Genomic DNA, 115,916 nt, shown 5'->3' with positions numbered 1-115,916 from the left:
TATTTCTCCCTGAACTCCTCTGCAAGTCGCTTTGGAAAAAAGCGTCTCCTATTTGACTAAATGTAAATTTAAGACTGTATTGAAAATCGAGGTTATTACAAAAATGTTGTATCTTTTCCTAAATACATGTACAAATATGCCTGTTGTATTGCTTAAAAGTGAATCTGAACTTGTTTTCTTTAAAGAATTTGAGGTCTCCAAAAATACAGAGCATCTTTTCGGTTATTTTGACCTGTTTCTCCAGTTTTCCTTTTCTGCTAAATAGAAACAATATTTTTACTAGAAATTTTGGAAAAATATTGTTAGTAGTTCACAGAATGAAACAAATATGTTCATTTTACCTCAACACATACCTATAAATAGTACATTCAGAAAACTCAAAAACAAATTCAACCCCTGCCAAAGACAAGTTGACAATCGGTGTTTGTACTGTTGTACAGCAGGTGGCGCTGTTACACACCTTTGGAAAAAGTACAGCATCTCTGATCCTAGAACTTATATATTTCATCTGTTTTTGGGTGAATATTTAATCTTTTTTAAATCATTGTTCTGAGTCTAATCTGGGTGGAGTCTTTAACAAAACATGCAAATTATCTCAGCCGTTGAATCAAAGTGATTCATTTTTTAAGAAACCCACCCACTTCTAAGAGGTGATAAAAAAGAACAAATGAAGATAGAATACGATTTATTTTGTTTTAAAGCAAAGACTCTGTTCTCTCATTTGATATATTGTTTGTCCGTATAGTCATTACAGAAAACGTACTGTGAGCCATCAAAGTTGAGTGAAAATGTTAAAAAAGCGCTGGCGGGCAACATTTAAAAAGAAAGGCTTGCAGGGAAAGAGTTAATGGTTTCTTAATTTCTTCCACAGCTGTATATTGACATATAACAGGATAAAGGATGAAGGGTTGAGGATGTGGATCGTACTTTTTGGAGTGCATTGCCTTGTTGAGGTTCCACAGTTTGAGCGTTCCATCCTCTGAGGCGGTCAGCAGGACGGCCTGGCTGGGGTGAAATGTGAGCGCTCGGATGGCATCGAAGTGGCTTCGCAGTGTAAAGCGGGGATTCCATGTTTTCTTGAACTCTTCTCGACTGTCCTGCAACTAAAGAAAATACAAAGTATTCCAACACTGCACAGAATTGTTTAGTTTATCACATATTGACCACTTGGCTACAGTTTCAATTTTTTATTTCACATAATAATTAAGTCTTTAAGATGTTACTTTAGTATTTTAATTTGATTCTTAAACGTTCTGTTGGTTGTATTTCTTCTATCGTGTCTGTATTGGTAAAAAACTAAAACACGAAGTCAGTATCAACTAGCGTTGTTCACATTTTATGAAATGGTCTATAGGCTGTATATATTATGATGCATATAGCTGAAAGAAATACTCACTCAAAAATGAAAATTCTTTCATCATTTACTCACCTTTGAGTTATTCTAAATATGTATAAATATCATTGTTCTTATGAGCACAGAGGAAGACATTTGGAAGACTGCTTATAACCAAACAGATTTTGCCCCCCATTGAAGGAAGAAATACAATGGTAGTCAAAAGTGCTGAACAGCAAAACTGTTTGCTGTCCTACATTAACAGAACAAAAGACTATATGGGAGTCAATAGGGGGCAAGATCTGTTTGGTAATAAGCATTCTTCCAAATATCTTTCTCTGTGTTCATCATAACAAAACAATTTATATAGATTTGGAACAAGAAGGTGAGTAAATGATGACAATTTTCATTTTTTGGTTAAGTATCCCTTGAAGTACAAGAAGTATGGTCAATTAATGTGTTTAATGCTAAAGCAAAATCCAACTCCCAACAGTTAGGAGGGAACGATCACTTAAAACACTCACGTCAATAGTGAGGTCATTGTCATTGGCAACAGTGAGGTCAGCCAGCTCTCCAAGGTTCATATCCCCTCCTCCTACCGCATCCAGAATAAATACGTCAGAGGAGAACCCCAGAGCGCCCCCTAGTGTACAGATAAACATACAGAAATCATTCCAACATACCACACCGAAAAAGAGTGAGCTTCAGCTATTATTATTAAGTATTGAACACAAAAGCAGAGTTTAAGACAAAGTGCCAAAAATCAGCTTCAAAAATCTGTTGCGCTCTAAGTGATATTTTATGATCCAAGAAGCCAGACCGGGAGATGGATGTGCATTCAGACAGAGGATGACTGATCTCACCCTCACTGGAGCGCGCCTGACCCGGGATAGAGGGAGGCGGAGTGGGTTTTGGGGGGAAATCTGACATAATGCCTTGCAACTTGTTTCGGCGGTTCTCTGAACCTACGGAGAGGAAGTGAGAGGAGTAAACAAAACAGCAGACAACAAAAAAAGCTAAATCTACAGCTGTCGCTGGTCATTAATCCTTGTGGTCTGATTATATGAAGGGGAAGCAGACAAACCTACAGTGTCGAATAAAGCAAACAGTGCCCCATCAACAGATATTATCAACAGGAAGTTCAAAACAAAAGCAAATTAAAGGAAAACAATGAGTGGTCACAGCATGATGATAAAAGGAAGCCCTCACATCAAAAAACAATGTGACAATGTGAAACAGATTTTTCTTTTCTTTTTGATACTTTATACTCTATACTATATGAACTCCAGACTATATTTATGAGACATACTAACTTTGTGACAATAATTGTATTGGGCGTAAAAAAAATATTTAATGTAAAATAAACTTTATTTTGCTATAAGATAAATTACAAAATAAAAGTTACTATGAAAACAGAATACCCTTGTACTCCTTATATTTATTTATATACATTTAATTCTTAATGAAATCTGTTTCTACAACCTATATGAATGTAAAGTTGCTTTGCAATGCAAAATTGTGAATAAATCATTAATACAGAATTTTAAACAAAAGTATTGAAACATTTTTTGGCCTAAACATCCTCTGTACCTAATTCACGGCCGTCTCCAGAGATGCGAGCCTCCCCCGCGCCCTCCCCTTCCTCTCCGGAGCCCAAGAAATCAAACTCGCCCAGGGCATCCTCAGAGTCATCTTCATCGTCCTCATCCTCTGGGTCGAGATCTGTGGTCATTGGCTCTCCGCCCATCTACAAGCACACAGAAAACACATGAACATCACAAGGATTTATTGCAGAGTTGTGTTATTTACTACCAAACAGGATCTGTGGGTCTTATCAGTAAACAAACACACTGACCTTGCCCCTGGACTTCTTGCTTTTCCGTGGTCCGTCGATGCAGTCTGTGGTCATGCCCTGGAAGTCTTCCTCTTCATCACTGTCATCCTCATCGTCGTCCTCACAGCCACGAAGAAAGGGAATTTTATCCAAAACAGAGCCGCCCATCCGATCTTTAGAACTCTCTTTCCCAGCACGCCTGAAAAAGATCCAGACAGAGGATGAGATAAGCCAGATATTTTCCCGAATCACTCTACCCCAGTTGGATTTTGAGTACAGATTCTGCCACTCCTCTTTACACTAGACAGGTTCCCAAATATTTGGCCTCGCCCCCAAATGAACACAAACCCATCATATTCCATTTACACCATGGTTTGTTACTCTAACCGTTTGATCTGTTCTTCTATCTGCCGCACCAGCAGCGATTCTCCCCCACTGCAAGGTTCTGCTTCTGCGGCTTGTTCGCCAGGAGGTGGTCCGTTAGCCTCTGGGCTGTTGCGGCCCAGAAGGGAACGAACACGTTTGGAGCGCATGTCCAATATGGTGTCAGAGTATCCCACCTCCTCCAGGTACCTGCTCAAGAGCAAAAATACAATATACAAGGTCAGCAAAACAATGTAATGAAGACATTTGCGTATTGAGAAAAGCAAAGCACACTGACTTGCGCAGTAGCTGGCGCCCTTCCTTCCAAGGCATCTGATTGGTTGGCTCGGAGTCTGAATCAGCAGGCCCATTGGGTACTGCAGAAGAGATAAGATGATGTCACTCAGCAGTTGTTTTAACAAATCTGGGCATGACATTGGTATGTTTTGGTAGTTACAGATGAGATTTGATGGGATGTATAAAATGTGTTATTTATTGTAGGTTGTTACTTGGTTCAGCCTCTGTCTCTGGTTTCTTCTCTCCAGGACTCTGGTCAGTGCCGCTTTTCAGCTTCTGATGTTTGGCCCTGTGATCAACATGAGAAACATAAAAATGCATACATTGTTTGACATCATAGCACGTCTTATGATCTTAGATTTCTTTGAAAATTACGAATTTATTTTGAAAAATTATTTATTTGAATCGAATTGTGTTTCTTTGTTCACTGCATTTCGGTGAGGACATGTTATACAAACGGTAGATATAATGCTTCATTCAGATTGATGGAGCGGTCCCAGCGCTAAAAGATGTGGGTCGTGAAACGTCATACGTCTGTGTTTTGTTGGCAATCTGTGCGTACGTACAGAAGGTACACCACGTGAACTTATTGAGCATCAAAAGTTATGCAGGGATAATGCCATGATGTATTGTGTGCTCGTGCTGTAGTCCCGCCCCAAGCAAGCGTTCAGGAGGCCGCCTGTTTTCGGAAATAAATGCACAGCTATACAAGTCTTCTATAAATGGGATGAAACTAAAGACTCGTCGGAAATACGAAGTATGCAATACTACTCTATAGGTACTCAAGATGAATATGAGAATATTGGCAGAAACTGCATGTGTTACATTCGCATTAAGAGAAATCAGAATGGTTATATTCTCCCTCCCTAATAATTTGGAAACCAAGGAAATGACAAAAATGTGTACCATCTGGGTAGCATCTTCTCTTAAAACACACATTTCAGATGTTGCTGCATGTTTAAGTGTGTCTGTGTCCTCACCTCTCCTGCTTTAGTGCATATTCCAACATCTTGATCCGCCGCACCAGATCCTGCTTCATGTTCTCTTGACCTTTCCTCTCACCTTGCAGAAAAGCCACCTGTGCCTGATACAGAGACAGCACAGGAAGACACAGACAAAGTACATATTAAATTCTAAGGGAAAATGAAAGATTGTCTTTTAAAGCTGTGTGATTCTGCCTCAGATGATGAGTTTCTTAGGGCAGGAGTTAAATAAAGGCCTATTATTCCACAAGCTTCAATTTAATCCGTGCCTGACCGACGTTTGACCAAATCATGAATTTCAAATATGCTGGAATGACTATAAAGAGTAAAAAATGCACAAACTGTTACCCAGTAATTTGTGGTTTGACAGAGAAAGAAAACGGGCCACTAGCGCCCTATAGAGGCCAATGAGGAACCCACATTAGTCTGATCTTATTTTTCGAACAGAACTTCCTGGCAATGACTCACTCTACTTGTTCTCTATTTCGAAAACCTTTACACAAAGTACTGCGGGAGTAAATGTACAGTGATGGTATCAGATGGTAATGCTTTGCTATTCAGATACCACATTACCAACCATATGGCCTTCAGCTAATACTCTAAGGTAACACTACTGTGAGTCATACTATGGTGCAAGTCTCAAAACAGAAAACACGAAGTACAATCAGCACAGTCTTTTAACCAACTTACTGTTGTGTATAACTATTGATGCATTTGCCCAACTTTTCAACATGGAAACACATTGTTCAGGTAAAGAAGAACCTCAAAATGATTTGTGTTGGTCACCACACACATTCATGTTCTTTATTTCACTTCTGTCAAGTACAGAAATCACACCATCTTCACACCAGCTTCTGAGTCAATGCAACTATAAAATTAACAACAGTGAATATGCTTCTATTTAGCATTTTTTTCAAGTTTCATTAAAAAAAATCAAATTTGAGCACTGTCGCCACAAGCGTGTGCAAAACCATGTAATACCAACAAATCGCTGCTAACCTTCTGAAACCTTCCATATTTTAAGATACAGTGTTTTTGTTCCATTTCCTGAAAACAGCAAATTTGGACATCCAAGGTTACAAAAGGACAGCGACAATATTTACGATTTGTTTACTGTACTTTTTGGTTGGACCTTTATATAGGCCGTGTCAAACCACAGACCGCATTTTTATAAAATCTCTCTGTGTCTCCAAAGGCTGACTTGCAGGAAAAGTAAAGCATGTCAAGTTGGCACAGGACTTCGTGGAGACCGGCTCAAGTGCGGTTGCCATGGTGAAGGCTTGAAACCTGTTATGGCAGGTCTTTGGAATACTTTGATGACATTTTCTCAAAGGAAAAAAATTGCCTATATTTTCGTCCTTTGAAGTCTGTCTATGCTTCACACAAAGGCTGTAAATCTGCCATTAGGAAGTGTTAGGACTGCTTAGGAAATGTTAAATTCAGAAAGAATATTACCAAATTGCTAATTATAAAAGAAAAGATGAAATGCTTTGTAACATTGTTGGACAAAATCAAGCATGGAGCATCTCTCTCATGACCTCCTATGGATGAAAACAGAGGGGAAGGAGATACATGCTCCCTCCCTCAACATCAGCACCCCTTTGAGACACTCCAATAAGTAGGGCAGAAGAGTTTTTGGGACAAGTCTTTTGAATAGAGGAGTTCATGGAGCATGTATACTCTTAAAAAGTCTTTATAGTTCACATCTAGTCTATTTTAGTGAATCTGATGAAAAAATATAGGTCATCTTGCATTGAGAAAGTATGAATGACAAAATACTTAATAAGCTCCAGTAAAATTCCAGTGTTTCAGTAATAATAATACTAAATTTGTATATATTATTACTCCAGACTTAAGATAATTGGGGTATGTAATATGTTAAAAATAGTCTATTTAACTAATATGACTATGCAAAAAAGAAAGTTTAATTTTGTTTTGTAAGAATACACAGATGCATTTAAAATCACCAACAGGATGAAATGATGTGTCAATTTGACATACAGTATATTGACATTGAGGGAGTTGACAGTTGCATTGTCTAGCTGATGCCTCTCTAGTAAAAAGCATCTAACTTAGTTTCTGTATGCAAACTCCAACAGACAATACAAATATGATGTAATAGTCTTGATAATAAACAACTGCTTTATAAGCATTTTTAACTAAAAAAAAGCCAATTATAGGATCCAGTCTGAGATGCAAATTGGTCATGCAAATTGCTAAAACACACAGGTGTGTGCCATATGAAAATATAATATCCCACAGAAGGGAAAAGAGAGACTGTCCCTGTGCCATACCGTCCTTTTTATAGGCCAAGACAAGACACGGTTTAATCTATGTGTCTGCCCCGGGAAAACATAGCAGTTGGTCCCTATAGCATGTGCGCGTTTCCACGAGCCTGTCCAGAAGAGACCTGGCAAAAGAACAGACACAAGGCTTCCATGAGAGCCACATGGCCGTTCCTTTTATAGAACACGATGGCAACTCCTTATGTAATTCACAGGCACTGCTTCAATGGGGTCACTTATTTGAAAAGCTTTTCCCAGGCCAAGATCTGCTTCTAAGTGGGGCAGTGGAGTCCAGACTCCCGTTTAAACAAGTTTATTGGGTTAAATCCCTAATCCTGGCTTGAAACCTAATCTCTGATATGTTCTTGACAAGCTTTCTTAATTCATTTTATGTTTCCAGGCTTTAAAAATGTCAGATTAAAAAAATGATGACCATAACTCGGCAGCAATTCTACATTCTGCATGAGCCCGAAACTATTTAAGGCACTGTTTGAGTTTTTTTATTGCATTGTATGCTGCAATGCATTAAATGTATGTAATTGTTATTTCGTGTCGTACATCTCCCTCCACACACCTCCAAATATGGCAAAGGCATACAAATTGCGTCCAAAGAGCATAAATAAAAGTAAAAATAAAACATTTGGCAGACGATTTAATACTTAAATACCAATGCTTTTCACTGGCATTGCATTACGTCATGACTTTGACAGAGGCGACCGGATGTACAAACGCAGTAGTGACGCCACGTGACGTCACATTGTCAAATTATAGAAGGTTCCTTTTAACTTTAAAATTCCTTTTAAATATGTGTTAGTAATATAATACATTTTACATAATCAAACTCTCTTTGTTCTTCGTCTTTGTTACGATTCAACTATTCTGCGTTATTTACATTACCAGTGACGAGTGACACAGAAGACCCACAAACCCGTATAAGCAAAGAAATGTACAGACAATCAAATGCATATATTTAATGTATATGTCCGTGCGAAATATATACAATTGCAATCGTTACTGGTCGATATGTACCTCTTTTTCCACCACTCCCATTACAGTCAACTGCAAACACTGTTTGCTCATGGTGTGGGCATGGACACTCAACAAAAGGACACACTATTTCAGACTGTTATGAGTGTTACTGTCCCCACGATGAAACATCTTATGAATACTTCACCCAATGTTACCCAAAACGCTACATCTCAAACAACAAAAGCATGCGATCGAGAGATCGTGACTTATCGTACGTCTTCATCTTTAAACATGCGCTTCCTCCAGAAATCCGCCTGGAAGAGACCAAAACAAGAGCCATTAAAGAAAGCAAGTTTACCCTCAGCTCGTCTCTTTCGGCCTCCCAGCGATATTTCTCGGCCTGGAAGCGGCTCCATTCAAACTGGATAAAATGTAAGATCCCGGGTAGCGAGAGGCCCGCGTCCCCGTCCTGCAGATCTCGAGGCTGGGAGAATCCGGCCATCGCCCCGGCTGCAGCTGCTGCGTTGGGAGCGGGACCGAGCACAGCCTTCGGCCCGTTCGGGTTGCGCCCCGCTCCGCTTCCTGCGGGGCTTTGATTCGTTCCACCCGCCACCCCGCCGGACCTTTCCGCCTCCATCAGAGCGTTCGAGCTGCCGGAGCCAGGAGGTGGAAAAACAGCGAGAATCTGAAAAAAGAACCACCCCGTTACTTGCAGTCACCACGGAAGCCCTTTCCCGTTTGCCTTCTCGGTACAGAGATAAGCGACTGGTCTCCCTCACACACACAGAGGGGTGCCAAATAATGATCCAGTCCTACTACGATGGCTCCTAACGCTAATACCTCATGACTGGTCCCTACGGTACACACGCGTTTATCCACAAGGGGGCGCAGCGCGGCTCACATCAATACATTTTCTGTTTAACTTTCATAACTCAAGGCGGGTTTTGTTATAAGAAAAAAAACATTTGCATTATAAACTATACGTGTGTTCATCTTTTAGTTCATGAGATTTTTATTTGACCGTTCTCTCTTTAAAAGTGTATATTTTTTAAACCTCGTCTGATGGGATTGGTCTCTCGTGACAAGCGATGAGAAATTAACAAATACACATTCCGATTTAAATGTAATACGCCTTTTGTTCGGAAAGTCTATTTTTTACTTCAATTATATTACATTTATTAAAATAATATAAATTTGTTGTTGCATTTTGAGATTATGAATGCTTTCCCTGTTCGTGCTTGAACTTCCGCAATAAAACAGCAACCGTTTGGATAAACATTGACTGAATAATGATACTGAAAAAATACATTAAATCGAAAACGCAACGTAAAGAAAATAATAAATATCTAAAACATCTAACCATCGTATTCGACCTTTTAGAAATTGTCCGCTAAGCCCCGCCCACTTTAGGACGCAGTCGCCTTTCCACGTGATCATTTCTACGGGATTGATGGGCGACCCAGAAGCTCGAGCTTCCTGCTACATTGTGATCTGTTCTCTAGCTTCCTGTGCTCGTTTCCGAATTTTGGCATGGGAAAGAAGAGCAAGAATGGCGTGCAGGCAGCTTACAGTCTGCTGATGAAAAATAGAGGATCACAAAAATAGAAAATTATCACATTCGCTATTTGCTTTGCACAATGGAGACGCGTGGTATGCCGCAGCACGCGGGTCATTGTAAGTTCGATATGTGTGCGGTCTCATATAAAGCAGGGCTTGTTATGATCACTGACTGAGGACGTCTCGATGGATCCTTGTGGGCTTTTGTTTTCATGCTCTATATTAGGAGGAAATGACTCAGGTGGTCAAATGAGAGTTTCCTCAAATATGTGAATGTAGGTTAAAGCATTTCTGTAATTGGGACAGAAGCACCAAATTCGTTCTGTCTATATCTTTAAGGTAAAGATGTCTTCGAAGGAATTTTTATTTCCAAACATCTGACCTTTCCGTTGAAATAGCTTAAAATGTTCTTATTTTGTCTCTGTATGTTTTAGCATTTTTAATGGACTGTGGTAAACTAGACAAGGAAACTGGATCAGACATGGTATCTGGCCACCTTGCTTTCTTCCTGGATGGCATCAGTTGACACAGAGGAAGACATCAGCGAAATCCGATCCGGCTTGATATCTTTGAAATGATGCTACTTTTCAGCATCCACCTCCCGTCTGCTGTCCACATTGATTTATTCATGGCTAGACTGAGATGTTAATGTAAAGTATTTTAGGCATTGGACAAATCTGTAACAGTCGATGTTTAATATTCTCTGCCCAATCAGTTTTATTGTCATAATAGTTTACCCATAAGAGCCATAATGCGTATCACTTTTTGCCAGGCTCTGTTAACTGGAGCAATAGTGTTGAACTTGCTCATCCTATATTATGTCTCGCGGACTCAGCAGCAGATGATTGAAAAGCGTCGAGAGCAAGGAAAAGGCTTGAAGAAAGCCTCATTGCCTGTTTCAGGCTTGGGAGCGATAGGTAGCCTGGTGGGTGGAGGCATTAAAGTGGGAGGCCTCGAGGGCAACGCTCGAGTTCCCAGGGTGACGATCCTCGTACGCGAGTTTGAAGACTTTGAGAACTACGTCGCCGATGTGGCACGTTCCTTTCTGCGCCAGAGACCCGAATTGCCCTTCTTAGCTGTGGCGGACATTCCTCCGTACCCCCCTCTGGCACTTCCAGAGGGAGCACGCCTCCTGGTGTTGTCCCCGAGTCCAAACCAGCCTCCACAAGCCCACCGTCCAGAATTCAACGTGCAGACGGAGTTCGCTTTGTTGGTTCCAGATGGCGTGGAGGTCGACCACGGCCGTCAAGTGGAGCGGCTCATCAGGGAGCTTGAGGGGGAGGGTGGCGGTCCAGTTCGTCTGGTGGCCACCCCCGTGCTGACCCGCTCTGCGGTTCAGTGCCTGCACCTGCGGGTAAATCTGAGGGAATGGACGGCAACCTACACTCCTGCAGCTTCGGGGAGCAGCGGTAGCGTCTGCACGGCCCTGCAGGGAGATGCTGTTGTTCTTATTCGCACGGAGGACCTATTTAATCTTTCTGTACCTTTGGGTCGCCCCCTGATGTCTTCCTTGTTTGTACAGACCTCCCTCCGAGGCTGGAAAGTCAAGCTGCTGGAGGGACCGTCCTTCTCCGCAAGCCATCGGCCACTGTTTAGCTCGGCTCACAACCAGTGGAAGGCTGACAGTCGCCTGAAAGATGCCACCAATCAGCTCATGCGCAGCTTCGGTGTGAAACGCGTGGTGTTGCCCGATGGACGAGATCAGTGGTTCGGTTGCAGGAAGGAGACGCCACGATGCTTCGGTACGGTGCGAGACGACACGCCTGAATACCTTTATTTGGAGCGCTGGACTCCACCTTGTTGTTTGCGAGCCCTCAGAGAGACCACTAAATATGTCGTCAACATTCTGGAGAGCTCTGGTGTGCGTTACTGGTTGGAAGGGGGATCTTTACTTGGAGCGGCTCGGCACCAAGACTTAATCCCGTGGGACTACGATGTGGACCTGGGCATCTACTTGGAGGACGTTCCGAATTGTGACTACTTAAAAAATTTAGACTCCGGATCGCTGGTGGATGCCAACGGCTATGTGTGGGAGCGAGCAGTAGAGGGAGACTTCTACCGCGTGCAGTACAGTGAAGCTAACCATCTCCATGTGGATTTGTGGCCCTTCTACCCTCGCAACGGAGTCATGACCAGGGACACCTGGACTGAGCACAAACAAGACGTCGAGTTCCCTGAGCATTTCCTGCAACCGCTGGTGCCAATGCAGTTCGCTGGCATCACTGCTTACGGTCCTAACAACCACCGTGCCTTTTTGGAGCTCAAGTTTGGGGAGGGGGTTATCGAGAACCCTCAGTATCCCAACCCTGCCAAGAAAAAGCTGGACAGGAGTCGCACAGTAGGATCATAGCAGCCGGATATGTTTGGGATGACACATGGAACACCGAATTTGGGACTCCAATTAAAGATTTTTATGTTATAGACTCTATAGAGCATCACTGCTAGAATGAATGTCTTAGACTCTGATCTGTGAATGTTTGTTTTTAAGACAGTTTTATTTATTGTGAGTGTGTGTGTATTGGTTTAGGAAGTCATTTCTAAATATATGTGCAAATGTTGATAAAATCAGAAGTTCTTCAAATAATACATATGTGATATTTAACACCGCAGTGTGCCACAATGACATTCAGCAAACATTGCAACATTTTCTAAATGTTTGCGTCATATCATTTTGCTGCCATATGGAAATAAGTGTTGCACTGTAGAACTAAGTCTGTTCACAGGGTGGGCCAAGTTACAGTTCGGTTTTGTGTAATATGCCATGTAAAAAGAAATGAGAAAACAAATTAAAACAAACTTTAAAGACTACAGATTTTCTATATCAATAGTTTGATGATTGATATTATACCAATTGAACATTGTTATGTAAGGCTTTTGCGTTCAAGTGTGGTGACGTATGTGTATTATGTTATTAAAAAAGCGGATATTCCCCAAAAATGACATTGTGAAAACATGGTATTATGGTTCTGACTCGTAAATAAACCTGCTACACATGCTTTTGAAAATAATCCACTTCTTTATGCACATATTCACTTTATTATTGATATTTCGACAAAATAGCCTTGTATTGTTTACTGTTTTAATACTGGAAATTCCACAAAAAATGTCTGGCATATGAATTTTGTTTTTATTACAAATACACCACAATATCCTAGAACATTAAGTTTATGGTTTTCAGTATACATGAGTTTGAAAGAGGTTTTAATAACGGCACGGCTGTGTTTATGCTGTATATAATATTGTCTGGTGTAAATAGAGATTGTAACAGAGTCATGTTTTGCCATCAAACATCCAAACGAGCAACATGACCACAGAACAAGTATTTTCTGTACCACTTGTTGTTTTGTCTTAACATGCCAGTGTATGTGATGTGTGTGTCAATAAACCACAACACAGTGTTACTGCGGAGTTGCATATTTGTCAATCATATAAGAACCGAGATGTAGCAGGGAAAGCATGAGGTCAATTCCATGAAAATGTAAAACTGATAAAAAACACTTTCTATCAAAGGTTTTCACCTTAATGATATCTCAGATGTCAATATTTGCTTAATAAATGTATATTCCTCAAATACGGGTACATTAAAATTAAAACTGTTTGTGGGGGAAAAGTGTAGTTATTATAAGGGCTTTAGTGAAATATAAGTAAATACATTCTCTGAGAATTATATTTCTTATTTTGAATTAAAATGTCATCCACAAAGCTAGAATTGCCCATAAACATTTTTCCTGTAGAGTATAAAACAGACCACAAGATGGCACAGTAAATGACCTACTAAGGCCTCAGACATGATGGGGTAACTAAATCATATGTGCTTGTTAAAAATTATACATTATAAAACATTAATGTTAAAATTGCCCTAAAACTATTGTTATCAAGATTGTCCTGGACATCTTGCCTTAGATTTAGACACATCAGATGTGTCTAAAAACTGGCTTTTCAAACATTTATTATTCAAAATATGTACATAAACTATATTTTTCTTCCAAATGATAACATGCCAAATATTATTCCAAAAAATAGTTTATTTTGCAGTCAGTGTGGAATACATTCACTGATTCTCCTTTGGCTCCACTGATGACATCATGAATTTATGACACAATCAGCCCAAAAACTCACAGACACATACTCATCACTGGGGCAGCTAAACAAAAGCCACCTGGAATGACACACCTTTACAGTATTTTACACACTGCATGCGTACACATTTAAAGACATGCATCTAAAGGAGTGATGTCAATTACACAGAAAACATCTCAAGCACTTACTTTGTAAAATGGAAACGTGAGGAGACTTGATAGTGTACATTATGAGCAAAGTATGTCAGGAAAATGAACAAAAAAATATTTTCAGCCTTAGTCTATTCTTCAATCCGGTAGTAGCATCTACAAAGAAACTGGCTCAAGCCAGCGGCACACCTCTCGAACCCTGACAGTCAATACTTCACTAAAACTGGTGTCTTTTCAGGTTATACAAGCATCTCTGCAAACATGTAGAATAAGTAATCCAGTTGAATATTCTGGTAGAGTTAAACAGTCACCCAGAACAGTGTTCCCAGAACATATTTAGCATAAAAGTAAAATAAACTGGCTTTAGGAAACTGCAGACATATTTGTGCTTCTCCGCAATAACATGCATAGAGTAAATGAACATCAGACTTCAGGAGTACGTTTTAATTTACAACTTACTAAAAATAAAAGAACTGAACAGAAAGAAACAGTATGATCTCATCACATACACAAATTCATTAAGCCAACGTTACACAAAGTAAGATTTTCAAAGCTTTTGGGAAATGCGAAAGAAATTAACTAAAAAGGAAACCATAAAATACTCAAATGAAGTAAATAAAACATTGGAAATTGGAAAGCTGTTCTGCCCTATGCTAGTTTATTTACAACACAACTTTCCAAAGATCGGACTTCTCTATCAGAATTAGATTTTTTAAACCAGTTTTAACATCTGAACAGTAAATAGTTTCTTCTCTAGCAAACCCTGTGCACCTTTCAATGAGCTAACCAAACAGCTTTGGAACTTTGCACATGTCATGACCCATATTAGTGTACTTACTTTGACCTTCGAGTGCAGGAAATGTACTGCTATCTGCATGTAGAGACTGAAATAGGAAGTGCCTGTAACAATCCCATTTAATGTCAAAGTTCGGGCTTAGTTTTATGTATTTAAGATAATAACAGAGCGAGTGATAACATTATGTGTTTAAAAAGACGTGAAGCGGGTATTTCAGAGGACTATAACAGAATATCAAGATCCTAAAACTCGTTTGGTGTAATTATAAACAGTAAAAGACTTTAAAAAAGTTATTTGGACATTAGCTGAAGGACTTACTGAATCTCAGTATTAAATAAAAAAATCAGGGCTTTTAAATAAGGGGGGGGCAGAGTGAGGCCTATTGATTTATTATACAAAGGAGGTAAAACAAACATTTAAAGAAGTTTTAAAAAACGCCTTAAAACCCTTGGAGTGACGAAGCTTCCTAGACTAGCAGACCAGCTTCTTATAAATAAACGTTCAAGCATTTTTCCACGGTCCTCTATCTAAATCTCCGCACATATGCTTTGACAGGGTATAGAGGAGGGTCAAAAGGATGTCATAGTCTTGTCCTTATCTAATCCTGCATCTCTCCCGTGCCTCTTTGGATGCAAAGACTGATTGTGGGAGATCGAGCAGAGAGGGAAAGAAGGCTCATGTTCAAATACTGTGCATGTTTACATGGCCGACTCTTTCTCTGCGTTTCCGCTCTTTCCCATTAGCGGGGAATGTTCTGGCTTTGACGGGAGGCCTTCCTCCTCCACGTGCACATCTTTAAGCTCCGGCACCTTGTTTTTACTGGATGTGCGATCCACGAAATGCTGCAGAAGACCTGCTCCGTAGGCATCGCCTTCAACATTGATAACAGTGCAGGTGCGGTCACTAGATGAATAAAAAAGAAAAAAATATATTGGTTTAATAATATAACAAAAAGAAGGACTACATATTTTTATTAATATTATATTTGTATTATTGTATTTTAAAAAACAGTTATTGTGCAAGTAGAAAATAAGTCTCCTAACTTCACCCTGATTCACAAATATAAGCTTATTAAAAAGAATGAATATGAACTGTTTAGACAGGACATTTAAAGGTCCAGTGTGTAATTTTTGGGATGATCTATTGATAGACATGCAATATAATATGCATAGCTATGTCTTCAGAGGTGTACAAAGAGCTTGAAGCACAATGAAGCGATATGTTTTTACTACTTTAGAATGAGCTATTACGATCTACATACACCGTGGGTCCCCTTGCATATTCGCCAAGTTCTGGCAGCAGTCATAGGGTTTCGAAAGGGAGTGATGGAGTGAGCGGTTGGTTGCAATTCTCAAACTTGCCACTAGATTTTACTGACTGGACCTTTAATTTTAGTGCCCATAAAGATAAGCAACCTGCATTTGTATGTTTCAGCGAGAGATGGCGATAAAGAGTCAAATGTTATAAACTGCATTGTGACTTTCCAGCTTTGCATTTCATCTTATAACAATTAACCAAATCTTCCTCCAAACGTGATCTTTTTTATGTTTTTTCAACAATCCACACTTCCAACCAAATACTCACACAAGCCAGTCCACAGCCAGGATGAGAGACAGGTCGTTAGTGGGAAGTCCGACCGCTTCCAAAATGATGGCCAGCGTCAGCACTCCTCCGGCAGGGATCCCTGCAGCTCCCACACTGGACGCTGTAGCCGTCACTCTGGAAAAGAAGAACAAATTCAGCATTCAGTTCACTTTGATTGTTATCACCTTTCACTGTGATTGGTCAGACAACGAATAAACTCACAGGATGGTGATGACCTGGACGAAGTTCAGTGAGAATCCGTTAAGTTGAGCGATGAAGACCGCAGCTACGCACTGAAAGCAGGCCGCTCCATCCATGTTAACAGTGGCTCCGATAGGCAGGATGAAGCGACTGATGTGTTTAGACACGCCGTTGTTCTCTTCCACACACTTCATCATCAAGGGCAGCGTAGCCGAGCTAAACAAAACAGCCTACGGTTAATTTCTGCTAAATTATAGTCATTTTGTTTCTGCTCAGTCTTGACATACGAAATCAAACTATTAAGGACATTTATTCAATGCAATTTAAAAAATACATATACAATCTGTGAAGTTCTAGTTACCTAGATGAAGTTCCAAAGGCGGTAGCTAGAGCCGTAAGCAAGCCTAGCAGGAACGTGTAAGGGTTCTTTCGTGTGATCACAAAATAAATCAGAGGGAGAACCAGCAACCCGTGGATGGCATGGCCTATTATGCAACAGGCGATGTACTTGCCCAAGCTGGCAAACAGCAACCCGACATCTTCCATTTCCACAATCTTACTCGCTACCAGGAACATGATACCCAGTGGCGCATACCTTCATTCAAGAGAGAATAACTTGTGAGAAAACAAAGGGCAGGTATTCAATAGAAACAAATGTCAGCAAATGAAAACGTGACTTCCGTACCACATGATCCAGGAGACCAACACCATGGTGGCCTCATTGAAAGAGTTGAAGAACTTAATAAGAATCTCTCCTTCCTCTCCGAGTTTCCTTAGGGCCACGCCGAACACCATGGCAAAGACGATAAGTCCCAAGATGTTCATGCCATCCACTTCTGTGCCAACTGGAACCTACAAACAAAGACACTAAATGACTTCCATACTACGAATAAAATAACCTGGACTCTCCAGTAAAGTAGTAAATCGAGTTTTTGGTACCTTTTCCAAAGTGAAGTTGGTTGAGTTGGTGTCGTTCTTCTTGAACTTGTAGCCAGTTGCATACTGTGATGGAGAAGAAACAGTATAAGAGACGCAATACACTAACATCCCACATTAAGCATGTTTGCTTCAGTTAATGTGTAGAAAATGCCAAACAAAACTTACAGACTGAAACGCAGCTGCGACCAGGTTAGACGGGAAGATGTTTCTGAAAGAGGCAAAAGGTGGTTTACTGCACCTGCCATACTCGTTTAAGACCCAAAACAAGTATTTCAGGACATTAGGGCTGGGCGATAAATCGATTTTATCGATTAACTCGAGTTTGACGTTTAAGGCGATTTTAAGGAGGTTTTCTCTTTAACTTCTATGACCGACGCTCCCGAGTGTTCACACCAAACGCGAGTTGCGCGAATAAAACGTGCTATTCGCGAGTAGTTGGACGCTTGAACATTTTGAGTTTACTCGCTTCTTTCGCGCGTGTAATTCGTGCATTTGCGTGTGTACTTCGCGCCATTCATGAGTGAAATACGAGTCATAGGAGGGGCTTCTGGCAAGCCGCTCTCGTCTAATTGCGACATGGATTTTGTTGAGAGGGTAGCGGCACACCCAGACACTGATCCACTTCAGTGGTGGAAGCGTCACGAACCAAACTTCCCAAGGCTCAGTAATCTGGCCAAAAAACACTTGTCTGTCCCTGCTACAAGTGCCCCATCAGATAGGCTTTTCAGTGTGGGAGAGGGCATTGTTACATGTAACCGGGCATGCCTCAAGCCAGGGGTAGTAGACAGGCTTGTCTTCCTGGCTAAAAATGTGTAAATGAAGAATGTTGAAACTAAAGTAATGGATGCAGATGTTTCATTTTGTTTACAATTTCAGGGATTCAGGAAAGCTGTTTAAAGTTTTGTTTGCACTTTATGAATACCACTGCTGTATGTATTTTTGTAATATATCTAATTTTGTCATTTTTGTTACATTTCTTTGACCAAAAAGGGACACACAATTAAATTATTTATTTATATTTATATATAAGTTATTTTGAAGGTGCATTGTGTCACTGTAAGTTTGAGGTTATTAGAAAACTGATAAGCTACATTTTCACTGTTTACAATGCCAGGGCCTGCCATCTCGTTTATAAGCATGTTTTAAGACTTGTTTCCTGTTACACTTATGCTCCAATGGGAAATTTAGATTAAACTGTATAAAGGAAAATCAGAACACAATTAAGAGTACATTTGTTTTGAGCAATTTCTTTGTTAGTTGTAGTTTGTTTTTAAATAGAAAAAATAAATCGATTAAAATCGAAAATCGGGTTTGGTGTGAAAAAAATCGGAGATATTTTTTTTAAGCCATATCGCCCAGCCCTACAGGACATTGAAGGACACCGTTGTTTGCTGAGAACTTGTGAATAAGTCTATGTTTGTCCTTTATGAGATTATCTGCATTGCATGATAACAGCATCCACTTGACCGAATAAAAGAAGTGTACCATTTCTGCATGTGCATGACTGAAATGCATGTGACATTACCCCATTCATAGGAAATATTATGGAAACTGCATGTTTTTCCACCACCAAGAACCTCTTTTCAGAAACATTCAATGGGTGACTCTTTGGAGACGCGTATGCCGAAGATCAGAAAAGCATCTGCCTTGTTAAAAATGTCTGATAAACGTCTTCGAGCAGTTTTACACATTTCTAAATCATAAGCATCTTCTTGACGATGTCTCCGAGGTGTATTGCAGATGAGCAAATAAAAAAATATATATGTCTTGCAAACATCAAATAGACATCTACAAGATGTTTGTGTGCTATCAGGGAAAGGTTCATTCTAGAATAATTTCGCCAAAAATGATCTTATGGCATCGTGATGGGTTAAATCAGTTACATTAAAATACTTTTAACAAAATGGAAGAACATCCAGTTCTTCCCCATGGACATGCAGTACAAAAAGGTGATAAGTCTGCCAAATCCCAACAAGACAATTTCTGAACAGCCTGGTCTCACACGATAATTAAATGAATTTAGTATCACGTTTATTATATTATAATCACGTTTGAAGCTCATTCAATCAAAGAGAGAGAAACAGGAAGCAGAAGGACACTAGGACCTGCCTGGTGATGGAGATTACTGAAAAGCACAGATGTTTATTCAGAAATATTCCAGCATCCCTGACCTTAATATCCTCGGAATGAATCACGGAATGAGGAAATCTCCAATCTAATGGAACTATAATCCTGATATAATTTACCCTACAACGTATTGGCCTTTTTGTCCCTTTTTTCCCCAAGTCGAAAAGAAGACAACTGAGCTCGACATAAAAAAAAACTAACAAATCTAAAAAACTTAAATAAAATGTTTTCATGTCCGAAAATAAGTTCTTACATAACTTATCACAAGATAAGACTGGAAACCTGGGATCGTCTGTGTTCAGATCTTGCTTTCACAGACAGCGTCCCAGCAAATCACTGGCAAGCACCTGCGTAGATGCCAAGGGGCATACATTTCCCTCCTCAAATTTTCCTTGAACACTGAGAAAAGAATTAGCACAGGGTTGCACCCAAGATCATTCCACAATGTTTTAGAGAACAACAGCGCACACCATATGGGTGTCCGGGCTACGTGTTTTGTGTCTTAGTCAGCAAACGTTTCAGTTCAGGAATCAGAATGCGACACACCAGACAAACCATGCCAGTGTTACATTGGCTAACAGACAGGTTGATCGGGCACAGCATTGAAATCAGGGCTGGGTTTCACAGTTCTTGTTTACAAACATGTATAATGCCTCGGTGACTCATTACATTCCATGTGCGAGTAAAAGGTGGAACTGAAGTTCCTGTTTGCCGTGGAGTGGCATGTACACTGTGTGAGACGTGGCACACCACACACCCTTTCAATGCATTCTTATCTTACATCCTCTGTTTATCGACACATAACTGCTACAGCGAAAGTAACAATAAAGACACAATCTCATCCCATTGAGCTTACATAAAACACATTGTAGCTGAAAAAGTAACATGGCTTTTAACTACACGTGCCTTGTTTGGAAGTGATGTTAATTTAATTTATTGAACGCATTTATGATGCTCTGCTTTTTTGATCGCTCTAAATACCATGACCAACCGAGTCCTCCTGGTTCCATGGAAGCATTCAGTCAAACTCAGATAAAGGATGACCCCTTGGTGGACGGGTGAATAAAGCAATCTTTTCCTCAGATCTATTGTGCACAGTGCATGCATGAATTTGCGTGAGCACTCGGCATCATTGACTTCCCCTGGAGACAAACCTGCAGCTTGAAAACCATTTTTCATGTCATAAAGGTCGCTAATGCAGACCTATGTTCCTGCCAGGTCTGCAAAGGAACAACGACTAGTGGTACCATCCCAAAAAGGGAAAAAGTCACTCTCCCGTACCTTCTCTGGATCGGTTCCACATTGGTGGAATGATCTACCTGCTGCTACAAGATCAGCAGACTCAGTTGACATCTTTAAAAAACGCCTGAAAACGCATCTCTTCCGTCAACATGTCACGGATTGATTTTAACATATTATTTTCCCCTTCTTTCTTCATATTAAAAAATAAAAACTAACCTCACTATTCTTAGCTTTGTATACTGTGCTAGGCTTTAATGGACTAGTTGACGCACTTATGTATTTTGTTGCTATGTTGTTATAATTACTTCCAATGTTTCCTCATCTGTAAGTCGCTTTGGATAAAAGCGTCTGCTAAATGACAATGTTTTACTTAGTCCAGTCGTAAATACGTGAGAACTGGTCATAAATACGACCAGGGATGTAACGATTGACCTTGAGCCAGCTGAAAATCTATTATAATATGTGACGACTCTGCTCGATTATTACACAAATCATAATCACGATTATTTAACACGATTACTCATTAACCTTTAAAACAACAAACTTGGCTTTTAAACTCTTAAATTTAACTGAAAAATAAGTGTAAAGAAATAGCACTGCTGAACAGGGTGCGCTGTGGATTAATACTACAAGAAAAGAGAGGATCCTTGCTAAATGTAATGCGGCTTAATAATCGTTACCTCTCGTAATGGATGAAGGCTAAAATTGACGATTACGATTAATTTTCGATTCATTGCGCAGCCCTAGTTGAGACGTTAAAGAAGCGCAGTTCATGTTTTGAACAGCAGGGGCCAATGTTTTTTTTCGGCAAACTTTAAATGTGGATATGCTGATATTTTTATAAGTTAAAAAGAAAGGAAATGCACAGACAAAAGTATGAGTTTGTTTATATTAAAGAGACGATGTGTGCAACATTAGAGAAATAATAATGGGCAGTTGTTCATTTTTAATTTGCCTCGACTCATTCTGTGAATAAAATCGTGAGCTGATCGTCCCATCGCATCGTTCCATCCCCAATTACGACACATGACAGTGAAGAGCGAGGAAACTAAAACAGCAATTTATCAAAAAAGCGAGTAAGGTGAGAAAAATGATGACAACATTTTTATTTTGTGTGTGAACTGTTGCTTTAACCACGCGAGTTCGCTTCCTGCATTAATCGCGTGCTGGTCTTGAGAATGTGGAGCAGTGAGGAGAAAAAGGGCAAACTATTGAGCTTTTTGTAACGGGACAAATTCCATCTCATACTTTTCTACTTCCTTGACTGCAATGGGCTCTGTCTCTACTGAACGAGCCATTTGCATCCTCTTCGAAACGGATTGTAATCTACGTCAACACGCGACGCACAGCTGATGCAACTGAAGGCTCCGTGTCACCATTTCCCGCGTGCGCTTACACTGAGCCGGTGTTCAAAACACACAGGCGATTAGTTACAAAACGATGTTGCTGAATAAATGTTTATTTATGACAACAGTTAAAATATGGCAGTGTTGGTTTATACATAAGTTACATTTTAAGTGGATGTTAGAAACCTTTCATTTGACCACTGTTAGACAAAGCGTAACCAACATAACTCTTTATATATAGTTTTAGTGAAAAACAGAGATTTTAAGCAAATGAATAAAGTAAGACTACATCAGAATTCGATAAACTCTGGATCATTTTTGAACACGTGTACATGGCTTGGAGCATCTGTGACGTCATGGCCGCGACTCACCTTATCAAGTCTAAAAACGAGTCGATCACTTCTTTGGCTTCGGGGACACTGCTGTCGTCCTGATTGTTGAGTCGAGATATGCTGTTCCCGTCACTAGACGCACCGGGCTGGATGATTAACGCCATAATTACCCCGATAGCCGAAGCGATCAAGGTGGTCACCAAAAAGAACAGCATCGCCCAGCCGCCCAACTTCCCCAGGGCTCGCGGGTCAATGCTGGCCGCCCCGGACACCAGACTGCAGACCACCAGCGGAATAATGATCATCTTGAGCAGGCGGATCAGGAGCTCACCGGGAAACCCAAAGTAGATGATCTGCGTCTGGCTCAACCCGGCTTGTCGCACGCCGAGCCCGATGAACACGCCGATGATGACAGCTGCTACTGTCAGGATGACCAGGAGGTTCGCCATCGCGATGCGTTTTAGCTTTTGTCCGGGTGTCTCCGGCTCTTTATCCTTGAGTTCTGTGAGGCCATTGGCGAGGTTAGAGTCTTCCAGGTGAGCCTCGCCGTTGGAAGCCTTGATATCATCTATGTGGATCGCTGATTCCTCTGCCATTGCGCGATCAGGTGCGGAACGCGTTTAATCCAAAAGTTGCCGTTATGTTGTAAAAAGTTGTATGAGTCTTTGGTTTGGGCTAAATGCCTCTGTTCTCGTCTGGACAGTTGGAAGCGTGGTGAAGACTGACCGTAAAAACGCGCAATGAAGTATGAGTCTCACGTCACTAGGCGGGGCGTGCATGCAAATGACGCTGACTTGCACGTAAGGGAACATTGGCGTGGCAAACATACTCTTCTAATTTCCTCTTGAGACGCAGCCAAGGGGTTTTCATATTTAGATGTCTTCAAGGAAGATTAAACGTGGTTTTGTTATAGTAACCATGTTTTTGGTGGATTGATTACAATTTGTATTAGCATAGTTTTGATATAAATATCATAGATAAATAATGGTTATTAAGTGTAGTAAGAAGAACAAAATCTCTCATGCCTTATGATATTTTTAGTTTAGGTTTAGTTGAGTTCTCAACTCGCATAAAGGTAACACAGCACTGCCTGTGGATTGACATGCAAAAGTACATCTGGATTCAACTATTCATGACTAAAAAACAATCCACGTTCCTTTTGGTTTTGCCGCGGTTTTGTTTGCAGCTTAAATATTTCACCAAAAGAAGTGTGTCAAAAAACTATACTGTACAGACAGTATTTGGCATTTGGTCAGCTTGCACTTTCTTAAGTTATAAAAAAGCTGCTGTATTCGTGGCACCACAGGTCCTTCTTAAAGGGATACTTCACCCAAAAATGAAAATTCTGTCATCATTTACAAACCTTCGAGTTCGCCTAGTTTCTTTGTTCTGATGAACACAGAGAAAGAAATTTGGAAGAATGCTTATAACCAGACAGATTTGCCCCCCATTGACTCCCATAGTAGGAAAATACAATGAGTCAAAAGTGCTCCAGAAGTGTTTGCTGTCCTACATTCTTCAAAATTTCTAATTTTGTGTTCAACAGAACCAAAAAAAGTTAATTTTTCCTACTATGGGAGTCAATGTGGGGGGGGCAAATCTGTCTGGTTACAAGCATTCTTCCAAATATCTTTATCTGTGTTAATCAGAGCAAAGACATTTATACAACTTTGGAACAACTCGAATATGAGTAGGCTAAAGGCTGATAGAATTTTCATTTTGGGGTAAAGTTTCTCTTAAAGCTGTGACGTGAAAGTCACATTTCATGATTTTATGACATCTCTGAAAACGCAGGGGTCCGGTAAAACATATATTACAATACAATCCAGGAAATAGTCTTCTAAATACAACCTTCAGTTATGTAAAACTACATTTCCTCACTTTACAATTGGTGAAAATTTCTTAACACATCTTGTATTTATTTGTAGTTTGTCTTTATATTATAATTAACAATCTTTATGACCTACGGCCTGATATACATTCTCTCATCAAGAATTAACATTTTAATTAAAAATGTCATTCACTTAAATTATTCACTACAATTTTCTGTGATTGCAAAAAAGAAGCAAATTGTAGAATTATAACATATACTCCATTCTATCAAAACCAGAAAAATTTAGATCACAATATATGTTTAAAATACCAGCACAAGACACGAGAAATGGCACATTTATTGTGACCTATATCAATACATCACATCCCTTCAGATTCTCACCCATATCTTGTTGCCCTCTACATACTACACAGAAATATAGAAGTCATGAAAACATTATACCTGACCCGCCCCTACAGAACAAGACCCGCTGCGCTGCTGAGAAAATGTTTGCAAAGCAAAAAAGTGACATATTTAGAAATACATTTCTTAAAACAGTGAGTAATGATATACTGATGGCTCTGCGTGGGCTCTACATCATGAGCAATTTTAGTCAACTTACTCTTTCTCTAAAAACAGGTTTCTTGGTGCAGTGCATCATGGGAATAGGGTTTTATGTTATTAAGAGCAGTCAGCTCTTTATAAACAGGGCTAGTGCCCCATCAGGGGGCCCCTTTTGAAACCTAAGGGTCTGCTTTCATAAGGTTCATCTTTTCTGTACTGAACTATGTGAACTGTGTTTTGCAGAAGCACGACATTCCAGAGATATTGTGTCCTGGTCCTGGAGAGATTTGAATACCAGAAATCCATACAGCGAAAGAGGATGATGTGAGGATCATTCGAAGCAGGGGGCCTCCGCTCTCAAAAAAAACATTTGCTCGCTCTCTCCCCTTTATGTCTCACAGATGGCACCACCTTGATGCTTCTAAATAAACAACACAGTAATGCCTGGCTCCATATTGTGACCTCCTAGTGTAAACAGCCTCTGTATGGGGCTTATTAGATTCAGACACCACATTTTTATAGGTTCAGGATAACGTTTTTTTGTAACTGCTACAGTTGGCTATGTAAGTTCTATTGTTCCATGGTAAATTCTGCATGTGGCATTTCCATTCCATTCCATTTAGAAAAAAATGTCGAGCACTGTTTTATTAACAGATCTTTCAGATACAATCAAAAACTGTCAAATTACAGAAAAAGACAGCAAATTTACAAGAAACCATGTAATTTTACTGTAAAAATGATACTTGTACGGTATAATTCTGGGTGCCCAAGCTTCCAGAAAATTCCAGTTTATCTAAAGTGTAAGTCACTTCATGGGAAATTGTGACCCTGAAATCCAGGGAGCATCAAAGTAATACAAAAATGTAAAACATTATTATTATTATATAATTTCTGTCCTGTCTGAATTGTTTTTTAGGTAATGGAAAAACACTATTTTTTCAAAGATTAAATATTGTGTTGTCAAGCTCTTTTAAAAACGTTTTATTGGTTACATATTTGTGAAACCCAGTGACAAACATAAAGAGTGAGTAATTATAATGATTTATAGAATAATGAAATAGAGATAGAGGTAGAGAAAAAGAGTTTTGAGAAGGACAGAAGCGATATGTGTGTTTATCACTAGCACTAAATGATAGAGTGTGTTGGATTTTGAGATACAATAAGATTTATAATACTGAAATTAATGTTTTTATAAAAATTTTTTAGATGGCTTCTTAAACACTGATCTCAATACTTACTCGATCAATATTAAAGATAAAAAAGATCAAAGTTACATTTTCACAGAATGTTCTTTATTGTGTAGATTGATTCTATTGACAAACAGTAAATCACCAAAAAATAACTAGCTGGGTTTGCACAGGCAGTGTCACAATTGTCATTAAATTGTGAGCATTTCAGTCATTGTAGGTGAACAATATATTTTTTCAACTCTCTGGAATACATATTTTATGTTTTAAGACTATAGGAGTAGAGGAATATCTGCCAATTTTAATAATTAGACCATTATTATTACTCCAAAAGTTTCTTTTTCAATTCAGTACATTGCAATTTAGTGCACCTGGCAGCACATTTATAAAATGCACTATTACCATTATTATCCCATTATGCCATTATTATCCCATTAACTGTGTCAAAATGTGCCCGCTGAAAACACACGCATTCTGTGTTGGTGCAGGTTTCTGCACACAGATCCGTTAAGGTGCAGCACTGGCAAAACAAAGTGGACAGTGTAAAATGAATCCCAACTGTCACATGACCCTTTACAACAAGGAAAGAAATAACCCGCCACACAAAGCAGCAGCTTTCATGTCATGGGAACGGAGATCCAGGCTCAGAGTTTGTGAATGAAAGCATCAGAATGGCTGAGGAAACCAGATAGTGTGTTTATCTCTAAATCTTGGCACCCTTCTTTTGGTTCTCCTGAGCCTGTGTATAAAGTTAGAGACAGAACACAGAGACTGTATTGTTAGAAGAAACCTACAGTGCAAGTGTAAGCCAAAGAGAAGATGGTAAAGGCAGATATGTAGCAACATGTTTCCTAATAGAATGAGTTGAATGTATTTTTCAAGCCTATGTATTTAAGAATGCTGTAGCCTATGGCATAGGGTCATGTGATCTTGGTTCCGGGCCTCAAACCTTTCTATAGAACCAGAACATCCGCTGGCTTTCCTTTGCTAGTTCTAATGCAACATTTCCAAATTATCTTTCAAACGTAGTGAAAAAATTTGTTTCGAATATAAAAAAGGTTTTAGTAACACTTCTTGTTTATTATTTAATTGCATGCTTTTCATTGTTTGTGGAGGAAGAATATAGGTTTATATTAGAACACTCTTGCTTGCGTGCTATCACTTTATTTTCCCCTTTGGATTAGTTGGTAAAGTTTGTATTGCTTTGCAACTCAAGTCAAAAGAATCTGCAAACGTAAATCCATCCATGTAAGGTTGGGATGTAAGGCAGACAATGTAAAATGCTGAGTCATTCTGAAGTAGCTGAATGGTGCACATTTGGTCCATTCTTTTGGCATCCCTAGCTTTAAAACTGTTATGACTGTAGTTTATTATTACAGAATTAAGTTACATTAAACAAGATTTGATGCCCTTTAATATGGTTCATGTCTGGTCATGCTACAAATCTAGCCTATCTAGTTTTGGCAAAAACAATTGCATTTACTTTGCATTCTTACATAGAGACAGCCAAGACTGCAGAAACAGATTACAAAACCATTTTATTCCACAACAGGGGAGAGGCTAAATTTATTGTTAAACTGCTAAGTCATGGCGTGTCCGAAATGCGTGTTTGCTATGATCACTGTGAACAGGACATTTTTACACTGAATATGTTATTGACCAAAAATCCTTCCAAAATGAAAATATAATAAAATATAGTTTTCTAGAATTGTCTGGCTTTGGAAAATAGAAAATGAGTCCCATAGAACCTACAGTTGTCTCTCAGGTTTATTTTATGGAAAGCATATGCTTAACATGATAGTTCACCCAAAAATTTGAATTCTGTGATAATTTACTCTTCTTCTTGTCCTTTCAAACCAGTATGATTTTCTTTTTTTAGAATAATGTTGGTAACCTCAAAACGACAGTTCCAATCAACTTCAATTGTCTATTGGACACAAAACCAATGCAAGTCAATGGTAGCGCCGGTGTTTGGTTACCAACATTCTTCAAAATATCTTCTTTTTTGTTCTGCAGAAGAGAAAAGTTATACAGGTTTGAAATAACAAGAGGGTGAGGAAATGATGACAGAACTTTCATTTCTTTTTTCTTTTAAATTATTTAGAAGAAAAAGATTTTAGACAGAAAATCATTTGGAATGACATCATCATGGTGACTTAAGTACTTTAATACTTGGGTGCACTGTTCCTTTAAATGCTTTTTATTTCAGAATTCTGCGTTATTGCAGCCTAAATTGCGCCGCAGTCCCCTAAATCCAGTTTAATCTCGCCTGCGCTTGAACTGCATGTCTGCTTAAAGGCCGCCAAATTTACACGCTGTAACCTGATTACCTTGCTCTCCAGACTGAGCGTGCTTTACTTCTTCAGAACGCCGGCTGAATGTGCGTCTACAATTAAACCATATATGGGTAGCAATGATGTGATTTCATAATGCTGTTACAGGATGGGCTTTTAATTAACAAGACCTCTGACTCAGCACATTATGGGCACACAAACCCAACAATCTGATAATATATGCTCAGATTGTAGAAATGTTCAGCAATTGTGTTTACTGAGGGACAGAGACAAAATCCTGATAAGCTACATTGCAATAAATATCTGTCTTCACTAAAATAAGATGGTAAAAACTACTCCATATAAGGTCTTGTTGTTCTGGGGTGATGTTCTTCTCTGCTCTCCTGTTCTTCTCTCCTGTAACAAAATGTGTTTCCAGATCACACAGACCATCTCATGGGATGATATTGGTGGTCTGTCTTTGCTGAACTATTTGGACAAATCTGTTTGTGTGTGTTGTCCTGTTTTGACTTGGCTCAAGCAAATCTTACCAGATTATTTTTAGGACTAATAGGAATATAGTTAATGTTGTTATAAATTTTTCTGCTAGTTTTTAAATAGGAACTAAAGTTCCATTATAAAGTGATATCTAACAAAATAGGCCTACTAACTTCCAAAAAAGTCTGACTACTTTTAGAGAATTCATTTAGTCGTCTTCTATAACACAGATATATTATATACATTATAAAATCTTGTTCAATGCTATAAAATAATATAGAATAAAATATTTGAACTAAATTTGTCTGGCTTTTGTCTATAACAGAATGAAGACAAGATATTTCTTGAGAATATGTTGATTTGTACACCCCCTCTTCATGTAACTGAATGGCATCACGGCAAACTAAGAAAGTCCATTTACACTTTAAATAAATTTGGACAAAGATGGTTTCCGTCATTTTAGTTAGTTCTTATCACTCTGGTGTGTATTCCAGTGTTTTTTCGAATAAGTTTGAGTTTAGTTAGTTATAAGATGTTATAAAAATGGCTGTGGTAACATGACTTCTTTGTTTACAATTGAGTCATTTCGGAATATGGGCGGGAGCTTAATATTGAAGGCCCACATCGCTTTCATTTTTTTATTAATATTTTTTTATTTTATTTTATTAATCAAAATCTTTGAAAATAACAATATTATACACATCGCTCTCATTACTGCACAGACTCGGCCTCGTTCATCTGTGTCTATTTTGCACACTAACCACTTCTACCTTCTCTGTCAGTGTCACCATAATTCATCAGATGAAGGTTACTCAGTTTATCACTTTGAGACCCTACAAATTCAAGCATTTGGTGTTATGACCCAAATACGCACCCTGCAGACAACAGGGAAAAACAATACTGAAAGCAAAAAGCAATTTACAATATGATCTTACTTTGGAAAGACAGTAAAATATATTTAATGGGATAGAATGAAAATTCTGTCATGATATACTTAGGCTCGGGGTCGCTCAATAACACGGACTGAAAATTATGCAGTGTTGCATATTTCATTCAATATTTTTTCTTACAAAATGGGAAATTCAATACATACAAGATGATATATTGCAAAATATTTAGGAACAGTTTAGCAAGCATCCTTTGAGGTTTCACGGATCATGGGGTTCATCTTGAATCCCTCTGCATGACCCTCAACATGCATGAAGGAATGTCATTGATCTCCTCTGTGCCATAAGAGAAGCCCCACCCCCAAGTGTGGCATCCGCAGCATGTCTGTAGCTCAAGCTTCACATCACATGTGCATCTTTACAGATATAGACGAGTCGCATGCTGAACCTTTCAGAATATCTTCAGATATTGATCATTTCCTAGAATTATGTTTTCCAATAAGAAAATCTCAAAAAAGTGTTTTCCTTATTTTGAACTGTAGGGCTATTTTGATTGGTTTATCATTTAAACGAGCAATGTGTTTATTATAGCGATATCTAGTGGTGAGGTTTTGAATTGCATGACGGCTCACTACGGTGGCTCTCACAGGACAAAGATGTCGTCACGTTTTCACTTCTTTGCCGAAAGGAGATTGTGTAATTATGAAACAAGCTCAGAACAGTTTGTCCCTTTAAGGCTACTGTCGAAACAACGTGGACGGCGAATTGACTGTCTCTGTAAAAGTGTCTTCCGAACTAAATGGCGTTCTCTGTTTATCCCACAATCTCGCCCTTCTTTCTTCAACACATACAAGGATATCCTGGTTTCAAGTTTATCCGATCACCCCAGCATTAGCCTTGAGAGTAATGCCAAACTGAGCACACAACCATGACAGACCACTTCCATGATCACATGCCATTTTGAGGTTGAGGGAAATAATAAACCACATGGTTCTAGTGAACCCAATCTTCCATGAGGAAGTCATGAGTTGCTGCACCGTGTTAATGACGAAAAAAGAAGACACGTGATTGGCTGAGAAAAATACACCCTCCGATTCTTACAATACCTCGGGTCATTTACTCAAAAAAAAAACATCATATTTCACCATGCAGCCTTCATTTCTTTACCCTTTTTGGGAAGATATGGAAGAGAATATGGAAGAGAATCATTCATGTCTCTCCAGTTGTTAGGTTTTATTGTTTTTTGTTTGTAAATCACAGAAAACCTACAAATGTTGTTTCTCAAGAACATATTTCTTTGTCACATCCATAATGCATACATGTTTCTCTCTTTTAACATAGAAAATGTATGCATAGTCTAATATTTTTTATCTGGATTCGTAACAGGTTAAGTACTTAATCATATTTTGCTAATAAAAACATAATATTTCGAAAATGTCACATCCATACACTGCTATATTTCAGGTCTTCTGAGAAAAGCTTTGTGCGAAAATTTCTGTCAACCAGAAACAAGATCAGATTCAATCAATAACTAATGGCATTCAGCATCAGTGACCTTATGGCTGTTGATGTGTGAATGACATCCAGATTAAAGAAGATCACGACGATGTGTAAATAATGACAGAATTGTTATTTTCTCTGGGAAGCTTTACATACGGTTTCATAAAAATGATAAGAAGAAAATGCCTCACTCTATGATGGCAAAATAATGCTGTTTTTAATTTTTGTGTTTGTGCATAGCATAACAACTGACCCCCTCAGCTGACTGCAAACCTGCTGTGTGCCATAAACAGATCTGCAGAACTGAAAACATATCCATGTCAATGTTTGTATTCACATACGCACATCAACACACACAAAAGCATCATACATTGCTCACTTTATTTCTGCTTCGTGCATATGTCGCTTAACCATAAATCAGACTCTCTCTCTTTGATGGTTTGCGCAAGACTGCCAATATTAAAAGTGTCCAAATTCCTTTCTGTCACCTTATGTTCGTCTGTGCAACCTATTGTCAGGAGACCCAACAAAAATAACCTGTCAGATGTAAGGTGACACGGCCATGTTTGACTTTGTTATGTGTTTTCGTCACATTGGACATTAAGTTTACCACGTTCCTTGAAAAAGAACAGGCAGTACTAAGGTTTAGTGTTTTGTTCTTGTTCAGCTGGTTTTCAAGTATTTCTGGCAAACCTACAATTAAAAAAAAAACTAGGAAAAATGAACAGGCATTTTTGTTCTTATTATAATAAAAAGTAATACATTGCGACTATAATTTGAAACCCTAAAAAGCTAAATCTTACAATGTATTACTAAAACATTATATATTTTTTAATGCATATTAATTATTATGTTAACAGATTAACATCTTAAAATCCATCTTAAAACACAGGCTTGTTTAACCGGGTTAGTGATGATATCTCATAGACTTTTATGCAGATTAAGGACATTTTCTGCCCCCGCCCACACACACTCACACTGCGTGCAATTAACTGCTATTAATATTCATAAGACCCTATGAGTAAATGCAGAGCTCATACTAATAGAAAAGACTTGACCAGCCATGTTCCATTCATGTCCACATATTGATATCTCAATCAATCTCTGCTTTTCCCCTTCCCCCTTCTTCATCTCTTCACATCAATTCCTCTTCACGCTCCACTGAGACACTGAGATGAGTCAGATCAATACAGTCATACCATGTGACCATCAACATATACGTTTATGGCATTTTTAGCATTTGCAGGTTTTTAACATTAAATTCACTTGTCCAATACATTATGAAACATAAAAATAAACATATCAAATAATAATGATAATGGAGAAGTTTAGACACTTGAAAGAAGTTGCATTAAGGCATGATGGCAATTATGTTACCATGGTTACACTACCCCCACCGTATCCCCCTGCAGGCATTTATGTGTCAGGTAACCACAGCCTGTCACTAGAGTAAAATCCCCTTAGACCTGGAGCTAGGCACCATTCTCACAGCAACTTGTTTAGACCTATTTCAAGACACATGGCGCACAATTCTCAAGCATACATACGTCGCCTGTGCAAAGTATGCAACTTTTCTGTATCAATATAAAGCTTAGATGATGAAATTTTATTTAGTTACAAAAGTGCACTGCGCTTGACTTCACCTTCCGTTTCGGATGTGTTGATGTGTTGAATAACTCAGAAGTAACATTAGCCACATGTCATACATATTTTCCAGACCATTATGTCATGCGGCAACCACAATAAATTCGCTAGTCACCATTTTTCCAATGTAATGAGACCTAAAGGGGGACCTCTGTAAAAATGAGTTGTTATTTTAACTTAAAAATAATTTAATTTAAGTTGAAACAAAAAACAATTTTTTCAGAGTATTAAACAAAACAATAAAACAACTAATAACATATTAGCAACCTTGTTAAAACAAACTACACTCTTGCACGGACGAACATCTTTGACTTTTTCAACCCCCAAAAAATCTAAAATTGTTCACTGTCTACACCGTGGTCTAAAATCTTCTTAATCATTCCTCTTTGCGCTCGTCTGATTCCTGGCTACACTAAACTTAAGCTTTAAGGTCATGGGAACCTCATGAAAGAAAATTAGTTTTAAAGTACAGAAATTATTAAGATGCAACTGTTTTAACATCTAATGCTACTGCAAATAAAGTCAAGAGCTATAAAAACAGTAACTTCATTTTCATTTGTGACTCTGCCTGGAGATATGCAGTGAAATGACGAGCAAGCTTTCCTACACTCCCAACTAAAAGGCCTCACAACAAAGACAATTGTCTGCCATTTAAAGAACATGGCAAGTTCATAAAGCGAATAAAATATGGAATCATTTGGGAAAATTTGTTTTACAGCAAGTCTACTGGGTTGGCTAAATTATTAAATCGCTGTTGGATTATTGACCTTTCTGTTGACTGCTGCTAACATCTTGAACGCCGCTGGACTTTGTCGCATTTGTAAATGATTAAGCACAGTTCTAATGTTTCCCTTGACCACACGTTTGATCCAGCTTGGTTTCTGCTAAAAACCAGTGTTTTACAGTTTGCTTTGCTTAAATATATAATATGATTTATAGATGGCCAATATTTAGATGCTATATAAATGAAACTATAACCGTTTGTCATTGTCGTTCTAATCTCACCATAGCCTCAGTTATCATTGTGGCCCATGGAAAGCACAGCGTTCAGAACTGCGCAGTACCTGATAAACCTCTGATAGGCACCATGAATGTTCCTTGAAAAACAACAATGCAGATATGATGTGGTAGTCGATGACATCCTTTTCTCCCCTTGTTTCTCAGTTGTGGAACCACATGGCACATAATCTCTTTATTCAAGTTGTCTGGATGGATGTGACTGCCAACGTTACTCTTAACAGGTGGCCCAGTTTCTCCAACTAATCCTCGACTAATACTAGTACAGCGGGTGTATGAAAGTCTATAGGCCTATAAATGATTAATGTAAACACACAGGTGTGAATTTTGCAGTTTGTACTGTGCCACAGGAACACTCAGATAAACATATCAGTGTTTAAAACTTTATAGACGTTTGTTGTCTTTAGAATGAAGCAAAAACAGTCTTTAGGAAAACGACTGGAAAAGTGGTAATGACTACAAGTTTTGTATCTGGATGATGTGGGAAGAGAGTGGAATAGTGAAATGTTCGCATGTGGGAAGCGGATCAGCGAGAGGGTCAGTGCGGGGGTCCGTCTGCCTCCAAAGGGGTTTGGTGTTTGATTGTTCGGTCCCATGAGAACATGCACCAAGTGTCCCTCATAAAACCCACAGAGAATATGAAATTGAACACTAAGTCCTTGCCTTTTACGAAGGCAATGTAAATGGATTGCAGGTTTCCAACAAAAGCCAGTGTTGTACATTATGCAAGGGTGAATGAACACAAAGGCAGGATCCAAATGCATCAAGTGTTTAATAAAGCAAAGGACCAGGGACATCCAGGACCCGTGAGATGTACAGTATATGATTTATTGTGGTAGATGGCAAGACTTCTGGATTAGGACTCCTTAATGCTTTTACATCATTTGTCTATTTTAGCAAAATATGATTTATTTATATTTTGGATTTAATGGTTTTAATCAGATTACTCGGAAATTGCACAATAACTTTAAGAACTTTTCTTTTGTTGTCAAAAGACAGAATGAAGCACCAAAGACAAAAAAAGAGAGGTTTCTCAAAGTCTAAAGGTCATTATCACCATATCTATTTTGTCGAATTACAAGTAAATATTAGCAATGTGTTTAAAGAAATTACACATCTGTCACATCCCAACAGACCATTTTTCATGCGCTGACAAAAAGAAAATCAACCAATCAGGTACAAACTGTGTGGGAAGATATTACAACTCATCACTCATGGGTTTATGAATATGAAACTAGTAACATCACACATCTACATTGTTAAATCACAGGTTTTTTCTGTAATACTACTTCCTCTCACATTTGGCACGTGTGTGCGTATACATTTAATGTATATCTGGAAAGACAGATGCTAAGGTTGGAGCAACTTTAGCAACAAATGAAAACATAACATTTACATTTATTCATTTGGCAGACGCTTTTATCCAAAGCGACTTACAAGTAGTTTTTTACAGTGGCACATTACTGCAGAGCAATCAGGTGTAAGGTGCCTTGCTCAAGGCCACTTCAGTCATGACCTGCTGGCACTGAGATTAGAACCAGCGACCTTCTGATCACAAGCCCAACGCTCTAACCACAGCTGACCCCATGTTTACAAAACATGTAAATGTAATATATATTTATGGGAATATTTCATTCTTTGAGGTATAAAGAAACACAAGTACCGAAATAAGCCCAAAATCAGATTTTGAAAATTGGAAACCAGATGAAATTACAATTACACAATTTAAACAATAAATACTTTTAGCAAACCATAAAAGCTTTGCCTATATATATTTTGGGATCCTCAAAATATCTTCATTTTAATTTTCTAGCAATTATTGTCATTTGTTTCCTTGCGTTGTTTGTGTTATGTGGGTCAAAGGCAGGTCATTGCTCCTATCAAAAGACATTGAAGGATGGCCTACATACATCAAAATGATGGTTTTAGGTTTGTTACATTTTGTACAGATCAATATGAATGGAATCTAGAAACAGATTATGAGGCTTTGCAGTGCATTTCCTGAATACGAGCAACAATGCAGACTTGTAAAACCAGAATGCTTTTCAGTTTAAATGGATGATATAAGGCAGGGCAAGTTAATTTATACAGCACATTTCATAGACGATGGACAGTGAAAACGCTGTAAGGGTGCATGATTTACCGATAAACACTGTGTCAGAAGGTGATGTGTCCTGCGTTGTGCCATGCTGTATATTTACAAAAATCTTAAACGTGCACAGTCCACCTTTCAAAGCTGCAGGTCTCTTGTCATTCACTCTCTGCATTATTCTGCTCTCTGCTGGATGATCCAGTTAGTGCAGTTTTTGGATTTGACTTTGTGCCATTTTATAAAAACCTGTGGGATTGAAATGTACTTTTAATTCCATTCTCCAGCTGCCTGGATAAATGGTTTCCCTTCCTGTGATCTAGGAGCACCTCCTATTCATGTGAAAAGAGCTAAAAGGAGAACTGAGAAGAGCCAGAGCAATAGCACTGAGTTCCAGTGTGTTAAAGTTGTTGTTGCCAAATCTTAAACTGTAGTTTTTCTTGTTAAGTGTATGTACAGTAAACATCTGTTATGTGAAATAAATGAGGGCAGTACTAAAGAACAGGCAATTGTATGGATAAATTTTTTCTTAAGATGACACATTTCTTTGCAATTCGTCTAATGTTTATTCTGGTATCTTTTATATATCTTTGTTTTATTTATATCTCGTCTTTCAACTTTTCAACTATTTTAGTTGGTGTGGTATTTATTGAGCTTGAAAGATCATTGTTGACAATCTGGGAGGTTTGTGGTTACATTAATCATAAAAGCGATACATTTTATTACTAATAGAAAAACAATAAAGTAAAATAAACCTGATATTTAGCGTAAATTTACTCTAAATATAGATTAAATATACATCAAATATAGAGTTACTTAACAATAAACACATTTTGCGTATTTTGTCAACAGGACAATGCTTTTTTTCCTTTTAAGTTTGTTTTTTCTCTAAGAATTTTATACTGTGCAATATAGCCCAGACAAGTGCAATGTTAAATTGCATTTACAATATTATAAATACCATCCTTACTCTTTGAGGGAGAAAAATTATATACATAATACATAAAATACTTTATGGAGTCTCTATTTATGGAGTCTCTTGTGGCTATATGGTATACTCTGATAAAGCATAAAAACATGATGTGGCCCAAACGTAACTTTTTGTCGACCTCCGTAAAGAATCCATAACTGTTTCATTTTACTCAATTAATATACAATAAATATAAATGAAGTATGTTATAAAATAAATAGTTATATTATAACCAAAAAAAAAAAACGGAACTTCGGGCCAGGCACACTAGAGACCGTTTTAATCCATAGGTGCAGGACTCCATCACCTGCATGGAGCTGCAAGATATCTTGCAGCTGCAAGACAGCGCAGCTGCAAGATAGCAATGACCCAGTCATAGGTTACTGTGTTATCCTATTTGAAGATAAAGGTCAGACTGCAGATAAACAAACCATAATAATTTAATTTTTATCTGAAACCACTGTGAATATAAATTCAACTAATAAAAAGCATTCAACTTCACAATGTACAAAAATGTTTTATTAACTAAATTACTAAATTTGGAACATACTAAGGGGAAATTTTACTAAAAAGTAAGGATTATCACACACTATACATGCAGTTTTTCCTTATTTTCATCTCAAATAGGAAAAAACTCACTTGGATTCAAGGCTCCATTGAGATTAAGGCACATGATGAATAACAAATCCCAGGACAATTAAATCTGCCACAGGCATTCATGGTCTAGCTAGATCATCATCTCATCTCAAGTCATTTACTTGTTAGAGTACAAAAGTTATATTTAATTTGTAGTGTCAATATAATCGTTTCGGATCTTGATTGGTCATGTTTCCTTATAAGCATTTTATATCCGTTGCGACCATGTAAAATTTGTTGATACTCTCCATGATTGTATTTATTATTAGTTTCAGGGCTGTGCATTAACATTATTCTTGTTCTAAGCAGATTTTCAACATCTCCAGTTTATTCAATATTATTGATCATTTCCCTGATGTCGGAAATTTGATTTTTATTGTTTTAACTATTTCCTTAAAGCCATTTTGTATTTTGTGTAGCTCAACAGAACTATATTGCACATCAGAACTATATTCTTTGGTTTTATCCATTCTGATGAATGATTAAGGGGGTTTGGGTTTTGTGTTACTAAATGTGTTACTAAATGAATACTATGTATTCTCCTGTGAAACCAGAAGGCATGACTGGACAACATCATGTTTCTAGTCACCTTGGTGTGCTAAGAAAATGTAAATATCAATGGGAATATACTTGGGAGATATTTTCCTCATAAGAATGTCTAAGCCGGGTGCCAATAATTGTGACCAGGGTGTCAGGGTGTGACCATTTTATATTCCCCCCACTTCAAAATGCTTTACTTTAATGAAATAATTTTTTAATAAAATATCAAAATAATTTTTACAGCCTTCTTTGTTCATATTTACCAAGGGTACCAATAATAGTGGAGGGGACTGTAGGCTAAATGGCATCAATGCGCCTTGCGACATTGATTATTGTCAGACAAACGACAAACCACCACAAGCGCAATTCACACAAACACACAGCTCTGTCTAATGCACATATTCTTACACACTGACCGATTCTTATTTCCGCAGCAATGTTTTTTTTTCAAGTTTTCAAATTCTCACTCACTTGCCCACACAAAACATTCACTTGTCACAGACAAGCGATAATGTCAAGTTCTGACTCTTACTCACATCTTATGTATATTACTTTTAATTCTACATAATCAAATGTTTATATATTTTGTGTATATGTATAGCCTACTGTTTGTACTATGAGCTCCTGTAAACACAATGTATTGTGTGTGTTTTCACACATGGTGAAAAGTCTAATAATAACAGTATGTGCATGACAAGAAAAGACAAGAAAATTGGTAAACAGGGAAGAAAAAAGCCTAAAAGTCAGAATGGCTAAATGTTTAAATCTCCCATTAAGACGATTTAGAAGATATTTGTATGCTATTTTGAATCTAGCATGCAGTCAATTATTTAGTTAATATAAAAGGGTATAACTCATATATAGTTAAATATAAGCATATTCTCTAAAAAACGAATTTACGACATCCGTACGGGAGTAGGTTACGACCATTCTTATTATGGTGAGGCGCGCATGGTCACGTGACGTCAATGTGCGCACGTGTAAGTGACAAAGGCGCTCATGGAGAGAGCGAAGGAGAGGGAGGGGGCGGAAGCAAGTTTACAAATCCTACTATAGTGACGCCCATCCTCATACATATTAATTGAACGCCATGATTGGTTGCATTAGGAGCATTGGCAATGAATATTCATGAGGTACGCCTTGAGCATAGTAGGAGACGTATTTCGCTACCAGCACACAGTGTTGGATCTGATACGACGGGTACTTTTTGTTCCGCAAGAATTGGAAGGGCAGATTTGACAATGTTTTATATCACGGTTCCCATAAACACAACATTTTAAATAGTATTATTTTGCGAAATCAGCGTGCACACGACATGGTTGAGAGAACCCCGGAAATTCTATATGATCAGGGCTGGTCATTTATAGTGCCTTTATGGCGTAAAGGTAAGCGGACTTATATTTTGTTTACATATGTGGCTGTATTTTACTTTCACAAACAGACATACATTCACAGATTAGGACGCGTGGTAATATAATGGTAGAGATGTGGATTAAACAAACCATCACCCAACAGATCGGCTTGGGTCGTTATTTCATTCATAGGGAAAAAAATGTTTTTTATTTACTAATAGCATAAATAAGTTTGAGTGTGTTGTTGTGTTATGAGAGTTATTATGTTGGAAAGCTCGCTACATAATTGTTTGTAGTAAACTTTGTCATGTCAATGCGGTACGTGCGTGTAATGTAATGTCTAGAAAGTAAAATAATCGACATTATAACAGACATTTTAGATGCCATTTAATGTATATTGTCTTTACCTTTATACGTTGACAAATACAAAAATGTCGAGTTGTTTGTGATTGCACCTGCTAATTTCCTTTATACGACATGTATTAGCGTTATAATCTGTATATAATGTTTATGACAAGCTTTTATTGTGTGCAGATGACATGCGTTAAACCCAGTTAAGGCGTTCAGGGTGTATGATTTGTATGCGCCAACGTTACTCGCATAACCAATTTCACGTTCTTTCTTCAGGCATTCACAAACCCGTGCCCTGGAAATAATCCGCAAAAACAACTCGTTAAACGCCTAATTTAATTGATTCAACTGCTTAAAGAAAGAGGTGAAATAACTGTATCTGTGCTTGACTGTCAAAGTTTGCGAGGCGTGCTAATAGCGCCGCCAGGCAGGCATGTGCTGTGAGGGTTCTTCAGAAAATGTGGATTGGACGTGAGCTACGTGCGCCTCAGAGGGTAGACGAGATGACATGGAGAGGCTGGAAAAAAGACCTTACAAATGCAAACGGGACCGAGAGTATCCGTTCAGTCCCGAATTGCTGTCCAGAGTCTCCTGAGGTCAGCAAAATGGTTCTCAACGCGACCAAGCCGGTGGAGCTGCGAGTCGGTCATGCGTCTGGTATCACGGTCCTCAAGAAGGAGAGCAAAAGCGGTTTGCCCTCGTATAATGGTGAAGGATTGTCGTCCTCTACTTGTGAAGGAAGTTTTCATGATGTCCCAGCACACCAAAACGGACTGGTGGAGACCCCAAAGGTGGGTCTCGCAACTCAACCCAACTCTGCGGGACATGCCGATAGGAGTTTATTGCATGGGAAGAGACACTGTGGAGATGTGAGGTTGAGACCGGTCCAGCCTCAGAGGAGAAAAGATGAGGAGAACAGAGATTCGGGGTTAGGTAGTAGCCATGGAACGGTGGAGGGATGTAGTTATAATTCGGACTCGTCCCATGCAGCGGGCACATCTTCACTGGAATGCAAAAGGAGGAGACTTGAAACTGACCCCAAAACTGACTCTAGCAAAAGCACACGGACTATTGCACCCCTTGCATCCAATCACCAACACAATAACTGCACTTCTAATTGGGTTCACCATAATGGGCACAAAGTTGCAGTGAACCATATGTCCCTAGGGCAGGAGAAGCAGGCTGAGGTCCAGTCCACGCCAGCCGTGTCCTCCAGTGCGGGTTTGTCTTCAGAACACATGGCTCAGCAGTACATAGTGCCCTGTATGAAATTTTACGGCATTTGCGTTAAAGACAGCTTTCTGGGCCCTCGCTTGGGGGGTAAAGTTCTGGAGGAGGTGGAGAGTCTAAACCGCAGCGGGAAGTTTCGAGGTGGGCAGCTGGTGAGCCAAAAGACCATACCCTCTAAGAACATCCGTGGAGACCAGATAGCCTGGGTTGAAGGGAACGAACCGGGGTGCGAGAACATCGGCTGCCTCATGGCTCACATCGATGAGGCCATAATGCGCAGTGCTGCCAATGGACAGCTGGGAAATCGTGTCATAAACGGCCGCACGAAGGTGAGTTCAGGATTCAGGTCATTTGTGACCCTGTCTGTGAAACAATGGCTAGATAGATAGCACAGCTACATCTGTAAGATGTCTGCTAAAGATCTGGAGATCTAGAAAACATCTGCTGTGTAAAAACATCTTAGAAAGAGCAGTTTTACATCCATTGTAAATTACAAACAGCAGATGTCTCAGACACGTATTGCAGATGAGCAAACAATCCAAAAATTTGTTTTGCAGATGTAAATGCACACATCAAATAGACGACTTCCAGATGTACAGCATGTGTGCTTTTGGGGAGATGTCTCAGATCTAATTCTGAAATAACAAGCATCAAATGTGATTTTTACCATTTAATTTCACTATTCGTTCTGTACATTATGTAGGATGAATTTATGCAGAAAACAGCAAAAAAATGACTAGCTGGGTTTTCACAGACAGGGTCACATGTTTGTGCCAACATTGTATTCTTACTCAGTTTTTGTCTTGTTTCCAAACACAATTATCTAAACATCCTTAAAGCAATGCATATTTTTCCTAAGAAGTAAAATGAATCAAAATTTTATGGATTTCACAAAAATAAAATATAAAAAAATATAAATATTGTTTTTCCCTTAGAATTGTTTTCTTACCCCATTGACAAACAGTAAAAAGTATGTCTCTTTAATCAAAGTAGTGTAAATGCTTGTGTAATTTTGCTTCTCGGGTGAATATATCTTGTGTTTAATATCTACATTGACAGTTTAAGGATTATTGTTTAGGAAAACAAAACAAAAATGAACTGATAGCTTAAAACAAAAAACTGTTTTTTCATGTGTCATGTTATATGGAACATCATTCAAATGTTTTGAAAATCATTGAAATTGTTTGAATTACAGAAAAATATCACTAATGTGTTTAGATGGATTAGACAGGTCAACCAATGGTTATAAAAAATATATGTCTGGTGCTTCACTATTGTCAGCCAATGTATGCCTTATATAAATAAAGGTAAAGGCACTGAGGAAAAACCTTCTTATCAGATCTCAAACATTCTTGTTTGTTAAAATGCCTCCATAGTCAGTAAAGGACGGATGCGGTCTCCAAATATTCCAATAATCCGCCTATTCCTCACCTTGGTTAAATGTTAATGTTTTTTGAATGGCCATTTCATGAAATTAAACACCTTGAGTGTTTTTACTTAGATATAAAAAATAATATTTTGAATTAGCCAAAGGACTTTTTATCGAAGTCTGGAAGAATGGTTATGACACCACGAAGAGTTCAAAACTATTCCCTTTGTTCAGTTATCCTGGCACAGAGGATTAAAATGTTTAATGAAGATTTATGTTAGCACATAGACCTGTATGCGCTTGCGTTCAGAATTTCGTAACAGGCTGTTAGCTCATAAGAGCGTCAGAGTGAAACTGCCCCATGACGCAGGTCTGGTTATTTGAGCTTGTCAGGTCAAACCTGCCCAGTGGTAGGTTCTCCTCTATAATCTCCAAGCTGTGGCGTTTACCAGACACAAATCAGACAGATGTATCTTCAATAGTTTTAGTAGCTGTGTATGACTTGTTTATTTGGGTTTACACATCCAATAGGCATTCCTGTTTGTAATCCCAGTCTGTCCGTTTCTGTTTCTGGAAACTTGATCCAGATTACCTTCCTGTAAATCTTACAGTGGTGTTGCTGTGTTGATGTCAGCGGTTTGGTAAGAGTGAGTCAGAGTGGAATGGCTCAACTCAAAGAAATCTTCTGATGGTTGGGTTGAAACGGTCAGTCTGCTGTACCAAGGTCGCCTTAATCTGCAGTGAATACTTTTGAATCTGCAGCGAGGACATTAAGCACACTGCCTTAAATCCTTAAAGCGTGTTTCCTGATTTAATCTGTGAGATTGGGAAAAGTGCAGAAATCTGCACATAGCAGTTTTAAAGATTTTAAGTACAGGCCACTCAGTTGTAGCACAAGTATACGTTTGTTATCATCTTTTAAAAAGTGCAGTTCATCACATAAATAGACAAGTAACTGGGACATTAATGTTATACAAATGGATAAATTAGGGCCATAACATTTTTTGTTTTAACAAATAATTTTTTTTCTTTTTAATCTTTCTAAGTTTTGTATTTTCAATGCTCTACTATACAGTAGTATACATTTGTCCATAGAAATACTGTATACTATAGTATTTATTTACTACAGTAGACTGCAGTAAAATTCTTCTGTGATATAGTGTATTTGAACATTACTATAGTAAATAATAAACTATACTGTAGTGTTTGCTACAGTTTAAACATTTACTACAAGTTAATTATTTTATCATCTGGTTCAAATTAAGCAGACTTTTATTTTGGCGGATGATCGCTTGTTTGACAGTGGCTTCACACAAACAGTGAAATGCTCGGAAAATAAACTTTAAACAACCCCGTGGATGAAGTTCATGTCCTTGTATACTGTATCGCACGGATCACAGGGCTCTAGATCAATGTACTGAATGCAGCCGGAAAACAACGCAAAACAAAAATAAATGGTGGTGCGCGATTAGTTAACCTCACACGAACAAGCACAACGACAAACGCACTTTACACAAACAAGAGGCTCTGTAAAATGCACCTGCCAAACTGTATCGCAAGCGTGCTACATTCAATTTATTCGTAGCACAAACCAATTTATTCGCACTGTACAGCCCTGAGTATAGCTGTTCACATCTTCTGAAATAAGGTGAAAGAAACATCTTGGTTTAAACAACACAATTTCTTGGGAATTCGTACGTATTTTCTTACAAGGGGGTTAATGTGTGTTAAATTCTGGTCATTTCAAACCTGTATGACTTTCTTCTGCAGAACACAAAGGAATATATTTTGAAGAATGTAGGTAACCGAACAACGATGGTACCCGTTCATTTCTATTGTATGGACACAAAATCAGTGTAAATGAATGGGTACCAATTATCAACATTCTTATAAATATCTTCCTTTTTGAAGAAAGAAAATCATACAGGTTTCGAAATGACAAGTGGTTGAATAAATGATTTGACAGGATTTAGATTTTTGGGTGGACTGTCACTTTGTTGAATTTGTTTGATCTTATTTGTATAGCCTATTTTAGGGGAGGAGCTTCGGTATTGCATTTTTCTTTTTGTACGATTCAGGCGTAGTGATTTATACGACTCAGCCAGCTCATAAACAACTTTGCAAATTTCTGTATGACCATGTTGGTTATGCAGCCTCTGTCTGTCTGTCTGTCTACATTGATCTCATTTATTAGATGTTGCAGACCAGAAACTCGACTACATACACTGTAGGGTCTTTTAAATGTAATAACTCTTCAGGACTCTCGTGCAAGCCTCTTGTGCAGTTATTGTCCACGATCACCCGCCTCTTTTGTTCTCTTCTTCCTCTCCTGTGCTTTATCAGACAAAATACTTTCCAGCAGATGCCCTGGAAACAAGACGATGTAGCATGTTGTGTACTGTGAGAGAGTGAGTGTGGGTTCAAGCGGTCAGTTTTTAAACCAGGGCCGTTGCATAAGGACGTCACCCTTATACATGTTAGTCACACTCATATCTCAACCCTAACCGTTCAGAAAAGAGATACAAAAGCGCTGTCTAAGAGATACAAAATAAAGAGGACAGCGTTTTGACTGCACCGAGACTCGCACAACAACCATCTGTACAGAGCCTAACAAAACATCACAAGAGAATCGCATAGACTAACCGAGCATTGTTGCATCAGCCTGTGTGATATTGACAGATATTGAAGGGATAATGTTCATTCAGGTTGAGTGTAGAAGCAACGGTATTCATATAAAATGTTAGTTTAAGTGTAAACTTTAAGTGAGAAAAAGAGGCTGACACAAAAGGCATGAAGGAGCACTATGTAGGAGACAAACATTAAATGTGCATGTCTTTTCTGTTAGACCGTGTATTATTATAACTGCACAATGACCTGAATCAAGTATTTCACAGGGCCGTCTAATAAAGGCACGAAATATAGACTTCTTTAAAGTGAATAAAATAGAGTGAAATGAAGCAGACAAGGGGATCTAAAAAACGTGGGAAGAGCTTCGCCATGTTTATCTGCAGCAGACCGGACCTTAGGAGATGTCACATGTCTCACATGACCTCCTTTATGAGCTTGAAGAGACTGCTTATACCACACGCACACAGATTTAAAGCACTAGAGATTTGAAATAAACAAGGAAACTGAAAATTCTGTCTCTTTTTAAACCAATATGATTATCATCGCGGCAGGTAAAATGTTGAAGAATATTCTGACTACTCTTTTAAGGAATTTCAACAAAAGCACCATTGAAAGTAAATATGACTTGGGCACTATATATTCCGGTTTTCTGAAGTCAGATGATATTTTTTCTTTGTGTCAAGCCTCAGAATCTAAAGCATGAGTCAGACAGTACTTTGTGAGTCTGATTCGTTCTGTCCAGTCCAGTCATCGATCTCTCCCACATCTGTTTTCGGCACTCTTGTGAAAATGCTCTACAGTATATGGATGCAATGTATATTATTATTGCACTGTAAGTCGCCTTCGAAAAAAGCATCTGACAAATGCATAAATGTATCAACACCGACCAGTTTTCTGGTGCTTTTAATTCGTTTTGAAGCTTAACAGGCCCAGTTCTAATGTATTTGTATTTTATGCAAAAGAGTAGTCTGGATAATCTTCAAATTATATATATTTTGGTTCACAGAAACAGGGTATAATATCCAAATATTTACTTTTCCATTAAGATAAGTCTTGACAATGGCTTAGGCGAGAGGCACTATTGTATTATCCAGATGCACACAGGTGTAGAAAGGAAATTGAATGTTGGCATCTGTGTTTATTTGCTCTGCAGTCCTGAGCGCTTTTTTAAGTGCAAGTGTCAGCATCTGTTTCTGCAGCTCAGAGCGTCTTTTGAGGTTGAAAAAAGACCCGTCGTTTCATTAACAACATGCAAAGAACGTGATTGGTCGAGAAAGCTCATGCCTCGAAAAAATAAAATGTCGGCCGAAAAATTGGAGCATAGTTTAGTATAAATGTAAGTTGAATTTTCACTTTCAATAACCTTTGATTGCATTTAGTATTAGTATTGTTGTTTTTAAATATGTGATTGGTTATTGCAAAGACGCTCTCGGTTTATTACTCAGGTTGTATAGAATTCCTTAACACTGCCTATGAAGCCTGTCTCTCTAAGCTGCCTTTGTGCACAAATTATATCTTTGAACATTGCCGGATGCTATTTGTTCTGTTTTTTTCAAAAAAAGCGCCATGGTCAACTTTTTTTCCTCAAAAATGTCAATGGGAAAACAGCCTTTCTTATCTTTTATTGACTTCCTAGTTTTTCATTAAGGCGTGTATTCTGCCTTCAAAATATGAACTTGTTTTCTTTGCAGTATTTGTGGTTTGAAAAATACAGAGCATCTTTTCTGTTTCTTTGACCTGTTTCTCCAGTTTTCCTTTTTCGGGAAAATAAATGCAAAAATAAACGATATTTTTATTTAAAATTTGGAGGAAATATTGTTAGTAGTTCACAGAATGAAACAAAAGTGCTCATTTTAGGTAAACACATACCTATTAATAATACATTCAGAAAAACAGAAAATAATTATGAAATGGTCTCTGAATTTTCGTCCCCGGGTGTATTCTTAAAAGCAGGTACAGTATATGTGCATCATAGCTATTGATATATACATAAGTCCTGCATTCTCTAAAAATAATGAAAATACTGAAGAGGTTTATGCTTTTGTTGAGTTTTTAGTGATTCTGCTCGGTAATTTAATTAACTGATAAGGGTCTTCTGACATGTATTGCATTTTCCCTCATGTGTCTTATTGTAAACTTTGAGACTTGATGAATAAATGACTGTCCATAGTAGGTTAAATCCAGCATAATAAGCATTTATCTCAAGTGCGTCCAGAAGAAAATGTCAAGGAGTCAATTAAATCTTAATATATTTGGATTATGCTTATTACATGTAAACAGAAATATTCTAATAGCTGTGAAACATGTAAATGTATTTTCCTGAATAATGCAATAAGGCTTAGTTAAACAAAACAAAAACAACAACCAATATTTATTCATCCTTTTGTTGTTTAAACTCCCATGTCTTTCTTTGTTGTTGATAACCAAAATGCAGAATTCCTTAAGCTGTGAATCGTCTTGTTGTCATTCTGAACATGTTGCTCTGCCTCTGATGCACTAGACTGTGCGCGTTTCCTTATCTTAAACCGATGTCCTACTTATCAACTGCTGTCTCGTCATCAGGTTTACACACTGTTTTATCTGCGGCACAGCCTTTGCTCCATATCTTCCTCAATATAATGACATGAAAGGAAGTTACATGATCAACACACTTTTATAGTTTGAAGAAGCGGTTACGTGAGAAGCGTAAGACACTGGAATGCATAATCAAAATCTAAAATTTCTTTATAGCATTACTTCACTTTCAGAATGTTTCGGGAGAACTAAAAAAATCATAACATCTTTATTATTTTCCACTTTTCAGATAAAGAATTCAATACTCCATATACCAAGTCGTTTGTTTATCTGCATATTTAAGCCCCACCCACTGCAGCACATGATTGGGCGGTTGACTTAATTTCAGTTTGGCAGTGGAAACATGCGGGAGGTTAGTAAGAGTTATATATACCGCTGTTGACAGAGAACATCTAAATGTTTTCCAATGCATTCCTTTAAGGTATTTCTAAATTTGATCCAAAGCATCTAGTGTATTAAATACGATTTCATTCGTACAGGCATTCCTCGCAGTGAAACCCATGGCATTGGTGTTGTCTGTTCATGTCTGGTGCTCTTTTAGATATCACTACAATGTTGATAAAACAATGAACCATGTCCATATCTTGTTAGACATTGATTGTGTGTTTTGTACATTTAGTATGTTTGTTTGGACAACTACCAAAGTGATATTGATCGCTTTATTTTTCCCAAATGTTACCAGAACTTTGTTTCATTTCGTAAAAAGGTCACAGCGTTTTTTTTCTGGGGGAAATAGTATTAAGCGGGTGTAACTCAGACAGTTTCTGCATATCTCATGTCAATCCTGAGTGCTTACAGAATAGAATCGCACCCTTCAAATATCCGTAGAGTCTTTAGTTTGATCACGTTTATAAAAGACTGATACAGCTATACGATTATTTTCGAAAACATGCGACTTGCACACACTTTGCCATGAAAACACAGACATTAGTTTCACTTACCTCGTGCGGTTCATGTCCAGAGTCCTTAAGCGCTGGGACAACCACTCCATCTGTCAGTTTCAAAGGATCTCCAAATCCAGTGTTATATCCACAGTTTATATAACATTCATCACCTAAATGCAGTGAACAAACAAACACAGCTGAACTTCGCAATCGTAGTGCTCATTCGCTCTCCTGCTAACAAGTGAAAGTGACATGTGGGCATGCTCCTTCTGCCACATGCTTTTCCGGGAAGAATTGTCCAATAAGGGACTAAGAAAAGTTGTTGCGAAACAGATTTTTATGTTGGAAAAAAACTTTCCAAAAACTGTACAATGCTGGGGGATTGTATCGAGCACAGAAATACTACGTCACACCATGTGACCATGTCAAGCATGAGTCACACAACACCACACATTTAACATTGTAAATAAATCTGAATGCATTAAACAGTGAAGAAACTAGACCAAATTAAATGTTTAAAAAAAACGGTATCTTTTGGAAATAGCTTATATTAAGCTAGTACAACCGGAAACACTTAACAATAAGGCTGTATTTGTTAAAGGGCCAGTTAACCCAAAAAGTTAAAATTCTGTCATTATTAACTCGCCCTAAAGTTGTTCCAAAGCTATAGAAATATTGCTGTTCTGTTAAACACAAAAGAAGATATTTGGAAGAATGTTGGAAGCCAATGAGTTCTGGGGCACCATTGACTACCATAGGAGTTCTTCTTCCTACAAAGAATGTAATTATTGACCCAGAACGGTTTGGTTTCAAACGTACCAGTACAACAAAAAAAATTCATATTGGTTAGTAACAACTTCTTGGTGAGGAAATTCTGTTAGAGAAGGGTTATTGTTGCTCAATATTTGTTCATTTTAGTTAATGCATTTAAGCTTGTAAGTTACCTTATATAGATAAGCATACAATGATGATTGTTTCACTATATTTTAGGAATGTAACAATATCAAAATGTCACTGTACGAGAATACCTTGGTACAAAGTCCAAGGTATGACATTTATTGCAATATTTTAAATGACAAATGATGGGTCAAATGACCTAAAAATACTTTTTATAAAATCAAATCTGCACCAGATGGACCTTGCCAAAAGAAACATTTATCTATGACCGCCTGTTTGTTTTGCTGGGGTCATCTGTTTATGAACTAAGTGTTCAACAGAGATTTGAACATTTCATTTGTTTACTTAAATATTAGTTTTTGCGGATAGCAAAATCTTAAGAAAATCATGAATGGGAGTCATTCCTTGTCAAATCAACCAGAGGTCCTTGGCTAAAAACATAATTTAATTTAAATAATTAAATTGAATCTTTTGTTTTTATGGAATACCGAAAACGATAAAATATTTTAAATATTAAATGCCATGGATTAATATTTACTATTTATTTAACATTTTTCTCCAGAAAATGTTAAATAAATGTTTTATTAAACACAACTGAGGTTAATCGATGTTGTTCCTCATGATAACGGAACGTAAAAAAGTGCAATTTAATTAAACAGCGTCATTGATCGTTCATTTAGGTGGTTTAATAAATTAACTTTAAGTTCCACACACCAGAATAGTCTTCAAGAATAGTCATGTAAACTGTAGGCTTATACGAAATATTTTGAGTTTAATATATAAAAAATATATGGTCAATATATTGTCATGTATATAAAGGTCTGTGTAAATAGCCTCTGAAATATCTCCAAAGTTTTGTATGTTCCGGTAAATCTTCTTCGCATGAACTATTAGAGATTAGCATGTCATAACTAAAGAACAAATGGAGTTTTGGAATAGTATGTGAACACTGTTGAGAATACCAGCAGCTGTTGGAGATCTGGGCTGTGAAAATGAAGTGGGCCGAACGTGCCGCTTCCGCTATCTGTCCACGTGACGCAACGTCTGTTTACCGCAATACGGTACTCCAGTGATAAACGCTGAGATAATGGCTCGGAAGGGGGACGTGTTCTCTCCTGGGCTTGATAAAGTGCTGACCGTTTCACAGACGGCAGCTGACAGTGGACCCTGATGGCTCGCATGCCTGCTGAAACAGACCTGTCACCATGTCCCCTGTCGTGCCAAAACCGAAAATGACAGGAGCTGGATTCGAACTGGCGTCACCCGCATGTGCACCGCAGCTCGACGCGTGAGATAATGTGCACCAGACTTTATCGCCATGTCAACAAATACAGCCGCAAAGTCAAACACACCACTTAACTCTTTAAGTCTGAAAGGTGAAGCGGCACAGCTACAGCCGGATACATTTAACCGGATTCTGTTAAGAACAAAGTCAGCGAAGACAAATAAAGATTTTCATTGTGCCCTTTTTAGAAATGTAATATTCATTTTATGATCTGTGTTTATGAGGGTTTATAAGTGTTTGAAAAACTTTAAATATTAAGTCATTTTTATTACAAGCTTTATCACTTCTGTCTAAAAGAAGCCTGCGCGTCTACTTTACCATGGGTGGTCGGGTGATTCCATGCCCCTTCGAAGCATGATTTGAAGTCAGAGTTGGGTGAGACAGGAATGCGGTCATAAGCCATTATAAACTATTCCGTCATAGAGAGATAATGGCAGCTTGTGAGTTGTGAGGCACTATGGCCGCTCTGTGCGTAGACACCTAAAAGCACATGCTATTTTAAAGCATCACATGCATGCACTTTGGCAGGTGGCAGTGTGAAAAAGCTGCGTCATTCTGACAGCATAGCATGCGATAAATCTCCAGCAAACTAAATTTAAAGAACCTCTAGTAGTGTTGTACAGCAGTTGACAGTAAACATACATTAGATTATCAGAATCATACAGACTTTACTGAAGCTGCTACCAACTCAGTAAATTCTATTACTGATATACAATATTGGCTAAAACAGATGTCCCAACACAAAATCTCACGCGAATGAGTAATTTGTATGATCTTATTTGTAAGTTTTAGTACGGTTTGCTTTCATTAGGTGACATTGGGCTTAGGGGAGGGGCTTTTTTCCTAATAAGCATATCTTTTTGTATGATACATCATTCAAACACATAATTTAGTTGTTTTAAATATGTTATTGTGTGTGCACTTTTGTCAGCTGAATTTTAGCATTAGGACACATTTAAGGAGGCTTTGCAAAAAACACATGCACAAAGCTTGTAGAATCTAAGCCCATGACAATGATTACTGTAGTCAAAAACAAAAGAGGATGAACGAAATATTCATAAACTTAGTATATGCTTTACATGTGAGCCTTTAGGTTTTTTTATGGGTTTTTAAATATATTAGAAGAATTAGGGCAGTCAAACGATTAATCGCATCCAGAATAAAAGTTTGTGTTTACATAATATATGTCTGTGTGTACTGTGCCTATTAATTTTGTATTTATAAAAACATACACATACATGCATTTATTTAAAAAAATATAACATACAAATTGAGAAATATTTTTATATAATTTCAATTATTCTTAAATATGAATAAATGCATCTAAATATTTCCTAAATATATATGTATGCGTGTGTTTTTGCGTTAATAACTACAAAATTAATATGAACAGTACACATACATATATTATGTAAACACAAACTTTTATTCTGGATGCGATTAATCGTGATTAATCATTTGACAGCCCTAAATAAAACCCATATTCCCTGGTGTGCTGTATTTTCCCGTTTGCCTTAATCAAATTTGATGCATTATTTATTGGATCTGTTCTGGAATCACGTTGAATGCATTCACAGTGGCCTGCACTTCAGACCAAAGATTTTCTCACTACTCTAAAGGATAAAACTAATGAAGGACAAAAACTAAATTCTTTGAGGTGTAGATGTCATAGGTCAATGCACTTCTTTTTCCTACCAGGCCATGGTGGCGTGTTACCCAGGCAATGGAACAGGATACGTGAGGCATGTGGACAATCCCAACGGCGACGGGCGATGCATAACCTGCATCTACTACCTGAACAAGGACTGGGATGTAAAGGTGTGATGTCACTCTTTCTCTGTTCTGTGATTGGCCGGGCATGACGTAATTTAGCAACATAACATAAGATGCTAAATATCAGCTGTGATGATATTCAGTATAAATGCATGCTGGAACATGGCTTGTCCAATCAGATTAGAGGATGTAGTGCACATGCGGAAGCCAAACGTTTTATCCTTTTATTTTTGTTTTGCAGGTTCATGGTGGTTTATTGCAGCTTTACCCCGAGGGCCAGAATGTTGTGGCTAACATCGAGCCTTTTTTTGACCGTCTGCTCATTTTCTGGTCGGACCGGCGAAACCCACATGAGGTCAAACCAGCTTTTGCCACACGGTGAGTTTTCTACATGTTCTGAATATTTAAAGCTATGTAGGTCTATATTTAAAATGGTGCCAAAAGTCATTCGCTGCAGTGCTTTAAATCCTTCTTCTCTTGGCTTAAGTTCGTCAGCTAACCACATCCATACACATTTCCTCTACACACATTCTCCTCATAACCTCTCATCTATTAGACCTCTGTCAGTCCAAAGACACACACACACACACACACACACACATACAGTATGCTTTTGCACAATATCCCCTCCAACTGTCCACCACCATTGTTCTCACAGCAATACAAACACTATTAAGGTTTTTGATCCTGCCCTATGAATGCCACACCTGCAGTTGGTCTCTTGTGTTGAAATGACACTTTAAACCTTCTATTTTTGGATATCCTCGCTCATTAAAGAATAACAAAATAATTCTACGTTTACATTATGTTTTACATTACATTCTGCATTTGGAATGAGGGTGGGTGCATTTCAAGCCCCATCACAGCTGGGGGCAAGGCGGGGCACAGGAAGTACGCGTTTCCTGAATGTGAGTGCCTGTCGTGGTTGCCGGTGGCGTGCTGGGACGAGAGAGGCAGGAATAAACAAATGAGCCGAGCTGAGAGGCTAGCAGTTAGCCGAGCCTTAACCCTTTCTGTGCTTTAGTCTTACATGGAGCAAAACTTTCATATATCTTAAAATGCACTGCACGTGTGTAAACCCATAAATGTAAATTCAGCCAAATAGTCAAATGTGTTGGTATTAGGGCTGCACAATATGTCGTAATTATGTTGCAATATGTCAGTGATATAATTTTTTGTTTCTTAATATGTTACTTTGCATTTATTTTACTCAAAATATTTGACGTTCTGAGTTATTGAGTTACATGAAGCGTTATCGTAAACTTTATGATATCGCATAATCATGTTTTTCCTCAATATCGTGCAGCCCTATTTGTTATGTGGTACTGTTAGATGCAAAAGTTTTGCCTTAAATATCTTTTACTAAGTCAAAGGTAGCTGTTACAGGTGCAGGTGTGCAACAAGAGTCACAGAACCAAAACTCCTAGTGAGTCAACCATTTAATCTCTCAACTTTGATTTTATTTTGTGTTTTCCAACAGCTACGCTATCACCGTTTGGTACTTCGATGCAAAAGAACGAGCAGAAGCTAAAGAAAAATACAGACTAGGTGAGTTTTGTCCCAGTAAAAACTGATCTGCAAAGAGTTATTTATGATTTGTAAGAGATGCAGCGAGATAAAATGTCTTCTCCGATACGATAGCCGATAATTCTGAATGACACAAATTTAATGCATTTTCCTGTCCTATTTTGATGGACAGGATATGCCGGCCCCAATCATTGGCTGTTTTTGCTTTTATCAGCCGATTGTTGATCCACCGATACCGATCTCAAATTGTATCCAAAATTGTTCCATACTTTAAGATTGCCAAAAAGCTGAATTTGTAGTTGTGCTGTACTTTTAAAGAAGACGTTACTTTTACCCATCCTGAATGTATTTTCTTTCTCTCTCTCTCTCTCTCTCTCTCTCTCTCTCTCTCTCTCATCCTTTTAGCTACAGGACAAAAAGGAGTTAAAGTGCCTGTCACACAGAGCAACATGACTTGAATAACAGCCAGCCAAACTCATAAACTCTACCGCAGTCTGTTCTTGTGTTCTCCAACACACGCTGCTGAACGATTGGCCGTTTCAAGAAAAGATGCAAGAAGCATGAGACCCATAGCTGTATCTGTGGCAACAAAACAGCCAACTGGAGACTTGTGATTTGATGGATCCCCTGAGTGTACACAAGATTGTTTCTGAATGAAGACCACTCACTAATCTCACTCCATCCTGAGGGGGTCACGGCTCTAAAAGGCTGATGGGAATTCCAGACTTTCATCATCCCGTGGAACGTCAGTTGAAGAAAAGACGCCGTTTTAAAATGGACACGAGTTACTTCGAGCAAAGCTACAGCACTGAGAGAAAATAAATAAGTATATCAATGCATTGCCTTTGCTATGATGGCCTGTTTAAGGCTTGAGCGTTAGGAAACATTGAAGGGTGAATTAACTAAAAAACTGCATTTGCTTTGTTTGAACAATTATTGTTTGAGCAAATGTGGTAATGCCACAGGGCTGCCCATAAAAGTGTGGAACCCAATATGCACGCTCCAATTGGCCAGCCTTCAGTTCATTCTTCTACCCACCATTCCAATCCATCAACGTCAGTTAAATGTTAAAAAGTTCAACGTTGGGGATATTGTATTTTGATGGGAGATGGAATCAAGTTCCATTTAACACACTAAACTAAATAACTTCTTATCAAGTTGTCCTCAGTATTCTGCGCCACGTGTTGCTATTAGACGTTTTACTGGTGTTGCCTTGACGTTGAAGTTAGTGAACCAAATATCAATGTCTTATTGTATGATGTAGACCTGCTGGGCAAAATTGCCTCTCCGAAAATGTCTAAACAGTCCGACTGAACATTTCCCAAGTTATGCTTTTCTTCATCATTTTACGAATCATTGATCCAATGATCACTTGTTTTAAACATGCATGAAACGGGGATATCCCACGTTTGGTTAGTTTGTAAAGAAGACGGAAGGTTATGTTTCAAAAAAATGTACTGAAGTGGCCCATCCTCAATTCACAACATGGCAAAACAGGGTGTTTTTGACCTTTTCTAATCTTTGTATGAACGTGAAGAATTGAATGACGATATCTTAGCATGTTTTCATGGCTTGGCCTTACCTGTGACAGTGTTTCTTTATACTAGATCCTTCTCTTACACATACAGTTCAAATACTGCTGCGCGCTAGCTCGGCTAGCTTATGTTTCCTTCTGTATAGGGATGCACTTAACTGAATCACTTTAAAAACAGAGAGCTGACAATCTCATTCTCGCCTCAGTGAGGTGCAACACAGCAAAATAAAACAGATGAATAGAGGGCTCTCTACAAACGATGGCGATGTTTGGAAACGACGGCCCACTCGCTTTATCAGGTGTCCATGTGCACTACATTCGGCTGTGTTCAGAATGGAATACTAGCGTACTGCACAGTTTACAGTAGATCCTGCTTACTGGTTTTATGGAAACACACAATTGCATGTGACATGATGATAAGCATTTTGAATAGACTGACTGACATTAGTTCCAATTCATAACACTGGAGATGGAAAGTCAAGCGCAATGCATTGTGGGATACAATATTTCCCACAGTGTGCTCTTCTGCATACTCCACATTTTGGGAAATACTATGCACAATGTACATACTTTTACAGTGAATAAAGTAAAAAATAGCATGGAAGAATGCTTTTCCGAACACAGCCACAGTCCGGAGCCTCATGGTAGAAGAAATATGCAAAGAAACAGCACGGATCAGGACACACATTTTTTTTATAAACCAGGGTAACAACTGGATCTTTTTTTCTCACAGAATACTATGAGAGAGTATTGAGCTGACCTGTGCTGCGTTTGAGTTCCACTGGCTGCCAGAGGAAGTAAAGCACTTTAATATATCGAATGTGTGAAATTTGAATGAGCGAGTGAAACTAGCTCATGCTTCGTGCCGTTTAACAGTATGAGACTTAAATCAATTGAGAACACAAAGGATGTTTGCTTAACTTTCCTGAGTTTTACAATATTTAATAAAAATGTGTTTGATTTTGAAAAGCTGACCTCTGCGTTCTTATTCTCTGTCACTTATTTAGACTTTAGTATTTATTTTCATTCTCAGGAAATTATGTTATTTGTGAAAGAAAATGATTTACAAATAGGGGTCATCTTTTAAACTATTTACCAAACCTAATTTTGGTTCTTAAAACAGTGATTTTAATGTTCTGTTAATGTTAGGCATAAACCTTAATCTATATGTTGTTACAACCTTGTCACAACTTATCATTTTGAGAAGTTAACTGAATAACGTGTTACGAAGTTTTCTTTCTTGTAAATAATATTATTCAAAGGACATTTGACATGCTTCAAGTTCTATTAAAAGTGATTTAAAAATAAAATATATACGATTTAGGAGCACTTACCATTAAAAAAATGTTTCCCACATTTTAGAATAAAAGTATAAAAACGACAATTTCTCAAATGTATTTTTATGTTGAGAATGTTGTTGTCTTAAATAACCCAAAGTCAATCAAATCTGTCGAATATTTTACCATATTCATTGTAAACACACAATGTTCTCTTGACTTTTTATTAATCTATTCTGGCCTCGTATTATCTTATCATCTACTTCAAAAACATTTGAAATCAAGTTTAAGTTTTATAATAAATGTAAAAAATAATCAGCAGTAAATGAGGACACATGACAAACATCTGTCTCTTCACTTAAATAAGTGTAAACAAATAACAACATATCACAATCTTATCACATTGAACATAGTTAACCTATTGATGGAGTGATAATATTGACAAAATAGTTTTGATTGATCTCACAATGGTAGGTGTTTGTATTTTGAAAAAAGATGCTACACAAGATATTAGTCTTGGAATGTGTTGACAAACAGGAAAGGTTTTTCCTTACCCAGTCTAACTAGAGAGAGGAAGATCCTGGTCATCCATCTTATCAACTGTATTGTGTACTGCCTTTTGTACTTGGATCCTAAGTCTTTAACCTTACAACTGACCGGTTCATCAACAGAGTTCTCAGACTGTCATCTGGCAAAATGTACCATATAACTGGAGAGACGAAAACTGAAATGAAAAGAATACGTCTCTGAAGTATCACCAGGTCTTCACAGAAACACTTCAGGATTTAAATACAACCGTACTGTTAAATAATTTATCAAATAAATATTGAATATATATGTGTGAAGTGACCAAACAAATCATGTGTTTATTAAGGAATATTTTCCCATTATTTATTAATTTGACAAAATTACAGCTTGACACAAAAAAAAGATTTTCTTCACAAATCACATTTCAAGTGTTTTATGTGGACAAAATTTTGTTGGAAACTGTGGAGGTGTTTTGATTTTTAAACATTGATTTATAATTTCATTAAATTTTTGCCATTCATTTGTTTTATAGATAGATAATTTTTGTAGTAAGACTGTATATCAGAAAAACTAAATGAATATCTTATTTCATAAAACTTTCATAGTCTTCATGAAGGGACAATACAGCGTGACAACACAGAGGTTCAGAGCTTATTCTTTATATCAATGGGGACTCTCTCTTTAAAACGTTCCTCACACACACACATACTAACCAACACAGTTCCGTCTTTCCTGTAACCCCCTCTTTCCTCTCCATGTTCCTCACGCTATATGACCATCAGGTTACTCAGGCGTGGCGACCCACAATCCCACAGGATCACATCAAAACAAAAGATCACTGCAGTGAGAGAGAGAGGCCACCGGAAGGGGGCAACACGCACTAAGTTGTTCTCTAAAAAGTTTAAATTCCACTGTACTGTATATGGGCAATAGACCTAATACGGTTATTCTTTATTTGCAGTGGAAAGTGGTGTCCCTTTGCTTTGCAACTGTTGAGATGAAAAATAAACAACAGCAAACCAACAATTAATCATAAAACACTGGGATGTTTGGATATTGTGTAGAGAGACAAAAAGTGCAATAAAGGGTTCATATTTGAAAAAGCGTTTATGCATTTTAAAATCCATCTTTAATTGGGTCATGAAAGAAAGTCTGCGTTTACCACCATGTCTCAGAGTTGCAACAAGAGATAGACTTTAATGAAATTATTTTAAAATACATATTTTATTTTGTTATAAATTGTGCCCCATCTTCATATCTATGTTTTTACATTAATGGATGCCAATGCTAAAAGTAGTTGTGCAGTTATTCTTTATGCATTCATTTTATTAAATTATTCATTCATTATTTTCAACATTTCTGACAATTTCTTGGGTCAACACTTTGGTGTGTGTTGATAACAAAATGATGGCAAGTTGAGTCTTATTCATTTAAAATGGTTGGCCTTCAAAAGTAAGTGGCCTGTTTGTGTCATCAGAATTTCAATGAATATTAAATAACTTAAAATCATAAAAAAGAATATGAGTATACCAATGTGAACTACACTGCAGTAGTTTCATGATTTAAAAAAATATTTGTAAATTATCAAATTATCTAGTTTGCTACCAAATAAATGTTTAAAAGAGTTTGCGGTCTATTGTGTTTTAGCGCCACCGTGTGGACAACTGTCAAATGTCACGCTACATTATTCCCAACATTTAACCCAACCTCGCTTTATTTTCTGTTAAAACATATAACAGCGCGTGACAAAAATGTCAACATTCAAAGGAAACTAAACTCCACATATCGAGTATGTTTATTAAATATACATTATAATGTTACGCCGGAAGGCATCGATAGAGGGCGCCACTCAGTTTCACGCATACTTCTGTGAACACACATCGCAGACTTCACACACACACTCGTCTGCACTGTGAAAGGTCAAAGTTCGTAGAGGGGTCGTGTTTGGCTTTATTTTCATTTCGTAAACAATGACCTCCATACGTTGGTTAACGTGCAGGCGGTTTGTTTCTCCGTTGGCTCTGATTTTGCGGCGGTCGGTGCCGTTTCCAGCGCGCTCCGTTCACCGGGCGACTGCGCGCCGCGCGGCCGAGAAAAACCCTCTGAGCCGTGCACGAGTACCGGAGCAACAATACATCACTGAGCTAGATAAAGCAGATGCGCTGGTAAACGGACAAACACCTATTCACTTTGTCATCATCAGATGAAACATCCTAGTGAACGTGTTATTTACATTCACATGGTGATGCCATAGTTCCTATTTGATTCAACTTCATTGTCATTATAAACTGAGCGCCAGAGATTGTCAATGCATTTATCTAACTTAACCAAAATTGCATTTGTATAATATTGGATATAAAACATTTATTTCCTATTTTCCTAATAAGTGAATTATAAAGAAATATGATGGTGTATAAGGTAGACAGTTCACTAAGTAGACTGCTCTGGTTTTGAGACACTGATCATATGTGATGGATCTGAACGTGTGTGTTTTTATTTTTAGATGCTGAGGAAGTCTCATGAGACAGGTAAGAAAATATTTGGTTCTATGTAGAGATTAAATGTGACACAATTTACAAACTGTACCATTCAAACACAACAAAGTCTTACCTGTGAAGAGTATGCAGTCGAAACGAATAAAAGCATGTTGTCCTTTCTGTTAAAGCATCATAGCTTCCATTAAAACTAATACATTCCCATTTTAAACATTCCGTTAGAATGCCTTTTGCTTCTATTGCAGGATTTTTATCTTGGTTTCGAAACGGTTTGTTGGCGACAGGGATTGGAGTTATAGCTTTTGTACAGAGTGATGTGGGCAGAGAGGCTGGATACGGTACGGTATTCTTTTTCTTCCTTTCTGATTTTCTAGCATACCTTTTGAAGTATCTTACATGTGTTTTTCTAAATGAAGGACCGTTTCATTAAAGATCGGGTAACACACGCAGTTTCTGCCGATCTCATAGTAAGTGCTTATACAGCAGTATTGCATATGTCGAATCTTCGAAGAGTATTTAGTTTGATCACATTTAAAAAAGAGAGATACAGCGGTACGATCATTTAGCAAAGAAACACGAGCTACTAGAGTTGGGACTTGTGGGGAGGGTGGGATGGAAGTACAGCACGAGCAAGCAACACATCACATTAATCCCTTCGTGTTTTTTACATTATGCACGTACACGCCAATCGCCAACAAAACACAGACGTATGACTTAGTGCGTGCAGTTCATGTCCGGCATCTTTAAGCACTGCGGCCGAGGCATATATCAGTTTCAAACGATCTCCAAATCCACTGTTATCCACTGTTTATATAACTTCCATCACTGATAGACGCATCAAAACTTCACTGACGCAAGTGTAAGGAGCTGCAGCGCAGCCCATCTTGATGCAGCCAACACAATCTTAATGGTAAGCGGGTCTCGCTCGTCGGTTGGCTCGTGGTTCAGGCTCTTTCGCTGGCTTGCTGTGCTTTTCCGGGAGAATGGACAATAAAAGGAATAAGATCCCTGTGACGACACAGGGATCCAGAATAAGAAAAAAACTTTCTGAAAAAGTTGGAGTGCTGGGGGAGTGAATCAAGGGCAGAAATACTACGTTTAACAAGATGACCGTGTTAAGCATGAGAAGCCAGCACTCAGAATGCATTACATAGCATGTTACCTCCACTTTGAAACAACTATAAAATATTTGAAGGTGGGCTCTGGGCAAATGAAAACCTTTTTATTGGAGCATCTATTAAATTGAATTGCTCATGCATAATTCTGCATGGCTTCCAAATAAATAATAACAATATTAAAAAGGCCAAAAAAAGAATAATCGATACATAGACCATGTCTGCTCCATATGCGACGTAACGTGACGGGACACGTGCGGTCTGCTGTGTGTCACATCAGGTAATGAAGTTCTACACTCATTTATTCACACCCACTTGTGGCAAAATGTAGAAATTATGTCAAGACACATTCCTGTTCCAACCTTCTGAACCTTCTCTTTCTTTCCTCCTGCAGCGTTCTTCATCCTGGGCGGAGTGTGCGTGTCGTTCGGCGGTGCGTCATACGTGGGCAGTCTTCTGTCTTTACGGAGGATAATGTTTCTTTCTTTACCTGCCGTGCTGCTCCAAACAGGTGTGGTGTCCAGCGTGGCCCTCTTCTGGCTGTGTGCGGTATCGCTCTATATTGGCCGACTGGAGGTGGAGATTATCCACGATGAGGATGAGGATGAGGACGAGCACGGCAGAAATGAAGATGGGGAGTGTGCCGACTGCAGGGCCAGACGCGAAATACGCGGTCCTGAAGAAAAAGGCAAAGAGAAGTGAAGAAGGGGACCTAGCACCAGAACTTTGTTTTCACAATCTGTTAAAACTGCTTTACTCGGGTCTCAGATCAGCATAGAGCGGCGACTTCTACCAATAATACTTTGCAGTACTCTAATACTTGATTTGTTGATTTGAGTGACTTGTGGTGTGTGTTATTCAACATGAGCTCTTAAACACGGGCTGCCCCGTTGGTTTTATACGGGTCAGTGCCATACATGTATATTTTTCTTGTTGTATTCCCTGGTTGTGGGATATGAGTACTAAAACATGAAAGTGAAAGTTTATTTGTAAACTATAGCTGAGCGCTTGTGTTCAACAATACTGTTTTAAAGGGAGATGCTTCGCATATGAACGTTCTGTTGTCATTTACTCATTACAAATATAATTGATATACTGCACAATGCAAAAAAGGATCTTTTCCATACAATAAAAGGGGATGGAGAGCAAACAAGCTGTACTGCAGTCACCGTTTGCTTTCATTGTATGTGAAAACATAAAAAGTGATTAAATGATGACAGAATTGTATTTGCTGGTTAAACTATTTATTTTGATTCTTTTTTGTAATCTAATATCAGCACATAAAACCACCATTGTTCTTGGAAAGCTGATCTGTTTAAGTCCTGCTCAGGTTGAGGATCGATGTAATGTCTGTCACAATTCAGTGCATAATTTTCTACGCTGGTTTTCTCCATAAAATGACGCCTTCCAGATTTGATTGGGAGAGACGGATTCTCCACGGAACCATTTTCAGTGGTTAGATTAGATCGCTTGACATCTTCATTTCCTATCTCATAGATTTTCTCCCAGGGAAAATCGATGCATAACAATCTGATCTGAGCATTTATGCAGGATCCAAGTTGTACATGTTGTTAGTACCTTTTTTACAGCACGCAGTCTTTAATGCATAGATAATCTCGTGATTTGAGATGTACCTGTTGAGGCAGGTATGCATGTGTGTGTGTGTGTGTGTGGCTTTACACACGTGTCATACACTCACTCTATGAGAGTGTTTGGTTGGAGTGTTTCTACTCCCGTGTATGTTTAGGTTTATTGATTGCATATCACGCTGAGTTCTTACCGAGTTCTTCTGCATGCTGGATAGTTTCTCTGTAAGCGTTATGCTGCTTGTGAGAAAGAAATCGTGAGAAAGAGTCTTTTTCTGTAATAAACTGTTGTCTAATACATATTAAGAGTTGTATTTTCTTGTCCATAGTTTTGGAAAATCTGTTAGTGATGTTTAAGCTTCAAACTAGTTTTCAAACAAGTCATCTGTTGATGCGTTTATAAAAAACAAGTGCTGTGGGGCAAGACATACACCGTGAAGCATAAAAATTCCTGTCTTGACACTTAAGCAATGTCGCTACTTCACAGAAAGAAACAAAATTATAATTTTACTTAATCACACCAAAACATACTATATTGAGAAAAACTGAAAATCATTTTATTTTAATCTTTTTTGGCACCCAAATAATGTTGAAAGCGTCTCTATGCTCTATATAGATCAAAACCTTTTTTATCATATTCACTGCTTTGAGTCATTTTTCTCCAACTTTTAGTTATTTTTAATAACAGCAGTCTATACTAGAGTATAGAAAGTTAGTTAAAATAGTGAAAGTCAAAGGAAAAATGAGTGCAGGTTGAGGCAGATATCAAGGGCAGATGGCTCCTCTAGAGGGAGATATTCATTGTAAACAGACAGTGATCTGGTGCTCTGTATGCGTGTGAGGTGTTTTCAGAGCGTACAGGGACTCTGGTACATGTGAATCAGTTCTTCTATTAGTTGTTACACTTCTACTTGTACATTTTGAAAGGGCTTCTTATTTATTTTAATTATTGTGATCAAAGATTTCGTGGATTTCTTGTCACCGTTGTTGTTTTCAAAGATCTCCTATAAATCCTTTTTAGAAATGACAGCACTTATCTGACAGCATGTAAATTAATTTGGGAATGGTGACTTGTTTAGCTTTTTTTTCAATTTCTCAAAACACATTTTGTCAGTTTCTAAATAATTATTTATATAACAGGTAGGATGTGATGAGACGGATCTTTGTCCATGTGACTTTGTTATATTTATATGTTAATATGATATGCATTACAATATAGAATCCATCACTCTCTTGAAACCGATGACATTCATTGTATGTTGATTGTGAACGTTTATCACGGGGTTACAGTCTATTTGTTTATGCATGACCTTCAGTGCTATTTACAGTACATAATGAGTCTATGAATATGTACATAAATGGGGCTACACGGGCACATTTGTCTTCCACCATTTCTGAGAAGGACGGGTTCGATGTGTAAGGTGGCGTGAATTCTGCGGTGCTGCTGATAGAAATGTCACGTTGGTGAGCTTTAGAGGTTAAGCTGACAGCTTTAAAACTGTAGTTTCCTAAGCCTAGCCACTTATAATGTAAAATAGCTATATTACTACAAGATGAAAACAGAGATAAAGCTACAGTTTACTCAAAAATATAAATTCTGTCATCATTTACTTAGCCTCTTGTCATTTCACAACTGTATGACTTTCTTTCTTCTGAAGAACACAAAAGAAGATATTTTGAAGAATGTTGGTGACTGAACAGCGTTGGCGCAAAGCCAATAATACATTTCTCAAATGATCTATTTTCGTTTGTGTTTCCCCGGAGAAAGATTCAAATACAGGTTTTAAATGACATAAAGGTGAATAAATAATGACAGATGTGGGGGCAAACTATCCCTTTAAGGGGTCAGTAGCTTTTATTTATAATATAAAAAGCAACATTATGGTTTACATATAATATTTGTTTTTACATACATTTAAACAAAAAAAACTGCAACTAAGAAAAATAGAAAAACTTTACATTTTTATAGTTGATAAAACAAGCCGCAGCATTTAACTAAATGTATTGCTACAAATTAAATAAGCAAATGTGTTAATTGTCTTTGAACTGTCATTTACACAAACCATCCAAACAAAGGAATCGGAGCACCATTACTTCTTTTAGAAGAGCGTGTTTGATTTTGCTTTGTCTACTCGTAAATTGTTGTATTTTTTGCAGTATCCATTGACAGAAATGCAATATAATATGCATAGCTATGTGTTCAGAGGTGTATAAAGACCTTACATAATGAAGTGTTATGTTTTTATCATCTTAGAATAAGTTATTTCTATACACATACACCACGGGTCCCCTTGCATGGAATTCACCATATTGGTTCTACAGTAGCCCTGAACGGACAAACTGCTCTACAGAGCGCGTTTCATAAATACATTATCTCCTTCCGAAAAGATGTGAAAATGTTAGCCACCGCAGTGCTTCTGAAGGGAGGGGTGGGGTGAGCCGTTGGTTGCAATTCGGAACCTAACCACTAGATGCCGCTTAATTTCACACGCTGGACCTTTAAACTGTCGTATAAAACAGCTTAGCTTCTATAACGCTAGGGATAATAGTTAAATCAGTAGTGTTGTTGTTTTATTGAGTTACTCGTCGACGCTGCGAGCCGAGGTGGGGAAGTGAAACCGAGCCAGACGTTCTTTGTTCTTTTCTTGCCTATTTTCAAACTCCTCATCCTCTGGTGTTTTGGTGCAGTTTGTTAGTTACTGATTCCGGGCGTGTCTCAGTGCAGTTGGCCCGCGGTCTGTCTGTTTCTCCCTTAGTGCGCGCAGTTCTGTTTCACATTCAGGGCATTTACGGAGGCCGACACGCGGCTAAAGGGCACGGTGCCCAAACACGCATCCCCCCAGCCAGACTTCGCACACCTGTGTTACATGAATTGAGTTTTTAATCACCCACCCGCATTTCATGTACAGAGCCTGTGTGTCAAACTGCAGATTTACTTGAACATTTGTTTTATATATAAGAAAGAATAATCAGTCAGTCTGAAGGTATCGGCGCAGAGGGTGTTTTAGAGGAGAAACTTTAAGTCATGGTTGAGGTATTGTATGCGCACGCACACGGTCCGGCCATTCGCCTTTTTCTTCCCAACAACTCGACTGCTTTAGTATGCAATTCCTTTACTCGTCAAGAGGGAATGATCTTCACACTAATGAACTGAGGCCTGCCACTTGAATGTAAAACAGGTTTTAACCCGTCTTCAATGTCAGAGCCCCTCCCTTGGGTTTCTTGAAACAACACAACACCACCGCTAGCAGCACACTCCGCGTTTCAATCACAACGTCTGCCTTTGTCTCGACCCTGCGGCCTGTTACTCTGACGGCGGACTGCTTCCCGACTCCGCTTCAAAGACGGGGACCGAGAGTTATGAATCTGTACACGGATTATGATGAACGCCGATCGAAAGACTTTATTGTGAGCACAGCGGAAGAGTTGACAGATTCGGGTAGCTTACATGTGTTCCCAGAGGGAGCCGATGTAGAAGCGACTCATCGCATCAATCCCATCCGTTTTCTTTCATCTTTTCTTTATTTTACTCTTCTTTTGAACTTGTTAACATGGACCAGTGCGGATTGCAAAATTGACACTGGATAATAGCTGATTGTTCATCTCTTTTGATAGCTCACTTTTCCCATCCCCTTTACGCCATTGACGCCCAGTTTAGAGCATTCAACTGGTGTTTGTTTTGGGGCTTTTTTTTGTTTATTAGTTTCAAACTAATGTATTCGTTATCATTCCAAACATGTATGGAATGGACGTCAATGGGGTCCAATGTTGTTGGTTACCAACTACTACAATTACTACCATTTTTCTAAATATATTTTGTGTTCAGCAGAAGAAAGAAAGGCATACTGGCTTGAGTAAGTAAAAACCTTTTACTTAGGGTGTACCTTTAGGTATAGAAATATTTTAGGCATGCAGACCTATTCCACTTTTTTAAGCCATTCTTGTGCAGATTTAAAGCAGATTCATTGTAAAATGATGTCAGTTGTAGCTCCCAAATCTATTTCATACTTCATGTACACATTTTTTGAACAAAATTCATTATGGGGGACAGGAAATATAGTGGAATATGAACAATTTGGTATACTTGGTTTGAGCCAACAAATCTAACAATGCAAATCGAGACATGATGTTTAAATTATTTGAATTGTTATAAGCATTTTCATACATTTACCTCATGACTTCCAGGGGTGCTGACCTTAAACTGGTCCGCTTAGAATATGGTCTTGATAAACCTTACCAAGTTTTGTAGCGATTCACCATTGCGTCTCCATTTTATTGGACGTCATTTTGTCACAATGGGCGACGCCCACAATGGCTAGCCAAGGAACATTGGGTATATGGTTCCATTTGGCGTGCCTCAAGGAATCAAATTAGACCACTCTCATTATTGTTTAGAGCAAAGTTCTCAAAGGTTACTCAAAATGTTTTCAAACTGATACGTACATAAACACGGAAATCAAAATGTTGGGTGGTTTTTGTCTGTGGGTTACTATAGGTGCACAATGAAATGTAAGATATATCTCTTTAAAGGTTGGACTATTTTTATTTATTTTAAAAAAAGAACAGTGCTGGTATTGGGATATCTGTGAACGTCCGTCTAAATGTGTACCTGGTGTGTACAGGGTGCTTCAAAGGATGCTTTTCCAGGAGGGTTTTACCAGGTAATGCAGCACACTGTCAAAATGTTAATTTACAAAAAAACTGAAAGAACTTCACGAACAAAGTTTTCAATTAGTTTTCAACAAAGTTTTCAATTAGTACTTGAATCAACCATCACTACCGTGGTCTCAATATGAACTTTTTAAAAAGCACGAACAAGTGGCTAAAGGGTATGAAATATACTGGGGATTCTCCACGGATTAATAACGTTACACAAACAAATGCTCCATTATTGGAATAGAGTTTATTGTTGATGTTCGGATTATCATAATAATCATTTTCACAATGTATCATTTTCATTTAATGCTCATGGCGCTTTATGTTCACAAACATCTCCTCATCATAAAGAAGCTGAATTCACAGTGGTTAGAGTCAAGAGGACATCAACTCTTCAGCTGATATTTTCTGGATTGACTCTCTCTCTCTCATCTATTTACACATTCACTCGCAATCACATTTAGAAATAAAAAGACCACCTCACATCATGTAGTGCTACTGAAAACCACGTATACGTATATGATAATACTGCATGAGAAACTCGCAAACACACAAAAACAACAAAAGACCTAGAAAAATGTGTCAATCTGGAGAAGGTTTTGTGATAATAAATGCTTTTACTGCTTATCAAACCACTTCGGTGTGACTTTATAAGAACATGATATAGTTTTTATAGTTCACTTACAACCATACAATTTTTTGTATTTAAGTATTTTAGTTTTTGGAACCTTCACATCACATAAAAATTCAGTCATCATTAATCTCATGTCATTCATTAAAACATGACTAGCAGTTGGGTTTAAATTCAGTATTCATCTAAAACCAGAAATTAAATTGTAAGATTTAACATTTATAAGAAATCTAAAAACACAAAAGAGCAGCAAGACCATTCTTTAAAAAATGTCAAGAACAAAAAAATGATGACATAATTTTTATATTTGTATATAACTACCTTCAGCTCTGTAGTCCTTTAGTGACTGTTTCATAAAAGGTACAATCCTTAATTTTACATCCAAGTAAAGAATCTGAACAGATTTGACAAAAGCGGTCAAATGACAGTCAGATGGAAGCGAACCATTTCCATTTTGGGGGTTTTGTGATTCCACACACTTGATTTCCATTGGCTTAACATATGACTTGAGATTCTACTAGTGGAGTATCATACAGATACATACACCAAAAGATTTCCTCTTAAGTCGGCTAAATGTTTGATGTCCTTCAACTTGACGGAATCAGTCTAAGAGTGAAAAAGTCCATCATGTCTGTGCACATCACATTCACTTTCTTTGAAATCTGACTTCTCAAAATCTGAAGGTGCTATTTCAATCTAGAGACTGCAAATCATTGTAATGTCTGGGTGAAAGTTAGACGGTCAAATTCAACCTAAAACTAATTCTAGACGGATTCTTTTACATAATGAGGCGAATCTTACTAAAAGAGTCCAGGTGACATTTCACCCCCAAAGGAAGAAATAAATATAAAACCGCTGAAAATAATAAGGGACCATTTAAATTGAAGTAACAAAATTTCTTGCAAATTTGAAATTAAAATTTCGTTTCTACATGGAATGGTGACTTAATTTTTTCCGTGGCTGTATATTAATCACTACCGTTTTCATATTGTAAATTATATGGCAATGAGAAATTGAAAGGAAATATTCTTATTTTATTTGGTTGTTAAGTTGGTCCTAAAAGAGGTTTATTTTTTATTTAACATATAATTTCTTTTTGCGTGTGATTCAACCAGCAGAGAATTCATTTTTACCATTAAGGATTGCACCTTTATATAACATACAGTGTACACCAAGCTCACACTTACTGTAAACATACTTCTTGTGGTTTTACTGTAGGAGAACTAGAATACAGAATCATAGATGAAGTGCTAAGTGTCTGCAACAGCATACTATAAGTGCTTGGACATGATAAATGACGAAACAACACACACAGCCACCCCCAACCCACCCGCCATCCCAACAAACCCCAAATTACTGACAGGAAGGTTAGTCTATGATATTTGCTCTGGAGTTTTTTGGAGGCTTTGTATGTATGAAGTCTCTAGCGTGGTCTATATATGGCTATGACCTTACATGTTTTTTTTTCAAGTGATTCTTTTCATACGTTTAAAGACAATTAATCATTTTTCTTTTTTTACAAAACTGAAAATTCTACATTGTTCAAAAGTTCTACTTTTTATCAGTCTTGTCCCTCCGAGGGCCATCCGGGGACCTCTGGACTGTGCTTTCATATGTATGCTGTCAGGAATGTCTGTTTTGGCAAATGCCCACTATTATGCTCCGGTCCATACTTGCATATTCCCAGAGCTATTGGTTAATATCAAACGGCCCAGGACAAAATTTCAGTGGGTCCCTTCAGGGGACAATGTTCCCGGTTCCTTTAAGACGGATCGTTAAATTCTCAATGTGTAATTGCATGATATCCTTTGTATGATCAGTATATGGCTTTAACAGCTTGACCAGAGAGATTAAGACCTACAAATGAACAGAGAAGAGGATTCTGGGAAGACTGTTTGCCCAGTCTTTTCCTGTAGTCCCTTCTGGAGTATTATTCCTTATTTGTTAGTGCCTCTCCATTTCTTTATCTCTCTGTCTACCTCTCTCTCTCACTCTTTCCCTCTCTCAGTCCTCTTCCGTTCCAGCGGCACCCCTCAGTCCATTCATACAGAAGGGCAGAGTCGGAGGAAAGGTGTGTTCTGCTGGAGAGAAGCCACTGAAGGGCGGCAGAGACGCGATCCTTTGCAGGTGTGGAAAGAAAGCTGGAGTTTTTGCCGCGTGGTCCGAGCGATGACCTTCAGCATGTCCCCCCGGCATCTCAGCTGGGGCGTAGCGAATCGTACTGGGCGCGTAGAGACTTTGAGGTCCTTGTGGTCCGAGTGCCAGGGGATGAAAGAGCACCCGTCCCGCAGCTCCGCTCGCGGTCAGTCTCTGGAGCAGCTCGAAGTCTGAAGCGCGCCCTCCGTGAAAAGAACGATCATCTCTGGCCAGAGGCGGGGCAGAGATGGGCGGAGACAAAGTTGGGGAGGGAGGGTTGAACAGACCCTTGGGTGGAGCTTCTGTTGGGGTGGAGTTTGAAGACGGACTGCTTCCGTTGGTGCCTCCACCGGGTGGAGGTTGGCTCCAACGCCCCCCTGTATTTGTTCCCATCACTTCCTGTTCAGTTTTAATATTTGATGCTGAACTGGTCACCACACTCTTCAGATGCTGGATCACAGCGCGGCCGTTATGGATCTTACCGTTGCCCTGTTTAGCCGTCCCGTCCTCATTCTTCACGTGTTTGCCGCTGGAGGCGTGGTCCCATTGAGTCTCTCTCTCTTCCTCTTCCTCCACCTCACTGTCGCTGGCTTGGTCTGAGGAGGTACATGGGCTGTCCTCTCTCTGACGAAACACCTCCACACGCCTCCTGCTCTCTGGAGGACCGCTGTCAGAATTAGGATGGTGTGATCGCTTTCTTGTCTGTTCTGGTTGGCTGGAAACCGAATTGGCGTAGGTTTCCTTTCCTTTGCGGTCCGGTTCGGCTGTGGCGGCATTAGTTTTAATAGGCTGCGTGACTGTGGAACCTGGAAAAAAACATACTTAATGTAATGTTGTGCCGAATTTTGGATTCTAAAGTATGGGTTTTGCAGACCGAAAAAGGTTGAGAGCCTCTGGCTCAGAACATACCTTGTGCCTTTGGAGAGTTGTGGTGTGGGGAGGAGCTTACTTGAAGCCGTTCTGCCCTCAGGCTTTCTGGGAGTTGTAATAAGTCCAGAGGCATGTCTGCCAGCTCTGGTCGACTGAAAATCCAGATGAAAGAGAGTGAGCGCTTCTCCTTGGGGAGTTTCACACATTTGACCATTTAAATGCTAAACCTTGCCTCAGTGCACATAGTAGCTTAACTACAAACATCACACTGTTTTACATAATGTTCTTCAATGATTTATTAAGATGGAATCACACAACAGGAGGTCCACCGGCATTACATAGGGTTGCGTTTCTACCTCGTGTAGTACCCAAAACCTAGCTTTCTACCTAGAAAGCATTTTAAGGCAGCTTAGTTGTGCTCATGCTGAGAGTTTCAAAAGGAATGCAGTAAATTAATGCAGCCTTCTAAAAAAAAGTCGTTTCTTGTGCGCTGTCTGTCTGTGTAACACAAAAGTATCTTTAAGAAAAAATGTCTGGGAAAAATAACTTTTTTTGCAGGGCTGTCACACGATTAATCGCAATTAATCGCATCCAGAATCAAAGTTTGTGTCTGCATAATATATGTCTGTGAACTGTGCATATTCATTTTGAATTTAGAAACACATACATGTTCAAGTATACATATTTAGGAAAAATGTACATTACATTATATTATATTTACCAATAATTAAATGATACAGTATATAGATATAATTTTTTTAATTTCTTAAATATATGCATGTATGTGTAGACAGACATATATTATGTTGACACAAACCTTTATTCTGTTTGCGAAATAAATTTAATTTTTTCCCATATTCCAAATATAAATATCGTTTTTTATTTCTTGTTCTTTTTTTATACATAATAATGTAATTAATTAAACAGCACAATATAAGAATTTATACGAAAAGTTCAGAAAAATATATATTTTAATGGAATAAGTCTGAATTCAATGAACACTGGACTGGAATGACCACCTTATTTTTTTCACGAGTTGTATAGTATGTTTCATGTTTGGTCAGCATGCAGCCTAAAAAACAGCCTTTGTAGGCAGTAGTCAAAAATTCATCTTTTTTTGGAAGAGAGCTCTAGATTTGACGGTGAAGACTGAGTTACACACTTGTGTCAACCCTTTCAAACACACACACACATTCTTGTGAATGAGCATGGCTCCAGCAGGGTGCTATAGAAGTTAATTAGCTATCGTAATTAAGAAGCTAATTAACTAAAACACCATTCAGCCAGAAAATTTTGACATCCATTTGCTGTAATTATATATCACCAGTCCAATTATCACTGAAATTCAGCCAATTTTTTCCTTGTTTCTGTCTGACTCCTTTTAACATGCGCATGCTCGTGTATGTAAGATCATCTTGCGGATGAGAGCAAGATTGCTGACGGCACTTCTTTCTAGATCAGTGAACATACTTTTATTCTGTAGCACAACGTTTAAACATATGAGATCAGAATTGGACCAGTAAGGCTGACCTGACCACATAGTTGACCCAGATGACATTCCGCTCATGGGGTGCTTTGTGGTTGATGGACACGGTTGCGCAGGACTGAATCCACAGATAGCCTCCTCTCCTCTGCAGCCAGCGATAGTAGCCCGTCACAACTTGACCCTTCCGTAATACTGGGAGGAAGAATATAAACATGTAAGTGGTTGGTCAGACAAAAAACACATTACTACTTTATTACACACTACTACATTTCTTAAACGCAAATGTTGAAGATGCAGTTTGTGCACATGGCTAGGGGGCGCTGTTGTCAATATGTGAACAATCATTTTATTTAGCAAGAAGAATGCTTTGACTTTTATTTGCTATGACTTACAGTCTTCATGGCTCTGCCTGATGGTGTCCAGATCTTCTACATGGGTGAAGTGATAGCAAGTCTGTCCAACCACGTCTGCTGGACTGAGGTCCATATACTCAGAAATCCTGCAAAAGCCACACGAGTACATGTCAGTGCAACAGTCTGCATCTGCTGTCTGATTGGCACAGGAAGATTTTTGGGCAATACAATGTTGCAAACTTTACATGCAGTGCTGTTGAATGGTTAAGAGTCACCTGACTGAAATGTTTCTCATTTAGAAAAAAAATTAATAATCTAGTTGTTCATTTGAAATAACTTCTTAGAAAGAAGTTACACCGTAAAAATAGGGCACAAAATACTGTATTAATATGAAGGAATATTCTGCATTCATTACAGTTGTTTTACCTGTATTTAAAATTTTGCACGGCATTGAATTACATTTTAGCATTTACGAAAATCTCCGTCAAATAAACGGATAAAGTACTGGCAGAAAATTACATTACAAAAGTAAATTTGTTACGTAATTTTGACAGTGTAGAAATGTTGTGTTTTTGATATACTGGAGATAAGAAGCTGCTGTTTGATAAAATACCAACCAGACATTTCTGCAAATTCTAGGCAAGTGACAAAACTGAAAACATAAAAATTATACAAATATGCTAAAATACTATAAATTTGATGTGTTATAAATTAATATTTTTTTTGTCTAATAGTTACATTTAATTTCACAGTGTAGATGAGAAACATATTGAAACATATATTTAGCAGAAACAATATTGAGCTCTTATAAGTGACGCTGAACTTTCAAGTAGTAATGTATGTTTGTATTTAATTTTACTGAAACGCATGCTGGGAAATTACCTGTTCTCACAGTAGGTGACTTGTAAGTCCATGTTGACCCTGAACACAAACATCTGACTTTCCATGCGCACTTCATTAAGCGTGGAGGGCGGAAGTGTGTGAGCCAGAGCGACTAACCCCATTGGCCGATGCAAGGGACGGGAGGAGCCTGGCACCAGGGCGGGGCGACAGCGTATTCGACCAGTTACATGAATCACCTGATAAGGAATGTTCAAAATGATTGAATTAGATGAGAAAATAAACAAAAATCCTTTGGTGATGTTATCAGATGAGGGAGTAGATCACATATGAAGGACTCACTTTATAACCAGAAGATTTAACATGGAGGCCGCGTTTGGTGAGGGTGGATTTCATCCGGATGAAGAAGCCACGTTCTGACAGCTCACTTGCAGGTGAACAGGGACTAGATGGTGCTGCATACATCATAAAGATTTCTACCCGTTAAAAATGCTTCAATATCTACAGATAATGACATCAATTCAGGAGCAAAGCTTGACTTCTGATGTCTTGACTGTGTTACCTGGTTCTGGAGTTCCCGCCAGTGATGGTGTGGAGGCGGAGCTTGAAGCACTCTCATGGGACGTTTGACAGCCTGCCTCCGCCCGGAGGTGTGGCCTAATACCAAGGCGTTCTGCCATCTCAACATGGTCCGCAGGGTGGATGTAATCGAACACGCTACTGCCAGTCAACTCAACCTGTGCATACACATGCACGATAGATCAATACGATAACAGTCATTAGATGAAAAAGTGAATTGCATACAAGAAACATGACATTGGATCACTACATATTTGCTAACAACCAGTGAGAGACCTTGAAAAGCATAGAATCATCCATAGCCAATAGTATACACACACACACACATACACGCTCATTCAAAAGCAAAGATCAGAGAGAGATAAAAGCAACACTACACATAAAACATTAATTACGGCATGCCATGACCTACACTAAATATTCTATCTTCTGCACATAACAAAATGTATAAGAAGAGTCTTCAAGATGAAGCTCATAAAATATGCACAACAACTGCCTTGTGTAAGCATATCACACAAGGCTCACGGCATGAAAAAAGAAACCTACAAACTTTCAAAAAAATCCACAAAATGTATGAGATTACTTAAAAATTATGTTATATTAAATGAGCAGCTCGGTTCAAAAATTGTAAATTATAGAATGTTATGATGTATTGACCCTTGTGTCATTTAAAACTATATCCAAAACCAGAATCTGTCCAAGCTCTTTTCTCTTTATGCAACCAAAGGGCAGACTGGTAATGGCAAGTTGTCCACTACAGGTATTGGGCTGTGTTATACACTGCAAATTTGTTTAGCTGCCTTAAGGTTTTAAATCATATTGGTTTTACAAGTAATTTAAACTTTTCAAATAAAAAATTCAATTTTAAATGCTTTTACATTACCTTAACCAGATCAAATCAACAATTTCAACTTATTTTTGTATTTTACACAAACAAGTTTTAAAATAGTAAGTAAAATGACTGTCCTATGCTACAGTACGCTACATTATACTCCACTACACTATGCTACACCACACTATATTATACTATACTACACTACTTTACTGTGTCATACCTTGACATGTTATGTTATGTTATACTATAATACACTACACTACACCCTGCGGTACAATACTATACTTTGCCATACCGTACCTTGCTGTACTATGCTATCGTATAATATACTATACTACAGTACACCTTGCAGTAGCCTACCAGACTATACTTCACCGCACTGTACCATACAGCAGAGTCCTGCACGCGGATATTTGATGTAACTGGTGGAATAAATATTCACGTGTCATTTGCGTGTCGGGAACGTTACAGGCGAGGGCGTAATGTGGGTCCAGTAGCCAAGAAGACTATTTCGACTCAACGCAGCTTAGGGAGCTGCTTTTACACGGCCATTTGCTTATTTGTGTTCACTTCAAGCTCTGTCTGAAGAGCTGGTTTCTAATTGCAGCGCAATTTTCAGCGTTGAGCATTGTAGCCAATTGTGCTGCCTGCAACTGATGGACAGCTGATCGACTCTTTGCTCTTATCACAACTAACATCATGCTGCTACCAGTCTCTTTCCTGCATTACACTTCATTCAGCTTTGATGGCAGCTTAGCTTTTAATGTGTTGCAGAGTTTCGGGTGAGACAACCAACAGTCATCCAATATTGTTAGCTAGTAGCTAATTAGCTTAGGTTGTTAGATTGTCAAGTTGTGTTTAATGCAACTATTTGCAGAAAAAATGTTTTTAAGTCAAGCACCCACTTATGCTTTTTTATGTTTGTATGTTTAATTGAAAAATGTTTCAAGGCTTCATGATTATTAATGTACTTTTTATTATATATTTTTGTATAGGCTATTATGTTAAATAGTTTGGTAACGGATAATGAATTATTATTATTACTGGTTTCGTGTAGGCCCTGCATGCATACATCTACGTTTATTTAATGCGGCTGCAGTTCAGGTCGCGGTGTGTATGTCAAACGGGTAGGGTCGGTTATGGAATGAAATTAGTGCTGCTATCGGGTGACGGGTTGGGTGTTCTTTTAATTACTGCAGGGCGGGGGCGAGTTTACCAAATAGGACCCGTGCAGGACTCTGCCCTACCGTACCCCACCATACCCCACACTACCGTGCTATACTATGATATACTACACTATATCTTGCTTTAAAATACTTTACTTTACCATACTGTACCATACCATGCTATACTATACGGTACTGTATTTATACTATATATAAATGTACTGTATAAAAACAAGCAGCTCGGACATGCTGCCTAACATTTTTTGTACAGTATGTACTTACTGTGTAAATGAGTCTCGCCCTCAATCTAACCCTAACCCATATTAAGAACATGTAGTTTTCCAGTATTTTGTTGGTTAAGTATCTTGTGGGTTCATGCTTAAAAATAAAGTTCATCCAAAAAATCATAGACTTTTGAAACAATGAATAGGAGGAATCAATGACGACTTAACTCCCTCAAATATTCTACAAAACTACTACCTAATAACTAGAACTAGTAAAAAAACGATTTGCATTCCCATGACCCCTGGATCTATAAAAACTAATCTGTGTGGGTCAGATTTCATTCCATCTTGATAAAAGGCCGCTTTCTCCCTAACACCCTTGTCTGTGGGACACAGCCATTTATTATGGGATTAGATCCATTTACGGAGGGATTTTAAAGGATTTTCCGCTGGCCGTCAAGGACACTAATGTGTGTGCGCAAGGCGGGTCGGGTGCAAACAGCGGGAAGAGCAGAGAGAGAAAACGGACGAGCGGGCGAGCAAAGAGCTGGGCTGTGTAATTGGGGATCAGTTGAGGGATGAATTTTCAAGAGTCCAGGCTTTTAAGCCTTTGTTAGCTAATTGAGAGGTAAAAGTAAAGGTAAATCCATCAGACAGGTGGTCCGGCTAGGAGAACATAATCTGGTCCACAAGGCCTCGGATAGGTATGTGTAGCTCATAAAAGATTCGGAAACATACAGCCAACAATGGTGCATTACGGGGAAACTACATTGGGAAGACAAATTTAGTTTTGATCCATGCGCTTTGTTTTGAAGAAAATTATAAACTGACAGCCCTAGTACAAACTCTAAAAATACAATTGAAAATAATTAGCCTCAAGCTGCACAGAAACCTTGAAAATATATCGAAGCAGTGAGAAGTTAGAAAATATTGTTGGTAAGTGTTTAGAAGAGGGTTAAGAAGAGAGAAAGAGCGAGAGCGAGAGAAAGACATGATATAAATAATAGCTAGGCTTTAATATGTATGAGACGTCCGGGCAGTTGTCCACAACACTCCCTCTCAGTGTGTTTCTGACTGATGGGCGAAGAGCGAGCGAGGAGGAAGCAGAGGAAGAGGAGGGGAGGAGGAATGATGATGGGTCCGCATACTAAAGAGCCCAGGATCAATTTCCCTAGCCATACGTCCCTCTGTATTTCCCTGATGGCGTGGCTTCGGCCATGGGGAGGAGATGAGAGGCTAAGCTCCAAGACCTCCATCTAGGCCTGAAGCTTTGGGTTCTGAAGGCCAGCAGCCTGGAAGGACGCATATCATCCTCAGTTTTTGACCCTGCATAATCCGCCTAAGGAACCCTACAGTCTTTCGAAAGGTCGGGAAGATTAACCGGGGTGGACAAGTCCATCAATGGGGTGTAAAATGGGGTGTCATGACCTCTTACAAAGGGTTTTCAAATTGTGTCCTATTGCTTATAGATAATGTAATAATTGCTCCTGTGTTGACCTCATAATGGCCCAAAAAAGGCTGGAATAACACATTTAGACACATGAATCTTATGAAACACTTTTGATTTACTGGATTGTGATTAATTTACGTTATTTAGCGGAAATGTGCATGAACATAAATTTCTTAACATAACTGAAATGTAGTTGCATTATAATTTTGTTCACTATTATGCCCAAAAACATTGGACATTACAGTGAAGTAATATTCCTATGGAATATGGAAATATGGAGTTTTTAGCATCGTGGTATGCCATAAATATTATAAATTTGGATCGTGCCAGTCTTGGAATATGCCAGAAGAAGAGTTTGAAAGAATGCCAGATTTGGAGTATGCCAGACTGATAGTATTTCAGATTTGGAGTATACCGGATTAGGATGATGACAGATTAAAAGTATGCCAGATTTGGATTATGGCAGATTGAAAGAATGCCAGATTTGGATTATGGCAGATTGAAAGACAGACAGATAGTATTTCAGATTTGAAGTATGCCAGACTGATTGTATTTCAGATTTGGAGTATGCCAGGCTGACTGTATTTCAGATTTGGAGTAGGCCAGGCAGTTAGTATTTCAGATTTGGAGTATGCCAGGCAGTTAGTATTTCAGATTTGGAGTATGCCAGGCAGTTAGTATTTCAGATTTGGAGTATGCCAGGCAGTTAGTATTTCAGATTTGGAGTATGCCAGACATATAGTATTTCAGATTGGGATTATGGCAGATTGAAAGAATGCCAGATTTGGAGAATGCCAGACAGATAGTATTTCAGATTTGGAGTATGCCAGGCAGTTAGTATTTCAGATTTGGAGTATGCCAGGCAGTTAGTATTTCAGATTTGGAGTATGCCAGGCAGTTAGTATTTCAGATTTGGAGTATGCCAGGCAGTTAGTATTTCAGATTTGGAGTATGCCAGACATATAGTATTTCAGATTGGGATTATGGCAGATTGAAAGAATGCCAGATTTGGAGAATGCCAGACAGATAGTATTTCAGATTTGGAGTATGCCAGGCAGTTAGTATTTCAGATTTGGAGTAGGCCAGGCAGATAGTATTTCAGATTTGGAGTATGCCAGGCAGATAGTATTTCAGATTTGGAGTATGCCAGGCAGATAGTATTTCAGATTTGGAGTATGCCAGACATATAGTATTTTAGATTGGGATTATGGCAGATTGAGAGTATTCCATATTTGGAGTATGTCAGATTTAAATGAAGAGAATTAAAGTCTTGGAGTATGCGAGATTTGCAGTATCTCAGATTAAAGCATTCCAAATTGAGTATCACGGATTATGAGAATGACAGATTAAGACTATGCCAGATTTGGAGTATGTGCAGTGTATGCAGAGCTTTATATTTCACAAATATTATTAGCTTCTTTAAGTATCACCAATACATTTAGTGCCATATGTTTTGGCCAAAGTATAATTTTCATATTTTGTAAATATATAATAAATAATAAGTATGTCATAATCAATACGTATCTTCTTATTTACATTTCTGTAGTTACCTTTAAAGCATCATAGGCACAATGCTGGTATTCATATAAATTGCCTGTCAAATTCTGATCAAATTCAGACCTGCAAGCTCGGAAAAGGTGACATTTTACAGAGGGGTGGGAGCAGGGTTGGGTCGGGATTTGGTTAGGGAAGGGAAGGTCAATTTTCATTGTCTTTTTGCCTGCAAGTTTTTCAAGTGCACTTATATCTTTCAAGTGCATACAATAAATGTATATCTCATTTAATACTGAAAGGTGATGGTAATAACATAATTTAACCATTGAACACCACATCACATATTCTGTAACAACATGCTAACTCTTTTGGAATCTGCGAGTGGAGTATCCTGTTTGCTCAGAGTGTGTATGCTCAAGCTTATGTGATGCTGGCAGTGAACCCAATTTGCCTACAAATCTATTGCATTTCACCTCTGCTCTCCCAAATGAACAGGAGAATTTCTTAACGGGCAAACAGAACAAAATAAATCTTATTTTAAATATGCCCCTGCTCAAGCAGGGTTCAGGTCGATGGCTTGTTTGGCTCTCATCAGTAAAGGCCAGGACATTGCAGATTGATCTGGTATAAAGACATAATCCACACACTTCTAACACAAGAGTAGGTTGCCCACAGCAAGGCAACACACAACTCCTCCTTTATCACGCTCTCAATGGAGTGCAACAGTTGGGTTTAGGAAGTAAGAATCCAATTAATTTCCTCATAAGAGTTAAGACAAACCGTTAAAGACAGATCTAGCAGGAACGAAGGGATTGTTCAGAGCTAATGTGCGCTTCTGAAGCTATAGGTCAATGGGATTTCCACATTGGTTCGACGTATTGACGAAAAAATTGCACAATCCTGGTGAATAACCCATAATCTTAAAGAGATGAGATGTTGAAACATTTTGTTACCTTGGAAACGAGCCCTTGCCACAACATCCCAGCAGAACTTATATATTTTGAAACAAACTTAAATTGTTGAATTTAAAAGAAATGATAATAAATTGCTATAAATTGTTCCACAAACTGTCATATTTATTTTATTTATCTTTTATTACAAAACATTTTATTAGACAAATGTAAAAATTTATTAAGTTTACATTATTCGCAATGCTTCAGTGTATATGATTGCCTTACAAAACTACAGTATTTATAACCAATTGCAATTTCCTTAAATTTTAAGTTCGTAATCTTGTATTATTATGTATGTAATCTTAATTGTAAACTTTAAATCTTAAAATGCTACACTGAATATTTTTTAATCCCTATAGAGAAAATGGATATGCGTAAAATCTCTCCAAAGCGATGGCAGCGCATAAAGAGGGCGGTCACTGTTGTGCTCAATACCGCTATCCAAGAGCAACCCCTTCATTTCCTCAACCATCCAATTCCATTCACATCTATTTACCTTGCTAAACTCACTATCTGACCTCCCCCCATCCCCCCGATCGCATCTGAGAGTGTGTTTGTGTGCGTGTATTCTTTTTTTTTTGCCACACAATCAATGTGGCTTTTAAGATGTCTATCGATTTGTTCCCGAGACAGACCCCGGCTCGCTGGAGCGACGCTTTGATTGCTGTGCGAGTAATTACTGTTATTATTTATGCATCTGGGTGAAATGGCAGGACTTAACATTCCCCTGTACAAGAGGCCACAGGCAATCAACACAGAGAAAAGCACCTGGAGAGGCCACCGGCTCTAGAGACAAAGAGAAATGAGCACAGGGACACAGGGAAATTCTAACATAGCCTCTTCATACTCTGTTTTTGATATCTTTCTCCATTAATATATAAACATGAAGCACTAAAGCATATCAGTAGATGAAATGAAATACTAGTGGGGAGTTACTGTATTCGTGGCATCTTAAATGAAATTTGGATTGGAAGAGACTCATTTCTAAGCTGTTGTAAAATGATGAAAAACACACATTTAATACATTAATACATCGTATGATATGTTTGACTTCATCTTAAATTTAACATAAAAACGTAATTGTTAATAAAAAGTTTATGGACATCCAAATCAATTATTTTTTTGTTGCTTAAAATGTGTTTTCTAATACGTTTTCATCTCACCTGTGAAAGACCAAGGTAGATGGACACGGTCTCTGAGATATACAGGAATCTGCCTTCTTGACTGACCACAAACACAAATCCATCTAGAGACTGAAAAGAGAAAGACATGAAACTCTCTTGCACACGTACTGACCATTTAAACACCAAAAACAAGCAATTCTTTTCTCATAGCACATCGGGTGGATCACAATGTGTCACGGCAATGTTTCTAGACGCTTAAAAAAGGTGTTTCAAAAGAGTCTTCGATGCCATGGAAGAACCTTTTGGGTCCCTAAAGAACTTTAAACATCCAGAAAAGGTTCTTTGTTGCGAAAAAAGGGTCTTCAGATTATAAAAAAGTAAGAAAGAGAGAAACTTTGACAGAATAGTACTTTGTGAAACTAAAAATGGTTCTTCTATGGCATCACTGTGAAAAACCTTATATTCACCTTTATTTTTAAGAGTGTATTGACAGCACAATTTGTCTATCCACACTGGAAAAAAATGCTGCGACACACAGTTACAACATATTTATTTAAAATATAAATTTACATTTAAAAAATACATTTTCCTGCTGAGCAATACATTTGTGCACATTCATTTTTAGTTTTACAAATGTAATAACTTGCTCTGCCTATGAACAAGTTTCCTTTCTTGATGATGTCATCAAGCCCTCTTATTTTTTGCCTCTCCCCTCCAGCCACCTGTCACATCACTGGCAAAATGCACAAAGGGGGGCTCAACCAATGAACAAAACCAGAAAAATTATTTAAAAAAAGCGATACGATCTAATAAATTTGACACATATATAAAACACTTACACTTAATATATAAAACACTTATTTTACTTGTTGAATGTTGCACTTATAGAAATACATGACATCACGTAAAGTAAAATGTAACTTAGTTTTTTCGTGTTCACTTTAAAACACTGTACATCCAGTGTAATGTTTGCATTTTTAAGCTTTCTAAGGAAAAAAACGCAACACAAAAATCACCAAAGAGTTGTGAGCGTGTGAATGATTTCAAACAGCGTCATTAAAGAACTGCTTTATAGAATTATATTAATTGTAATAACACACAGGGACGGGCAAGAAATGCACTGGACGCTTTGTTTGAGACTGACTGATGTTGTGGCAGTGGTAATTTATGCAAGTGAGAGGTTCACTATGCAAATGAGAGTGGACGGTATGCTGGAAATAAAGAGCAATTATCTAGTTATTACTGACAGAGTACGAGACAAAGAATTTTTAAAAGTGTTCATTTGATTTCTATCAGCACCTTTCCTATCTGAACATTTCACTTCGCTCAAGGTAACCTTCTGTCTTTTTCTTTTAAAATGTTACGTCTTTTAAGACTTAGCTATTTGTTTTTGCGTCAGGGATTCCAAATGACAATATATGATCATTATAAACACATTTTTAATAACAAGGCTGGAAATAGAGAGAACCTACAGAAAATATACACGACTGTAGCCCCCAAAGTATTTTGGACTTAATTAACTTAATGAAGATTCTATTATTTATCAAAACTTAAACCAATTTTTGTGATACCTTCGTTTTTAAAGTGGCTTTGTGCTATATTATAATGAAATGCCATTTGAATTTTTTTCGTTATGTAATGCAATGACATTCATTTATTAAAGGGATAGTTCACAAATCTGTCATCATTTAAGTGAAAGTGTCATGAAAATTCACATACTCACCATCATGTCATTTCCAACCTGTGTGACTTTCTATCTTCTGCAGAACACCAAAAAAGATATTCCGATGAGCGTTGGTAACCGAACAACAGTTTTCCCCATTGACTTCTACTGTATAGACACAAAACCAATGCAAGTCAATGGGTACCACCGTTGTTTGATTGCCAACATTATTCAGAATATGTTTTCATGTCCTGCAGCATAAATTATGTCAAACCGGTTGGAAATGACAAGAGGCCACAAATCCACTGCAAAAGGAAATGTTTTACATAAATAGGTTGAAGTTTATAAGTTCATAATAGCTAATGACAAACCAGTAGCTATAATTTTTAACATTAAGGACATGACATTGGCCATTTGTATCAAATACATTGTTCCTTCTCCTAAAGGGGAAGTGACATCAGTCTTTGAACAGTCGGCTAAGGGTCTAGTGCCTGTTTGAAGATTACACTTGATTTTTATATTTTGTTGCTATTTAATGCAATGACCAAATTACAAAATATGTGATCCTGCCTGTGAAAACCCAGTCATTTTAGTGGGAATGTGTTAACTGTTTTCTATATAAGATCACAATGTAAAGAACAATATAAAAATATGATCTTGATATCTTTAACATTGACTAAGGCCATGTTAAAGATCATAATGAAATGAATGAATGAAATAAAACCTTGATGCTCTTTTTCTCATTGTATGATTTTGAGACTTTAGGCTGATTTTCACAGGCAGGTAAATGCTTTTAAACTTCATATCAAGTGTTGTAAAAATCCTACTTTTGAGGACAGTAACAAAAAATATTATAAATAATCATTACTGACACTGACTTGCATATCTGTATGAATAAACAAATGCAGGAGTTGATGTACCTGTAGAAGATGAGCTCCCAGGTGCTGCTCAAATATATCGGTGGCCAATGAATGACTCGTTCTTCTCACTAGAAAAAAACATGGGCAATATGAGTAAGCATTCACAATACATAAAGCTTGAGCTAAATGGCTTTAAACCTTTTTAAAACTAAAAATAACTGTAAATGTATTCTTATTTTCTGCCACAAAACAAACAAAAACCTAAAACAATCGATCAGACATTCAAATTAGTATCAAAGGTGATTTTGAACAATGAAATGAATATTCAAGAAAAGTTTGTGAATCACGTTTTTACAAATATAACGTAAACGTCATATAAATAAAACATACACGCTGTTACGTTTACCCTACCTTGTAATGTCCCTTTTATTAATTTAACACAAAGTCTAATTAATTAAACTATTAATAAATTCATTAAAACGACTCGTAATCAAATGTATTTATTGATGTGTTATTATTTAACACATCCTTTTTGAGATTGTGGATATTCTTATTAAACTCCAGTCCCTTTAACATACGTTTGAAAACGTATTACAGAAAAATGATAATAGTATCAAACGTATTATAAGGATTTTAATGCAAGTCGTGCAAAATGTAATATTAGTTTAATTAACAACAAAAAACATTTAGGCTGAAACAGCTTTCAAGACACCTTTTCATCCTTTATGTGTATCTCAGATATTATTAAGACAGCGAGCATCAGAAGCAGTGCTGTTTATTGGGCTGATGACACCCGCACAGACATGCTAATTCACCCTCAGCAGACAATAGCATCCTGGGCCGCCTGTCATCACAAAACAAACACATTTACAAATCACACAGATGACAATTGCTGTGCATTTCAAACATGGCCCGCTCTGATCTTACACCGTGGAAGACACGTTAAGATTCGATGTGCACACAGCGGGTTGTCTCCGTGCGAGTGTGCGCTTGTGACGCTCTGATGGCTGTGAAATCAATAACTGTTTTGAGTGGAGAATACAGCGAGCAGACTGTGAGCTCACTTCTCCAAACCTTTAACTGTTGCTTTCCAGACGGAATACGAACGGGCACTTCCATGCAACACTAAAGTTGAAACTTAATGGGACCGTCAAACTTTAAAACTGAAGAACTAAACAGAAGATCAGTGAAATCAAAAATCAAGCCATATGTGTATATTATGTCTGTATGTATGTGAGGATGGAACTAAAATCGTGTTGTTCGGCTGGCAAGACGCTAACAGCGCCCAAGGTCATGGGCTCAATTTCCTGAAACTGCATGTACAGGCTAAACGTATAGCTTGAATGTACTGTACTGTACGTTGCTTTGTATAAAAGCGTCTGCCAAATATAAATAATGCAAATGTATTCAACAGCGCTCAAGACCTGTACTCGCACAAAATAAATTCTTCACTGAGATCAGGTGCAACTCACTTTGAATGGTCTGATCAGTTTTTAGAAATCAAACAGAACAGAATGAAACACTTTTGATGTCAAGCCTGACTCGAACAATGTGGTTTTAATGCTGACTTAAAGAACAACTTAAATATCAGCGTACTCCTCTAACAAATTTCTATCATTTGGACTTCTTTTACAATGCTTCGTTCTTTTCAGAGATGCAGCAATACTAAATTTCTCCATCGATATAGCCGATTATTCAAAGTGATACCTGCAGATTCTGCAGAATAAATGAATATTTCTTAACTTCCTGAATGTTATTAATTTATATAATGGCTAAATTAAACTGATACTGATTATTGGACGATATATATCGGCGCATCTTCAGTATTTTTTGTTTGTTTGTTTTATTTGTATTTATTTATTGGTGTTTGGTTGAATAACCATAATTTAAGTCTCTTGTCTCTCAGAAGATTCAGAACCTCAAAAAACTAGATATACTAGAGATTCAGAAGAGATCTCAACAATGTCACAAACTGAGCTCAGATTTGTCAAGTCTGCAATCAAAAATCAGCTTTATTGAAGATCTCAGTATCTCAAACTCAAACGTTTCTCATACAATTGACCCAAATCCAGAATTAAACCTTCATAGTATTCAACAATTGTCTCATTTGTTTCTATTTTTGTTTTTCATTTTAGCAGAAACATCTGAGAATAAGTTGATACGTAATTGAAACATAACTGAGAACTCCATCGAATCTCCTTAGCTTTATAAAAGAGCAACCTCTGAGCAATAAAACGATCTATTGGGAAATAATACAGATTTGATGCGATGAGACACATATGCACACTTTCTACATAAACACAAAGACAGCACAAATGTCTCCCTGATCACATACCCCAAAACGCAGTGGCATTATAGGAGTGGGGTCCCCTCAGAGGAATATCAATGAGTCTGCCCCATTCACAGGCCTGAAAAGGGGGTTTGGTGCAGAGACCAGGATCACGGCTCAGTATGTGTGTGTAAGAGAGTGAGTGAAGTAGGGATAATACACAGAGCACCACTTGTTCGTCTTTGGGGGTCACATGCACATTGGCGATCGAATTGTTTTGCATCCCACCATCCAAACACCCAGGGTCTTCTCACAGACTTTGAGTGATTCGGTCCAGCTATAGGGCAGGGCTGACAGCCGTACCGCTTGATGGATGGACAATGGCCGGCCCTCATTTCCCAAAGTCAGCCATAACAGTAGAGGCTAATGCATAAGTCGAACCCGGCCCGATAGGGAGGACAGTGAGAATAATGAACGTTTTTTTCTCAGCCTTGGAGTAAACAGGATCTATTTGACAAAGCACATCCAACGTAAGCACTAGATTCCTTAACAACTCATGGGTCTTCAATATGGGTTTCACTTGACAGCGTTTTATTTGTTTCATGTTTTTGTTAAAAAACTGTTAAATGAAACAAAATTTTAAATAAATGCAAAAATAAGGTCAAGTTTAGCTGCCCAAAGCTGAACATCAATCACGATCCTTTAAATGCGTTTTGCACACAGGAGAGGTTTCATGACAACAATGTAGTAAAATCGAAAAAGAAAATCATTTGAGTTTTTAAAAAGTTTCGCGTATATGCAAAACAACGTTAACAACACTATCTGTGTTCATACGGGTAAAACGACTTTAAATGCTTTATTATGGATGCCAGGTCACCAGTTGTCAATGTCACTTTGTAAAGAAACACTACGCGAGTTTATAATTTGGTAAACAACACTGGTATAGTATATCTACTTTTCCCTGTAGAAAAGTTAATAAGTATGTAAGACAAATAAAGACCTGTATTCCAGCATTGTTGTCGTATCATTTAACAGATTTGCATCTGCACAGTTTATAGACGCTGTTATCGGACGCACGCACCTGTTATTTGTTAATTATCAATATTTCATGTTATACTAATTGTATTATATAAACAATTTGTTGAAATGTATTGTATGTTAATTTTATTAAATAAACAATTTGTTGAACGGGGTCCTGTAACTTTGTAGCATTTAAGTTTAGCCAAGTTTGTTAATTATTGTAAAGCAATAAGATGTTGCTTGTAAGATGTAAGACGGGGTTCCTGACCTGTCCAGTCCTTATATGGACTAAAGGCACCTCTGATGTTTGACATCATGGTCTTTAATTTCATTAGGGAAATGAATAAACCACATCCTATAGAAAAGAAAAACAACAAAATCTCTTTAAAACTTCACCTGCTTCTCCTGGACAGCAATGAGATTTACTTTGTCTCCCGATTCTCAGCGACTTTCTTCTGAGAAACAGATCACATAGAAGAATCTCAACCACAACTATGTTTAAATGCACCTTCACGCAATTAGATGGCATGTAAACTCTATAATCACATCTCTGACCAATGTGTATGTCACGCATCTTAAGCACAAATTTGTAGTAAACGTTACATTACAATCAATACAACTCGCTGCCAGTCTTTAAATAATCACATGAATGGTGCACATGTAAACATAGTCAACATTTCAATTCACTCGCTTGCATTAAAACCGCAAAATGAACTCAAACATTTCCCATCAAATTCATCCAATACTAACTATCCACATTCATTGTATGTCAACAATTGAGAAACATCCGAGACAAAGCAGAAAAAATTAACCCAAACCGAGATCTCCTCAGTTCTCCCGGGCAATAAAATTGTCTTGTGGGTTTTAAACACAGCTTGACACATGGGTCAGCTTTGAGGAGGCCCTCCGATGTTACCGCTCCAGCACAATAAAGCCCAACCAGACTCGAGTAATTTAACGTTCTTCTCCTTCACACACAGAGCAACCTCACATCTCGTCCCTTTCATTCTTTCAACCCCCCACCCAACCCGACAACCTTTTAACCAAGTTAGAAGGTTACTATGGGAACTGCAAGGTTGGCCTTTCATTCCACATTAGTTTGCTCAATCAAGTTGGCTGATGGGAATCGTAGGCCGATCACCTAGCAACTTGTTTACAGGGCGTTGGACGTGCCGCGGCACGCACCCCCCACCTCTAACCTCAAGGATAGAGACAGGAGCAATGATTCTCAGACAGATGGAAAAGAGAGAGAAAACGTCTCCAATCGTAACGGCCCTCTCTGCCGCAATTATCCTATCAGTCTGCCATCCCTCCTTCTCTCTCTCCCTCAGCTGTTACCTCTCTTCTAGCACGGTCGAACATAATTTGAGTGCAATTAACGTCCCTTAAAAGCCCTCAGTGCTTTAAATGCTTAGAATTAGGGGTGGGAGACAGACACATATACCAGAAAGGAGAGAGAGAGAGAGAGAGAGAAAGAAATGAATGAATGAATGAATGAGAAAGACAGTGTGAAAGTCAAAAACAAGACGTCTGACAAACACACACAGAGAGAGAAAGAGAGAGTGTAGCTGTAAAATAAGAGGAAAGATTTACAATTGCATATACATAACAGTAACACTGATGACAATATATTTCGTTTTTTGTTCTTAATAGTAACTACACTTTCATTTATTTGTGAACTTGCTATGCAAACTCACCACAACAATGTTGACAGTTGGCTGGTATTTTTTCCTGATATTTGCTCAAAAGTATTTGTATATTTTGTTTACACATACATTATAGCAAATTTACATTGAAACATTCAATATCAATCTATTGACTCTATTGGACGGGGGAATCTATATTTCAAAGCATATAGGTATATTGACAATTCATATTTTTAATAGCCTTTTTCCAGAAAATGTGTCTTTTAATTAAATATAATTTTAAAGATGCATTAAACAAACCGTAGCTCTGCTTTGAGCTTTTTTTCATCGCTTAATATATTAAAACTAAGAGACCATTCCACATTTTCATTTATTCAGCATTTCTAGATGTATTGTGGTCATTCCATACGGTGGCCAACTGGTGCACAACACACAATTTAAATGCAAATATAAGTTCACAACGCAATCAAGCTACAACAAAACGGAATCGAGTCACAACAAAACGGAATCGAGTCACAACACAACGGAATCAAGTCACAACAGAACGTTAGTGCTCCCGACCACCAGGGGAATCTTTCGGCTTCAAAAAAGTCATGCCGAGTAGGAGGTGCGCATTGTGCTGGGTGTTGTTTTAGTAGTTTTTGGTAGCCTGTTGCGTTTGTGTAAAGCATTTAAAAAGAAAATGTGCTCAGCTGTGGGAAAACTGAATGTCAATGACAAAAAAAAAATTTTATTACACATTATTTTTTTTTATTTTTTGTTACACAGCGCTTTTGAAAGCTTGATTTTGATTGGCTAGTCATGACATTCTAATGTATGCTATGGCCCTTCACCAGACTTGGCAGCTGTGGAGTTGCTGTGCTGCTGCTGTCTCTTGAAGTGAAAATGTTTTGTCCCTGGGCGGACGTTCACGGTCACTAACCTGCTTGAAGTTTATGTATATTTTAAATATGCAGTCAATTTTTGTAGTAATGACTAATACTTTATGACCCTCAGGTTAGGGGCAGTTAACTATGACATATTGCACGTATCATGTATTTTAACTTGCATATCAACCCACTCTGTATTCTTTATTTAAATCTCTGTATTTGTCTTCTTTTTGTCAGGTCATATACATGTAACTGAAGTGAAAGGATTTTGGGTACAGCTTGCTCAACACTTCCAAGTCGCCAACGAAACCCCTGCGTTTTGCCGCTTAACGCATGCCTCTCACAGGAAATGAGTCACCTTGACCAGCAGAGCTTACACAAACATCATATATGAACACATGTATAAGATTATATTTGCATTGGATTGTAGCCTATTTGCTAACATACCTCCGCTGCTTCTAACATATAGCCAGTATGCATAATTTGGATTGAAACAATTAATTCCAAAACCTCTACTGACATACTGTACATGGGTATCGTAGACTCTGAGTTTTTTAACTGTGCATATACATATATATATATATATATATATATATATATATATATTTGTATTCTATTACTTATTTTCCGTTGTGACTTTATTCCGTTGTGTTGTGACTTTATTCCGTTGTGTTGTGACTTTATTCTGTTGTGTTGTGATTTATTCCGTTTTGTTGTGACTTTATTCCGTTGTGACTTTATTTCATTGTGTTGTTACTTTATTCCGTTGCGTTGTGACTTTATTCCGTTGTGTTGTGATTTATTCTGTTGTGTTGTGAATTTATTCCGTTGTGTTGTGACTTTATTCCGTTGTGTTGTGACTTTATTCCGTTGTGTTGTGATTTATTCTGTTGTGTTGTGACTTTATTCCGTTTTGTGTTGTGACTTTATTCCATTGTGTTGTGACTTTATTCTGTTGTGTTGTGATTTATTCCGTTTTGTAGTGACTTTATTCCGTTGTGACTTTATTTCATTGTGTTGTGACTTTATTCCGTTGTGTTGTGACTTTATTCTGTTTTGTTGTGATTTATTCCATTGTGTTGTGATTTATTCTGTTGTGTTGTGACTTTATTCCGTTGTGTTGTGACTTTATTCTGTTTTTTTGTGACTTTATTCCGTTGTGACTTTATTTCATTGTGTTGTTACTTTATTCCGTTGCGTTGTGACTTTATTCCATTGTGTTGTGATTTATTCTGTTGTGTTGTGAATTTATTCTGTTGTGTTGTGAATTTATTCTGTTGTGTTGTGACTTTATTCCATTGTGTTGTGACTTTATTCTGTTGTGTTGTGATTTATTCCGTTTTGTTGTGACTTTATTCCGTTGTGACTTTATTTCATTGTGTTGTGACTTTATTCCGTTGTGTTGTGACTTTATTCTGTTGTGTTGTGACTTTATTCCGTTGTGTTGTGACTTTATTCTGTTGTGTTGTGATTTATTCCATTGTGTTGTGATTTATTCTGTTGTGTTGTGACTTTATTCCGTTGTGTTGTGACTTTATTCTGTTTTGTTGTGACTTTATTCCGTTGTGACTTTATTTCATTGTGTTGTGACTTTATTCCGTTGTGTTGTGACTTGATTATGTTGTAAATGTATGTTTGCTTTTAAAATTTCGTTGTGTTGTGCACCAGTGGGCCACCATACAACTAGTCCAGTGTGTGGTAAATTTAAACAAAATTTAAAATTTGGGAGAAATATTGTTTGTAGTTCAAAGAAATAAATAAAACATAACAATTTAACAAAGTCTTTTGTATATGTATATTTGAATAAAACCCATATTTCCCTTTTTGCCAAATCATTTTCTTTAATAAATACCTTAAAAGTTTAATGTGTTGTACCTTGTGCTTCATATTTTGATGTTTATGTCTACCTCAAAGCAAATGTTGTATAAATATTCACCGGACATCACTTTGGGCCAATACTGTATATCAAAGGTTGAATATTACTTCAAACGTTAACATTTCAATGTCTATGAAAACATAAGTAAAATTATACCTAAACTTTGAATACAAATGTTGAATGCTCTCCCATTTGTAAATTGCCTCAAAAAAAATAATACTGAATAAATAAAATCTTAACGAATAAATGTACATTAAACATGATCATTTTACATTCTAAATGAAACAACTGATTATGAATCGATCATACAAAGACTAAAGGAGTCACCTCAAGTCTCCACGATATTTTGGTCCCTAGATATGCCTCCGGTCCTTCTTTCAGAATATAGTTCTGTCAGGACCACTGTCATCAAGTACAGTAAAGAAAAACTTTAAAACAGAATTAAAGCGTAAAACAATTTGTTCATGATGATGATATGTGCGTGTTTCCTTTAAAGGCCCATGGGTCTGACGGTCTGACATAAAAGATTTAATCACCCCATTATCCATAAAGACTATCATTCCCGCAGCAGAGCCTGCACAACTACACACTCGCACACGCCGCGTGCATCTGCATAGCACATAAAGAGAGATAAAATATCACTATTTTGTGCCACAGCCATTTCGCATTCCCTCAAGTCGCTCATAGTCTCTCCATTACTCTTTTCGACTGCCCATCCCGATCCCTCTTTCTCTCTCTCTTCCTCCATCTTTTACTCTCACCCCGTGTGAAGGTCATGCAATTGATTTTCCTCCGTCTATTCATTTTTCAGTCCTGGTTTTGAAACGTGGGAAGCAGACAAAAGCTATATCCCCCCATCCAGTGCGCAGAACCTCCCCCCGCTCACGCCGCTCTCACCCACTGCCGGAGCGCCGGTGCCGGGTTCACATTCCAGCAGTGAGCCATTACCATAACAGCCCGGCTCATTCCGGTGCACCAGCCATCCCAGCATGATAGACAATATCATCGCCGATATGCTCACACAGTCAGTGTTTGTGATTGACACCTGTTTTTACTAACAGGTGTGACTCCAAATTGTCCCTTGTAACGGAAGTCATTCCTATTCTCACAATAGCCATGAAAGTCACCGGAAACCATTTTGAAAGTGATAAAAGTCACAAAATGGGTATAAGTAAATTTGAAGTCAGTGGTTGGGTTTGACCAAATTTTATCCAACTTTGAGTTTAAACCAGCATTTTTTGTAGATCTGACCTTTATGCCATTTATGTAGAGGATGTGAAGTGTCATATGAAACTAAACAACTACTACATCTAAAGCAGAAGTTAAGTGCTGGGTTGAAGGTTATCTATGATGTAAGTTTGCAACAGTTTGGTTCAATACAAATATGTTTTATATTCTCAAGTGTGATAATCAGAATGTCTAAGTGTTGACTGAATCCATTTGTCTGTTTTTCTAACAAACACATGAACACCGATATCATCAAAGACTCCCACACTCAACAACTCAGAGCTATCATTTAATTCTACCCACAAACATACGCGTCTATATCATATTTAGCATCCATTCACTTTCTCACAGGTGTGTTTATCCACACAGGCGCATATATATACACATTCAACACACATTCACACACACACCTAATTGTAGTTGAGTTGTTTCCCCTCTGTAATAATTGCAATTAGACAACCCTTGTAATTACGCTCTCCTCGTCATATAGTTAATTTCTATAATTACAAATCACACACATAATTTCCTCCACGTGTGCTTTCCCCATCTCCTTTTACACTATTCTTCTCTCTTCTGTTATGCTGTATTTGACTGAATGGGTATGGATGCCGATTATATTCTTCTTCTGTATCTTTATCTTTATGTGTTGTCAACTCTGCAATTCTCTTGAATTTAGTTCACCCAGAAATGGAAATTCTGACGTCATTGACTCACCCTCGAGTTGTTCCAAACCTGTATAAATGTCTTTGTTTGAACTCAGAGAAAGATATTTGGAAGAATGCTTATAGCCAAACAGTTCTTGACCACCATTGGCTGCCACAGTAGGAAAAATTACAATGATAGACGGTGGTGCCCCAGAACTGTTTGCTGTCCTGTATTTTACAAAATATCTTCTTTTGTGTTCGACAGAACAAAGAAATGTATTATGTATAGAATTTTCCTTTAACAATGATCCATTTAGTTTATTATTATGCATAGACACTGCTGTTTTTAGATAATTAAATAGTCAAACTTTGATAAAAACTATTATAAAAATAAAACACTTAGAAATCACTGTGATTCAAGTACCACATGAGGAGCACTGTTTAAGTGGCACACAGAGGTGCTGCCTATGGATAACGCCCCAAATAATCCCTTTTTTGAGATTCATTTCCATTAGGATGAAGGCAGTAGGCAGTAGACCGAAAAACAGCTGACTTGCTTTACAACAAAAAGAGACATTCGTCTGACTATTTGAACCCAACCGAATTGCTCAGATGCTGCAGGTATAATGAGATTGGCAGGTGGTCTACTACGTACGCCACATGTTAACAAGCTTCAGCGAGGACTGTGGCTCTTTTGTTCGTCCCGTCGGCTTCCGCGGAGCCCTGAGCGCGGTCTGCGGCTAATTGGCCGTTAGATCTATTGTTCACTTCACAATTGAGATGAGACTATCAGAGGATGCAATGAATGACGGTACGTACATGAGAAGCCAAATGACCCTGCTCTCGAATTAAACTCAAATGACAAGGTCCCCCTCAGAAATGAGACATGAGAAACAAATATGATGGCTTCGACTGGTTTTCACTCCCACAATCAACGTGACAGAGAGTCGGTTGCGTGCGACAGAAACGCATCATTTCAGATGAGTCGTGTTTACCTCCGAATGAATACGAGCAATTACTCTTGCGGCACAATCTCAATTACTTTTCTGCGTTCCGCGCATGCATGTTTAAGCACCCTCTCGCTCTATTTTCCGCATTCTTCCGTGCAGTTTTCAACGTGAGAGTATCCCAAGCGACGTATAAGACAATAATAGCCTATTCTATTTAAATTCATCATTTAAATTAATAACGCATTTGTATTCATCGACAGGCCGCCACCGCCGTGTTTGAATTGAGTTTCGCTGTGGTTCACTTGAAGCCGTCTAGTTAATGCTACCTCAAATACAAAAATCGACGCTGGGATGGATGCTAAAAGCGTCACATAAATCTGCCTTGAAATGCTTAAGATATAGTAAAAGACCTCACAAATTCAAGTGTAAAAAGATGAAAACCAGAGGGAAAAACAGCTATAAATACAGACTAGCTTAGGCTGGTTTAAATGTTTTTATTTTTGACAGGACAGGTGTTTTGAGCAATCTTACCCTTGTTGCAGTTGTTCTCCCCCTCCCTTAGAGGGCTCCAGGGCGGGTCTCCTTGGCTGGCAAAGTGTCTCATATGCAGGTAGCTGATGGTGAGGCGGATGATGGAGGCCTTGTCCAACTGGCTGGTGATTGCTCCGGGAAGAGGAAGCATTTTGGCCAACTCAAAGAACTCAAAATTCTCTTTACCCCGCCGAGAACGAGCAGCATTGCGTGACTTCTCCTTCCTTAAGTTTTGCAGGCTGGGGAAAGATGAAACATTAAGACGGGGATCACGTTGTGTCATGTTTATTTTGTTTTTACTGGCTACTAAAGCAGTCAGGAATCTACATGCTTTTGGAACACAAAAAATATTTGTTAGGTATACATTTTAGTAGCTAAAATCGCCTGACTCTGATGTGCTATTTAAATATTGTTTTGTTTAAAGCTGCAATATGCAAATGTTCCCTCTATATCTCTGTTCGAACCATAAAATTGCAGGTGTCTTGTTGAACTATTTCCTTAAAATGGGTTGTGTTTTGGAACTGCGTCTTTGTGTGGATGAATGTGATGGTTTTTAGATCTTCTTTATTAACCGAAAAATGAAAATTCTGTCATTTTGGCTACTCACCAACTCTTGTCATTTCAAACCTCTGACACAAAAGAAGCTATTTTTAAGTATGTTGGTAACTGACTTGCATATGCGGCACCCATTCACTGCTATAGTATGGACTCAAAACCAATGCGAGTCAATGAGTACTCCGTTGCACCGTTGATCAGTTACCAACATTCATCCAAATATCTTCTTTTGTGTTCTGCAGAAGGGTAAGTAAATGATGACAGAATGTTTGGGTGAACTATCCCCCAAATTTATAAATTTGCTGTAAATTTTAATACGGTACTAAAACAATATTAAAAACGTACTGGAAGTGTTGGGCAAACTTCAGTATGCCTTAATCATATATAATTCATACATGTTGCATATTATATTTGTGATTTAATGTTTATGGTTTTTATAATTTCTTGTTTTTGATTCATGAAGTTAATAGAATATGGATACATGGATGATATCCTTAACACCCTCCAGTTCTTACTGACCCTCAACAGGACGTCACTCTGAGTCTTTTTTCTTTCCGTCAGCTGTACGTCTCCATTTCTCCAGCATCTCGGAGCATGATGGCTGACCAGTGATCAGCTTTTTATAGTTCACTGTAGCTGGTGGGAGGCCTGATCTTACATCAGAACCGCACCGTGGTCTGCCCCAAATCCAATCGCTCCGTTTCTTTCCCAGGCTCCCTCCTGGGTGGTGAGCCCCGGTCTTGATTGAGGAATCAATGGAGGGCGGGGCTGTCTCAGAGGCAGGCCTAGGTAGCTGTCGCTCTGATTGGATATCGACTCGCTCTCAATGGGGCCTGAGTGGTGGAATTATGTTGTCACGGTGACTCCACAATTTGCGTCTGCTCTGGAAGACGGAGGTGAACGTGTCCCTGTCTCTCCATCGCTTTCTCTCGCTCACCCGCTCTTTCTGAGTCTGTGACATTGATTCTTATTCATCCTGCAGATGAACGGCGAGTGAGGGAGGGCACGGAAAGAATGTGTGTGTGTGTCTGGGTGTGTGTGAAAAGGGGTACTTTTCGAGTGAATGAAAGGGAACTGCCAAAAAGCTTACACAAAAGAGTCAGTTCCTCAATTTGAAAAGAGACTAATTTATTTGTTTAGACAGGACTGCACTGTGTTTTAAGGGACAAAGTGCATAAATCAGCAAACTTATGTGATTTGGCATTTTAACTGCGGTTTATGACCTGTGTGTGTGTTACCTCACAGTACATCACTGGATGTGTCATGGTGCGTTTGTTGCCCTGTGTGATTTCTTGGTGTGTAAATAGCTTTGTTCAGAGGACAAAACACTAGAACATCCCATAAAACGGCCCTGGAGAGTTCAATCAATACAGTTATTGATTCTGTTTAGTTTTTATATCCTCCACAGTTGAGTGGACATTAATAATTCTGCTAAAACTTAGTAATCTCAAGCTTATGGAACGGAATGGTTTACCAGGCTTTACGGAAGATTTATATTTAAATTGTTGGTTGTGCGTTTGTGAATATCCTTGTTTACGTGATTTCCAAGCCTGCATTCTGATTGGTAGATCAAAAATCAGTTTTACTATCTAATCAACTATATTTTATGAGCTACAACCATGATACAGTTATACAGCGATGGAAAAAATTAAGAGATCAATCCAGTTTAGCTGTAAATCGGCATTTATACATGTTTTGTCAAGTGTTTTGTTGAAATTCAACAGAATCAAACCTCAGGAATTACATTAAATCACCCATCAGCAATATGAAATTCTGAGAAAATGCAAAGACGCATAAAAAAATGGCGCACTGTAAAAAAAGCAAATAAATTTGCAGTCTTTTTCTGTATTGTAACATTTTTAACACACTATTAACGCACTTCTGTACAAGAATTTGTTTTACAGTGTAAGACATGGACACCCTGTTGTTTAAATATGAATATGAACTTTTGTTTTGTTTTCATTATTCGGGATCTGCAAACTTTGCATCTTTTTTGTATATTTTTTAACCTTTCCTTTGTTCCCTATTTAATATCAATATTTTCATTTGGAATTTGTGAGAAATGTAGTTCATTTTACTTAAACACCTTAAAATAGTTCTGGTTTTGGAGTATTCTCTTTCCTGTTCATCAAAAACATATCCATACTCCACAAATGTCACAAAATCTGTTGCGGTTTATGTTTTTAGGCCTTCATAATACCCAGACTTACTGACTAGTAAACATAACATTGCAGTTATACAGCTAAAACTAAAACTATGATATAGTAATAGATTTCACACAAAACACCTACAAAAAAAAGTGAAGTCTATTTTGTGAATTCAGTCACAACCAAAGAGATGCAAGTACATAGTACAGAGTAGAGTAAAACAATTTGACTGTACTGTACTACAAAAAGTACAGCCTCGTGTACTTTTTGTCTAATGCATTAAACTGTGTGTTGAAGTTGTGTTTGTTCTCACCATGGCAAGGTTGGCGGTTTGGCGAGCAACCCCTGTAGGAAATCCCACTCCACGCTCACACACTTCCCCTCGCTGACGAACGGCATGGCCGCCATCACGCCCCTTATGGGCCGCCACCTCTAACTCAGTCTGTGATTGGCCGAGGCTATGTCAGTCCGAGACCCCCAGCAGAAGAGCTGCAAGAATGGAAAAAGTTTATCAGATGAGCTTCATAATTTGACGTTTACCTTAAACCAGACATTAAAATATACACCATAATGCCATACTGTCAAACTGGGAATTACATTTTTGTATTTGTAGCCATTAATAAATAGTATTTAGTTAGTTAGATGCCTACACAGTCTTTCCCAAATAAAATACAACCACACAATTGCATACAATCCAATTTCCAGTGTCCAGCTCAATGAGCTTTCAGCAATCTTTGGCCCCAGTGCTTTTCGTCTTGGCCTCGTCTCTATGACATTTAAAGGGCCAGCGTGCCCTCCAGCTGCGTGGTGCCATACCCACAGGCGTGATATGCCTGCTGGCCAGCTCTGGGTAAATCACCACACTGTCATACTGGCTGCATGCCACAACACTTACATCCCCCTCTGACCTGACCTGGCACTGCACATATACACACACACACACAACACAACATGACATCAGCGGATTACTCATATGGGTCGATCCAACATCTGACATGACACTGAACTTGTATCAAGCCGTTAATTTCAACTGATCCCAGGGCAGCCATGACCAATATCATCATAGCTCACAAGAAAGCTTAACCATGAGCTGAGAGACTGTATCAGATGTGCTTTAAGTTTATTAACCTGCACAAATCACTGAAAACATATGACTTGACACATATGCACAATCCCATGAGAAAGAAGCTTTAGAAACAAGATTTTCCTTGTATCTTTTTTATTGCTTCTTTAATTCCTTTTAGGTTCCTTTAACTATGAAGGAACAACCTCTCAACGACATGTTTCTTACATACTTATTTGCATGTCATCATTAACACATTACATAAAATTGCATGACACATCATTCGAGCAAACATAAGTGATGAGAAGAACACATACTATACACATCTACAACTAAAGAAGGGAGACTACAAATACTAATAGGAGCTCTTAAACTACAACAGTACCACACACACATAGACATTATTGCTCTTTAACTTATCATTTCTCATCTTATCGTGTGCGGGATCTCGCTCTGCATCCTCACTATCTCCACAGACATAATGGAGGTCCTGTCTGCCGTAATTGTCCAATTAACTCCGCAACCTTGTTGCAAGGTGTGTTAGAATTCATGCCCTTCACAAACGGACGAAGGCATCAGAGAAGGTCGCGGCCTCCTAAACTTTTGAAAAAACAACACATCATCTTCAACGGTGTGCTCCACTGAATGACTTCAGTGTTACTGGAAATTACTGTAAAGTTGTGCTTTGTGTGCATCATGGATTTTTTATGGTTTTGTGCATGATGAACCAATATATTGGCTAAATTATAGAATTAAGAAAATCGATCAAGCATGAGCAATTAATTTGCAATAAAATGAAAGGGAATAATCTTTTAAAATGTAAGCCTAGATGTGTTGTGCAACAGGATTTGGATCATGGTTTTCTCCTGACTTCTGTCTGTTGTTCTCACATCGAGTGATTCCCCCTCCTATATTGTTTCTCTAATATCCTATTCAATAAATCTATAAAGGCTTAAAAATGAACTTAACACAAATCGCCATTCTAACTTGCTACTGTAAACAAAAACGGACATTGGTGAGCTCTGCATATAAAAGTTGTAATTATTCGCAAGATGTGTAAAAAACTGTAAAAGACACAACATGCGGGTGCTATGGTTAACATAATGTCACCTTGGAATTATAAGGTTCTATCTGCATAGAGAACCGTTTTGAGATTACGAGAAGTTTTTGCATTCCATTTGAATGACTGTAAAAAAATTATTGTCATTTTTTTGTTGGTTCAACTTACAAAATAAATTACCTAGTTGTTTTAAGATTTTGTGATAACTTAAAAATATTAGTTAATCCAATTAATTTGATGCAAACTTTTTACTAATATTGTTAAGTTGATTGAACTCCAAATTTAAAGCAACCAGGAAACTTATTTTGAATTGACATTTTTTTGCAGAGAAAAGTCCCAAAATGTGCATAACATAAATAAAAAAACATCATATCATATAAATAATAAGTAAACGAAAGAACTAACACAACCATAACCATAACATTGAATTGGTTAGGATTACTTGGGTCAATGTTAAAATACTTGAAACATCAAAATGGGCGATCCATAATTTTCTTGGTTAAAAATGAGTAACTTCCTTATGTTACGCAGATTCACAATGTTAAACTTTATGACTATATGTTGTGCTTTTGAATGAGATTTCACAAGAAATGTCAGATTGACTTCACTTCAAGGAACATAATGACAAATTTATGTTTCAAAAGTAGTTACAGTAAGTATTGCATTTTTAAAGAAATCTTTAAATTGTTGCATGCATACATGTCAACTTCATTACGGTGACTAAATGCATCATAGATACTATGTATTTCTAAAAGAGCATCAGAATGGGGTGGGCATTGGCTTAGGTTGGGGTGCGAGGGCACACCAGAGCTGGTTGTGTGTGTTTGGCGAGCCCGTGGCTGTTTGTTTTCAGAGGGGATGCTTAATTAGAGCCTCCAGCTGTCAGAGGTTCATTAGCGTGCTCCGCCCCTCCCTACGGAGTCACCAAATGGGGAAAATGAACACATTTAAGTCAATCTGCACGCAGACAATACAGCACGTCGACTAGTGACTTTCACATAAACACACACACCCGAGCGCAAACTCCCACTCGCGCAACATTTATTGCTCCCACTTTTCCAGGCTGGATAAAACACTACCATTCCATTTTAAATGTCACATGTGTGAGAATCCGTGAAGGACCTCGGGAACATTCTGGATTATTCATTTTTTGTAATGCAGGGTGACTCTGGTGACTTTGACCTTTGAATGGCTTTGACAAAAGAAAACAATTCGTGTATGTGGCCAGCGGCCACCTTCTCTCTGTCTCTCTCACACACACACACACACATTTTCCTGGCACTCGCCTCCTTTTCCTTTTCTCTTAATAAATGTAAACAGCAAACAGCTGTGGTGAGCGAGACACATCGCACAGCTTTCTCTCTGTAACTTTATAAGCAGCCAATGCAGCTTTTGACAGAATCAAAGAAAGTGGCACTGCATTTGAAAACGTCAAAAGCTTGTGGTAATTTGCCATTACTTGGCAATGCTTGCCAGAATTGGCAACAGTATCTATTCTTGTTTTTTACAAATCAAAAGATAAAAAATATTTTGAAAACATTATAAGAGAGTAATTCTGTGTTTTTCAGCAAAAAGCGCATTTCAAGGAAAAACTGCAGATATGACGCATCGCACATCACATACAATTATGTTGCCTTTACAAATTATGAATGAGACACCTTTGAAGTGCAAATAGTTCAGCAATATATATCCTGCACGTAGTTTTCCATCAATATGAGGAGCTGTTTCTGCAGAATACTAATTTCTCTTCACATCTCTCCACATTTGAAGTCCGGCATTAGGAAGTCAGATGTTGTCTTGTTTTCTTCGAACCCTGATAAATCAACCCCGGTCAACACCATTTCTCTCCCTATCACATTTAACTGGACCTCGCTCCCTCTCTCTCTATCTCCCTGCTCTGGCTGGACATGGCTTTGGCGGTTTCCCATCGTTCCAACTACAAGGTTCCCTTCGGATCCACTGAGATAGAGTTTGCACCTTCATCTTTACCTGGCCCATTAATTATCTAATGGAATCAATAGCTCATTTGATTAGATCAACCCGACCCGACCCCACCTGCCCCTGACCCGACACAGACAAAGACAGAGAAGGTAAAAGAGATGCCGGAAGGGGTTCCTCGACCGCCCAGTGCAGCAGTGATCTCCGCCTCGGAGGCGTTACGCATGTCTCTCACATGTGCATATGTGTTGATTGTTTATAAAATCTTATGTTTGATAATGAAATAAACCTGAGAGATTAATTGAGAGGGATATATAGAGAACTAGTTATATACTATAATTCTCTTTTTGTACAAGATCCACTTACACAGTAGACGTGAGTTTAAAAAGCCTGGTTATTTGTCGGAAATTCATCGAAAGATTAGCCGGGTGTGCATGAAAAGAAACTGTATGTCATGCTTACAGAGGAAAAAAACATAAATGAGATATGTTATTATATTTAAATTGCTTCTAGACATATATGAGGAAAAACAGAGATGCATGGAGATTCAGAGATTTCTCCTGCTCTTTCTCCTGCTTTGCCTGAGAAAAAGACCTTGATAATCCCCAGATGTCTGCTCTAGAGTTTCAGAAGACATGTCAACAGCGTTACACATGTACTCAGATTTCCTCACATTGTGCCAAGATATGAATCAAAAGTTCACAATCAAAAGCCAGACAAGCCAGATCAAGCATTTTTTTTATTCGTCCAATATTAAAATGATTTCACCTATGAATTCTGTAGTACTTTTATAGATGTATATACTCCAACTGTATGCCAATTGAATTTGTTTCTTTCATGAAATTTTAGGAAACAAAAGATATAAAATGAATTCTAAATCAAACATCAAAATCGAATCTAACCAATAAAATGCTGCATCAGACCTTAAGTATGAGCCGTTACAGTTAAATGTTTAAATAATGTTTCAAAAGCTATTTAAATAAATATATGTATATATATTTTATATAAAATTATTATATAAATCATATATATTATATAAAATAGCTTTTGAAACATTATTATATATATATATAAGGAAATTACACATTATCTAAACACACACAGAAACCCCATCACAAGCAAACACTCAAAAAACACACAGGGTCAAACACACACAGTCACATCGCTGCATTTACCTGTCCCCTACATGTCTTACATTTACATTTAACAATGTATTTTACTTTTTGTAGGTGTCTTGATTTCTTTATTTATACTTGGTAGATGCAGAGTTGAATTAAAATTCAGTAAAGATCATTTGGGGATTAAGATTGTAACACTGTTAAAATGTTAAGGCTGTGTTAAAATATTAACTGTAGGCAGTGAGAAAAAATATGAATTATTTGATACAATTATTATTTGGGTTAATTTATGTAACTTGGTAATATCTGTTATGGTAGTTTTTGTACTTTCAATCTTTAAATTGCTCTGGTGTAAATAACACAAAAAAAGAACATTGGACTTTGTTTAAGAGCATGTGAACGTAACGGTTTAACGTAAATCACCACTGAAACGAATTACAAACAATTCAAAGGTAATACATCCATGAATACATCATAGTAATAAGAAAAACTTTTTTGCACTATAGTTATTAACAACTTGTCTAGCAGGGGGGTGCACAGTTGTCAAATAAAACTAATGTGACCATTGTTTGATGCTCTCAAAAACAGGCTTAATTTTCTTAATTTATTTCCAGATTTTTCAGTAATATGTGAAATGGGCTTATGTGCCCTAAAAATGGTCTGATATGACATTTTTTAGGAAAGCTGGTCATAAGATTTTAATAAGACCACCAAGTTCTTGCCGGCTGCAGAAATCTGAAGGGGTCGCTATATTGACAGGGTCTCTTGTTTGTTTGTGTGTGCGTGTTTATAAAGGCATATCGATGTGTGTATGTTGAGTATATAAATATCCGCGTGTGTCCCTCAAGAGCCGGGTATGAGTGGCAGGGATTGGTTATGTAAGGAGTCACAACGGGTTGCAGTGGACAGCCTGACCACAGATCAGGTCAACCAAGTGTGACACCAACAGCTTCTCACTGACACACCACTGACACTGTCTGTCACCGGGCCTGTCTGTCCCATTCTGTGTGTGTGTCTGCGTTTGTGTGTTTTTTATGGTTCTATACCTCCGTCTTACATACCTGCATAACTATCAGTTTTCCATTCACGTCCGTCTCTGAGATTCTCCAGATTTGTGCGGATATGGACTTTAGATGTGCATGCTTTACCAACAGAACGGCAGGCGATTTCAGGGTTTGTGTGTTGAAGGTTACGTTGATAATTTGATAATGTAACATTAGCAACAACTGACCATCCAGAGCTTCAACCACAACAAACAAACTAAGATGACTCGTAACGGACTGCAAGATCATTTATCATATCATTCCAAAATAACAGAGGAACATTTAGCAACAAGTAGATTCCCATGATGCTATTGATGATTTGGGTCAAATAAAACCTGTGTGCCAACACTGAAAACAGACTTATGACAATAAAACAAGACGCAAGATGTTTTTTCTCTTCCAGAAAGACAGAACAGCGTCTGACACAGAACCATTCAACATGGTGTGGTCACATCAGTGATCTCTCCTGTCCTGAAACTAAACTACACTGTCCCGAAAAAGTTTACATTTGATATTTATGGGAAAAAGTGAAGCATCCGTATTGAAATAATTCATATCCGAAAAGTCCAATCGTCTGATGTGGCGGCAAGACTATTTACAGCATTAATTTACTTTTTACTCAAATATTTCAATCAGAAATTTTTTTTATTAATGTATATTTTGGTCACAGTACAATATTAGCATTAAACAGGTAAATACTGAATATTACTAATAAGCTGTAAGAAAATATTTTGAGTTCCTTGCAAATGCACATTGTTATTGCTATAGTAAATAATTATATTAACATGTAATGTAAAGTGAAATCCATTTTTGTGCCAATAATAAACAATCTAAAAACTGTCTATCTCTGACAAATTAGAAATAGTTGTGTAGGCTTATACTTTGTTTTAATCATAATGAATCATTTAAATGAATCATAACATTTCTGTCCTGTAATTGTCCTTTTGGAGTTGTCATACTCCAAATACGTCCCAATGTATTTCTCGCAAAATGTTCAATTTTAAAGCACCCAGAAACTGAATTGCAGTTCTGTGGAAGAAATGTTATTAAACCAACAATTTAGTTTCTCCTATAATCCCACGCTAAACTCAAATTCCATGATGAAGAAAAAGGTAAGCATTTACCCACCCTTTTCAATTCTAATACAAATGCAGTCATTTAAAAGAGCCTGTTAAATCCAAAGACATCAGATAACAGAGCACAGCCGTCTCCCAGCCACCATTCGCTCGCTCGCACGGAACACGCTGTCAATGCAAAAAGCTCTAATCTTGTAAAATCCACTAATGAAGTGAGAGATGATGTTTGAGAGCGAGCCAGGCGGTTCCTCCCCTCCACACCAATAACTCCGACATTGACGGGCAAGGACAAGTGCACTTGTGAGTCAAAGCAGTCTCCAACACATTCGCCGGAAAAACTTTCCCAGGATGCCATGATCGGGCGTTTAGGCATCAACAAGTTTGTGGGGGATCCTAGAAGCATGCTGTAAGCTATACGATGTTAATTACTGTAACTTGTCAAATTACATTTTCCGATTACATTGGTGAAGTTCAGAGACCGACTTTGAAGCACATGTGTAAACACAGACCAGAGAGGAAGGAAGTTGTTTCCCGACCCACCTGATGTGCATGTCCAGCGCTGAACGGCAGATGCTCTCCTCCTCTTCCTCAGATGCTCCAGGACCCGTCCAGATACCCGAACCCTGACCCTCGTCTCACTCCACGTCCCGAGACCCCTGACGCTCTCACATGCACTCACACACACTCAGGGGGTGACAGGGGGGTCAGACGGGGCCAAGAACAATCCCAACTGCTGGCACAAAAGAGCAGGCGGACAAACACAACACACAGCTGCCGCTAGAGTGTGAGAGAGTGAACGTGTGTGTTTATGGGCTCACGGCGGCGGTGAACACGCTCTCCTCCTCTCTCACTTTCCCACCATCCGGATCAGGATCGTCTCAGATATGACTTGAGTTGGAGGATGCGAGGCTGCTTCCTTCTCTGGCATGCATCCCTCTTTGGCTCTCTTTCCTCGGAGAGCTTCTATTCTTCTCATTTCCTCTTGGGAAAGCTGCGCGCACCGGTTGTCTCTTCACCCGCTCTCTCTCTCTCTCTCTCTCTCCCTCTCTCTCCTCAATCGCTAGTAAATATAAAAGACGTGCTTGTACAGCCCCAGCCTCTCTCTCTCACTCAATCTCTCTCGCTTTCTCGTTTCTTTCTCGTTTACACTCCCTCCTCCCCACTGCCCCTCACTTTCTTTCTCACTGTCAAAGCTGCCTTTCAAATGCTGATTAGCACAAGGAGTGGGGGGGTATGGAGTGTTATGGCTAGCGTTTGGCTAAAATTCCTTCACACACTGCAAAAAAAGAAAAAATATATATTCAGAACAAATATATAAGTATTCTAAACCGTATTTACAATACATTTTCACAAAATGGATATTAAAATAATAAGTGGATGTCAGAGAAAATTTTTACTATTTTACAAGGTGCCGATATTGTGTACATTTGTATAGTGTGAATCGTACGATATGGAACATACGATTATTTGAAAAAAAATCGAGACTGAAGCCCCGCCCCCACAATTAACATTACTGCAGCAAAAGCAAATCAACTTAACTATTTAACTATTTCACAAGGTGCTGATTTTGCATAAATGCATTGTGCAATGTGAATCGTACGACGTGAGACATGCAATTATTAAAAAAATTAAGATTGAAGCCCCGCCCCAAAACCCAACATTACTGCGCAAAAGCAATCAATCAATTAAAACTCATTTAAAATTCATTTAAATTAGCCTCCTGGTAAAATAGTTACGATTGATTCTTTTCTAAATGCCTAGCCTTATATCTTGAAATAAGTATGTTTTTGTATTGGTTTTGTAACGTCAAACAATGGCAGATGGGGCGTGTTTGAGAAACCTGTTTGTATTTTTATAAATCCGCTTGGTGACACCGCAGAGCAAATGACAAAGCTACAAGATTAATCTACTTCAGAAGCAACACTGCATAGGAAGCGAAACTTGCTTTCTGGTATATCTTGAATTAAAGTTATTTTTCTTACACCTTTGACAACTTCTAAACAAAAAGAAAAGAAGGGGTTTATGATAAAACAAGAAAAACAATTTGCCAACCAGAAAAAAAACACAAGATGCAAGCTGTGGTCTCTGAAAGCATATTCTTGCCACACTATGTCAACAAATTGTCGCAAAAAATTGCGGTTGGTTTTCATAACACATGTTTCCCTTAAAATTCTCCTCACCTTCCATTGGTCTTCAAACCAACAGTTCCCGCCCCAAACTTGTGTGATTGGTTTGGGCCGACGTCGCTAGTAAAAACGCACATTTTATCGCAATGAAAAAACAGTGTTTACAATTTTCAACAAAGTTTAAGCATGAATAGCTTAATAGCTGTCTCCGCCCTATTGAGTTTTCCACAATAAACACATACTTCAATAAATAACTATTAAGAGTGTGTTTATACAGATATCCTCTCCTAAAGCACAGCCACACTGACAAACATGCACACTCGCGTATCTGAGCAAATAAACCCGCTCGCGCTGTTCCGCGCACCCGCGCCCTCTCCTCCCTCCCCTCCTCAGTTCGTTCCTCTTGCCCTCAAACACTACTCAGAATATTGATACATCACCCCCTCCTTTCTCTCCTCCCTTTCTCTCTCTCCATCACTCACTTTCCCCGCTGAATACTGATAGGCCGTCTACTCCGTGGTCTGGGTTTCAAATTTTCATTCTCTCTCTCTCTCCGTGCGATCGCAAAAGCTCTCCGTAACATAAAGGGGAAAACGGCAGAAGTTAATGCACTGAGCGCAACATAAATTCAGTTAAGTACCATTTCAGATTACGTCGAGCTAAAAAGTTGGCTTAAGCATTCACGAAGGAGGAGAAAAGAATGCGAGCAGCCGAGACGTCGGTATAATAAGAAAACAAAGAAGCGTGTGGGAAATGTTGAACAGAAAGAGCCGTCTCATTCTTACTTTTCTATTGTTGGAATGGAGCAGATAGAGAGAGAAAGAGAGAGGATAAAGGACAGCGGGATGGACCAGATGAGAGAGGCGACTCTCTTAGTTTAAACAGCTGACTTGTCAAGCACACGTTTCGTGGCTGTCTACATATAAGACTTCTCTTGTATAAGATATCTCACAAAAAACATCCACATGACGGATTAAAAAGTAGAGACCATGTATGTTTCACTTTTATGATAGTAAAGCATCGTAGCTTCTTTCTCATAACTTTAAAAGGACAGTTCACCCAAAAATAAAGATTCTGTAATCATTTGTCATTGTAAACCCACTGTAGTTCGGTTACCAGCATTCTTCTAAATATTGTCTTTTGTGTTCGGCAGAGGAACGAAAGTCATACAGGTTTGAAATGAAGAGGGTAAATAAATGACAACTAAACTATCCAGGGACAGTCCACCTAAATCTAAATTATGTCATGATTTACTCACCGTCAGGTTTTTCTTTACCTGTATACATTTATTTGCTCTGCTAAACATAAAGAAAGATATTTGGAAAAACGTCAGATCTCATCCCCCATCGACTCCAATAGTATTTATTTTCCCTACTAAATGGGGCATGAGAACTGTTCGGTTACTGACATTCTAGCAAATATCTCCTTTGTGTTGAGCAGAGCAAATACATTTATACAGGTTTGGATGAGTAAATGATTTCACAATCATTTGGTTAACAACCCCTTTAATTGTTGAACTTTCCCTTTAACAAAAGAATCGTATTTCCTGAAATATAAACAAGCACATTTTTTATTTAAACATGGTAACGCATCACTCATTTTGACTAGTTGGTCTCATGAATAGTTGGGTCATATAGTCATTGACCTCAGCGTAAAGTTGTTCATTTTTAAAACTCCTATAATACAGAACTTGCTCGCCATTGCATTTACAGTCATTATAGCTCGACTTTTGGCTAAATTTGGTTCATCCGATCAGTATTCAGCCTCAGAACTGTTATATAAATGTCATGAAATTCCCTTCTACTCAAAAAGAAATTAAACTGGAGATGAAAGCAAACTGATATATCTTATCGTGGCGGAGGGCTCAAACAGACAGTTTTCTCTGGACTACTCACTTATAATATTTAATATGTATAAAATCAATAGCTCTTTTTCAATAGTAGCCTACTTTATGAATAACTCAAGACCAAAAACAGAGCAAACCCTAAAAAACAAACAGTTTGTTCAAGTGCTGTATACACTGACAGTGATTTACAGCATCAAAGCGTCCACAAGTCTTTCATTTTCAACCAGAGTTGACATTTAAGGTGTCATGAGTGACAGGGATGGTTTCACTTTATTTTGTAAATGAGTAGTGATGTCATGCGGTGACAGCCAATAGGAATACGGAATCATGTGATCTGCTGTCTGATACAGCAGGAATGTGACTGCGTGTTTTAAACTTTTTCCATTATTATAAACTCTATTCTTCCTTTACTCTTCGTGTCTCTCCCTTCTTCTCTCTGTCCTAAACCACATCTCTCAACCTTTAGCAGCTCTGACAGCACAAAAAGTAATTACTTCTCTAATTTACCCTGTCCAATAAGAGAATATGTCTGTATGTATGTGTGTGTGTGTGTGTTTGAATGAGGGACAATCTGTGTCAGCAAAATGTCACTGCGCAAGTGGGTGTGGGTGTGCGTTGAAGAAATACTGTTTTGTGGGAGGAATATGGAAATGTTTTACCATGTGTTTGTATGTGCATTTAAATGTGTGTGCTCATATGGGTCTTAAGGTTTATCTGTGTGTAGCCTCCCCTTGGTCCAATTACTCGCACGACCCCCTTCCTCATCCTCTAAACCTCTTCGGTTTACACCCAGCCCCAAATCCCCGTTTCCCTGGTGAGACGCCCCGCCACGCCTCTCCCTGACCGGCCAGACCTCCGTCCTCCCTCCCCTCCTCCCAAACCTCGTCCCAGGTGAGCTGACAACGTCAGGGGGGCTTAATGATATCTGAATATTAAGGAGCTGTTTTGAATACTAATTATATGAGCAATGAATGAACATGATAGATACACGAACGCACGCTTAAAGAGACAGTTCAACCCCAAAATTTAAAATGTGTTAATATTAATTTATCCTTATGTCATTTGAAATTTGTATATTACTTCTTTTTGAAAACACAAAAGAAGATATTTTGAGAAATGTGGTTTTGTGTTCATACAACGGAAGTTAACGGGGGTTAATGTTGTTTTTTAACCAGCGTTCTTTAAAATAACTTCTATTGTGTTCTGGTGACATGACACGATTTTCATTTTTGGGTGAAACATCTCTAGTCAGTATAGAATTTTCACAAACTGTGACATACAGCAAGAAAAAGTCGGGAAGGGCAATTGGGAACTGATTGGATAGTGAAAAGTGTCCATTAATGTTAATAATAGTTGAGCCAAAAATAATATTATATATTATTTATATTCTTACCAGCCAGGAAGTCATTTTTATTCAAATAAATGTTTTTTTTATTTGTAATACAGTGAATTGTGCACAAGTGTGTATTAAGAAAGTAAACAGAGTACATTTTGATTTCAACTCCACTTGTTGACTTTTCCGATTCTTTCCTGTTGATCAAATCCTTGTTTTCTTTTTATCTGCTCTGCCAGGGTCAGAGATCTCTCCTTTCTCCGGTCCCTCCCTCTCTCTTTCTCTGCTCACCTACTCGATATTCCAGCCTTGTTTCCCTGCAGTCTCCAGCACAACTTTCCGACCCACTTTCTATTTCCTCCTTGGCCCTGTGATCAAAGCCTGCAGGACGGCATTGCCTTGGGCAGCGGAGAGAGGGATAAGGGATTCGAGAAGAAGAGCTGGAGGAAGAGAGGGATGAACATGAAATACGCCACATGGGTGGAAATGGAGAGATCACAGACGGATGTCCGTCCCTATGTCCAAGGACAAAGAGATCGCAAGATGGGGTCAGAGAGTACAGCAACTCTTGGTCATCCAAACGTGTTTGAGGGAACTTTTCGTTTGCTGAAAACAGCCTCCCACCATCTATGTTTAAACATCAGAAACCCCTTGGAAATATTTTTGCTATTTTTCTTCTTGCTAATGTTTACAATTTTAATTAAAATCAAAGAATGTTGAATGAAAGGATAAAAAACATCCCAATACCATAAAATTTCTGCTGTACATATGACCACTACCTTTTGTGTGTCCTCCTCACGGCCATGTCAGACCATGATGTTTTTATTCCTTGTAACTGTTCCCTTGTGCCGTAACTCTCGATACTCAGTTGTGCTTCCGCATATTCAAAACTGGTGTGTTGGATTCAATCAAAACCCATTTGAAAACCAATGAAGCAATGACACATTTGGCATCATTGCTCTCAGCAGCATGTCTTCACTCTTTTTACTTCCTATTTGTCTTATCGTATATCAAGGCAGCTTAGACAGTATGCATTCAATCAGCTGCACATTGAATCTTTTTCCGTTCATTTTTTTATATTTAACAGACTCTTTGTTACACACCGTAGCCATTGTTCAATCTCAATCGTCCAGACTGAAGCACCATTGACAGACGTCTGTCCCTCATAGAAGCAGTAACAGTGTGCAAACTTTGTCAAACCCAATAATACATTATCAGTATTATTGGGGACCACTTTACACTTAGTGTCCAAGTGCTGCCAATGTTGCCATATAATGAAAATCTATTATATTTGAGAAAGCACAATTGTGTCCAAAGTTGTCCGGTGTGCACCTGTCCCAACATCACCATTGATGTCTCTAGAATCAAAGAAAGGCATACTTGGAACTGCATGGTATTAAATAAGTGACATCGCTTGAATCAGGGCAACAAGCAAATGGCAAATTTAGTAGTAAATGAAAAATATATGTTTCCTTTTGCAGGTTTGGTAATTTTAATGGGCGAGGCCAAAGAATGTCTACGTTTCTGCTCACGGCTAATGGATATAGAGTTTTGGGAAGAACAAAGATGTGGGAAGAGAGAGAGAGCGCATACGTGTGAGAGTGGAAGACACTGGCCCATTTGTACCCAGACCAGAGCATCTTGTACTTTAACATTCTCCCCGCATTCTGACAAAGAGCACTAATTATAAATAAATTAGGAACACGACACGGTGAGCCACAGAGGGACAGCGAGCGGCGCAAGAGAATGAGAGAGAGAGGGGGTGCTAGGAAAGAGAGGAAGAAAAGAAAACAGATAAAAGGAGAGAGGGATGAGCAAGGAGACACGGGGCGAGAGAAAGAGAGAGCCGGTATACAGGACTGGAATTACTAATAAATGTCTTTTCTGTGGATCATAAAGAAGAATTCAATGTGAAGCATTATAAATATGGTTATTTAACTGGAACAGAAAAATCACAATGTACAGTTTCTGCATAAGTAGTCAGTTGAATGTATTAAATAAGAAAGACAGAAACACTGACCGTACTATTTTTCCCCTTTTTTCTTGTTGTCCTCTGCCTACATACTGTACTATACGTCGCTGACTATTAAGATTTTGAAAAGCCTCTTATAAACATCTTAAAATGTTTTCCTTATCATGTTTTTCTCCACTTAAAATGGCAGCAGAACGTAGCTATGATCAAGGTTTTTTCTGCATTTTTCGGCCAAGGCTACTGTTAACATAAAATATTTACTTACTGTCATTCAAGCTTATCGGTCCTGACAGTCAGATGAAGGAAAAACAGACAGACGGTATCATCTAAATAGATCACACTTCAACCCTGCAGGCATTTCTGTCCATACAGCACGACCAAAGAGCCAGGGATGGGATGCCTGACCCGAGAGGGCGAGAACACTTTATATCCACTATAAGCTCAAAATGATCAACATCATCTGGTTAAAAGCATTCATTTATTTTATGCAGACATGAAATGTGAGATATTTTGCAATTCCAGCGGAGAGGAAAGATTTGAGGTGAAACATCATAGGTGAACGCCAGTAAAAGAGACAGGAAAGGTCAAAGAGGTCATCCCCGCATCTGCCCCCTTCTGACCTTGCCCAGGCAACAAGGCTAAAACCATGGCAACTGACTCACAAACATATGTGATGTCATCTATTGTAATTGGAAGGGGGGTTGCCGGAGGAGGGGACGGTCAAACACTGACACACACACATTTGTTGTATGTGCCAGTGACCACATCATGAGCGCCTGTGCCATATCCAATGATCGCTTTAACTTCCCAGACAGCCATAAAAAAATGAAAGTGAATCAAAAGAATTAGCATTCCCGTAACGTAAGGGTTGTCTGTGTGCCCCCTGGCAGCAGTGAGAGAGGGGCTCTCTGTCTTTTTCCACCACACCATCACCTACTCTCGCTTTACTCTGCCTGTTTCTCCCTCCTCCTCTCTCTCTCTCTTTTGGTCTGTGTCATCCTAGCCAAGAGGCTGACTTTTTGCATGGATGATGGCAATGAATAGATACATTTCTAGAGATGCTAAGTCTGAAGTCATTCACGCGCAACGAATACTCAAACATGCCACGAAAGACAAAGTCATGTTCATTTGTCTCCATTTTAATGTTGATTCCACAAATACAGTGTTGGTGTATTATCAATTGATGTCCTGTTGATACTTTTATGTTTTGGTTTTTGGTTTGTAGATACAAAACCTAACGTTGAACCAATACGTTCGATCTAGAATTAAAACTTTAAGCACTTAAACGTGGTGTCTTACTGTCTAAATATGTCTCACAATTTGACCCTGAAGGATTGGTGCCCTGTTACAAAAATGCTACTGTATGCAACTTACTTAGAATTGGGACTGAAGTAACATCAATCTCATTTTATGATGTCTATTTTTGTATTCTTTACTGTAAAGTACTGTGTTTTGATTGTACTCATTTAAGTTCAACCCTGTTACCCAAATGATTGTATGGAAATGATCAAGCAAATATTTATCTTTATACACTAAGGATTATTTTGTCCAATTAAACTAAAGTTAATTTAATAAAAAAAATATTACTTTTTTCATGTTCAATCATCAAACTGAATCCATTCAAGCTGGCCCTACAAGAATGATTTGTGTTGAAACAGAAGATAAAACAGTAAAGAGTTTTGTTAGTTTCCAGGATGCTTTAGTCATTTTGAAAACGTATTTTATGTTTTTTCAGTTAAAAGACTTGTTAGTGTTTAAATGTTCATTTATCTTACACCATGGCGTGGCGCAGCGCGATGTAACGTGACAAGAGACAATAGAGAGAGTTTGATATACTTATGAGTTTCGTGGGAAGGATTTTGGGGCGGTGCTTGTCCGTAGACTGGGGATGTTAATAATTTTGGTTATCATAGTTTCTTGGAAAAGAAAAATTTAAGTTGGAAGAGAAAAATTAAAACATATATAAATTACTGCTGTCACACGATTAATTGTGATTCATCGCATCCAGAAAAAATGTTTGTGTTTACCTAACATATGAAGATATATCAAAAGAAATTCAAAAATCATGTTTTTTATTATGCTATCATGTTTTTATTGTGGTTTATTGTGATAGTTAGCTGTATTTCGTGAGTTATTATGGCTTAAATCAAAACAAACCAATGAATTGGAATGCACAATAAAAACGGCATTTTTTGAGTTATCTAATTTTGGGACCAAACTCTTCATATGTTTATGTACTATGCATATTAATATTGTCTTTATAAGCACAAACACATACACATACATAAAAACATTTTTAGAATAGATGTATTTCTTAATATTTATGAATATTAAAATATTTATCATAATTTTTATATTTTCTTTCTTACTTGCATGTATGTGTATGTGTTTATAAATACAAAATGAATATGCACAGAACACAGTTAACACACACATTTATTCTGGATGTGATTAATCGCGATTATTCGTTTGACAGCCCTAATATAAATAATGCTGAGTAAACTCTAACATGTGCAACCAAAATACCGTACATACTTTATGTTAGTTCAACAGATTTTTTTAGTTCAACAGAGTTTCCTACAAGCACTTTCATGCATGCAAATATTCAAACTTTGTCCATTATGAAAGGTTTTGAGGTAGAGTGCTTTAGATCACTGAAGTAAAACATAAGCAATCTTCAAGGAAGAAGTTGACCTAAACATCTTACTGTGGTTGTGTTCCATAAAATAAATCAAGTTACACAGTGTTGGAACAACATCAGGGTAAGTTAATGGTCTATATTTTAAGGTAAATCATCCCTTTAAAGAAAGAACATGTAGCCAAAGGGTGAAAAACGCAGCTTAAATAAAAACGCATTACACTGGCAAATACAACACAACAACGCACAAATGTATCTCCGGTCAGGAGCTCACACGTGTTCCCAAAGTCATCTACACAATCAGTGACTTGCTTTAAATGAATGTCTCTAGCCGATATCCGTACTCCATCCTGCACATAGGCATACAGAGAAAGGCACTTTCTAATTGGACATTGATTGTCAGAGCCCTCCAATCTCTTTTGAATATCTAGATCATGGTTATTGAAGAATGGGGTTGGGTGTATCTTCATGCTTAAGGGCGGTGAAGTGACACAGACAAATGAATCTACTCACTCAGACACAATTACAAGAGCACACCCATAAGCAAACCTACACACCACAGCATAAACATGAGCTCACAGAGACTTCATCAACACTTAACCCTTCCTTTTGAAACCCCCTCGCACGAGAAACACGAGGGAAGAGCACATGCAACAATTCTGAGAGCTCCCAGAGTAAAAATTGTGTAATTGAACACAGAAACTTGTGAATCAAAACCAAATTCAGAAGGCGTTGTTTAAATGGTTATGAATGGTTGCTACTCTAGTGTTTGTTGCTAAGGTATGACAAACGGGTGGCAAACATTAACCGTTTTCAATGTGCATCTCGCATGAAAAAGAAACTATTTTATAACGTTTTATCATAGAAAAACATAGCTACAATTATTTGAACAAACAGCATGAAAGTCCACCACTAACACTCCCCTAAAAACAATCCTCATTGAGGACTGTACCATAACTTTGGTGTGATTAAATTGACCCTTTTCAAGGTCGACTCATCTACTGCGCCTGCACACAGGCTGGCAAGTGCCTCACGAGAGCGCCGCCCCAGAGAATCGTCGGTCAATATTGATTGACTATTGGCTTGTTTCACCTGAAGGCGGGACTTCCTTCGCTAGAGCGATCATATTGAGCGTTTCATTCTTCACCTTTCATTGTAAAGGCAGTGGCGCATCTTGTTAATATTAATATATTTGGCATCTACTGACAA

General features: G+C 38.1%; 6 protein-coding genes across 8 annotated transcripts in view; 3 read left to right on the top strand and 3 right to left on the bottom strand.

Moving 5' to 3' along the window:
• strn4 (striatin, calmodulin binding protein 4) overlaps positions 1-8,913 on the bottom strand; it is a 16,302-nt gene extending 7,389 nt beyond the window's left edge. Inside the window, exons 1-10 of the mRNA XM_079481133.1 lie at positions 8,423-8,913; positions 4,808-4,911; positions 4,040-4,116; positions 3,829-3,907; positions 3,555-3,740; positions 3,189-3,366; positions 2,924-3,080; positions 2,197-2,298; positions 1,858-1,976; positions 928-1,103 (exon numbers count right to left, since the gene is read on the bottom strand). Coding sequence (XP_079337259.1) covers positions 928-1,103; positions 1,858-1,976; positions 2,197-2,298; positions 2,924-3,080; positions 3,189-3,366; positions 3,555-3,740; positions 3,829-3,907; positions 4,040-4,116; positions 4,808-4,911; positions 8,423-8,701 — 1,457 coding nt within the window. The 5' untranslated portion in view covers positions 8,702-8,913. The remainder of the gene's footprint in view (positions 1-927; positions 1,104-1,857; positions 1,977-2,196; positions 2,299-2,923; positions 3,081-3,188; positions 3,367-3,554; positions 3,741-3,828; positions 3,908-4,039; positions 4,117-4,807; positions 4,912-8,422) is intronic.
• Positions 8,914-9,508: 595 nt separating this feature from the next.
• Positions 9,509-13,027, top strand: fkrp (fukutin related protein). The gene is made up of 2 exons (XM_079482216.1): positions 9,509-9,960; positions 10,056-13,027. Exon 2 carries the CDS (start codon positions 10,373-10,375, stop codon positions 11,969-11,971), a length of 1,599 nt encoding a protein of 532 aa, XP_079338342.1. The 5' UTR covers positions 9,509-9,960; positions 10,056-10,372; the 3' UTR covers positions 11,972-13,027.
• A 606-nt stretch (positions 13,028-13,633) lies between these two features.
• Positions 13,634-23,166, bottom strand: slc1a5 (solute carrier family 1 member 5). The gene is made up of 8 exons (XM_079480934.1): positions 22,457-23,166; positions 17,536-17,578; positions 17,371-17,433; positions 17,117-17,283; positions 16,793-17,026; positions 16,453-16,647; positions 16,231-16,365; positions 13,634-15,549 (listed from the first exon to the last, which is right to left on the bottom strand). Exons 1-8 carry the CDS (start codon positions 23,011-23,013, stop codon positions 15,345-15,347), a joined length of 1,599 nt encoding a protein of 532 aa, XP_079337060.1. The 5' UTR covers positions 23,014-23,166; the 3' UTR covers positions 13,634-15,344.
• Positions 23,167-39,163: 15,997 nt separating this feature from the next.
• On the top strand, positions 39,164-56,412 carry egln2 (egl-9 family hypoxia-inducible factor 2). 2 transcript variants are annotated; one of them, XM_079482327.1, is made up of 6 exons: positions 39,164-39,420; positions 40,015-41,297; positions 52,304-52,423; positions 52,620-52,756; positions 53,859-53,926; positions 54,311-56,412. In XM_079482327.1, the coding sequence occupies exons 2-6, from the start codon at positions 40,197-40,199 to the stop codon at positions 54,361-54,363; spliced, it is 1,479 nt and encodes a 492-aa protein (XP_079338453.1). In that variant the 5' UTR covers positions 39,164-39,420; positions 40,015-40,196; the 3' UTR covers positions 54,364-56,412. The 2 variants fall into 2 exon arrangements, with proteins under 2 accessions (XP_079338453.1, XP_079338454.1); XM_079482328.1 differs by lacking the exons at positions 52,304-52,423; positions 52,620-52,756; positions 53,859-53,926; positions 54,311-56,412 and adding an exon at positions 41,727-41,860 and having other exon boundaries at positions 39,166-39,420; positions 40,015-41,314.
• A 2,660-nt stretch (positions 56,413-59,072) lies between these two features.
• Positions 59,073-62,744, top strand: tmem160 (transmembrane protein 160). Of its 2 annotated transcripts, XM_079480893.1 has the most exons (5): positions 59,102-59,409; positions 59,748-59,772; positions 59,985-60,077; positions 61,249-61,287; positions 61,366-62,739. In XM_079480893.1, exons 1-5 carry the CDS (start codon positions 59,215-59,217, stop codon positions 61,554-61,556), a joined length of 543 nt encoding a protein of 180 aa, XP_079337019.1. In that variant the 5' UTR covers positions 59,102-59,214; the 3' UTR covers positions 61,557-62,739. The 2 variants fall into 2 exon arrangements, with proteins under 2 accessions (XP_079337018.1, XP_079337019.1); XM_079480892.1 differs by having other exon boundaries at positions 59,073-59,409; positions 61,249-62,744.
• A 6,987-nt stretch (positions 62,745-69,731) lies between these two features.
• Positions 69,732-97,902, bottom strand: npas1 (neuronal PAS domain protein 1; the record flags this gene model as incomplete). Its single annotated transcript, XM_079480916.1, has 11 exons — positions 69,732-70,669; positions 70,773-70,885; positions 72,264-72,411; positions 72,612-72,718; positions 73,455-73,651; positions 73,755-73,867; positions 73,975-74,149; positions 81,277-81,366; positions 83,821-83,888; positions 94,793-95,031; positions 97,808-97,902. 11 exons carry the CDS (start codon positions 97,900-97,902, stop codon positions 69,732-69,734), a joined length of 2,283 nt encoding a protein of 760 aa, XP_079337042.1.
• Between the last annotated feature and the right edge of the window lie 18,014 nt (positions 97,903-115,916).

Source organism: Barbatula barbatula (genome assembly GCF_947034865.1).
Source record: "Barbatula barbatula genome assembly, chromosome: 19".
Taxonomy (NCBI): domain Eukaryota; kingdom Metazoa; phylum Chordata; class Actinopteri; order Cypriniformes; family Nemacheilidae; genus Barbatula; species Barbatula barbatula.
The sequence above is the reverse complement of the archived record's forward strand: the minus strand, read 5'-3'. Positions and strand labels throughout refer to the sequence as shown.

Bases quoted from the DNA above. Each gene is read 5' to 3' on its own strand.
- fkrp (XM_079482216.1), top strand. From the start codon at position 10,373: ATGCGTATCACTTTTTGCCAGGCTCTGTTAACTGGAGCAATAGTGTTG.
- slc1a5 (XM_079480934.1), bottom strand. From the start codon at position 23,013: ATGGCAGAGGAATCAGCGATCCACATAGATGATATCAAGGCTTCCAAC. The intron at 17,284-17,370 runs GTACCAAAAACT...CTTTGTTTGTAG, and splicing joins CCAACTTCACTTTGGAAAAG to GTTCCAGTTGGCACAGAAGT. The intron at 17,027-17,116 runs GTACGGAAGTCA...TCTTGAATGAAG, and splicing joins TTGGTCTCCTGGATCATGTG to GTATGCGCCACTGGGTATCA.
- egln2 (XM_079482327.1), top strand. From the start codon at position 40,197: ATGTGGATTGGACGTGAGCTACGTGCGCCTCAGAGGGTAGACGAGATG. The intron at 52,424-52,619 runs GTGTGATGTCAC...TTTGTTTTGCAG, and splicing joins ACAAGGACTGGGATGTAAAG to GTTCATGGTGGTTTATTGCA. The intron at 53,927-54,310 runs GTGAGTTTTGTC...TCATCCTTTTAG, and splicing joins TAAAGAAAAATACAGACTAG to CTACAGGACAAAAAGGAGTT.
- tmem160 (XM_079480892.1), top strand. From the start codon at position 59,215: ATGACCTCCATACGTTGGTTAACGTGCAGGCGGTTTGTTTCTCCGTTG. The intron at 59,410-59,747 runs GTAAACGGACAA...TTTTATTTTTAG, and splicing joins TAGATAAAGCAGATGCGCTG to ATGCTGAGGAAGTCTCATGA. The intron at 60,078-61,248 runs GTACGGTATTCT...TTCCTCCTGCAG, and splicing joins GGGCAGAGAGGCTGGATACG to CGTTCTTCATCCTGGGCGGA.